Source organism: Micromys minutus (assembly GCF_963924665.1).
Source record: "Micromys minutus genome assembly, chromosome: 7".
In the NCBI taxonomy this organism is placed as follows: Eukaryota; Metazoa; Chordata; class Mammalia; order Rodentia; family Muridae; genus Micromys; species Micromys minutus.
The window spans coordinates 48,342,471-48,486,649 of NC_137976.1; the positions used below are offsets into that span (position 1 = coordinate 48,342,471).

General features: G+C 39.2%; 3 protein-coding genes and 2 pseudogenes across 5 annotated transcripts; 3 read left to right on the forward strand and 2 right to left on the reverse strand.

The window, feature by feature from the left end:
- Nucleotides 1-634: 634 nt before the first annotated feature.
- On the reverse strand, nt 635-9,760 carry GCSAM (germinal center associated signaling and motility; the record flags this gene model as incomplete). The annotated part of the gene is given in 7 exon segments (XM_080919422.1): nt 635-761; nt 763-944; nt 2,414-2,442; nt 3,920-3,966; nt 4,850-4,906; nt 7,403-7,471; nt 9,732-9,760. Coding segments are annotated over 7 exon segments (540 nt in total).
- A 4,060-nt stretch (nt 9,761-13,820) lies between these two features.
- Nucleotides 13,821-84,722, reverse strand: SLC9C1 (solute carrier family 9 member C1; the record flags this gene model as incomplete). Its single annotated transcript, XM_080919501.1, has 27 exons — nt 84,647-84,722; nt 80,057-80,157; nt 78,193-78,321; nt 76,915-77,080; nt 73,701-73,826; nt 72,219-72,380; nt 71,538-71,637; nt 70,228-70,371; nt 69,333-69,507; nt 68,516-68,597; nt 66,737-66,903; nt 64,756-64,881; nt 57,525-57,622; nt 55,500-55,619; nt 46,565-46,760; nt 44,282-44,467; nt 42,906-43,055; nt 36,157-36,208; nt 35,127-35,275; nt 29,103-29,228; nt 27,158-27,256; nt 24,633-24,794; nt 20,644-20,775; nt 20,342-20,527; nt 18,392-18,518; nt 15,501-15,553; nt 13,821-13,865 (listed from the first exon to the last, which is right to left on the reverse strand). The coding sequence occupies exons 2-27, from the start codon at nt 80,144-80,146 to the stop codon at nt 13,821-13,823; spliced, it is 3,348 nt and encodes a 1,115-aa protein (XP_080775627.1). The 5' UTR covers nt 80,147-80,157; nt 84,647-84,722.
- Nucleotides 84,723-85,327: 605 nt separating this feature from the next.
- Nucleotides 85,328-89,532, forward strand: LOC308422856 (TNF receptor-associated factor 4-like; annotated as a pseudogene). Its single transcript has 2 exons — nt 85,328-85,368; nt 88,538-89,532. The product of its transcript is annotated as a TNF receptor-associated factor 4-like (transcript).
- A 325-nt stretch (nt 89,533-89,857) lies between these two features.
- On the forward strand, nt 89,858-105,524 carry LOC308422857 (OX-2 membrane glycoprotein-like; the record flags this gene model as incomplete). Its single annotated transcript, XM_080919502.1, has 5 exons — nt 89,858-89,933; nt 93,371-93,709; nt 94,356-94,655; nt 103,366-103,474; nt 105,398-105,524. The coding sequence occupies 5 exons, from the start codon at nt 89,858-89,860 to the stop codon at nt 105,522-105,524; spliced, it is 951 nt and encodes a 316-aa protein (XP_080775628.1).
- A 36,328-nt stretch (nt 105,525-141,852) lies between these two features.
- LOC308422858 (OX-2 membrane glycoprotein-like) lies at nt 141,853-143,147 on the forward strand (annotated as a pseudogene). The gene is made up of 2 exons: nt 141,853-142,192; nt 142,812-143,147. The product of its transcript is annotated as an OX-2 membrane glycoprotein-like (transcript).
- Nucleotides 143,148-144,179: the final 1,032 nt, after the last annotated feature.

Here is a 144,179-nt window from a genome sequence, read left to right on the forward strand (position 1 = left end):
GGAGGTTCTGAGACTGTTTTCCCACATGACGGGAGAAAGAAAATTCTATTGAAAAACTCCAAGTTTAAAAATATAGTATAAAATCATATTAACAATGGTACAGAAAATTCAGAGCCATGGGACCATGAGGCCAAGGACACTATGTAAAGGACACATCTTAGACCCATGGGAAACAGGGAATTTTGCTGGTTTCCATAGCAAGTGGTGCTGAGCTGGAATTTAACAGTAATGAGCATTTCTCTCTGTGGTCATGGGTCATGATGAGTAAGCTTCCCCTGACTGCAGAGTATAGCTGTGGGGATAATTCACAAGAACTTAGTGAGAAGGGAAGAGTCTTTTGTGGTACACTTCCTGGTCAATACAGAGAGCCTTTCCTACCACGGATTATTTTTAACACCACTTAGAAACAAAGCTGGTTAATCCCTTTTTCAATGTGATGTTCAAGACAGGTGACTAATTTTTGAATGTTGGTTATTGTCAGACGATGAGAGGCTCTGTGGTTTGCAAAGTGTGTCCTGCCAAGGTCCTCCAGAAGAAACAAACTAAAGATCTCCATGGCCCATTACTGCTTAAACTACAGTCTCTACCTCCTACTTTTATCTGTCAGTGCTAAGCAAACTCTAACCTAGTCACTTCATTGTAGATGAGAAAAGTGGGTCTCAAAGGGGGTTGTACATGGTTGTGGCTGTTGAATGGCATGTGAGGAGAATCTGCTGGGCATACGAAGTTCATATTCATCTTCTGTGGAAGGTAGGGGCTGAAGGAAAATGGAGAACTGAATACTCCGTCTCTGTTCCTCTTGAAGACTCTCTGTGTCTCTCAACCTTGTTAGAGACGTTCTCATAGAACCCCTCATCAGGGTTTTCTGATGGCCTTCCCCTGGGGGCTTTGTGATGGACAAGGATGTAGCATAACTCTTCTGTGTAGGCCTCGTCAGCATTGTCCTGCAGGTGAAAGGAAAGGCACTATAAAGATTGGGCCTCTTTTCAGTCTATATTTCAGTAACAACACAGGTCTAATGGGGGGCAATTCCTTATTCTATCACCACTGTCTTCTCCATTTCTTGGTCATCTTTTTCAAATGGTCACGGGGCATTCACTGGGCTAGAAGATGAGGAGTTCCTGTCACTCAAAGCATATAGCTGGCTTTATGTGTTCCAGAGTGACCCTTGACAACCTTGTATACTTCCTGTGGTCTAAGAACATTAGATGTCCTTGGATTACATTTAACTACTCATCAAGAAATTATTATTGAGACAGAGTCTCCTGTATCCCATTCAAAATGTAGCAAAGGATGATTTTGATCTTCTGCTCCTCTTACTATTAATGAGAACCATGGAAATGTGCCTGTCACACACCTAGTTTATGCTGTGCTGGGGAGCAAACCTAGGGATTCGTGCATGCTAGATAAGCACTCTTTACAAACTGTACTACATCCCCAGGCTCCCCATTGCAGACTATTGTATTATTAATTTGAGAGAAGGTTTCATTAATGGTGAAATCTCAGGAGTTAGAAATCAGAGGCAACTTACTTGGGGATCCACCCCATGTGCAGCCACTGGGCCCAAGCACTATAGCTGATGCTGGGAGGTGCTTACCGGCAGGAACCAGATAGGGTGCCTCCTCAGGGGCTCTGCCAGAGTCATGCAGCTGAGCATGCTTGCAGCTATCCATCAGACTGAGCAGGAGACCCCAGTGAGGGTGCTGGGGGGTGGTAAAGGAGCTGAAGGGGGTTGCAGCCTCATGGGAAGAACAACATTGTCCACCAACCAAATCCTTCACAGCTCCCATGGAATAGAACACCAGCCACTGAGCATGCACTGGGAGGCCCATGGCTCCATTTGCATATGCAGCTGACAATAGAATAGCAGTGTCTGGCATCAATGTGAGAAGAGGCTTTGGTTCAGATAGGGCACGTTTTTTTCCTAATGTAGGGGAGTGCCAAGGCACTGAGGTGGAGAGGGCGATTGGGAGCTAGTGCACCTTTGTGAAGACAAGTAGGGGGTATGGGGTGGGGTGGGCAAAGGGGATAGCATTCTAAATGTAAATACAGAGAGTATCTAATAAAAATTTTAAAAAAAAAAATCAGAGGTAGCAACATTCAATTGAAAGCACTGGCTTTAGAGGTTGTAACTTAATCTTTTATAGTTTGCTTCTGTGAAGTCAGAGGACACAGCACTACAGTGATGTAATAATACGGGTTGTGGTGACAGTTACATAGGTGCCTGTCAAAAACTCAGCGCATGGCCTGCCATCAACAAAGTGCACAGCAAATGTTAGTGCCTCCAACAAGTTATGTGGCAGGAGAGCTGATATTCCTACCACCTGGCACTGCAAATGGCTATGGGTTCCGCCCTGGCATTTAAAGTGTTTTTTTTTTTTTTCCAGGACAGGATCAGAAGGGATTTCATTACCTGAAAGGGAACCGAAGTCATCTGTTCATCTGCAGAAAGGAAATACATTCAATGAGTTTATTAAGAAGAGACTTCAGGAATTGGGGCTTGGATGTAGGCAGCCAGACAGCCAAGGGACAGCTGGAGTAGTCTTTGGAAGTCTAAGAGTCATAGGCCAGCCCAAGCAAGCCACAGCAGAGCTTGCTCAGGCTGCTAAGGCCAGTGGAGAAAGGTACTTTTGGTGCATCTTTAGGCAGCGAACCACATCCCTTCTCTTCTCTTTCCTCATGTAATGCACACTGTGTACCTACTTGGTAAGATGCACTAGGGAGGCAGACACTCCAGAAGCAAATGTGTCCTGTCAAGGCTAGACAGAGAACGTGTGACTATGAGACAGCATGAGAGTCCCAACAGCAGATAGGAGAATATTCTTCCTAACAGGAGACATCGGCTGGTGGTAACATAGAGACTGGTGCTTAAGGAAAGTTTGCAGAACAGGGAGCTTGGATGCTTAACATTTATGTTTCTGTGGAAGCAAGACAAGAGATCTTTTACTCCAAACTGACTGGCTTCAGCCAGGAGCAGAGGCACACTTCCCATGCCTGGCATTTAAGCAGAATAAGCAGAAAAAAATGGAGGCAGAGCTGTTTACAGATGGCAGTACCACGTGGTTCATGGATTTATATGTCTCCTAGTACTCTCATCATTACAAACTTTTATGTCCACGTGGGACTTCACGATTGTTGCCCGAAGAAAGGGCTCTGTGGCCTTATTTCTATTATGTTTTCTTTTGATGGAAATTGGCATTTGTTGGGACCCTGGGGTGAAGGACCTCAGGCTGGGGACACTATGGGCTGCACAGAGCTAGCTCCTTTTTGAGATTTAGCGCATGGATGAGCTATAGTCTCCACTTTAAATGCAGTGAGGGAAAGACACAATTTTCTCTGAAAATGCTATGGTCCATCCTCACACCGACACTTGCTTTTTCTCTCTCCCATATTTGCTGTCACTCTCCAACCACCCATGAAGTCCTGTGTCTTTAACTTCAGCACAGATCTGTCCCCACAGCATTGCAAGATGTCTGCCTGCATGACTTCTTGCCAAGAGTTCACGCTGTTTCTTTTCTGCCCATGCCAGTGGGATGGAGGGTCCCTTTGATGCAGATCTCATTATCCCTTATCTTTTGGAAAACTTTCTCATTCTTCCCTGTTGCTCTCAAGGAGAGGAACAAAATGCCGAACTGCCTTTCTGAGCTCTGACTGGCACATTTGTTTCCAGTTTGTTCCTTCAGTTTCCAGATTGGGCAATGACTGAGGAATACGGGGGTTGATAAATCACTCTCTGCTTCAACGAGACCACAGTCTAATAGAAACAAACAACAAAGAAATACAGAACTGGATAAATCGAAGTGCTGTGTGTAGGTTTGGGGTAGGGATCCTCTCAGTGGGCGTTGATGAGCACAGAGAACGGACATTTTAGAAATGTGTGTGCATCAGAAGTAAAACTGATGGGTAAGTGATGACTTACTTTGCTTTGGAGACTCTTGTCTGGCTTTACATGAGCTCGTGTTTTTCCTGTAAGGAAGGAATGTAGATGGGTTGTCTCAATATCCAGAATCTCTTAAAACACTGGACTACGAAACTTCAACCTCAACCTTTGGTAGATATTATGCTTTTATAAATACTTCTTTCAACATACATGAATGAAAGAGTGAGAGGGAAGATTGTGTTAAGCAGAAATATATTTATTTCTTCTTTCTTTGCTTGCCTCTAGGTTGAAACGTGATCTGTGCATATGTGGTGTCAAGAGGCTACAGTTTTGGGGAATATTTCTGACACAAACTTCCATTTTGTTCTTACCATGCAAATGAAGGAATGGGCATTTTTCTGTCCCAAGTCTAACCTGTGATCACCCAAGCAGAAAACAAAAGTATACTGTATAAAAAAAAAGGTCCCCTAGAAATATGTTGGAAGCCCATTGTCATAGGATGGACAAAGACACGGTTGCTTTAAGGATGCCCACAGGTCTGATATGCTAAGACTGTTTAATGTCATTATCAATCACTTAGCTACTTTTTAGCAATCCTTTTACTTTCCTAGAGTGTCTCAGGTTGGGCAATAAATTATCACCTGGAGCACATATTCTCCACGTGAAGGGCAGAAATAAGGACTTCTATACAAGGTGCTTGCAATGCGAACACTCTCAGCATTAACAGACAGTTTCATTTTTGCATCTGAGGTTTATGCTTGTGAGAAGAAGCCACCACCCGTGAGGTGATTATTCTTGATTCTCACCACACACAGGGGCTGTTTTCTTGAACTGATTCTCAGTGACTTATCTCAGCTTGATACTAACCAGGCTTGGGTGTAGCCACAAAAAAGAAGGAGCTCACAGGTATAAGTTCCACACTGAATACACAGGTAGGGAATTAACTCCTCGGAGTAACACTCCACTTACCAAGGAAGGCAGGCGCATCTGTCAACGATGTCACAACAACTCCAGCCCTTGAAATATCTGAGAGAGATGACCCGAAATCAGTGAGCCTGGTTTCTCAAGCTTTATTGAGGGTGACTTCTTTCCCTTTGCTTTTGCTGTCCTTATTTCTTAGGTGAATTGGACACAAGTCTATGGCACCATCAATTATAACCAGAGATAAGTCCTTTTTATAGTATCCTCAGTAAGGGAAATAAGATGTTTTAACAGCCCACAATTCTAGTGATTTAACTGACTATCTGCAATGGAATTATCTCCAGAAAACCAAGGTGTACGCCTGTAGATATTTGACAAATCATTTTGTTTGGGCTAGCTATTAAAGTCTATACATCACACAGTGGAAATAAGAGAAAAGGATGATGTGTGTGTGGGGGGAGGAGAAATCGTAGACTTGAGGACAGTAGGCTTTATGAAAAGACAGGCACCTGGTATTGGTCTCATTCCTACAATATCACAGACATTTGTCTCTCAAATTCACGGTCATGATCCAGTTTTTTCTGGGCTACCCTTTCTGAGGAAGCACCAGGCATACCTCACCGACAGGCACATTTTTAGATATCACTGCGATCTCTCTTATCTCTCCTAATGACTCTCCACCATAATTGACAAATTACATTGTTTATCTCTTTCTTACATTAGCATGTGAGCCTCAGAAAGTTGAGAACTATATTCATCCACTCCATTACGGTTTATTTCATCAGTGTATGCCACCCTCTCTGATATACATAAATATCTGATGGAGATATCTGAAGGGTATCTGTGGGCACAGCCACCAAATGGAAGGCCATCAGATCTACCACCCAAACTCTGATAGTACAGCTACATCAGAAGGCTTATGCTTCTTATGGTAGAAGGTAGAAAGCTGACCGTGAAGTCAGACATCTGGCATGGTGTCTAGCTTTCTATGATTCTTTCTAAATTGGTGATATAGCTAACAACCACATGGTTTACCACAAAATCCCCCTTGTAATGTACTACATGTACAAGTCGTGTTCTATAAAGACATTTGGAAAATAGCATCCACAAATGTGTCCCCAGCGAACTGCCTGATTAGTTCCTCTACAGGGGCGTCTCAGGAATGCTAGTTTGGTTGAACATTTTGGTGGCCTCTAAGATCTCTTTTCTTTAGGTCACCCTTAGTGTAGTTTGTGTCCTGCAAACCGTTTGCTTTCATCTTCCTCTTTTGTTGTTAAAAGGTATCATAAGGAAACTCCTGAGTCTGACCCGTGTGTAGAAAGCAGATTTGCTAAGGGGATACGGAAGTGAAAGGGAAGGGAACGGTTGAGTTTTGAGTTACTAGATCCATATTTTTAAACATTTTGAGCCAGAACTTCTTAATATATAAAATAAGGGTATATATTCTACTTACGTTATGAAGCTGTAAGGTTCACACGAAGGTGATGGGGAAAAGGGATTTGTGAGCTGAATTTCTCTTATGCAGCTACTTGCAATGCAGTCTTACATTTTAATGTGTACTTGGTTTGAGGTGAGTTTGGGTAAGTTGACTACAACGTATTCAAGAGAGCTGGAAAGAGACACTTAACGATGTGCCTGTCAGTGAGCTAGCCCTGGAGTTCTCCCCAAAAAGGATAACACAGGAAAAGCTGTATTGTGACTGTGGATTGCAGAGACAAGTATGTGACATCATATAGACGCCAACGGTCCCAGGCACCTGTCTTCTCTCAAGTCTATAATCTTTCTCCCTCTATGTCTCCTTTTCCAGCTCCTTCTCTCTCTTACCATTCTTCCCCCATTCTTTTCTTTCTTTTCTATCATGTGATATACACATTTAAATAGATGACCAGCAACAGCTCTCAAAATACGTAACTCTCAGCTTGCCTTGAAGAAATGTGGCCTTGGATGGGAAGAACCTTTGGGTCCCTGCCTCTAAGATAGTCTTAAATTTTTGGTTTGCGTTTAGGTCCTCTCTCAAATTTACCTCCTGGAACACTGTGAAAATTGCTGCCAACTTCTGTAGGTCACAGAACAACAGGCTTTGCCATAATTTAGAATTCTTAGACTTCAGGCACTAGTACATTGCAAGATTTCTTCTTTCATTGTTCCCTAAGAGTGGGTACTCAAAAGGCCACCAGGAAGGATGCATGAAGCTGCAGTAGGTTCACTACACTGGCCTACATACAGGCAGCTCTCCACAAGCCTTTCAACCTCATGACATGGGACAATGCATTTAGCCCAGAAATAGAAACTCAAGGCTTAACATAACAAAGCTAAGGTAGAGATTTGAGCACAAGGGAACATTATTCTACAAATAAAGAAGCAACAGGATTTCAGATCCTTATTTCAAGTTGTACCAGGGACTTAGACATCTGATTTCCTGTTGCCAAGGAGACACAAGGCTCTTAGAATAGCAGCATGTCTCCTGTTCAGTGTAAGGAAGTCTTGTTGTCTATTCTTCACACACATGATGGCTGGCAGTGGGCCTCGGCTTTGGGGAATGTGCAGCCTCAGTCCTGATGACTGATTCTTCCTGGGGAGGTAGGGAGCACACACTCTCACCTGCATGTTCTCCCCTGGGCATTTTGGAGTCTCAGATTCCAAGGTGTGTCCTGCATGTCCAGCTGCCACCTAAGATTTAAATATCAAAAATGGGCCATGTGTTTCTTACAACTTTTTTGTTTTTGATTATGTGCAGTCCTGAACCACTTTAGCATTTCCCTCATTGCCGTGCCATCTATGAATGTTCCCTTCTGAAGCACAGGACACTGCCTGTTTTAGGTCTAACATCACTAAAAGGAACAGCCCACCTATGAGTCTAAAAACATTCCTGAGAATCTTAATCACAGGGAGAGGCCCGGGCTATTCTGCTCCATCTCTTATTCACTGAGGTCCCAGGGCCTGCACCCAAGCAATGGGGTTCAGTGAGTTACCACTTTTCATGGAAATCCAGAGGACAAGGGATAGATAGAAAGGAACAGAAAGAATAAAATAGGGACAATAAAGTCATTCACTGTTTGGATTGGATTTCTGTCTAAACTGTTTTTCCCCATTTGCTGAAAATTGAGAATATGAAGAAATAAAATTGGTGAACAATTTTTAGTATGCCCCAGGCCTTTTGTGTGTGGTATTTCATTCAGTTTCAGAACAAGCCCATTGGCCAATACTATTGTCCTGTTATTTGTTAGCAAGAAATCTGAGGACAAAATTTAGGCAACTTGTTTGAAGATCCACAACTAAGAAGGGGAAAAGCCTGGGTTTCCTTTGGGAAAGAGTTTTTCTCTAAGACATTGGGTTCTTCCCGTGAAGAAGAGATGTTTTCTGTCCTCTGATCTGCAAAGGTGTAGTCACGAGTGTGCCCACAGGGATAAGAAAAGAAAGGCTGCAGATATCAGCAATGGAAGAGGATGCTGGGATAATAGGACAATTATGTAGGGATAGAATAATATATAAACCATGAGTTGATGTATTAAGAATAAATGTAAACTAATAAACCACACACACACACACACACACACACACACACACAAAACCAAGTAAGGAAAGACTACTAGGAATGAGCACAGGGAAAGAAACCTAAGGGATTCCCACGATGAATTGGACCATCTTTAGAGTGTAATAAACACAGGACAATTAGCCACAGACTAAAGTAGTATTATTTTTCTGCAGTATATATGAGAAAAACCTATTAAAAATACAAATGGCTTTTTACTTCAGAAACAAAATACACCAAACCTCAAACAAAAAGTAACTGAAGGCATACTGGCTCTTAGTAGATAAAGAAATACAAGTGGCTGACAGACTGTTGGTATCATGCTGTAGCTGTGAGTGTGGTCAGCAGCTCACCTCACCTTCTACTGCCTGTGTTTCTATACTTTTCACCTTCTCGTGGTAAATAGATTGGCTTTACAATGCTTAACCACATAGCCCAGTCCTGAGACACAAAAGTGCATGTGTGCCATATCACTGTGTTTTCTTGTCTACAGCGCATCTTCATTTTGCTCTCTGCTCAGAGCTCCTGGTCATCCGTCTAGCAACGAGTACCTGCTGTGTGCCAGAAATAAAGGCAGGAACCAGGAGTCCACAAGGTAGTGAGCAGAAAATAAGAAGCAATACGTCTTTAGCGGATTTCACAGTGAGGTCTAAGGGCAGCCACTCATAATCTCATAGAAGGCTTTAAGAAAAGGGTAGGGGTGGTGGGGAGAGCCCTGGGCAGAAACTGGCTCCCAGGAAAGGATACAAATACTCCCAAGCCTCCTTTGGGTAAATGGCATTTTTGCAAGACCTCATTTTTCTATGTTCCCCTTTATATGCTAAGACCAAGGGAGCTAGGAGGATCCCCGCTGTCAACATACTCTCTGTAGATCACCTGGCTTTATACCATCACATCTGGAACCTCTGGCTAGGGTTATACACCATTTCCATTTAAAATGAGGAGACCAAATCCAGGAACAAGAAGGCAAGTCTTCTCCCTAGTGGCATGGCCTTTTCCTATAACCCGCTTACAGACACAACTAACCGCAGCCTCACCAAGGCAGGAAATGCGTTGTTTATTTTAAAACTTCAAAGACTCCCGGAAAGGGTGGGAGCTTACTTATAACTTACTCAGGAACATCCAGGGGAAGCATTTCCCCAGCCCCAGGACCGTTGTTTCATTTCTTAGATGGACAGGAGTCCTCCTTTAATGGGGTCTTTCTCGAATCGCACCTATTCTTAGGTTGGGATTGTCTGTACGTATGAAAACCTATAAGGATATATCACCCGGTGTGTGGCTCAGGAGGGACTGAGTTCTTGTCACACCCTTTTCCTAGTTCAGTCACCCCAAGAGCTGCCTTCTTTTTCTCTTTCACCTCTGGCTCAGGTCTCTGCTCTCAGGAGGGAGTGAGCTCACCTGCTTGTTCTCTGCAGACAGTTCCCCATCAGGTCTCTGCTAGTCTCCACTTCCTTCTGAGCCAGCTCGCACCTTGGTCTCACACTGTGCTCTGTAACTGTGCAGTAGGGTCGAAACAGCTCAGGGCACCCATGTAGAGAGCCAGAAAGAGGAGGTGCCTGACGGAGGAGAAGGGGGGCTGAGGGGAAGGTGAGAGGCACATGCATGTGTCCTGAAAGCTCAGGGTCTTGATGCACCAGGCTATTAACCAAACTAGAAATGGCTGGTTAGGGAGAGTGTTAGCCACTAGGAAACCCAAAGTGTGTCCTGATGGAGGAACTATGGGAGAGTTTTCATTGCAGAAGTCTACATTTAGTAAAGAGTGTCAAATGGGGGAGGATAGTTGTTTAGAAGCAAGGAAAACAAACAAACCAAACAAAAATGCCTAAAATAACAAATATTCCACCCTACCTACCAAAACCCCAAAACCCCCAAAACCCAACCAACCACCACTACTACCACCACCACCACCACCACCAAAACCCTCTAAAAGAGAAAACAGAATCAAGACACAGTCTAGCTGGACATATCTAGACTTTCAACATGTACTCATGAGCACATATGCTGGAGAAACTTTACAAAGAAGGGAAGCTGAAAGGGACCATCGGGGAGTGAAGGGAACATGGAGCAAGAGGTAGAGGAGTCCCAGGGTAAAATTATTTGGTGTGGGAAATGAGAAAAGTGGGAGCACTCTAACTGCTGTGTGAGTGTAGGGTGATAAATCCAGAAGAAGGAGGGTAAAATAAGGGTAAGGCTGGCTGGAAAAGTCTTAAGGAATCAAACTATTACTCCTCTACCTAAAGCTATTAACAATTATGGGAGTTTCTATATTATTAACATAATAACTATAAATTAACACATTTAAATATAAATTTACCATCTGGTCTGACAATGCTTCCTCCAAGAGTCAAAATTCACCTAACTGAAATGGCAGCACCTTGTGTTATAAGCCCTCTTTTGAGTTGGTGGTCAGGGATATCAAAACAAAACAAAACAAAACAGAAAAAAAAAAATCCCAAACAAACAAACAAAAAACAAAAATCCCAAAACCTCCCCAAACACAGAGCCTTATTACGTTTGCTCTTGGCTGCTGCCCTCTAGAGGCAGAAGATGGGTTCATACATTTGCACTTAAACCCCAGGACCTAGAACTAACCGGAATGCCTCCTCCAGTGCTTGCCAGGAGCACCCGCTCCTATGCCCATGAGTAACACAATATTAGGAGAGGCTTTTGTTCTTTATCTCTACTGTAATGGCTGTGTGTCACTATTGAATGGTACTGAGGGTAGATTAACTATAGAAATTATATTGCAATCCAGAAAAGCTTAAATGAATTCTGGGGTTGCAAGCATGTGTTTTTATTTTTTGTTTGTTTGTTTGTTTTTTAATTCCTGTTTTGTTTTTTCATTTATCATTTGTGTGATGGTTGTTTCTTGTTTGGTTACTTGTTCGTTCATTCCGTCAACAAATATATGTTGAGAATCTACTGTGTGCTGAGCTTATTCGGCTCAATAGTGACCAAAACAGGAAATATATTTATTTATTTGACTTCAAGTAATAAAGAAGTCATATCTAAGGCAAACAGAATGGGAATTGTCTTAGTTACCATTCGGTTCCTGTGAAAGGCAATAGGAACAAAGTAACTCATCTAGAAGAAAGTATTTAATTGTGGGTTTGCTTACAGTTTCAAAGGATTCATTATAGAGGGAAGCAGACAGGCTTGGCCTGGGAGCAGTTGCTGAGAAATTTACACCCTGGTATGTAGGCAGCAGAGAGAATGAGATTGTGCATTGAGTTTGAAAGCTCATCACCCCCTCCCAGTGGGACGCCTCCTGAAACAAGGCCACACCCACTCTCAAAAGGCCACACCTCCTAGTTCTCCCTAAATGTTTACATTGGCTGTTTACAGCTAGGAGTTAAAGCACTAAGGATTGGGATTGTAGATCAGTTTGTCTTCTCATTTTGGGTAATTGAGTCCCAGTTTTCCAGTTTCAGTTTTACTTCCGACCACTAGATGATGGCACTGAGCTACGGAAGTCTCTGATACCAGGAAAGAAAATGTGTTATTCTACTGTATAACCTGGGTAGTCTTTGTGTAATTCTCCTTCCTGATGCATTTTGGGAATGGACTAACCCTGCTCTCTGGTCCTAGCTTTGCATTAAAGTTAATGCTATATGCCTGCAATAATCTGTTCCCAATTCTACCAAAAAGAAGACAACTACATAGCTTTGTCATCTCCACCAGCAAAAATGGTGTGTATGTACATGTGTATATGCATGTGTGTTTGTGTCTCTTCATGTGTATGCGTGCAAGCTTTACTCTCTATCTTAATTCTTTTGTTTCTCATCTAACAATTCAGAGGCAGGGCACTCTAATGGGGTCTCTAACACAATACTGCAAATGCTGCTTAGTCCTTAACACTGAGAAAGAATTGGTTAAGGTTCCCCAAAGGATCAGACCTCATTGTCTTGGGGTCAAAAACCCATCTGTGACAGGAGTCTCTACACGTGGAGCATATGTTCCCAACATGAGTTGTTGGCATGGCATTTAGAATTCCCAAATCATGATTCTGAAGATGGGCATTTAAATTTTGATTAATACTTCAGTATCTGTTTAGGATGTGCCATATTGGCTAAATGTGTAACTTAACAGCTTATTTTCAAATCTACATTTCATATTCTAGAAGCTTTGGCATTTTCTGCAAATTAAAGAAAGGGTTCTTCATTGAGGGGGTTCTCTAAATCAACCTGAGTCCTGAGAATGTCTGTGGGGCCACTGTCTTGTTAATTGAAATGCAAAGTTATGAACTGAATATGTATGGTACCATCTCATGGGCTGGGTCCTGAATTAATAGTGAAGAAACCTGTTAAGCAGAAGGCAGCAAGTGAGAATCAGTGAATTCTCTGTCTGCTCTTTGTTGTCAGTGCCACGAGACCTCCTGCTTGAGAAGTAGAGTAATGTACTGGGAGCCAGTTAAGTGGTATTTTGATAATAAATGGTCAACTAGAGGGAGAAAACCAGGGGTCTATAAAGTGAAGTGGAAGTTTCTGGCAGTGTCATGTGATGCAGACTCACATGGTGGATGTTTGGAGAGAGTATATATAAATGGGACTTGACGGACAGTAATGGCATGCTTGCATAGCTAGTTTTGCAATGCTTCATTGGTCTCACATCTTTATCTCTGCTGATCTTTGCTTCCTTGGGAGAGGCACAGTTAGTTCTGGTCACTCGTACTGAGTTGTGCAGATTCAGCAGAGGCCTGGAGGTTTCTGCTGGATTTTGCCACTGCTGTTGATTTGCGTTTGGTTTCCTAACACTATTTGTGATGGATTGTGTATGCTTGGCCCAGGGAGCAGCACTATTTGGAGGTACGTCCTTGTTGGAGTATGTATGTCACTGTGGTCATGGGCTTTAAAATCTTCATCCTAGCTGCCTGTCTTTTAGCATCCCTCAGATGAAGGTGTATAACTATCAGCTCTGTCTGCACAATACCTACCTGTACTCTGCCATGCTCCCACCTTGATGATAATGGACTGAACCTCTGAACTCATAAGCCAGTTCCAAGTGTGTACAAGTGCCTTGGTCATGGTGTCTGTTCACAGCAGTAAAACCCTGGCTAAGACTACTGAATTGGACGGCTGGTATCCTGACAAACTGAGATGGGAATCACCTCCAAATACTACTTTCTAAACAGGTCCACATCCCCTTGTCCCATTGACTATCTTTTCATCCATATCTATGGACAGTGGGCTAGAAGGGTAACTGAAGTGTTTGAGAGTCCTTATTAAAAGTAAGTTTAAAAAAAATGTAAGCCTACAAGAAAGTCTCAGAGTCTTATTTTAAAGTTATCCTTCCCCCAGTCTAAATATGGAAACACCATCATTTGGAGAGTTGGTTGGCTAGTGCAAGGTGCTTTAATTCACATTTTCACACAAAAGGCACATAAACTTTGGCTTCTCTCTATCTCCAGAAATATACGTTTTCATTGTCATGTTGAGAAGCTCAGGCAGTTGACCGAACTTTCTTTCCATGTTGTTTCTAGGAGACTCTTTAGATGTCAATATTTTTTTCTAACAATTCCTCACTTTCTTGACTCTAAAAATGGAAATGAAAAGAGAAATCCAATTTTAAGTCTTTTAAGAAAGTATAATGCTTAAGCTTTTTCAACTTGATGCATTCTGGAATCATCTGAGAAGAGAGTCTCAAGAGGTGTTGTCTACATTGCAGTGGTTTATGGGCAAGTCTATGTGGCCTCGTCTCAGTTAAGTCACTTGATGAAGAGTCAGTCTGGTGTGTGCAGTGTCATTCCTTCTGCAGGTGGTCCTGCACTACTGAGGAGTAGAGAAATCAAGATGAGCACAGGCAAGTGAGTACAGGTGAGTACATAGTCACTTATGTCTTCCTGCTCTCAAGAGTGGGTATGATGTGAAGTTCTAGCCTCTATTTCCCATCAAAGCTGGATTATAATGTAAAATTATAATCTGAAATAGATTTATTTCTTCAAGTTGCTGTTGTAATCCATCACAACAACAGAAAGGGAACTAGAACACAAGGGTTTGATGGACAGTGAAGTGCTGGTGTGGGACCCAACACAGAGCAGAGGAGCCAAGCCTGAGAGTCTTGCAGTGGTCACTGTACATACATCATGGAGGACCAGAACAGGGGTCTCTGATTGGACAAAGCTTTGAGGGGTTCTCTTGCCTTTTCAAGGAAAACCATGTTCTGGAATGATAGTGGTGGGAAGGAACAAGGTAGTAGGCCCCAAACATAAACAACATCTAACACATGGGAATTAAAAAAAAAAAATCTACTCAGCAACACAACTAGACAGGTTTCTGTATACATTCAACTGGCTGCTGCTTCTGTCTCTCATTGAACCCTTGGCTTCTCAATGCTGTTGCTAAAAGGAAGGAAGGAAGGAAGGAAGGAAGGAAGGAAGAATATCATGCACTCATTATCTCTCTGCTTAAAATTCTCAAGAACTAGAATTGCAAGTGTGTGCCATTTAAAAAAAAGTGATGGACAAGCATCAATCTTTTAAAACAGGCACAAGAACACTAGCTTTCCTGGCTCTTTTCCATCTCCAAAATATGTTGGGAGGCTGAGTCCCATAAGCTGGGTTAGCTTGTCAAGTAACTAACCCTATGCTCTGGAAGTTACCTCGTACATTTTACCTTCATTGTCTTCCTTACAGAATTTTTAATTGACATTTTCTTTTGTTATTCTAGGTCTAAAAGGTTAGTATGGGGGCTTTCTGAGAAATTTACTTTAGCCCAGGACAGAAGAGATTAGAATACTGTGCGCCGTGTTCATCAAGGCCCGTGATTCTAGGTGCTGGCTGCTTTCACTGGAAAATCCTAGATGCTTTGCAGAAGGAGTTTGAGAGGTTGTGGCAGCCTTTGAATCTGGCCAAATTCAGCACTTGATAGAGTCAAAGAAGCCCAGATTGTAGCCAATGCCTTCCTTGATGATGTTAGTATGCTAACATGATCCAAGACAAGTGTCCTGCCATCTCTTGGATTTGTTAGTCATTTGTATAATATTTATTTGAAAGTATGTTAACAATGCCTCTTATACGATGGGCAAAGAGAAGCTTTTCATATCCAAATCTGTACAATGGTTAGTAGGTAAAATACTTTGGGGTAAGAGAAATGCATTGGTAGTTTCTATAAATTGAAGATTTTCTTATAAATTAATATAACTCAGAAAAAAAATTTAGCCTTCACTTACCTCTTCCTTACTGTCATCATCTTCAGAGCTTTCATTCAGTGTTTCAAGAGATTCTACAAAGGAAGAGAGAGTTACTCCATCTCTTGAGGTGGTCACACTTTTAAATAGGTCACTTATTATTCCATTTTGATTTCAGACACAAGGGATCTGAGACCTCTCACCAGTGGGATGAAAAGTCACTTTTCAAAGTGTATCTAACAGGCTTTAATTGTAAAGATATATAACAAGTGCACAGGAGAAGTGAAAATCTGGGAAAAATATCATTTGTACTTTTAATGTCCTTTAACACATTGGTATTAATATATATTGGGAATGCCTATGTTAGTAATGAGGACCCATGTGAAAGCCTCATAGGGGAGAGAAAGATGGGAGAGAGAGAGAGAGAGAGAGAGAGAGAGAGAGAGAGAGAGAGAGAGAGAGAGAGAGAGAGAGAATGACAGAGAAACAGAGAGAGGGACAGTGACAGTGAGAGGAGAAAAATTTTGAAAAGAAAGGTGTAATAAGTCCATAAATGGAGAGATGTGGGGTAGGTTTGAAGGTCCCAGGTAGTAGGAACAGTACATGAAAATGCCCAAGAATTAGAGACCACTAGGTCTTTCATTTCATAAGATTCATTGGTCATTTGGCATGTCTAGGGTTCTGAGGCTGAGCAAAAGAAGTGTCAGCTACAGAGAGAGCAGAAAGTATTAGCTCCAGAGCCACAGTCTACAGGTGTTTGATCTTATGCTCAGCAGTAACCAATATAATGATGGGATTTTCTGTCCACAAAGATGCAAATATCTGGGAGCTGGAGAGATGTCTCAGAAGTTAAGAGCAGGTACTGTTCTTCTGTATTTTGGTCCCCAGCACCCATGCTGGGCACTTCACAATGGCCTACAATTCTAACTCCAGTGAGTTCTTATTTCCTGCCTGCCTTGGGCACCTACATACACACACACAAACTCACACTTAATTAAAAATATATTTAAAAGTTTTAAGTATACACCAGTAGAAGGTAATAAAGATAAAATTCACTTAGAATTAACATCCTGGCATTGGTGGTTTTACTTGACATTTACCACAGGTATTTTCACATTGCAACATGAAAATCTAGTATTTTAATGATTATGCAATAATCTTCTTGATTAAATTGTTAATTTATTATTAAAGTGTAATTTATTATACAGTTTCACTGATTCTAATATTTTATCGCATAGTGATGCCCAATTATCTTCTTATACCTTTTTTATCTTTGTAATAAATGTTTAGAAATCACTTTATTTAATCAACGGTTATAAAGCTTATTATTTTTTAAATCTATGTAATTTCATTAACATGCTAGTAGCAATAAAGTAAGAACATATATCAGATTTACAATTTCTTTTTTATAAATGAATTTTCTATATGTGTATTTTAAAATATCCCTATAATGGGTAGCTCTTATAAACTTGGGTTGAAAATCACCTAAGAGACATTTTTGAGTGTGCCTTTAAGAAAATTTCTTGGAAGGTTTAACTGAGTATAATAGCATCATCTCATGGGCTGGGATCCTGGGCTGAGCAAAAAGAGAGAAAAGCAGGCACCAATCTGAACACCTCATTCATCTCTCTCTGCTTCCTGGTATGAATGCACTGTGACCAAAGCACTTCATTTTCTTTACCAGGTCCCATCCTCCCTGCTGTGATGAATTATGTCCAATTGGGAGCCAAAATAAACCCTTGTTCCTGTAAGTTTTTTCTTGTTCTGTATTTGGTCACAGCCATGGGGAAAATGACGAAAACTATGATCATTAATGAAGGTGATGGACTTGTAAATCTTCTATGTCATTCAACTGATGAGGAATTGTAGTTCCTAAATAATCCTATTTGCTGTAGTATAGTTTTTATCATATGAAAGTTGTTTAAAGAATAGGCTTTCTGCCAACACTATCCAGTGAGTCGTTCGGAATATAAACCATATTTTATCTGCTATTGATATACCTGACATGTTCTTTTGGGGGAAGAGCTGACAATGCTGTCAGCCATTTTTCATATTATTTTGATAATTATGCAGTCTTACACTTATAGATGAAATATAAATATTTCTAAGTGTAACTCTGATATTGGATATTGCTATAATTGATTTTGGCTTTCACCAAAGGGTAACTTGATTAGATAGAGGACACTTGAAAGGGCAGTTAATAAAGTAGACTTCTGGTGTGCCTGGGAAGACGTTTACTGAACAGAGATGACTAGGTTGGTAGGCATTCAAGTCCAAGTAGCTGGACCTCAAGATTTCTTTTACCAGGAGTAGTCAACTGTGCCAGCTATAGGCTTCTCCAGATGTTGTCCCAGAGTCCAACCCAGAATATAATAAAGCAAAGCTTTATATGCGATTTTGGCTCCTCTGCTTCCTACAAATGGTGACTACATCTTGATTAGATGCTTTAAACTACTGGGCAATGAGAATAAAAGAAGTTGGAATGTGGAGGGAGCAGGGAAAGGGGTGCAGGAGAGATGTAAAGTTGTAGGTATCTAAGGGTACTTGAATGCTGATGTCTCCTGCTTCTTTTTCTTGCCTGGGCCTATGGGATACTATCATAGATGTGGAATATATTGTCCTGGCTTCTTATGGTCTCTTTACCTCCTAGATGCCAAGAGGAAAAAAAAAAGTCCCTCCTCCACAGTCTTCTGGTTCCATGATTTTATACACACTCTACTTCCTATCCATCTTACAAACCTATGGCATCACAGCAGGTAAAGAGCAGACTGAAATTGTTAATTTCATGATTTTGTCATAGTGACTGATATAGCAGCTAAAGGAGGCTCTCAATACTCTAGGCAGAATGCATGCACCTGTTCCCAAACACAGACATTTCTCTTTTATGCAAGGAACACAAATCTTTATAATCATGCCCAATACAGCTAACTCACTTTTAAAATCTTGTTTCATAGAGATCCTGCGAGGTGGGGTGTACTTTCTTACATTCCATCTGAATTTTCTTAAAGCAATTGAAGTTTGAATAATCATTACTTTTGTGAACTCTTCCAAGCCTTGTATCTGAAAGTAAACAGAATACATATTAATTTCTGAACGGCTGGCGTGTTGTTCTGGCAGGCGGGTATGCTAGGTCTTCAAGCCTCCTGACTGCAGGGATGACCAGCACCAGCCACTACCCTTGGTTCTGCCCACACACTCTTCTTTGATGCATGTGGGCATATTATTTCACACAGATTTGACGATAACGACACTGACATAGTTTGATTTCATTCTTAACAACTGAAGACCAAGCCACACTAAATATGACGCTGCTTATCCTAACAGAGCATTTGAGAAATTTTCTTTGTTTCTCAATATCAGAAATTGCCAGATTTTGCCTGTTATATTATTACTGATAGGAGAGTACTATCGATAATGCATCTTTAGGATGATGTTTTGTTCAAAGTTTGTGCTTAAGGATGTTTGGAAACGGATTAAACCTGGAGAGCACTGTCAATGGTGACCATTCAACAATAGCATTTATTGTAAGCATCATTTACTATCTTTTCCTTTTTTTGACCTAGTAGTAGCTGGTAGGGCCATTCCACATTTTGATTGACAGCTGACAGGCTCTACTGTATGTCTTGCGGTCTTGAGTTCAGCACTAGGCCCACAGCTTCTGCTCTGTGGATCTCCTGTGACCTTTCAGAGAAAAGTCGACTCTGGCTGCATGGACCATTGCAGCCACAGCAGCTGTTCAAGCTTCATCTCCAGCAGCTTTAGGACACCTTGCTCTGATGCTCTAACCACCTCTCCAAGCAACTTGCATCAGCTTTACAGTATCCTACTCCAGGCAAAACAAGCCTCTGCCAACTTGTGGTGGGTGACCACGTTCATCCTTGAACTTTTATTACAGAGGGCAGGAGAGGGAGCCCTCCCCAGTGACTCTGGGCAAAGCTTGTGTTTAGTCATAAAAGAGATGTGATTAGTGCATATTTAAGGGCTGCCATTGGTGAAACTGGAAGACAAACACACACACACACACACACACACACACACACAGGACTGCTGTGATTAGCATTCTACAAGAGTACCTATTCCTCCTTCTATGTAAACAAGCTATCTCTCAGTTTTTTAAAGTCAGCCTGGAAGGCCTCTTTCCTGTATATTATTCCTTAGCATTGGAATAGTAGGTCTAAAATCTCTCTCCTACATGTAGTTTTATTTCAGATACAGCCAACAGAGGTAGCTGAACAAAAATGTAATCAGGAACCTTGGAATTCTCATTCTAGCAATGGTCGTGGCCACTGCATAAAGGCCACTGAAGGGTTGTGGAGAGACCGTAAGATGGTAAGACAGCGATGAGTGGTTGCTGTATTGAAAATGCTGAGAACAGAGAGCCAAAGACAGAAACCGAAGCCATGGAGATGGGCAGGCTGTGGTTGCTAGGAAACAGAGGATTATGGAGCAAACAGTCCCTTTGAACTCCTAACAGTTTAAATAGCAGAGTGTTCATTTTTATCTTCTGAGTTGGAGCAAAATTGCTGCCACTCTACTTAGTGGGGTTTGTCAGGACCTTCTAGAATACTGTTGATACAGTCCTTCTGAAATGTATGAAGAAACTAGTGGGGTCTCTTCCTAGATGCCACTGCCCTAAAATGTAACTGTGGCCAGCATTCTATTCTTTGGTGAATTTTGTTGGCATTGGATGGATAAAGCTTGTGTCTAGGTCACTGAGTGCGAAAGCAATCAACGAATCCCGTCTAAATGAGGGCACATGGTTGTGGGTAAGTATGGGATAGTGGGCTGGAGGAAAGGAGGCGATGGGAGGGCAGAGAGCCTGACCCTAGAGTGACAGTTTTGCTAATATCAATGCATTTTTGGTGTGACCCCTGCTTCTGTACCTGATGGCAGGTCACAGGAATTAAGAAAGGTGCCTTATAAATTTTTCGCAACTGGCAGTCTTCTGCAGATCCGTGGATGAGGACAACATGAGTCACTGTTTCATCATAGATGTCAGTTTTCATGGTCTTGGGTATGTCCCTTATGAAGACATTGCAGAGTTTCAACTGCATCTTGTAGTTCCAGTCCTTAGGGAGAAGCACAGCCCCGTGTCATTAGCTTACAGTCCGTTTCAGCTCCTCTCTCTGTGCAGGTTTGCTTGGGACAGGGGTGGGTAGGAAGAACTCAGAAGGACCCCTCTTACCTCAAAAGACAAGTGCTCCCGGATCTTTTGGGCGGCAATGCCAAGTCCAATTTTTCGCCACATTTTATATTTCATGTTAGGATATTTTTTTTCAAAGCCTTCATACAAGTGGCTAATGGGAATAAAATATGTCTGGAAAAAAAAAGGAAGATAGAATGTGAACAATTTGTGTAAGCCTATGGCTGAAGAAACATTTGTCACCTCCATACAGGGACATTCAAGCTAAGAATTAAGATGCATGTTACAGTCCAGAAACCTCATAAAATGCATTTATTAGCTTGGACTTGAAATCTTGAAAAGATACAAGCATAGAAAGCCTTATGGTCCAACAAGGACTTTTTAGTTGTTTTTTTTTTTTAAACTGTATGTGTTTCTGGGTGTAGTCTGGTGTTTGCACATCTTGAAATTATACCAAGCTAACTACCAGTCATCACCTTATACACTTATCTTTATTTTTTCCATTGGCAAATAATAGCTATGTATGACAATTAGACACAAATCAAGCTAATTAACATATCCTATACCTTACCAACTTGCCAAGTTTTGTGTCCAGGATGTTACAAATCTAGTCCTTTAACTGTTTTGACATTTTTACTACTGTGCTCACTAAAATATATTCTCCCAGCGAAAGTTTACCCTTGACCAACACCTTCCCATTCCCCTTGCCCTACACTTCTGTGCTTTCTGAGACACGCCCACTGCCTGCCTTTCCACATGGATGCAAGAAACACACACTATTTTTCTTTCTGTTCCTGACTTCTAACAATCCTCTTCAAGATAGTTCATGCTGCTGTAAAAAATAGAATCTCACCCATTAAAACATTTTTTATTGCTTTAATGAATGACATTTATGCTATAAGTTAATTAATTTACACAGATGCTATAGCGTATCTGCAGAAGTCAGGGGGCAATCTGCAGTAGAATCCTTCCTTCTACCAAGTGGGTCCCAGCAATGGGACTCAGTTCATCATGCCTTGGTAAAAAGTGCCTGTACCAGTGAGCCAGCCATCTCTCTATCCCATTACTCTTTACAGAGACTGAACAGCATTCCACAGTATGTATGTTTTCCTAAACCAAGTTGCTGGACACTGTGGTTGTTTTCATTTCTGGACTTGTGAATAATACTGCAGCAGACATGGAGGAATAGGTGTCTTTCTACAGCAGGATGATTCCTTCTTCATTAAGATTCTTTATATTGATTTTTCCAGGCACACAGGCTGGGCTGGCTCTCTATCCTTTGGTCACTTTCTCCATGCTGTCTATCAGTGTTTTATTTTTATTTTAACAATCTTTCCTTTCCCCGGGTAAACATATTCCTCTGCAGTTAGTTATTCCGAGATTGCTCTTCTGACGTCTATTTTAGGTAATTCTCTATAAGCACATAGTAATAATACTTATTTTTTTATGTTACATTTATGCTCTTGTTGAGTCTGTTTGCTATTTCTACCATTAGTTCAGGTGGTCTTGGGGCATATTCTCTACACAAAGTCATTTCATTGTCACTGACTGACTTCATTCTCTCCAACCTTGATATTCTGCATTTATTTTGTTGTCTTGATTTTTGTGGCTCAGACTCCAGTATTCTGTTGAGTGAGAATGTGTGATAGGAAAAAGTGAGCTTTCAGATTTTTCCTTTCACTATAATGTTTGCTTTGCATTACGTATATGCATATATGTATATGTATGTATATATGCATACATGTATACATGTATATGTACACAATCTGTTGTTATCCCGTTTGCTTATTGTCCTTCTAGCCCTAACATCTTGTTTACTTACCCTTAGCTAAGTAAGCTCTCTGTATCTTCTCTGGCTAGGGAACAGGGCCGCCGACAATGGGTTCCATCTTCTATCAGATGAAAATCAATACAATCCCCCAGAGATGCACTCACATGTCAGCCTATCATATCACCCCGATGTCACTTCCCAGACTGTGTCCAGTTGACAGTTCAACATGACTAGTGCATGGCCAGCCTTATTAATTTCTCTTCTGAAGGCTCTCAGACTTATTGTGAACATGCCTGTTTATCATGATGGAAAACGGTGTTCCATGAATTTGATGAGGTCTCGTGCCTGGTTGTGGTGGGTTTGCTATGTGTACAGTAGTTTTATAAATGTTTGCTAGTGTTTTTATTCAAATCCTAGTTACACGGAATGTTACAATTGTGTATTTTTCTGTGCCACTGCTTAAAGATGCTTTTAAAGTGTAATAGATGTGATTATTTTACTTAAAAAATAACCATCTGAAGGCTCAGGGAGAGGGTAGGTAGCTGTATAGAATCCATGCCTGGATTACCGGCCTCCAGATGATAATGATTTTGTGTGTGAGAGAATACACAGATATGAACTCATGCATGCATGAGCATCACATTTAAATCACCTGTGACTGATACCTAGACATTCTTTATGCAACACAGTTGGAATACTTCCCACCAACACTGTGCTCCTTTCTCCCTGGTCTAACCTACCTAAGCTAAAATATAAAGAAAAACATTGGCCCTTGAGTATTAGTCCAGGGATAACTCTACCCATCCACGCCCTTAGACTTGAAAGCCTCTTTTCCACTTATAAAAGTATCTTTTCTTTAAGAAACACATGCCCCCGCTAAAATTCAACTTCTTCTTTCACCACAGCCTTCTCAGTCTTATTTACTCTCTCTTTAAAACATATGGCAAATGCTTTTTCTATTAGTTAAACGGCTTCACACTTAGAATGATATTTGAAGGCTCCTAGAGCTACACTTCAAAAAATGTCTCTTCACATAGAACTGCTTATAAAAACATCATATGCTTTATTCGTATTGAAAATTCCCAAATTGTCTGCAATATATCTCTTCATACTTGGTGTATTTGAAGTAGAGCAATAGAGCAATCGCACACAGGTGTGACGTCTCTTGTGTCCATTTGTACTCATATTCTTTCTTCCTCCTCCTGGTCCCACTTAATGCCACCCACCGACTTGCTAAAATGTCAGGTCATTGGTCCTTCGCAATGCCCCACAGTGTAGATAAAGCAGATAATTTTCTCCTGGTTTCATAGATTTTCTTGTCTCCTCGTGTCTCCTGGAAAAACATTTCCATATAATGGTTTTGCCTACAGTTTAAAGAGCCTCTGGTTTTGTTTCTTCCCTGTGCTTTCATGGGTGAATATCATTCTTTTTGGGGTCACAGATGATGTCCTCAGTCATGTCTCGAGTGGGGAGGAGGCTTTTCATCCACTCTGATCAGCTTTCCTACCAACACATTTCAGGGCTGACTCTTTTCCCCTTTTCTTATCTTACAATTCTTATGACATGTTCTTTTCTTTTTCTGTCATTTTTAATAAAGGCAATTTTATTGTGATGAATTCACAAATAATAAAAAAAAAAAAAATCACAGGCTAGATTAAATTATTCTTCATTTAAGTAAGAATTTGCCTAGACCTAAACTCTCTCTATATCTTAGTGAAACAGCTCACATGGCCCAGATTTTCTGGTTAAATTCTTCTGGTAGGGTCACTTTTGAAACTATTTTGCTAGGGTATTATTGTTAGCATCAGAAGCTGTTTACAGCCAGCCTCTGAATCTAGTGATATCACCTTCTAGGCAATCAGGACTCTCCTGCCTCTGTTGCTATGGCAACCTCTGCACACTTCCTCAACCACCTCACCTGTGTGAGTCATCGCCTGGGTTAACTACATAGAGGCCCAGATAAAAGACAGACACCCTGACTCATTTCTCTCTCTTTCCTCTTCCTTGATTCTTCCCCTTTGAATAAAGGACCTCTTTCATGGGAACCGTGCTGGTTCGGCATGATCTGTCCAGGTACAAGCCGTTTTCAACTAACAATTATATAAAGTATGTACCCATTGGTAAATAATGAGTGTTCCTTTACCTTTCCTATTTAAAAATACCCATTGCCCCTAGACACATGCCAAATACTAAAACCATTCTAAGTTTGATAGGAGACATGGAATGAGACACCGTAGCAAGACAGAGGAGCTGTTCCCACCTCCACAACAGTTTTGCAGGTGGCAGAGTATGGCATCTTTTCTTTGATCAAACAGTTTAACTCTCCTATTATCTCCCCGCTGAGAAGATACTCTGTGTGAGGCAGTGGATACATTTTAATCTCTGACTCTGAGGCAACTTTTTCCGCCTTTGACCTTTTAAGCTGTTAAGAAAAGAGAGGAAAAAATGCATATGGAGGTTAATTTCCTGCTTCAGGTTTAACAATTACACTGTATTTACATCATCCTGGAAATAGTTCCCTTTAAACTAAAGTTATTAAATTAGCCGTGACTTTCATAAAGAATATTCTGAACCAGTTGTCTCTTTCTGACTTCTCTCTGTAGGATAACCTGTATCCATTTTAAATGCTTGAATCTCCCAGTTATATAAACACAAGAAGAGCCAGAAATGGTAAATTTGCATCTTCAGAGATGGTCCTTTGTGTAGTTTCCTCTTATCTATTAAAAGAGAAGGGGGTGGGGGGTGGGGGATGGGAGAAGGCCTCAGTGAGGGGGGACCAGGAAGGGGCAGTGTGTGATGGAAAACAAACAAACAAATAGAAAGAAAGGTGTGGCTTGGAAGGTGTCAGGTTGTTGGCAATTGCGTTTGGTCTTAAAAAATCACCATTAGCTTGCTAACTACTCTCCTAAGAAAGGATGTCTTGGGAGCTTTGCTCTTCCCTGGTGTCTTGGACTTCCTAGTGGCTATCTCCACTTCCCCATTCCCCATGGCTACATATTTGAATTAGATTTCCTGACCCTCTGTACTTCCCTCCTGACCCCTTCAATACCTCATTCTGCCCCTTTCCCCTCCCATTCCTCTCTACCTCCCAGATCCCTCCCTCTCTCTGCCTCCCTTGATTATTTGTTCCTCTTTCTATGTAGGATCGAAGTATCTATACTTTGGTTTTTCTTCTTAAGCTCCATGTGGTTTGTGGGTTGTATCATGGGTATTCTGAACATTGGGGCTAATATCCACTTATCAGTGAGTACATACCATGTGTGTTTTTTTGTGACTGGGTCACCTTACTCAGGATGATATTTTCTAGTTCCATCCATTTGCCTGTGAATTTCATGAAGTCATTGTTTTTAATAGCTGAGTAATACTCCATTGTGTAAATGTACAACATTTTCTGTATCCATTTTTCTGTTGAAGGACATCTGGGTTCTTTGCAGCTTCTAGCTATTATAAACAAGGCTGCTATGAACATGGTACAGCATGTGTTCTTATTGCATGTTGGAGCATCTTTGGGGTACAGCTGGGTCTTCAGGTAGAACTATTTCCAATTTTCTGAGGAAAAGCCAGATTGATTTCCAAAGTGATTTTTACCAGCTTGCAGTTCCACCAGCAATGGAGGAGTGCTCCTCTTTCTCCACATCCTCGCTAGCATGTGCTGTCACCTATGTTTTTGCTTGTAGCCATTCTGATTGGTGTGAGGTAGAATCTCAGGGTCATTTTGATTTGCATTTCTCTTATGACTTAGGATGTTGAACATTTAAGTGCTTCTCAGCCATTTGAGATTCCTCAGTTGAAAATTCTTTGTTTAGCTCTGTACCCCATTTCTAATAAGGTTATTTGGTTCCCTGGAGTCTTGAATTCTTTGGTATATTTTGGATATTACCCTCTGTGACTTAACAAGAATGGCTTTAGCCAAAATATGCAACAAACGTGAGATAGAGACCACCTGCAGTAGATAGTCATGACCCCCAGTTGAGGGATGGGGCCACCCACCCTTCTCAAAATTGTTATCCCAGAAATGTTCTGTCCAAAGAAAATACGGACAAAAAAATGGAACAATGAATGAAGAAAAGGCCATCCAGAGACCACCCCACTTAGAGATCCATCCCATCTGCCGACACCAAACCTAACACTATTGCTGATGCCAAGAAGCACTTGCTGACAGAAGCTTGGCATGGTCATTCCCAGCTGGTATGGTTTTACCAGCACCTGACCAATACAGATGCAGATATTCACAGCCAACCATCAGACTGAGGCTGGGGACCACAATAGAAGAGCTAGGGACTGTAGATTCTGAAGAGGATTTCAACTCCATAGGAAGAACAACATCAACTAACTGGACTGCCCAGAGCTTTCAGAGACTAAACAACCAACCAAAGAGTATAGGTGGAGGCACCCATAGCTCCAAATACATTTGCAGCAGAGAGTGTACTTATCTAACATCTATGGGAGGGAGACTCTTGGTCCTGTGGAGGTTTGATGCCCCAGAACAGGGGGATGTTAGAGCAGTGAGGCAGGAGTGGGTGAGTTGGTAAAGGAGCACCCTCACAGAGGCAAAGCAGAGAGTGGAGCGAATACAGGATGGGGTTGTTGTGGAGGGGTAACTAGGAAGGAAGATATCATTTGAAATGTAAATGAATAAAATTATTAATAAAAGTAAAATAAAAAGAAAGCACCTTTTCATTTTATAGCATGAAATGTCATTAATTATTAATTTTGCAAAGTTTTTTTTTCTTAAGAATAAACAACTTGAATGTTAACAATTACATTTATAAGTATCTGCTTTACCTTAACCATGCCTGAAATTATTACATAGATTCCTTCTGGCTCATCACCTTCTTCAAATATGTTGTTCCCACAGTCAAATGTTACAACTTTTGCTTTTTCCTACAGGGGAAAAAAAAATTTGGAATGTTGATCTACTTTAATAAAACTTTCATACATTTAAAGTAAATATTCAATAAGATCTAAGAGATTGTGTTGGTTGCAATTTTGTGGGAGGAAATAGGGTTATAAATGTACACAGGGGAATGTGGAGATGCACAAATGTAAATTTTTATCCAAATATCTTACATGCATGAAGAAAAAAAATCTAAAAATCAGAATGGAGTGGGAGAATGAAAATGATTCGTCTAGGTAAAAAGTTACAGGTAGATAGGGTTAATAATGTGTCTGTGTCTCAGGTGCTCTAAAATCTAAGTATATAACAACCCGTTCTGAATACTCAAGGGGATGTTTAAGCTCTGTACTGAACAAGCACTGAAAATAATACCATTAAAACACATTAGGTCTCGGGAGGAAATGCAAGGTCAGATAGAGGAGCAGGGATTGAAGAAAAGATCATTCAGAGACTGCTTCACCTTGGGATCCACCCCAGATGCAGTCACCAAACCCAAGCACTGTTGCTGATGCCAAGAAGTACTTACTGGCAAGAACCAGATAGGGCTACCTCATCAGGGGCTCTGCCAGAGTCATACAGATACAGCTGAGCATGCTTGCAGCTAACCATCAGACTGAACATGGGGACCGCAGTGAAGGTGCTAAAGAAAGGACTGAAGGAGCTAAAAGGGTTTGCAATGTCATAGGAAGAACAACATTATCAACCAACCAAACTCCAGAGCTCTAGACTAAAGCACTGAGCACACATTGAGATACCTATGGCTCCAGTTGCATATATAGCAGAAGATAGTAGTGTCTGGCATCAATGTGAGAAGAGGCCTTTGGTCCAGTGAGCTCCTGTTTCCCAATGTAGGGGAATGCCAAGACAATGGGGTGGAGAGGGTGATCAGGAGTGAGTGCACCTTTGTGGAGACAAGTGGAGGGGGAGGGGGATAGGAACAGGGTGGGGGAAGGGGATAACATTTCAAATGTAAATACAGAGACTATCTAATTAAAAAAAAAAACAAACCAAAACCAAAACCACCCCCCCCAAAGCAAAACAAAGCAAACAAACAAACAAACAAAAACCGTGTTAGGCCTATTCATTCATTCACTCTGCAAGCAGTCAATGAGAATGATGGGGTGGGTATTCACAAGATGAACTGAGCCAGCTTCATATTTATAATCTGACATTTGGGAAGGTGAGGAAAAATAAGTGAGACTTGGGAGCCAGTTTAGAATACATAGCAATAGTATTTCTCAGAAACTGTAACAATAAAAACAAAAGAAAGAAAGAAAAGGGAAGGGCGAGCTCAACAGAGGGGGTAGCAATGTAAAATCACTTGCAATATAATATATGCAATAGCACAGCATACATACATATTGGGAACAATGGTAGCACATTTCTTAGTACAAACCCAAGATAACACAGTGGTATTCTGGTGAGGAATTAGCTCAAGGACCTGCATCTCTGACTATATCTGGTAGTTTTCAGAAGTGCAACAAGTAAGGAAAGGTTGAAAAGGGTCTAGGACCAGTGGACATTTCCAAAAGTATCACACAGAACCCACAGACTGATGGAACTGGAAGAGGGTTTAGTGTGTACGGCACCATCAATAGTTCAGCATAAACAAAATAGAGGGCATGTGGCATGTGGGAAACAGAGACTGAAGGTAGACAGGCAGGTGGGAGGACAAGGGCTTTGGGTTGTAATCAAAGAACTGTTGATTATAGCCTATAGGTAGCATGGGACAATTACAGAGTTCTAACTAGTGAATATCATGGTTGAATCCATACTGTTTTCATGATTATTTGTTAGTGCATTAAAGGCATTATCGGGAGGTGAAATTTTTACCTGAATAAAGCGTATGGCTTCAGGATCCTCACTAAGCCATGGGATGTAGAATTGGGCTTCTTCAACATTAAATGGCTGGACAACAGACTGAAGATCAAGCACCTCAATCTTTTTGGCCATGATTAACTAGAAGCACAATATTTAAGAAAGAAGGTGAGCCAAACTGTGTATATAGAATGAAGAGAAGGAGGAGGAGGAGCAGCAGCAGCAGCAGCAGCAGCAACAGCTTTTTATTGTACTGTGTTAGTCTCTGCTCTGCAGGCCACTGCAGGCCACTGCAGACCCAAGCCACAGCATCTAACAATTTCCCATTCTGAATTGTGATACTTTGAGTGAGAAATGTCTCCCATAGACTCACATGTTTGAAGAGTTGATCCCCAGTTGGTGACATTACTTGGGGATGTTTCAGAGGCGTGTCCCTTCTGGTTGAAGAATGTCAGTAGGAGTCAGATTAGAGAGTTTCTAGCCTGTCTCACATCAATTGGCTTTCTCTGCTTTATGTTTGAGGTTGAGGATGTGATTCCTCGGCTTCTACCTACTGCCTGTAACGCCAGCTCCAGGGGATCCAATCTCTCTGCAACGCTGTGACCGTCTGCACTTTCACACACTCCCATGTATGCATTTTTGAATATTTTATACACAAGTGCTGTGTTTAAATCCCTTCCACTCTTCCTCCTGCATCCAAGTTCTCCCACTCACTCTCACCTTCATGACTTCCTTAACTACTATCACATACATACATACTTACATACACACATACATACACACATACATACACACATACATACATACATACATACACACATACACACATACATACACACACACATACATACATACATACATACACACATACATACATACATACATACACACACACATACATACACACACATACATACATACATACATACATACATACACACATACATACATACATACATACACACACATACATACACACACATACATACATACATACATACATACATACACACATACATACATACATACATACATACATACATACACACACATACATACACACACATACATACATACATACATACATACACACATACATACACACATACATACATACATACACACATACACACATACATACACACATACATACATACATACATACATACATACATACACACATACATACACACACATACATACATACACACATACATACACACATACATACATACATACACACATACACACATACATACACACACATACATACATACACACATACATACACACACACATACATACACACACATACATACATACATACATACACACACACACATACATACATACATACATACATACATACGCACCTACAGACGTGCACACAACCGTATTTATATCCTTTGTCATCTAGTCTGCCGAGGCCCTTTGGGCATCGGATACACTTGCAGGCAGGCATTTTCAAAGCTGAGCTTCTGACTTGTTGTGCATGAAAGCTGAGCTGGTTTGCATTAACTCTCTAATATTTACATTTAGTTTACCATAACTCGGTAGAGCACTAATAATGCTTTTTTTTGCATTTTTATGAGCTGATAAGCAAGCATCCTTACTGGCTTTGCTTTTTTTAGTACTGGTTTTCTTTGCTTATTTTGTGATAGGGTCTCATGTAGTCTCACCTAGCCTCTAATCCACATGTACCTAAAGAATGTCTTCAACTCCTCATCCTCCTGCCTCTGCTTCTAAAGAGCTTCCATTATAGGCATGCCCTACCATAATCAGGTCTTTTTCCTTATATTATGTGTAGTTAACATATTTATAGTCCAAGTGTTGAATTCAGGGTTTTGCTTATGGTAGGCAAGCACTGTACCAGTGAACTTCAATTCTAGCTTTCTCTGGTTCTAGTTTTGGTAAGATTTATTTTTAATTATATTATGTGTTTGTGTATTTATGTATATGAGTGGTGTATGTATGTATGAATATTGGTGTATTACATTATGTGCGTGTTTGTGTGTGTGGTGTATGTGTGTGTGTATGTGTGTGTGGGGGTGTATGTATGTGTGTATTAATGTATGTGCATGTATGTATACATGTATGTATGTGTGTATCTGTGTGTGTATGTGTGTGTGTGTGTGTGTGTGTGTGTGTGTGTGTACTGAGTAAGTGTGTACTCACAGAGGCTAGAAGAGGATGTGGGATCCCCTGGAGCTGGAAGTTACAGGCTGTGATGAGTTGTGCAGGTACTGGGAACTGAACTTGGGTCCTCTACAAGAGCAATATGTGCTATTAAAAAAAATGAGTCATATTATAGATGATGCTGGGAGGTGCTTGCTGGCAGGAACCAGATAGGGTGCCTCCTCAGGGCCTCTGCCAGAGTCATGCAGCTGAACATGCTTGCAGCTAACCATCAGACTGGGCACGGGGACCCCAGTGAGGGTGCTGGCGTGGATGGAGGAGCTGAAGGGGGTTGTGGCCTCATAGAAAGAACATTGTCGACCAACCAAATCCTCCACAGCTCCCATGGACTAGATCACCAACCAGTGAGTACTCATTGAGAGGTCTATGGCTCCAGTTGCATATACAGTGGAGAATAGCAGTGTCTGGCATCAGTGGGAGAAGAGGCCCTTGGTCCGGGGAGGGCACATTTTACCCAGTGTAGGGGAATGCCAAGGCACTGAGGTAAGAGAGAGTGATTGGGAACCAGTGCACCTTTGTGAAGACAAGTAGAGGGGGAGGGGGAGGGGAGCAGAGTGGGCAAAGGGGGTAACATTTCAAATGTAAATACAGATAATATCTAATAAAAATTTAAAAAAGAAAACTTTTAGTAATCTAAATTTAAAATTAATTGAATTTAAATCTAAATTATTCTAAAGTTAAGACAATGCTTTGCCTTATAAACCACTTGTCACCTGCCATGAATAATTGATTAAATCATTATAACAAAAAATAAATAAATAAAATGAGCCATCCTCCTGGCAGGGGTGGGGCTCCACCCTCTCAGAGGAGAAGGGGACAGGAAGATGGGAGAGGAACTGTGTGTGTTTGTTGGGGGGGGGGGGAACCAGGAGGAGGGAAGGCAGTGAAGAAGATGCAAAGTAAACATTGATTAATTAATCAATAAAAATAATGTCCCATAAAAATAAGTTTGAACTGAGAGAGAGAGAGAGAGAGAGAGAGAGAGAGAGAGAGAGAGAGAGAGAGAAGAAGCTATCTCTCCAAATCATATTTTCTATTTCATTGTTTTCTTTTGTTCTTTTTTAGCCCCCCTCTTTCTTTCTTTCTTTCTTTCTTTCTTTCTTTCTTTCTTTCTTTCTTTCTTTCTTTCTTTTTCTTTGTTTCTTCCTTCCCCCTCCTCCTTCTGATCCTTCTTTTTTGAGTCTAAGGCTCTCTATATGACCCTGGCAGATTTGATAATATGTATTCTTTGATTAGGAGAGATGTAGATGTTTAGTATTTCCTTAAAATAACCACTGAAAAGTATCCTTTTTATATAAGTACCTGTTTCATATTTACTCTTTAGGCTTTAGGTAAGAGTCTCTGCCCTTCCTAATCAATGATGGGAAGACTTTGTGTGGGACTAGCTTTTTCTGAAAACACCCCCTATGACAAGAAACTGGACTTTTGCAGGGATTTTTCTCATAAAGAATAAAAAAAAGTCTGTAAGTATCATTATAGTAGCTTCAGAATTTCAGAGTTATTTTCATGTAAATCTTGAGTCATTTGTTGAATAATGGTTCATTTCTTCCAAATTTTAGTATTGGTTTGACATTAGTTAGAATATTGTGTATATTTAGAGCTATTGTTGGACTCAAATATGTTCTACCTACTCATTTCCCCCATTTTTGCTGTAAGTTTGCATTATTTTATTATTGTTGCACATCTCAACATCTAGAGTAATAGGTAGCCCTTCAAATTTTCCAGAATCTTCTTGGGCTAAGGTGTAAGTTTCCATAGTGAAAATTTGCTGTGTTAGCTGCTTTTGAACACTGGGCTGCACTGTGCAGTCCTTACCAGTGGCCACAGCTCTTCATTCTGCAACGTTCTGTGTAAACTATACGGGGCTTGTGACTGGTTTTCTTCCCTCAGCCCAGACTCCCATGTTTATCCACCTATGGCCAGCATTTTTTTTTCTTGAAGACTGAGGATATTTGATTCTATTCATATGTGACATATTGTATCACCGCTCATTCGTCTATGTGGCAGATGCTGTGAAGAGTGCTTCTGTGAGTACAGATGTAGAAATCTCCTACAGACTCCGCTTTTTCCTACCTTTCAGTGTGTATCAAAAATCTGCTAGACAAAATAGCAACACAAATGTGCTGTATAAAATAATGCAAAATTCCAGTGCTGTGGGAGTTTCACTACTCGATTTTCTGCTTCCCTTGATTTTGTGTGACTGGGAAATGTGATGTCATTTCTGTTCATTTTTGTTTATTGTCTCATTTGTTTTGATTTTGATTTCACTGGGCTTTAGTGAGAGTAGGCAAATTTCTACATGTTTATCAGGCCATGCAGATGTCTTTGGCGGGTGGTGTGTTTTTAGATTAATTATCATCTTAAAAATCAGGTTTGACCAGTTTTAGGAAATTTCTCTATGTATCAGTATCTTAAATATATAGACTGAAAATGTTCCCTCCTGAAATACAAGATCAAATGGAGAAGCAGGGATTGAAGAAAAGATCAGTCAGAGACTGCCACACCTGGGGATCCATCCCATATGCAGTCATCAAACCCAAGCACTACTGCTGATGCCAAGAAGTGCTTACTGGCCAGAACCAGATATAAATGCTTCATCAGAGGCTCTGCCAGAGTCTTACAGATACAGCTGAGCATGCTTGCAGCTAACCATCAGACTGAACATGGGGACCCCAATGAAGGAGCTAGAGAAAGGACTGAAGGAGCTGAAAGGGTTTGCAATTCCATGGGAAGAACAACATTTTCAATCAACCAAACCCTCCACAACTTTTATGGACTATAACACTAACCAATGAGTACACATAGAGAGACCCATGGCTCCAGTTGCATATATAGCAGAGGATAACATTGTCTGGCATCAATGGGAGAAGAGGCCTTTAGTCCAGTGAAGGTACTTTTTCCCAGTGTAGGAGAATGCCAAGGCACTAAGGTGAAGAGGGCGATTGGGAAAAGGGACACCTTCATGGAAGCAAGTGGAGGGGGAGGGGGGATGGAATGGAGAGAAGGGGATAACACTTAAAATGTAAATGCAGAGAATATCCAATAAAATAATTAAAAAATTAATATTTGTATGCTTAAACATCACTTTTCTAATAAAAAAAGAAAGAAAATGCCCCCCTCTGTAGGTAAGTATTTTAGTATGTGATAAGTTAATGCATATTTTAAAGTGCTGTTTCTGTCTTTCCTTCTTTCTATTTCTGTACGCGCTTTAGGCATGAATTCCAAGAAGTCAGCCTAGGTGGTGATGGGCCTATGTTTCCTTCTTTAATTTTATGGATTTAGATTTTGTTTTTAGGTCATGGATGCATTTTGAATTACTTTATCTGCATGGTTTTAGGTAAAGTTCCCACTTCCTTATATTCTGAAAATAGTCTGTGGCTTGATTTTGCTGGTTCTGTCCTTCCTGCTCATCTCTGCCTCTTTTTTGGAGAGCTTAATATAAATTTAAGGTAAGTTTCTGTAAATATTTGTCTTTTAAGTTTTATACCTACACCTCACTTTCTTCCAATTGCCCACAAGATCTGCTTTTGCCATTCTGATGTGTTTTATTTTCTACTTCTCTTTGAAAAGCACGTGTAAGTCTTTTGGTTCTACATTATCATGTCGTTTTTGCTCTGTCTAGTTTTATCTTTATAGTGAAGCACGTGGGCTCTTTTTCTCTTGTGTACCTTCTTTGGAGGTTTTTTTTGTGACCATCCTGGAAGTGCGTTTAGCACTGGGTAGTTCCAACAGCCTAGTGCTCCTTTTTCAGCACAAAGGAGCTGAAACCTTTAATAGCCCAGTCTCACCCTTTCGGCGGCTTGGTCACAGATCTACATGCTTACTTCGAGAATGCGCTCTCACCTTGTTAATCTCAGTGCCTTCCACCTTATGTATAATGCCTTTGCTCCTGAAAGCCTTGACAATTTCTCTGGCCATATTGAGCATGACATTAATCTCCTCCTTGGTCTTCATAGTGACAGCGATTTCTGGGTGATCATACTCTAAGTAGCCTGAAGAAAAATGCAATATTTTCAGGTAAAATGAGAAGATTGTCCTAAGTGAGGACCCAAGTCCAAAATGTTCAACTTTCACCAGGGCAGAGCATCCCACTGGCAGGATGCTGTCATCAATCCCTCACCGGTCCTGAGGAGAGTCTGTCTTTTTCTTGGATAACACACTTGACTGAGCCCATGGAAAAAGGACAGAAAGCCCTGCCTGCCCTAAACTAATGGTTGCACTGGTCCACCATCGATGGGCCGTGGAAGCATGCTTGGGGCCACATGTCTGGTATTCAGGATCTATTTTCTTGTTTGGTTCAAAACAGGTTCTTGGAGACTGTACTCCATCTATGGTTTCCCATTAAGTCCTATAGCTAGCTCTTTCTGGGTCATTTTCCTCATGCTGGCTTGGCAAATCTAGAAGACACGTTTGTATGTATCTTTTTGTTTATGTTTCCTGAATTTTTAGATGCCCATTTAAACCTCTCCCCACTCAACATTGGACATGTTCCAGACAGAGAGAAAGTGTGATGGGGTAAAGCTAAAAATAATATTATTGTATGTTAATCTAACTTTACAGTAATGTTACATACCACAGAAAACACAATCAGGTTTGTTTAAGTTTACCATTTTACTATTAAAAATTAGGTTTTTGGGGTTGGAGAGATGGATCAGTGACAAAGGACACTGGCCGATCTTGAGGAATACCAAGGTTCAGTTCTCAGAACCACAGGGAGTCTCACAACTGTCTGACTACAACAGTTCCAAGGGAACTAACCTTCTTCTGGCCTCTTGTGGAACTACATGCACATGGTACACAGACCATGGCTTTTCTGAGGTTGTCATAACCATAGGAGATGGTTAAGCTGTGTATTTAGAGTGAAGGTACCTACCTAGCTCTTTCATAGCATGTTCCATATTCCTCGTTACCCGCTTTAACAATATCTATAGAACAAAAAGATATTAACTTCATTGGAAAATAAACCATTACAAAGGAGTTTTGCATTTGTAACTGATTTTTAAGCTAATCTGATAACTTTATTCTAGAGTGAGAAAGGGCATGGAGAGATATCCCAGCAGTTAAGAGCTCTGTGGCTTTTGCAGAGGACCTGGGTTCATGTCTCAGAACCCACAAAGCAGCTTCACCTGTTCCTAAGTCTGGTTCCAGGGGACCTGGTGCCCTCTTCTGGCCTCGATGAGTAACACTGTACAGTTATACATACATGCAAAACACTCATGCACGTAATTTTTAAAGATTTATCTATTTGTTATATATGAATACACTCTAGCTGTCTTCAGACACACCAGAAGAGGTCATCAGTGGTCATTACAGAGGGTTGTGAGCCACCACGTGGTTGCTGGGATTTGAACTCAGAACCTCTGGAAGAACAGTCAATGCTATTAACCACTGAGACATCTCGCAAGCCCATGCACATAAAATTAAAGTTAAGTATTTTTGTTCAGGATAGAGAATGCTTTAAGGATCACACTAGAATTTAGGCAGTGAGCTTTCAAATTAGGGATACAGGGGTGGTTTTCAATCTTAAACACACAGAACATTTTACCAAAGTATGAGAATTGATACTGTAACAAAATTTTGTTGATAGCTTAGAGACCAGAGTCCTTTGTGTCTTCTTTGCCCACTCAAATCTTGTTGCTAGGTATCACTTTTGAAAGATTGTAAGAAAACTCAGGAAAATTGGTTTACTATTGCAGGTAGCAGAGAAAAGAAATGCTATTTTTGTGCTCTACCACGAATTTGGTTTGCAATAATTTTACTATGCTTCTGGCCCATATAATTTGGCATTCAAGAGTTAAAAACTGCGATAAAGGGCTCGTTGAGGCTGAGCAACTGGTGGGTGGGAGACCTGGGCTGCCGGGGAGCAGAGAAATCTCTGCAGAGTGCACACAGAAAGTGCACACCCTACCTTGCCCTGCCCTGCCTTGCCCGATCCAGCGATTGGGAACAGAAAATTAGAACTTCTGTTTCCACCCGGAGGCGACTTCAGGAAACAGAACATTGGAACTTCTGCTCACACCCGACGACTCTGAGGCATAAAACAGGGCTTGGCCCATCTGACACCTGGACCAGTGGAGAACCAGGGACACAGACCAGATACAAGGGAAAGGCAAGAACATATCACTGACAACAAAATGGCAAGAGGAAAGAGAAAGGGTATATCCTAAGGAAACCAAGACAATCTAGCAACACCAGAACCCAGCTCTCCCATAAAAGCAAACAATCGGAATTCCAAACACTCCAGAAAAAGAAGACACAGACCTGAAATCATACCTCAAGATGCTGATAGAGATACTTAAACAAGAAAAAGAGGAAAAGCAAAAAGATTCAGAAGCTTTTAAAGAAGAAACAAGAAAAACACTCAAAGAACTCAAAGAACTAGAGGAAAACAGAACCAAAGAAATAAAGGAATGGAAGAGGGAAATTAAAACAGAAATTGACACAATAAAGAAAACACTAAAAAACTAGAGTCAGAACACCAAAAAAAGAAATCAGGAGTCACAGAAGCAAGCATTTCCAATAGATTACAAGAGATCGAAGAGAGAATCTAGGGGGCAGAAGACAACATTGCAAACATAGACAAAACAGCCAGAGAAGATGCAAAAGACAAAAAGCTCCTAACCCAAAATGTCCAGGAAATCCAAGACACAATGAGAAGACCGAACCTAAGGATAATAGGAATAGAAGAGGGAGAAGAGTATCAACTAAGAGGCACAGTAAATATCTTCAACAAAATCATAGAAGAAAACTTCCCTACCCTAAAGAATGAGATGACCACCAGCATAAAAGAAGCCTTCAGAACTCCAAATAGGTAGGACCAGAAAAGAAATACCTCCCAACACATAATAGTAAAAATATCAATTGCCCAAAGTAAAGAATAAATACTAAAAGCAGTAAGGGAAAAAGGTCAGGTATCACATAAAGGCAGACAAATCAGACGAACACCCGATTTCTCAACAGAGACTATGAAAGCTAGAAGAGTGTGGACAGACATCATGCACTCCTTAAGAGAGCACAAGTGCCAGCCCAAGCTGCTATACCAAGCAAAACTATCAATCACCATCGATGGAGAGACGAAGATATTTCAAGACAAATCAAAATTCACACAATATCTGACCACAAACCCAGCACTACAACGAATTATAGGTGGAAAACCCAATACAATGAGGGAAAATACAGCCTAGTAAAAACAAGAAAACTCCTAAACAAGAAAACTAAAAGAAGAAAAAAAACACAGACACAACTCAACCCAAAAAAAGAATAATGGCAGGAAACAGAAACAACTATTTCTTGATATTTATTAACATAAATGGTCTCAACTCCCCAATAAAGAGACTATCAGACTGGATACATAAACAAAATCCAGCCTTTTGCTGAATACAGGAAACTCATCTCAGAGACAGAGACAGACACTATCTCAGAGTAAAAGGGTGGGAAAAAACATTCCAAACAAAGAGCTCCAAGAAGCAAGCTGGAGTGGCTATTCTAATATCGAATAAAGTAAATTTCCAACCAAAAGTTATCAAAAAAGATAAGGAAGGACACTTCTTACTCATTACCAGGGAAATCTGTCAGGAGAAACTCTCAATCCTTAACATATATGCTCCAAATAAAAAAGCACCCACATTCATAAAAGAAACCCTACTAAAGCTCAAAAAATACATTTCTCCCCAAACAATAATAGTGGGAGACTTTAATACCCCACTCTCACCAATGGACAGATCAGGGAAACAGAAACTGAACAAGGACACTGCAAAACTAGCAGAGACTTTGAACCAACTAGAATTAATAGATATATACAGAACATACTATCCTAAAGTAAAAGAATACACCTTCTTCTCACCACCCCATGGCACCTTCTCGAAAATTGATCACATAATTGGACACAGAACGAGCCTCCATCGATATAAGAAGATTGAAATACTCCCATGCATCCTCTTAGATCACCATGGTCTATGGCTGGTCTTTAACAACAACAAAGACAACAAAAAGCCCACATACACATGGAAACTAAACAACGATCTGTTAAACGATAGCAGAGTCAAAGAAGAAATAAAGAAATAAATTAAGGATTTTCTAGAATTCAACGAAAACGAAAACACAACATACCCAAACCTGAGATGCAATGAAAGCAGTATTGAGAGGAAAAATCATAGCCCTAAGTGCTTCCAAAAAGAAACTGGAGAGAGCTCACATCAGCAACCTGACAGCACAGCTAAAAGCCCTAGAACAAAAGAAAGCAGATATACCCAAAAAGAGTAGACGGCAAGAAATAATCAAAATTAGGGCAGAAATAAACCAAATGGAAACAAAAAGAACCATTGAAAAAATCAACAAAACCAAGAGTTGGTTCTTTGAGAAAATCAACAAGATTGATAAACCCCTAGCCAGACTAACTAGAGGACAAAGAGAGAGTATCCAAATTAACAAAATCAGAAAGGAAAGTGGCGATATAACAACTGAAACTGAGGAAATTCAAGAAATCATCAGATCCTACTACAAAAACTTATACTCCACAAAATTGGAAAATCTTGAGGAAATGGATGAATTTCTAGACAGATACAAGGTCCCAAAGTTTAACCAGGACCAAGTAAACCATCTAAATAACCCTATAAACACCTAAAGAAATAGGAGAAGTCATCAAAAGCCTCCCAACCAAAAAAAGCCCAGGTCCAGACGGGTTCAGTGCAGAATTTTATCAGACATTTATTGGGGATATAACACCAATACTCGCCAAACTACTCCAAAAGATAGAATCAGATGGAATATTACCGAACTCATTTTTTGAGGCTACAATAACCCTCGTACCTAAACCACACAAAGACCCTACAAGGAAAGAGAACTTCAGACCAATCTCACTTATGAACATTGATGCAAAAATACTCAACAAAATCCTTGCAAACCGAATCCAAGAACACATCAAAACCATCATTCATCATGACCAAGTAGGCTTCATCCCTGGGATGCAGGGATGGTTTAACATAAGGAAATCCATCAACATAATCCACCATATAAACAAACTCAAAGACCAAAATCACATGGTCATCTCACTAGATGCTGAGAAAGCATTCAACAAAATCCAACACCCCTTCATGTTAAAAGTCCTGGAAAGAACAAGAATCCAAGGCCCATACTTAAACATAATAAAAGCAATATACAGCAAACCAACAGCCAACATCAAACTTAATGGCGAGAAACTTGAAGCAATCCCACTAAAATCAGGGACTCGACAAGGCTGCCCACTCTCCCCCTACCTATTCAACATAGTACTGGAAGTCCTGGCTGGAGCAATTAGACAGCAAAAGGAGATCAAGGGGATACAAATCAGAAAGGAAGAGATAAAAATATCACTCTTTGCTGATGACATGATAGTGTACTTGAGTGACCCCAAAAATTTCACCAGAGAACTCCTACAGCTGATAAACAAGATCAGCAAAGTGGCTGGATACAAAATTAACTCAAACAAATCAGTAGCCTTCCTATACTCAAAGGACAAACATGTGGAGAAAGAAATTAGGGAAAAGGTACCTGTCACAATCGTCACAAAAACTATGAAATACCTTGGTGTGACTCTAACTAAGCAAGTGAAGAACCTGTATGACAAGAACTTCAAACCTCTAAAGAAAGAAATTGAGGAGGATCTGAGAAAATGGAAAGATCTCCCATGCTCATGGATTGGAAAAATCAACATCTTAAAAATGGCCATCCTACCAAAAGCAATCTACAGATTCAATGCAATCCCCATCAAAATTCCAACCCAGTTCTTCATGGAATTGGAAAGATCAATGTGCAATTTCATATGGAATAACAAAAGACCTAGAATAGCGAAATTTATCCTCAACAACAAAAAAAATCTGCGGGAATCACTATCCCTGACCTCAAGCTATATTACAAGGCAATTGTGCTGAAAACTGCATGGTACTGGTACAGAAATAGGCATGTGGATCAATGGAATAAAATAGAAGATCCAGAAATGAGCCCTCAGTTATATGGTCACCTGATTTTTGACAAAGGAGCAGTAAACATTCAATGGAAAAAGGACAGCCTATTCAACAAATGATGCTGGTCCAACTGGCACTCAGCATGCAAAAGAATGAAAATAGACCCTTTCTTATCTCCCTTTACAAAGCTCAAGTGTAAGTGGATCAAAGATCTCCACATTAAACCAGATACACTGAAACTATTAGATGAGAAAGTAGGGAAAACCTTAGAACACATAGGCACAGGAGAAAATTTCCTGAACAAAACACCAATGGCTCAAGCTCTAAGGTCAAAGATTAACAAATGGGACTTAATGAGATTGCAAAGTTTCTGTAAGGCTAAGGACATCGTCAAGAAAACAAAACGGCAACCAACAGAATAGGAAAAGATCTTTACCAACACCACATCAGATAGAGGCCTAATATCCAAGGTGTACAAGGAACTCAAAAAGCTAGACACCAGAGAATCAAATAACCCTATTAAAAAATGGGGTACAGAGCTAAACAAATCATTTTCAGTTGAGGAACACCGAATGGCCGAAAAACATCTGAGGAAGTGCTGGACATCCTTAGCCATCAGGGAAATGCAAATCAAAACAACCCTGAGATTCCACCTCACACCAGTCAGATTGGCCAAGATCCAAAACTCAGATGACAGCAGATGCTAATGAGGCTGCGGAGAAAGAGGAACACTTCTCCACTGTTGGTGGGGTTGCAAGCTAATACAACCACTCTGGAAATCTGTCTGGCGATACCTCAGAAAATTGGATATAGTACTACCTGAAGACCCAGCTATTCCACTTCTGGGCATATACCCCAGAGACACTTTAATACACAACGAAGATATATGCACCACAATGTTCATAGCGGCTCTATTCATAATAGCCAGAAGCTGGAAGGAACCCAGATGTCCTTCAGAAGATGAATGGATACAAAAATTGTGGTACATATACACAATGGAATACTACTCAGCCACCAGAAAGCATGACTTAACCAGATTCTTAAGAAAATGGCTGCATCTAGAGAATATCATCCTTAGTGAGATAACCCAGTCACAAAAGAACAGACATAATATGCAGTCACTGATAGTGGGATGCTAACCCCAGAGGCTTGCACTCCCCCAGAAACAACTCACAGACTGTATGAAGTCCAAGAAATAAAGAAAACAAAACAAAACAAACAAAATATTTACAAAACAAGAAAACTTTAACTATTTCCATGTTACATTTTGTTTTACATGTACTTTAGCTCATTGTAACCATTAAGTTTTCAAGGCATACAATCAAACCTTGAAAAAAATCAAGTACTGACTAAAAAATATATTCATATAGTTTTATGTAAAAATTATGTTAAAAATTGAAAAAAGTACTGACAAAAAATGTATAATTTTAAGCAAAAAATGTTTAAAATCTGTACATTTATCTTTGTTTTGTAAAATAAAGTTGTTTAAAAAAAACTGCGATATAGACAAGCCTGAATTTTCCTTGGCTACATGCCACCTCGATGGTGCAGAGAAGACAAGTGATATAGCAAAAGCTAGGTGTCAGAGATGACGTCTACATGTGGGCTCAGGGCAGGGCGAGGGTCATCGATAGGGCAGCAGAAAGACTCCAGTTTCTGCTCATGTTTGGGTTGCTCTCACCTGTTTAGCCTGTTTGGAACTTGCAATCTGGTCAATTATGTTCAGTACATCCATTTCCCCTTGGACATAGCCTTTTAGTATAGCGTACCGAAAGGATATTTGCTGGCTCATCCTTTTGTCTATTATCTGCAGCAACTTTGGTGTTACGAGCTAAAAAAAAAAAAAAAAAAAAAAAAAAAAAAAGAACTATCGTTACATATAGCCTGTTTATATTCTGTTTATACTTTGGCCAGAAGCTTTCTCTGATTTGGGCTAGCACAAGATTTGAGCCCTTAGGTTCTGCTCCTGCTGCCGTATCTCCCTCTGACTACTGACTCTTGTCCCTGTGAAACCCAGATTTGTTGATGGCCCTTTGTCAAAGCTATAGGAAAATAGCCAGCATGGCATTATTTTACAGACATCCTGACCCGTGACGCTGGGACGTATAGATTCTTATGCCATTTCCCTTCTAAAAGCTTCAAAGGAATAAAGACCACATCTAGTTTCTCTTCCTACTCACAAGGTCTACTGTTTGACATATACATTCAGAGTTCTCTGAATATATTTCCAAAGCTTTCTTAGACAGATTCCGAATTCAACATTCCTTCAGTAGACTCTGTATATGTCACATTAGAAAGGAAGGACTACAGACTTTGGAATGCTGCAGAATGGTGTCCTTAGATAAAATTGTGTACAAATGTAGAATACTGCAAAAACATATGCTGATGATTGACTTTAGATCTGGTTTGTTTATGTCTTAGTCTCCAAAGCTTTTCTGAGAATGTATATGGAAGACCTAACAGTCTATGACTGTGTCTGTACCCAAATATCCTCTTTCATGGAACAAAATTTTTTCCATCTTTGCAGCCACTTATCTAATCACATAACAAGTAAGTTATTGTAATCATATGTGGCAAAACAACATTGATTAGGCAAGTAATTTTTGATAACATGATTATGTAACACTGAATTTACACAATATGAAATGTGGTTATTTTAGTTTTTGATCCGTGTGGATATATACATTTGGCTTTGTCCATATGGATGTTCTGTGTAGTGATTTGTTTTGATGATTTTCATCTTTTAACTCCCGGGTAAACTGTATAAAGGAGCATTACTTACAATGCAGTTGTATCTACAGAAATGTGGATTTTCAAGCAGTCTGCACTAAAATGGAAAGCCATGAAGAGCGCCTAAAATTCTATGAGCTAAACTGATTTATAATATGAGTATTCACAACCTAAAATGTTAAAACTTGATTTGTTAAAGGTGGCTGAATGGCTTAAACACCAGTGTGCTAGAAAATGTTTTCCCTGAACCCGTTGAGCTGGTTTTAACTGACACTCCCTGACTCTAAGCTGATAAAGCCAAAGTCACTTGCCTTCCTTGCTTCTTACCTTCAGGATGCGCAGAACACGAAGGAGTCGAATCACGTTCATAAAGACCACAGTCTCCGTGAAGTTAAAATTGTAACTAATAGCCTCCGTTTCGATAAGTATCACATCGATGATGCCGACTAAGGTAATCCCCAGCTCAAACAGAAGCCATGTGTGTGAAAAAAATTCCTTTCTCATTGCTGCCACCTGTGAATACAAAAAAAAAAAAAAAAAAAAAATTGCACTGACATGTTTTCCACTACCCCAACCACCAATAATTTGATTGACTCTTTGAGGGTACAGCCCTATCACATTCACATCTTGGTCTTTCCCTGCCCCCCACTGTCCTTGTGACACCTTTCCCCTAGCAAAAAACAACAAACCAATTTGCTTTATCACAGGGCATGTTCAAACTCTCAGTCGCCTGCCCCTTAAATACAGCCGAGAAATCATTGCCCATTTCCCCTAAAGGGAACGCAAACACTACCAGTTGTCTTTTCCCTAATCTGCCTGAGACTCAGTACTTAAGAAATACCACCAGTAATACCTCCCACAGGCAGTGAAGGAAAACTGCTCAGACTACTGAGGTAGGTTGATACAGCCCCGTGTAGACGAAAGGCAAAGGCAGGTTTATCAAATGTCACTGGAGTCGCTCACTGGTTAGCAGTTGGAAGGAAAGACAAAGTCCTACAGAATTATCCTGAATCGAGGTTTCTTATTTTTTTTGTTCCGTTTTTTTAAATTAGATATTCTGTATTTACATTTGAGATGTTATCCCTTTCCCTCCCCCTTACCGCCTGGCTCCACTCCCCCTCCATTTGCCATCACAAAGGTGCACTCCCTCCTGATCACCCTCTCCACCCCATTGCCTTGTCATTCCCCTGCATTGGGAAAACATGCCCTCCCTGGAACAAAAGTCTCTTCTCACACTGATGCCAGACACTGCTATCTTCAGCTACATACGCAACTGGATCAATAGGTCTCTCAAAGTGTGCACAAAGATTGGTGTTATACTCCATAGGAGTTTTGGAGGGTTTGGTTGGTTGATAATGATATCTTCCCATGAGGTTGCAACCCCTTTCATCTCCTTAGGTTCTTTCTTTAGCAACCTCATTTGGATCCCTGAGTTCAGAGAGATGGTTAGCTGCAAGCATGCTCAGCTGTATGACTTTAACATAGTCCTTGAGGGGGCATCTCTGTCTGGTTCCTGCCAGTAAGTACTTTTTGGGATCAACTATAGTGGTTGGATTTGGTGATTGCATATGTGGTGGATCCCCAGGTGAGGCAGCTTCTGAGTGATCTTTTCTTCAATTCCTGTTTCTCTATTTGAGCTTGCATTTCCTTCCACAAGAGTTTTGTTCTCTTTTCTAAGGACTGCGGCATCACCATTTTAGCCTTCTTTCCTTTTGAGCTTATCAAGGTTTCTTAATTTCAAACAGCTCTAAATGCCACAGGAATAAATAATATGTTTATATTATTTAATTATATCAACTTGTGATGGGAAATTATATATACATTATATTAAAATCATATTTTATTATATATAATTCAAACCAGGTAGATTTTATTACATCAGTTCAAGATTTAAAAAATAATTTGGTGAAAGGATGTCATTTTCTTCTCTCAATTTTGATTTGTGGTGCAGTAAAATAAAAGCCATTTTTAATATCTTTAAAATGTAGGTAAATATAAATATTTTATCAAAGCTGCCTTGGCAAGTGCACCATTTCTTTGATTTAAGTACATTTCAAAGCTAACAGAAGGCATCACATGTGGTACATGTTCAAATATGTCCATTTCAAATTCTTCATGTCCATTATGTTTTTAAACCATGCTTTTCGGTCTTAGAGTAGCTGTGACCACAAAAGAAACTCTGAGCATTTTATGTATTTTTTTTGTTTTGCTTTTGTATTATTAAGTTTTGCTTTTTTGATTTTTCACAGTTGAGAGAGGAGGGGGTGGCTAGAATCCAGAAGGAGTTCAGGGAGGGTAAAAAATAAGATAAAATATTGTATGAAAAATATTTTAAAAGAACCTGACCAATATAATTTAAACTCATTTTGCATCTCTTTCACCTATATCATTTAAATTTTTATTTTAGCAAATACAGAGCCGATGCTAAAGCATCCATATTTTCCCCTGTTGCTTTCGACACCACTTTTAAAATTAAGTGTATGGTCTTTGAGTAGAGACAGAATTTCGAATTACCCCTCTCCCCTTAGAAAACTCCAGCTAATGTTGAAATAGGGTCAGGAAATTTCCTTGTCTCCCGTGACACATTCATAAGTACAAATTTTAGATTACCTTAAGTAGAGCTTCTAGAATATAAAAGGCAAGAAAATAGTAGTTAGCGCATTTTATCTCGTACTCATAGATGTCTTTTAGCTGGGAAATCCAACAGATTATCATAGGGTATGTGCTCATTAATACAGCAATGTATCCAGCGTACTCAAATTCATCCGTGAAGACTATTTTATGGCATGCATGAAGAAATATGTACCTGAAAAAATAAAAAGGGGAAGACACAATTTTAATCTAAAAGAATTGTATGAATTGTTTTTCCTTATTTGGTCAGTTCTATTTCAACTTAAAAGAGCCAGAGAACTCTGCTGAATTCTAGGCCATAACCTCACTAGTTAGGTTTCTGCATCCTTGGTCAGATATGATGATTGCTAAGATAATTAAAAAAAAAAAAAAGTAAAAAGAGTTCCAATGGATATCTTATGTTTATCTTGTGTGGGAGGATAAAGCTGTTCCTAGAAGTTTTTAAACGAAAATTTTTGTGCCAAGGTCAGGATACTTCCCTGTTTTTCAGGAAGGTCCTGAGGCGTCCCCCAGACCCACCCCAGGAGCAAAATCCACGCACTTGCTACTGTTACTGGTTGCTTACCTAATGCTTGGCCCAAATGCCTTGGTCACATGGTATAGAGAAAACAAGCTGAAGCAGAGTTTCTTTCCTGCTAGCTAGCTCTCAAAGTTTTAGAAGGTGGCATAGAGTTTCTGGGAAAAATATGTCATGACCAGTCTTGCTTAGCTGGAAAAATGTGTGAAACAATGTTGGGCATGTTGTAGTAAATATTAAAAAATAAAAACCATATATCTCTTTATCGGCCCTGAGGTCTCACTACTCAGGCCTTCCCCTGATATGGAGCCATGCGCACCTCTGACATCCGGTCTGAGCTACCCACAGCCCACCCCTGTCCACTCAACTCTCTTCTCTGGCGGTTTTCTACCGCCTGTTCTCTGCCTCTGTCCCTGGGTGTTTCTCTACCCCAAAATCCCACACAAATACAACTCTACAGCCCAATAGCTGTTCATTTAGGTTTATATATTCAACTCTCAATTCACAAACCTTTTATACAACAAGATTACATCAAATAAACAAAGATACAAACTGCACTTTTATATGAGATTCTAGACCTATAAAATACTTTAATTTAATGCCAATCAATATCACCTGGGTCTAGCTGGTCCTTGAGAATCTCCATCTTGCCATGACCTCCACCCCCTGTCTTCTGACCTCCTCAGACCTCTCTGCCCTCTCTACCTCCCTCGCCCTGCCCAGTCACTGACTTTCCTTTATTTAACTAATTAAAATGGGAAGGCTCATTTGTAGTCCCGTGACAAGGCAGCCCTTCTTGGGGAAGTGGAATTAACATTAAAATACAAACAGCTTCAGGACAATCTACAGGGTGGACTGGCCAGACAAGATGAACCAACCAGTGCACCAGTGGTGAAGCTGTTGGATGGGGGTGGGGGAGTCAACCAATTGCTTTCTGATTGGAAAGGGACTTTGTGTCTAGTATTGTCAACCTGGCCTAAAGCCCATGCACGGGGAGGTAGTAGGCTCTAGTGAAGAAACTACTGCTATCATTGTGCTAAGTGGACATGATGTACCCACCTAAGCCTATCAAAGTATCAGGTTTATGTCCATAGACTGCTGCTGCTGTCAGCATGGGTCAGGGAAGCTCCCTTTTGCAATTTTACAGAGAATTGATGACTATTAGATGTTCAGTCACAAGAGGGCATCTATATCACCCCTTGTGAGGCTATGGGAATATCATTTGAGAAGGGCCTTGTGAGGCTAAGGGTGGACTTTGAGACGGTCCAGACACAGAGTGGAGAGGAGTGTAGAAGATCGACTTCAGGTCTAACAGCTGCTGTACTCCTGAACTCACAGCAGCTGTTGCTGCACAAGATCTGCAGAAGACTAAGAAGACTAAGGCCATGCAGAAGTTGACAGGCTGTAATCTCTGAAGTATAGGGTCACCTCTTTCAATGGGAGAATGAGAGAAACACTTCTTCAAACTTGTTGCTGCTTGTAATTAGTAGACCACAGACTTTCTAGCTACGGTGAAGACTCCCACCACAAACACTTGCAATTTTTCTCCTTTCACAGCTCCCATAAGAACCACGTTCCCTACCTCATACTTGAATTGGGCATTTCCAGATTTATAAAAAACACCAAACACCACCAACAACAAAACCAAAACAAATGTCGAAGGCTTGAAGTCAGAACTGTTTGAGCATGTATTGACAAGGCCTATTGTTTTTCAAGATACTCCTTCCCCAGTTATATCCTTGAATCTTTTTAAATACCCACTTCAACCAGAAAGATAAGAAAAAAGATTAAACAGAAGTCTCGGTGGATGAGATTAGTCCATCACTGAACCATTTTGGCGGCATAACACCCTCTCTCCATCATAACCCTCTGTCCTGGTATCTAGACCCACCAATCTCTGCTTCTCCCAAACTCTATTCCTTAAAAAAAAAAGTTAGGTGCAAGCATTCCTGTAAACAAACCTGGAGTTCCTGCTCCCCTTTTCCTGGATGATGTACTACAAGCTGCAAGACTAAATGAATCCTTTCTTCCTCAAGTTGCTTTTGGTCATGGAGTTCCAATACAGCAATAGAAATATCAACTAAGACAATGACTGAAAACAAACTCATTTTGGGACACACACACACACAGACACACACATATGCACACACATACCCACATAAACACACACACACACACAGACACACACACACACAGACACACATACACACAGACACACACATATACACACACATATATACACACATACCCACATAAACACACAGACACACACACAGACACACACACACAGACACACACATATACACACACATATACACACACACATACCCACATAAACACACAGACACACACACAGACACACACACAGACACACACATATGCACACATACATACCCACATAAACACACATACACAGACACACACACACACAGACACACACATATACACACACACATACCCACATAAACACACAGACACACACACAGACACACACACAGACACACCCATATGCACACATACATACCCACATAAACACACATACACAGACACACACATATGCACACACACACACAAACATACATACACACACACAGACATACATACATACACACACACACACACACACACACACTCGAACACACCCACCTAAACACACATACACACACAGATGTGAACGTAGAAGAGTAGTTAGTTTAGAAGAATTGGAAGGTAACAAGAATGGACAACGGTGTAGTATGAAAATGTCACAAGAAATCTACTACTATATATAATTAACATACTATTTAGAAAGCGGACATTTAGCACAGTACTAGAATGTTTGCCTAGTATACAAAGCACCTTAAAAATATAAAACATTCCAGGCTCCAAAATACAAGAAAAATGTCACTTTTACATCTGCTCTTAAGTACTTTTTTTCTCTTTTTTCCTTTATTTTTATTGAAGATTATTTGTATTTAAATTTCAGATGTTATCCCCTTTCCCCCAATCCCATCCCCCCTCAACCTTCTATTGACTACATGAAGGTGCTCCCTCTTCCAACCATCCTCTCCCTCCTCAGCACCTTGGCATTTTCCACTGAGAAAACGAGCCTTCTCTGGACCAAAGTTCTCTCCTCTAATTGTTGCCAGAGAATGCTATCCTCTGCTGCATATGCACCTGGGGCCATGGGTCTCTCCATGCAAACTCATTGGTTGGTGTTTTAGTCCCTGTGAGCTGTGGTGGGTTTGATTAATAATTGTGTTCTTCCCATGGAGTTAGAGACGCTTTCAGCTCCTTCAGTCCTTTCTCTAGCTTCTTCATTGAGGTCCCTGCATTCAGTTCGATGGTTAGCTGCAAGCATCCTCCACTATATCAGTATGGCTCTAGCACAGCCTCTAGGAAGCATCTGTATCAGATTCCTGCAGGAAGCACTACTTGGCATCAGCAATAGTGCATGGGTTTAGTGGCTGCATATGGGATGGATCCCCATGTGAGTCAGTCTATATATGATCTTTTCTCCAATCCCTGTTCCTCTATTTGTCCCATTATTTCCTCCCATGAGTGTTCTGTTTTCACGTCTAAGAAGGACTGAGGCATCAACCTTCTGGCCTTTATTCTTTTTGAGCTTCATAGGTTCAGTGAATTGATTGTTGGGTATCCTGAGCTTTCTCCACATCCTTGCCAGCATCTGTTGTCATCTGAGTTTTTGATCTTAGCCATTCTGACTGGTTTGAGGTGGAATCTCAGGGTTGTTTTGATTTGCATTTTCTTGATGACTAGGGATGTGGAGCATTTCCTTGGGTGCTTCAAAACCATTCAACATTCCTCAGTTGAGAATTCCTTGTTTAGCTCTGTACCCCATTTTTAATAGGATTGTTTGATTCTCTGGAATCTAACTTCTTGAGTTCTTTGTATATATTGGATATTAGACCTCTATTAGATGTGGGATTGGTAATGATCTTTTCCCAATCAGTTGGCTGCCATTGTTTTTCTTGACAGTGTCCCTAGCCTTACAGAAACTTTGCAATCTAATTCAGTCCCATTTATCAATTCTTGATCTTAGAGCACAAGCCACTGGTGTTCTGTTCAAGAAAAAAATCCCCTGTGCTATGTGTTCCAAGGTTTTCCCCACTTTCTTTTCTAATAGTTTCAGTGTACCTGGTTTTATATGGAGATCTTTGATCCACTTGCACTTGAGCTTTGTTCAAGGAGATAAGAAAGGATCTATTTTCATTCCGCTGCATGCTGAGTGCCAGTTGAGCCAACACCATTTGTTGAAGAGGTTGTCCTTTTTCCATTGAATGTTTTCAGCTCCTTTGTCAAAAATCAAGTGACCATAGGTGTAAGGGTTCATTTCTGGGTCTCAGATTCTGTTTCATTGATCTACCTACCTATCTCTGTACCAATACCATTAGGTTTTTAACTAATTGCTTTGTAATATAGCTTGAGGTCAGGGATGTTGTTTCCCAAAGAAATTTTCCTGTTGTTGAGAATAGATTTTGAATATTGCTTTTATTGTGTTTAGGTATGGTCTTGGATTCCTGCTGTTTTCAAGACTTTTAACATGAAGGGGTGTTGAATTTTGTCAAATGCTTTTTCATCATCTAGTGAGATGATCATGTGTTCTTTTTTTCCTTTGAGTTTGTTTATATGGTGGATTACGTTGATAGATTCCTGTATATTAACCCATCCCTGCATCCCAGAGATGAAACCTACTTGATCATGGTGAATGATCATTTTGAGGTGTTCTTAGATGCAGTTTGCAAGAATTTTATTGAGCGTTTTTGCATCGATGTTCATAAGGGAGATTGGTCTAAAGTTTTCTTTCTTTGTAGGGTCTTTGCGTGGCTTAGGAATGAGTTATTGTGGTTTCAAAAAATGAGTTGGGTAGTGTTCCATTTGACTCTATTTTGTAGAATAGTTTGGAGAGTATTGGTATTAGGTCATTAATAAGTGTCTGATAGAATTCTGTACTGAATCCATCTGGTCCCAGGCCTTTTTTTTTTTTGTTGTTGTTGTTTGAGGGACTTTTTATGACTGCTTCTATTTCTTTAGGTGTTATGGGATTGTTTAGATGATTTATCTGGTCCTGATTTAACTTTGGTATATGGTATGTGACTAGAAATGTATCCAGTTCCTATAGATTTTCCAGTTTTATTGAGTATAGGCTTTTGTAGTAAGATCTCATGATTTCTTCAATTTCCTCAGTTTCTGTTATGTCTCCACTTTCCCTTCTGATTTTGTTAATTTGGATACTCCCTCTTTGTCCTCTAGTTAGTCTGGCTAATGGTTTATTAATCTTCTTAATTTTCTAATTTTCTCAAAGAACCAGCTCCTGGTATTGCTGATTCTTTGTATGGTTCTTGTTTTTCTTCTTGGTTGATTTCTGGTCTGAGTTTGATTATTTCCTGATGTCTGCTCATCCTGGGTGTATCTGCTTCTTTTTGTTCTCAAGCTTTCGAATGTGCTGTCAAATTGCTAGTGTATGCTCTCTCCAGTTTTTTTTTTTTTTTTTTTTTTTTTTTTGGCACTTATAACTGTGAGTTTTCCTCTCAGTACTTTTTTTTTTTTTTTATTGCATCCCATATGTTTGGTTATGTTGTGCTTTTATTTTCATTAAATTCTAGAAAACCCTTAATTTGTTTCTTTATTTCTTCTTTGACCCTGCTATCGTTTAATAGAGCATTTTTTAGTTTCCATGTGTATATGGGCATTTTGCTGTCTTTGTTGTTATTAAAGAAAAGCCTTAGTACATGGTGATCTGATAGGATGCATGGGAATATGTCAATCTTCTTATATCTATTGAGGCCTGTTTTGTGACTGATTAAATGGTCAGTTTCTCAAAAGATGCCATGAGGTGCTGAGAAGGTGTATTCTTTTATTTTAGGATGAAATGTTCTGTAGATGTCTGTTAATTCCAATTGGTTCATAACCTCTGCTAGTTTCAATGTGTCTCTTCAGTTTCTGCTTCCACGATCTGTCCATTGATGAGAGTGGGGTGTTGAAGTCTCCCACCATTATTATGTGTGGTGCAATGTATGTTTTGAGCTTTAATAGGATTTCTTTTATGAATATGGGTGCTCTTGTATTTGGATCATATATGTTAAGGATTGAGAATTCATCCTGATAAATTTTCCCTGTAATGAGTAAAAAGTGTCCTTCCTTATCCTTTTTGATAACTTTTGGTTGAAAATCTACTTTATTCGATATTAAAATGACTACTCCAGCTTGTTTCTTGGGGCCACTTGCTTGGGAGGTTTTTTTCCCAGCCTTTTACTCTAAGATAGTGTCTGTCTTTGTTTCTGAGATGTTTCCTGTATGCAGAAAAATGCTGGATTCTGTTTATGTATCCAGTCTGATAGCCTATGTCTCTTTATTGGGGAATTGAGTACATTTATGTTAACAGAAATTAAGAAGTAGTGGTTGCTGTTTCCTGCTATTTTTGTTTTTAGAGGTAGAATTGTGCCTGTGTGTCTTTCTTCTTTTGGTTTTCTTGCTTAGTTATTTTCTTGCATTTTCTAGTGTGTAGTTTCCCTCCCTTTTTTGGGTTTTTCATCTCTTTTCTTTCATAGGGCTATATTTGTGGTCAGATATTGTGTTAAATTTAGTTTTGTCTTGGAATATCTTTGTCTCTCCATCTATTGTATTTGAGAGTTTTGCTGGTTATAGTAACCTGGGCTGACATTTGTGTTCTTTTAGAGTTCATATAATGTCTGTCCAGGATCTTCTAGCTTTCATAGTATCTGTTGAGAAGTCGGGTCTAATTATGATTGGTCTGCCTTTATGTTACATGTTCTTTTTCCCTTACTGCTTTTAGTATTCTTTGTTTGTTCTGAACACTTCTTTTTTGACTATTAAGTGTCGGGGAGAATTTCTTTTCTGGTCCAATCTATTTGGAGTTCTGTAGGCTTCTTTTATGCTCATGGTCATCTCATTCTTCAGGGTAGGGAAGTTTTCTTCTACGATTTTGTTAGAGATATTTACTGTGCCTCTTAGTAGATATTTTTTGCCCTCTTCTATTCCTATTATCCTTAGGTTTGGTCTTCTCATTGTGTCCTGGATGTCCTGGATATTTTGTGTTAGGAGCTTTTTGGCTTTTGCATCTTTTTTTACTGTTGTGTCAATGTTTTCTATGTTGCCTTTACCCTGGAGATACTTTCTTCCATCTCTTGTAGTCTGTTGCTAATGCTTGCATCTGTGACTCCTGATTTTTTTTTTTTTTTCTTTTAGGTTTTCTATCTCCAGGGTTGTCTGTTTTTGTGTTTTTTTTATTGTTGGTATCTCTTTTTTCAATTCGATCTTCTGTTTGGTTGTGTTTTCCTGTAGTTCTTTGAGTGATTTCTCCTGGTTTTCCTGTAATTATTTAAGGGAGTTATTCATGAGTTTCTCAAAGATCACCATCATCATCGTGAAGTATGATTTCAAGTCTAAGTTTTGTTTTTCTTGTGTGTTTGGCTATCCACTGCTTGCTGTGATGGGAGAGCTGGGTTCTGATGTTGCTAGGTTGTCTAGGTTTCCATTGCTTAAGTTCTTTCACTTTCCTCTTCCCATATTCTTATCTATGATTATGGGTGATCTTCTTGTCAGTGACTGGTGCCTGTCTTTCCTGTGGCTCTGAGGGCCTGTGGGCTCAGAAAGAAAATTGCTTCTGAGTGTTCAGTTTTTTCATGTCTAAACAGTGAGTTCTGGTGACAGTGACTCAGCTCTGGCTTTGTGGGCTCAGGTGTGGGAGCTCTTGTGAGGCTGTTCTGGGAACTTAGCCCTATGCCCACAGGTCCTGAGTCCTACTAGCAGAGACTTAGTTCTTTCTTTAGGCCCAACAGGACCCTTTTCCAGGGAGCACAGCACTCTCTGCTTTCTGAGAATTCCAGGTATGTCCTCCCTGGGCCTATGTGTCAGGCTTCCCTCTGGTCCAAGTATAAAAGTGCCAGTGGAGCTGAACCTTGAGCACCGCCCTTCCAGGGCAGATCCTGAGACCAGATGCCAGAGGCCGGGCCCTTACTGTGGACTGGAAATGACACTTTATTTTTTGACAACATAGCACTCTCTGAATCCTGAGAACTCCTGTCACAACCTCACTGGTCCTGTGCCCGAGGCTCTCTGCTGGTTCAGTTGGAAAAGAAACTGTGTGTTTTGTCTACAAGCACAGCCTTTCAGGGCAGATTCTGATTCCCACTGACAGAGGCCTGGCCCTCACTGTGAACCAGAAGGTACCCTGTTCCACAAGCACCGTCTAAGTACTCTCTGTGCTCTGAGTACTCATGGCATGGCCTCACCAGGCCTGTCTAAGTATTTTTTTTTTTTTGTATGTGTTCAAGGAATTAAATTATAAACAACTTCAAATTATTTAGATTATACTGTAAAAAGAAACTAATTTTCAAAAGTTACCATCCCATTTCTGGTTTTAGGTTAGCTTACCTTGATGGAACCCCTTTATCCTTTTGAGTTTTATATACCCAGTTGAGTAGTAATTTTCTAAGAAAGGAGAGGAGTTTTTTGCTTTCTGAAAAATTCTTTATATTCTCAGCATTCATGTATCTGAGAGAGAAGGGGGCAGGGAGAAGATCATTAAATATATTTTAAATATTTTGAGGTAAGTCTATTACAGTACCATCAAAATTTGGGAGAACTATTTTGTGTAATAATGACTAGACAGGATATCTCATACATGGCTCCAAGTGTTGAATTGAATACATATCTTTGGAGTCAGGTTTGTGTGAGCAACTTATTAAAGATACTTCAGATTATTACAGATTACAAGTACCAGAAATCTTAACAATCAAACACGTTTCAAATATTTGACATCTAAGTTTGCATTTTAGATGCCATAATCTGTTTTGGCAATGAAGAAATTATCTCAGCGACATGCTTGTTTACAGGGGTGAAACTGCTATGTCAGGCTGGGATAATTCAGGAGTACATAAAGCATCTGGCCCACCTCATACATTTCCCTTCAAAGCCAGGAGTTAGATTTAAGTGACTATAAGAAGGCAAACATGTTAACTTGGAGATGTTAATGTCACAAGGAACACAAAAGCATCTTGGTAGCACTTACAGATTTCTTTTAGTTTTGTGTATTGGAGTAGCTCTAATCTGTAAGTGGTGACTTGGTCTTGCTTAGTCATCAGTCTTGATTTTATAAGGAATTTATTTTTCCCTCCTCTTTCTGTCAACTACCTCCCAGCCATCTGGGTATGGGTTGTGTCTGTCTTACTGCTTGATTTAAAGGTAAAAGACCACGGCTCTCCCCACCCTCTCTCAGATGCTTTATTTTTCTCATTCTGACTCCCTGATCCCAGGCCCAATGTGGTGATGAAGGCTTTTAGGTTGGCATTTATTTGGTTATTTGAAAGCTTCCACTGTGCTCTGTATATCTGTTTTCTCTACTGAGAGCAGTGCATTGTTTCAAAAAGATACATTTGTCCAGCTCCTTTAGTTTTACAGAGGTCATCCACCCATTTGAAAGGCACAGATTTAGAGAAGAAATGGAGACTATTGTGTCATACAGGGATATATTTAAATATGGTAATAAACACAGATTTTAAATAACACATGCTTTATCTTTCTACCTTGACACATAAAGTATTGTAATGATTAGCACAGACTGGCTTTAAAGGAAAACTCTTGTGCTTAGAAAACCATGAGTGTTTACATCTGCTGTGCATGTCTCATGCTATGGAAGAGCCATGACTCTCTTCTGATACACAGCTCTTCTCTTTCCTGTCTGGGCCTCCACATGTGAGTGGGCACAAGGGTGGTCTATCACATTTAGGATGTGTGGGCACTAAAGCCCAGGCTTCTTTGTGGGATGATGAGCCAAGTGTCAAAGCAGGCTCTGGAAATGGGCTTGGCATCATTTTAGCCGGATTTAAGTTTCTTCAGTATTCAGGGGAGATGTAGGTTTGGGAGCTATGTCTGGGTTTTGGGCAGACAGTGTGTCAACTGCGTTGCAGTATAATCATCTACTCCCAATTAGAGAATGCATTTTCCTTCACAGGGTGAACTGGGGGTGCTCCCGAAACACACCAGCTTTCCTGAGATGGTGGATCTAAAGAAATCAGTACCAGCTCACAAAGACTATGCCAAGTGTTAACACTGTGCTCTGGGACGATGCATCTGTGGAGTTTAAGGGACACTTGGCCCCTATTCAAGTGTTCACAGAGGGGAAGAGGAAAAACAGTTTGCTACAGTTTAGCTTTGCACACGGGAAAGCAAAGAGAGAAAAGGATTATTTTTTTCAGGAGATGTTTGCCAAATACACCAGCCTGAGGACTCAAGTTTGGGACATAAAAAGGAGGAGACTGGGTGTGGTGTGCAGAGCAAGGGGTGGTTTGTGCAAATGATCCCAGACGAATGGGGAGGGGAGGAGTTACAACACACAAGCATGAAAACTCCCGCATAAAATGGCATAGGGTAGAAGCCCTCCCTTGACAACATACTTACTCTCCCTTCTTCTCACCGAAGCTTCCGGCTGCACCTACCAACACCTGCACTGCACTCTGGGACAGAATCTCATTCCTGTACTGTCGCTGGTAGCTCGCCTAAAAGAAGTGTTGATTAAGGTTAATATATGCCGTGGACACGATGACAGCTTATTAACTCCTTCAGAGAAAGAAACACATGAAAAAGAAGACAAAGTCCCCAAATGAGCCAGGATCCTTACAGGAAGAACCTTTCTGCAGTATGCAGGCCACTGTGTTGCCGCCACAGCCTAGATCTGGGCTCTGGGTGAAATAAACCAATTGGAAACTCTGCAACGGCTAGTCTTTAACAAGCTTTCCAAGAAAGAGAGTTCTGTGAAAAATAACTTTGGGGCTGTTGCAAGCTATGTCTCCACCGTGAAACTCACTTATGAGGGTTCTTAGAAACCAAAGGGTTTTTTAATCTTGGCTCATCTTTGTTTAATTTTACGTTCCCAAATATTTCACAACCCAGCTCGCTGTCTCCTGTCTATTAGGGAAACAATCGCCCTTTCACTGTTTATTAATGATCTACTGAGCTCCGGGGACTATGTTTGAGGGTGTGGGAATCTTCCCCTGGGTGATGTACCTAATAAAAGCGAGCCAATCGTAGCTATGAATTACTGGATAGGACACATTTCTAAACTCGGATATGTAGTGTAACTGAAGATTCCTGGATCTGTAGTGAGTGTTTAGTATACAACCACCTGTGAAAATCACAGCGATTTTATTTTTGGAGGGTACTAGAAAGAGAAATCCACTGACTGGAAGGATGAGGGGTTACAATACTACTATTCTCAGGTCTGGGGATGAAGTTCAGAGGTTGACCAGTTGCCGAGCATTGCAGGGACCTCGCTGTAATCCTCAGCAATATTAATGATGTGTCTACAGCAACAGGAATTCAATAAAACAGCAGCCTTTTTTTAAACAGCATTAACGTGCATGAAAAGTATGTAATTAAAATAATATTCTCATTATCCTTAAAGCTAAAATAGTAATTTGTTGGTTAAAAAGAACTGAGAAAGTCAAAAATAATATGGATACCATTAAATCTTAGAAATGTTAATGGCAAGTGGTTAGACTAGAAAAATGTAAAAATTTAAATGATCATTTTTCACTAAATAGAGAAGAAATGAAGAGAGTTGATTATAGAAAGCAACTCTCACTGAGTTAATTAGTCTGTTTATGTTGTTCTTCGTGAGGAACTTAGTCCAGTCTATTTTTGACAGATGCAAAAGGCAGCATTTTCAAGATCATGCTAGAAGCCCAGACTTCTCTGAATTTGAAGCATTGCTTCTCATCAGCATTACAACACAATACCATGCTGCCTGACACTCTTGCTACACTGTCCTTTCTTTTCTAATGTACAATAGTAGAGAAAATAGTCTTCAATTAACCGAACGTAGTTGAGATCTGAGTGGGAAAGTTTTGAAGACAGAAAGAGGCCAGTTACTACTATTACCAGCCTTAGAATAGGGAGCACCAAATAAAATTGACCACATTACAGAAAATAGACAAAGATGGCTAAGGTGAATATCAACTCCACTTGTGTGGAATGACTGGAGCAGAGTGAACAACCTGCTGTGAAAAAGAACATTTCCCTTTGAATAAAAACACAGCACAGAAGCACAATATCAAAAACCAGGGTGTGATAACAGTAGTCAAACATTCGAGGAAAGAAATGAAAAAGATGCAGGGGCAGCGGACTGTCCAAACAATCCGGGGACAGATGCAGAGATCTGGGAGAGGAAAGAGTAGACAGGCACAATTCTGAGTCACACATAATAGTAGTAAAAGCAAGACTCTTAGGGGAGTCTGCATTTGTTTTAGGGGTTCTGGAGTGCTGTTTATCTGAAATTAAAAAAAAATTGTGAATGACTTAAAGGCATGGTTTTAAAAACATCCTAAACTCCAGCGAAATAAAAATAAGCCTGCAAACATCTGAATGGAAAAAAGAAGTTATAGGCTTATTTAGGACATCAGTGTGTGTGTGTGCGTGTGCGTGTGTGTGTGTGTGTGTGTGTGTGTGTGTGTGTGTGTGTAACTTGACTGTATGGTACTTAAGTATAAAATCTGTAGACGATGATGCCATTTTGCAGTGTCAGAAGTCTGGACTCACACTAAATCATTGGGAAGTAAATTGTAAAAGTATTTTTGTGGGAAATGTTGAAAATATCAGTGACAAATATAAAATAAATGTTTTGAAGGATGTGTATTTAAGAAGGCATATTTATAAATAGCTGGCTAATTACAGAACAACTATTTGCTCGTTAATAAAATTATTTTATTGCAATTCTTTTAGAGAAAATATAAAAGTAAAGGTTGAAAATTACAGAAAATCTTTTGGAATATTGAACTAAATAACTCTTTGTGTTCTCATCTCTCTGTACAGGGCTCTATATGCTGGGTTTTTTTTTTTTTTTTCTCTAAAAATGAAATCAGAGGAAAAATCAGAAAAATGGAAAAATATATCAAAAACTGGTCTATGGTAAATGTTTTTAGTTAGCAATAGTAACTAAATAATTATTGATATTTATGATAAAGTTAGATATGATTTTGTTTGCTCATCTTGACATGGGGTCTCACTATGTAAACCAGGCTGGCCTGGAACCCAGAGAGATTAGTCTCCTTCTGCTTCTATAGCTCCAGACATAAGGCACATGCGTCATGCCCAGCTAATTATACCGTTTAAAGTTAGCTTAACTGGCAGAAAGAACAACAACGACAACAGTCATTGTGTACTTCTGTTCAAAAGAAGGAAAGTCATCAAGGAGGAGAATGCAGGGGAATGGAAACCAAAACAGCAAAAAAGATCCTAGATAGGTACAAAATAGATCCTACATAGCCTGACTGTTTTTTTTCCTTATTATAAAACATAGACATTGTTCAGAGGGGTTTAAGTGAACAAGTATTGAGTATCAACTCTGCACCTCACATTATGCCGTTCAGTATTAGACATACAGCATTAGATATAATGATAAATCACAATCTTTGGGATGTTACTACTTTACTAGATTTACATGGGAAGGAAAGTGAGCTCTTAGTCATTTTTCTTCCTAGGAAGAGCCTTTCCCCTTTCCAGAATTATTCTCGATGGATGAGGTTGGAAGAGAGGGTGGGGAATCCAGAGGAGAGGATCAGATTGGGAGATAGAGGGTGAGATAGGGAAGGGAGAGACTAGTGGGATGGGGACCTAAAACTAAAGGCCATTGAGGGATTTATTGAAACTTAATAGAGTAGACAGTTCTTAAAATATATTCACATATAAAATCATCTAAACAGAATCACCAAGAAACACAGGAGAGAAAGTGCCAACTAGAAATCTTTCTTCCAAAGGAAACCTTCAGTGCTTGGAATGTGTTACATCTAATTGAATTGCTGGCCAAATGGGGCACCATGGAAATCTGCAAACAACCTGCCCTACTGACAACACTATTGGTTGTTCTCCACATACCCTTGGTAAGAACTTATAACTGAAGACAACACATACATAACTCACAGAACACAGGGAAGTACAGAGAATTGTTAGCTAGAGCCTTTACCTCTAATGACTAGTGTTCACAGTTCTACAAGGTACTCTGCACACTACCAGAGAAGAAAGCTAACCACCAACCCAGATGCAAACCCTGTGACCTATGATGGTGACCTACTTTCAAGAGAGGGTGTAACAGTGGCTCTAAGATGTGGGAGTAACCAACCAGTACTTTGCTGGATCTAAGATACACTCCATTCAATGGATCCCATCCTGACACTGCTTGGTTGACCAAAAATCTGAGACTAGATAGGCCATTAACCTAAGGGTAAACCAGATACTACTGTTCTGCTAAAGCAGTGGTTCTCAACCTTCCTAATGCTGCAACCCTTTAAAACAGGTCCTCGTGCTGTGGTGACCCCCCCAACCATAAAACTACAGTTACTTCATAACTGTTAATTTGGTAATGTTATGAATCGTAATGTAAAATTTGATATGTGATCCTTATTAATGGGTTATGTGATTCTCAAAGGCATTGTGACACACAGGTTGAGAACCACTGTGCTAAAGGAAAACACACAATAACTCCTGGTGACATTCTGCTCTACTCATAGATCAGTGTCTTACTTCAGCCATCATCAGAGAAGCTTCCTCCTGAAGTAGATGTAACCAAATACCCTCAGCAGGATAACGTTCACAGTGAGCGACCTTGGAATGCTCAGTCCTAAATGGGATGTGTCCATCAAATCTTTACCCTCTGGGCCCAGGAAACTTTGTTGAAGAAAGGAGGAGAGATTGTAAGATCCAATAGGGATGTAACACACCAAGTAAAGAAGGCCTTCTAAATATCACAGGACCGATGCACATACCAGAGTCCCATGGTAGCATGCACGGGACCTGGGAAGGTCAAAGCCAGATCAAGTCCCAGCACTGAGACAGAAAATAGACATAGGCTCCCATCCTCATCCAGAAGCTATCCCCAGTTGATAACCCCTTGGAAAGAAGAAATTAGTTTTGTTTAGCACAACCTTACTGGGTATACACACCACATCCCATGCCCAGCGGTAGATGGTGAACACAAAACAAACACAAATGGTATTCCTGGAGGATTTTTGTCTCAGAATGCTTTCTGCTTGTTGGTTTTTAACTTAAAGGTCTTTACCTATATAAATTATGTTTATTAATTTTGAGTTTTTCTGGAATTTGTATGTGAATGAGTCTATGCTTCTATATGTGTTTCTTGGACTTTTCTTTGTCTTTGTATTCTGATAGTTTTGCCCTATTCTGATTTATTATTGTTATTATTATTATTATTAACAGTAGTAGTAGTAGTAGGATTGATAGTAGCAGTAGTAGCATATGTCTGTTTTTTAGTGAGAGATAGGAAGGACAGGTGTGGACTTGAGTGGGCGAGAAGATGAAAAGAATCTGGGGGTCATCATCAGAGGGGAACTCACAGTAAGAATACATTGTATAAAAATCTACTTACAATAAAAAATTTTAAGTAAAATTAATAATACAATGTGTAAAAGATACTAGTGAATCAAGTGTCTTGCAGCCTTTGAACTTTGAATAATTACTCTGTGTATGTGTGTGTACATGCATGAAGTGTGTGTACATGCATGACGTGCGTGTGGAAACAGGGATGGAACAGGAAACAAGTTACGGCCAGGAGCTGTGGGACAGAAGAGCATGAAGGGGACAAAGCAAAAATGAGGAATGTGTAGGTGTGGACTGTTAGGAGCTGGATGGTCAGAGGATGATGTTTACTTAAGAGAGAAGCTGATGGCTACTTCCTGTGATGGAGAAGGCTGAGCTGTGCATGTGGAAAAGCAATTTGAAAAGAGTCTGCTGTCCCAACTGCAAGGTGTGCCTGGCATATTCAGCTAGATTTCGATTGTATGTATTTGTCCACAGTGTGGTATTCAAACTCTGCTTCAAGATTTCGTTATTACACTAGAATGTTTCGATCTGGGGACTTCCACAGAAAGACTAGAAAAGTGATTTTGATTTCCTGTAACAGGATCTGGCATGCAGTTCCCAGTTTTAGGTAGAAACTCATTTCAAACTTCCCTTTCTGATTCCCTGATCAAAAGAAATAGTAGGTTATCACTGGTAAAAGAAGGCAAGCCTGCTGGCCTGATTATTCAGTTAGGCAGCACCAGCCCTCTTGCCGTCTTTCTAAATCCCTCTCTATTTCCAACTTGGGGTCTGCTTGTGCCTGTTATACTCATTTCCTTCTGACCCACAGTTTGCCCTCTTTTCTGCTGGCATATTTTCGAGAAGGGGTATTTTGTGTCTCTGCTTTAGGGGCTGCTCAGAGAGAGTTTCAGGGAAAAACCCTGGCTTTTCTCCATTACTTTAGGGTCCATGGCTCCCTGGAGTATCTGCTTTTGGGGAGCTAATAAAAGAAGAGCTAGAAAAAGTACTGTCTCAAAACAACAAACAGCAACAAAAACTTTCCCACCTGCTTACCTAACTACGGGAGAGGGCCGTCTTGCCCTGAAGAAGGTAACACTTAGTCTGGTGTGATAAGTGTGAAGTCTGCTGGTGGGATTCAGTACCTGGTAGCCATGTTCTTCATCCACTTTGGACATGGCACTGATGCTTCAAAGTACTTAGGTTCCTGAGTAAGTGGGGGCATGTCTGCATATTTGCCTTGATTACTGCAGAAGAGAGAAAACTCAGAGCTTTCAGACTGCCCAATTCCCAAGCAGGATGTGGAGGCAGAAGGCTTAGGTTCCTAAATGGCTGCAGTAGTTGAAAGCCACATGGTTTGTTCCTCAGGTAAGGAGACTGAACATGGCTTCTGTGAAAGGATGAGTCATAGATCCTGACCTGGCGAGAACGCTGACACTAGGTTAAAAGCAACTGCCTAGAACTTTCTTATGGCTTCACTACAGAGCTTTTCTAATCCTAAACTGACCTTTGAATAAAGGCACAATAACCTATAACTGCATTTATTAGAGGATTTGGTAGGAAATACCTTGATTCGAATCAGAGACCGTAGTATCATGGAACAACCAGCTGTTTTAAACACAGCTGAAGGCTGCCATTTGGATCTGTGGAATTTCCAAACTAAACACCTTTACACATATATAATATGTAATATATAATATGTGATATATGATATTGCTATATTTTATATAAAATCTAGTATATTATATATTATACCTGTATAATATATAATATAAAACATTTATAGCATATATTATATATTATTCCCAATATTTTCTGTGTTAAAGATAGGGAATATATTATACATTATACACTATGCACTATACATTATACACACATTATATATCATATATTATATAGTATGTACTATATATTTTATATTTTATTATATATTATATATGATATAGATAGGGAATATATGTAATATGTATGGTCTATCTTTAAAACAGAATATATTAGAAATAATATATATTATATATATGTATAAATATATATGTTGAGATTTTCTTCTTTCTCTCCTTTCTTCCTCCCGCCAGCCCTCCTTTCTTCCTTTTTTCCTTTTTTCTTCCCCTTTTTTTACTTTTATAGATTCTTTCACCCCACCATTAGTCTTTCTCTTTCTTAATTTTCCCCAAATGCTGATATTTTGTACTAGCCTTTGTGCTAGCATGCCTTTGTTGAATTGTGTACTTGGAAGTAATCAAATATATCAAGAAGGGAAAAGCTGTTTGGTATGTTTTGGATCCCAGCATATTTAGAGGAGTGTAGTAGAGACTACACTAACTATCTGCGCTGACAGGAGACGCCTGTTGGCCAGCTCCATGGCTTCAATGTTGAGGGTCTCATCTATTTCCTTGTTGCAGTCTGGACATTTCACCTTCTGATGCTCCGTTGTATCTTCTTGGTTCAACTAATAAAGCCAATGAAAAGAAGCTCAAATGTAGCACATGATTATTAATATATTGTTTAGCAAAACAATCTATTATCTCACATTAATCTGGAAAATTACAGATTCTGGTAGATATATAAAGATTGTCACTTGCTTCTCATTTGCTCAAGTGTCCCCACTGTCTGTTCAGCTCTACAGGACATGAAATGATTGACAGGTGGTGGGGAAGGTTTTATACCTTTCCCTCTCTGTGGAATTATGGAGTGTTTGTAAAAGGTAAAACATATGCAGTCACACTTTGAGCTGGTGATTCTGTGTGGTACCCCAGTAGCCTCAGCATCACTTGCTGGAAATCCATATCACTCACTGTGTCAGCAATGGGAGAGGTGGGTAGCAATTACTGTGTCTGCTGCCTTTAGTTTGGTAACTACTGGTTTAAAAGAATCATTCAAGGCAGAAAAAAATGATATGGATTAAAGAGATGTAAATGTGAAAATTTTGCCAATGAGAAAAACTGAAGCTTAGAGAAAATTATTTGCTCATGATGACAGACAAACCTAGGGCTACAAATACAGACCTATAATTCCACCTACAAAGGAGACTGAGACAGGAGGATTACAGCCACCTGTATAATTTAACATTTCTTAGTGCAAGGCTTCTGCTTCTGTCCATTGCTTTAAAAAATGTGATTAATTAAAAGCTAGAATATAAATTGACGTCTTCTGAGTCTGGGGCCCGGGCCCTATCTATAACACTGTAACCATGCCAGGGTTACACCAAAGATGACCAGGCTGGTACTCGATCATCTGCTTCTGAAACTAATCAAGTGCAGCCTGAGAACTTCCTTCTGACCAGATGGGGAGTGGGGTGAAATGCCCGGTGCCTCAGTGTACATCAGACTCTCCAGGGGGATCAGGAAGCTCAATGGTCTTCCAGAGGATCCCGATGAAGACCATCAGCAAAATGTCCTAATCGGAGATGCAGTAAAAATGAACAAGATTTTGGAATGAACTAGTATTTGTCTAAGCAGAAATTTTAGATGGATTCTTGGACAGGACTCGGTTCTGAGTCCCCAGGTATATCTTCAAGCACACATTATGTATGAGAAATGGACTTGAAATCTTACTTCATAGAAACCAAACCCATGAACTCCTCAAAACAGGCCCTTCACATACTATGACCCAGACAAAGAGCCCAGGTCGTGGAAAGGGAAGAATGGCCTTAGAAAGACCAAGGGATACTTTAGTATTTCCCTATGGCAGCTGTGACTCAGTGCTGTGGCGATTACTATTGGATTTTTTTTTTGGGGGCGGTCAGCTTCACTTGTAGCCCAGGCTGAGGTCCTGAGTGCTTTAAAATGGTTAAGCCTGATCTGAGAGACTCTTAGGTATTGCTCAGAGATAGAAAGTGCTATTTCAATTCCAGGTAAACTTCTACTGCTGACCCTGGTGCTGACCCTGGCCAGGGCTTAGCACATATAACAACCTAAATTAATTATGAATAAATGAGTGATTGTAAGAGCATTCTGACTCCTGATCTTGTGAACAGACAATGCTCTCTGAGGCTCACATTCTTCTTCTTTTTAACAATATCTTTAAAAGGCAATGCCAACATGTTGCTCTCTCCTTTCAACTTACATGCATGTCTTTTGTATTCAGATTGGTTGAGACTTCTATTTTGTCATGCAATAACCACAGTATTAAGATGGTATTAAGATGTTCCCCTTATTATTACAGAAGATAAGGAGGGACCAATTTACCTCCCTGTGGTTTCAAAATTATACATGTTTTCAATTTGAATTAATGCTTATGATTTAACCTATATTTAATGGCATTCATATTTACTCTAGTGGAATAGAGAGCGATTATATGCTTACTGCATATGGATTTTGAAGTATAATCGCCTTGTCAACCATGTTCCAGTCAGCATTAGCAAGATCTTTGTCAAATTTGAGTGCCATGGCTGTGGATTTGGTTAGCTCTTGAAAGTGCTGGAATGTATAATAAACCGATTTATATTTTGTTGATGTGACATCACGAAGACCTTAGGGCAAAGAGCACATTGTACAAACAACAGAAAGACATGATTTTTTTTCATCTGTGTTATAAAGTATCCTTTTGTTCTTTATCTACCAACACTAATCATTTGTGCTGTGTGTGTGTGTGTGTGTGTGTGTGTGTGTGTGTTGTGTGTAAAAAGACTTCTCTTGTGTGGTTGTATGTGGAGACCATAGGTTGATATTGATATGCCTTTTTCAATCACTTCCTCTTCTGAGTTTTTGAGGCTGGGTCTCTCACTGTACCTGGAGCTGGCTGTGTGGACTACAGTGGGAAGTCAGTGAGCAGGATCCTGGAATCCACTTGTATGTCTCTCTGTGCTATGGTTATAGGTACATGCCACCACATCTGGCTTTCTTTTTTGCGGGGGGAGCTAGGTTCTGGGGATCCAGACTCATACCTTAAAAGTTATGCAGCACATACTTATCCAGATCAATCTCCTAGCCCTACAACTATGTTTATGTATAAATACTAAAGAGTTTACATAAACTCTTTAATGGAAAGAATGCTAACAGTTCAAGGTTTTTGTACTTTCAGACTCCTTTTAAGATTCAAATGTAAGAAGAATCATGAATATTTATTGAATGCTTACTATATGCTAGGGAAAGATGACTCAGCATTTTGTATTCACTAGTCTTTATCTGTCTGCCTATCTATCTGTCTGTCTGTCTGTCTGTCTGTCTGTCTGTCTGTCTGTCTATCTATCTATCTATCTGCCCATCCATCCATCCATCCATCCATCCATCCATCCATCCATCCATCTATCTATCTATCTATCTATCTATATATCTTTTTAATTTGTTTATCTATATTTATTTTCAGGGTGAGTCTTTTCTCCCAGTTTTCTAGGTAAAGAAACAGTACTGTTTGAAACTTGATGTTTTTCTCCTTTTGGGGCTTATGCTACTGTGGCCTTGAGCTTACGAAATGTCTAACCTTCATCTTCTTCATGTGGAAGCACCACTTTATATTGTTTGAACTTATGCTGTGGGGTCTCTCATTTCTCAGACATCCACTCTGAAGTTCTTGAAACACAGCGTCCATAATTGTATGGGCAAATAAGCATGTCAAATTAATTACCTGCCTGAATCTCTGTGGGCCATGTCTGTCTACTGCTTTGTGCCCTTGAACACAGTCTCTAGTTTCCACAGGAAAGCAGAACCTGCTGTCATCTCTGTTTTATTTTGCATATAGCTTATTTATTTTAGTGTATCTGTGAATCTTGCAAATTCATTTAATTTATCCATAGCTTGTTTTTCTTTATTCCAGTGTGAACTCTGTCAGGAGAGACATCTTACTCATCTTCAGATTGTAACACTTCCTACAATAGTGTCTACTATCCGGGGCATTCTTACTAAAAAGTTTTCTGAATAATTGGATGAACTTATACTACTCTTTAACTATACTAGGTCAACATTAAAATCTTTTAAAATAAGTCTACTAGCTTGAATGATTTATGCATTTTATACATCAATCCCATTTCTTCTTCAGTTAGAAAACACTGACTTGTATTTAGGTGGATATTTTCTTATCAGTGCTTCTTAGACTATTTGGAATAAGTTTTTTCTTATCTCACCATAGTAAACAGTGTGGCTTACCTAGTTTAATAACTGCCATTGGCAAGATAAATCTATTGACAATCAGGGTAATTACACATACCGACACTCCATGAAATAATATCTGGAATTGAAAAATATTAAGCAAGTTGTATTCAGGGTAATTTATTACAATGCATTCTATATTCTGTAGTATAAATTGAACTAGGTTGTTATATGCTAAGTGGTATGGTAACTCACTACATTCTCGCACATGTGCATTTTCAGCCATGTTTTAAGAAAAAAACAAAAGGAGTTCCAGGACTGTGTTTTCCCTCTCTCTTGTGATCTGCAAACCTCACCTTAGTAAAGGGAGAAACATTCTAGTATGTTCTGTTAGAACATTACTTAGACATCCTTACCTGGCAAACAGTTTTGCTTTCTAGAATTATTAAAGGTAAGCATATAGAGTAATACAAGAAACTAGAGCTAATTATCATCCAACTATCTCCTCAAATGAACAGACTCTAGATAAAATAAGTAAAAACAATCGAGCATATGTCCTACAACAGCTGCTCTTTAAAATGACTTATAGTTTTTAATTCATCATCATCTGAAACCCGTTAGATCTGTGAAGGAGTCTGAGTGCTCGTGGGGGATGAAAATTATGTGATTTTTCTCCCAGTCCTGCAGGCTCTTGGCTAGAATCTTTGTCTCTTGTCTCTCCCAGTGCGTGAGTTCACGACTCTCTCTTCCAATAAACAAACCACAAACGACAGCCCCCTAATCCCAGAAGGGCATATGGGGACTGCACTACACAAACCAATGCTAAACAACACTCCCATCAAATACCCAACTGAGAGGACAAAGCTTTCCTTACTTGAGATCTTTCCCTCTCGGTACCTAGGGAAACATCTGAGTAGGCAAGCAGGAGGGCCATGTTTATGTTTGGTGTTCCCTTCATTTCACTCCACACCATGATGAACGCCCAGCGCCAGCTGAACCCATGACCAAGTCGAGACAAAATGGGGCTCATTAGCAGAAAGACCAGAAGCCTAGTAAAACAAAACGAGTTTTTAAATGATTATTTTTTGTAGAAATGTCTTTCTGTTTTATTCTACTGTATTCCCAAAGAGCCGTCTTTTACACACTGTTGTCCTGCCTCCAAAGGAAGGTATGTGTCTGAGAGGCACACACATAAGAAATGACAGGCTTTGTTATGTCTTTGGACTGCTGAGTGCTAGGGTAATTTCACAACACGTGTGGATGGCGCCTCTATAAGTGGAAGATGATGGTTAGACCATTGGTGAGCTCAAGGCCACAATAAGAAGTGTGAGAAGAAACTGAAGGGGTATTTACGAGGAGGGATTCACTTTAATTTTAAAAAGAGCTGTTTCCATTTTAAGTTTTTAATTTAAAGAAATGATAACCCAATATTGAACAAAATACAAGATACAATTTCTACCATTAGGTAAAGTTTCCACCTTGTACAAAGATAGAAAATTCTGGGTGAAATATGCCAAATATTAACAGTAGTTGCCTTTCAGTAATCTTAGTAGAATGAACCTTTATACTGAGAATTTTTACACTGTTTACCTTGATCTAAAATTCATTTAAAATCTATCTGATACAATTCCTGGGCATTACTATGCCGATGACCATTCGAGAAGTTTAGGTAAACTAGCTACTCAGGCTGAGGTATAAAATAATTTCTTTATCTTATAAAACATTCTTTAGATCACTTCCTATATACAAATTTCACATGGCATTCTTACCTTAAAACAATCAATGTGAAGTAGATATTTAGTGAATAATATACATCAGAAAATGATATATACAGATACGTGTGTGCAGGGATCAGGAGTCCGATGAAAGTGAACACCATAAGAAAACCAACAAAGGACAGGCAGTTCCAGAATCTACATTGTGGAGGAGAATAAAATACAGCCCTGGTTATCCTAATGTTATTACAAAGCTGCCTACATGAAACTGTACAATAATCAATGAAATAAAGCTGAACGAGGAATTTATTACTTTTATATTAAAAGTAAACTGTTAAGAAAAGAGCACGAATGCAGGTAAGTGTGGGATTCGAAAGCAATTTAAAGTAATTTGTGTTAATTAGTAACTTTTCCCCATTGAGTTTGACAGATATTCAGGCTGCGGTTGTGTGCATCATGGAATAGCAGAGTAACTGGACACCCAGACACCACAGTTCACACAGCTTGAAAGCACTGATAAAAAGTTATTTACGTCCCAAAATCCCTAATGTTAACTGATAGAATGTGGTGGTGACAGAAGGTTGTGGATGGTAGAAATTAGTACAGAAGTGTCAGGGGACAAAAATTGAAAGTTTGCCATGAAGATGCCTAAGTTCATGGGTAAAGGAGATAAAAAAAAAAAAAAAAAAAAACTTTCAGCAATTACAGTAGCCTAGATGAGGAGGAGCTGAGTCTGTAGCGAGAGATAGGTCTGACAGTTACGGGGATAGCATCAGTGATTTGGCTGGGGAGTTTTGAGAAATGGGGGACCAGAGGGAATAGGGAAAAAGATAGAAACTAGAGATGCCATCTCTCCAGAACAGTAGAGTGAATCTTTCCATGTTGTTGAGGTAAGCAACAGGACTTAATACTATCATCTTAGATTTCAGTCACCTTTAAGAATAGGGCCTGTTGTATGTTATTTTCTATATAGATGTCTGGGAGTGAGATTACACAGCAGTTATTTATATGTCTGTGGAATAAGTGGCTCAGGTAAGATGGAAGGCAGACTGTAGGTGGGAAGAAACCCAAACCCAGAAGAGTTTATGTTTATCAATAGCACCAGGAATAATGGTAATTTGGCCTGAGTCATAAAGATACAGCAGCCAAAGTTTTCACTAAAATGTTATGAGTTAGGGGAAAATATGCCCAGTGTAAACTCAACATCATGACTTGCCATGTCTAAATTATCAGTGAATGTTACAGAAAGGTTAGTGGGATATTTTACATGTCAGTGTTTTACTCACACCGTGCAGATACAATTACTATTGTAATTTCATAGCTTCCAGTGTATGAAACAAAGTCAAAATAGGAGAGCTACTCACTCGAGGAGAAATGCTTCAACTCCTGGCTTAAAACTTGTAGAATTTAGAAAAAGTCCTATGGTGGCCACAGTAAATATTCCAGACATGCCAACTAGCTCACCTAAGTTTGGAATGGACAACAACAGAGGAATTAACTTCAATGGCAACATGATCTCTTATATATCTTATATATCAGATATTTACATCACAATTTATAACGGTAGCAAAATTGCGGTTATGAAATACCAACAAAAATAATTTTATGTCTGGAGGTTACCACAGCATGGGGAACTATAAGAGTTGATAGACACTGTATTGGCGAATGATACACAGTCTATTTTGGGAAGTAAACTTCTTATATCATGTAAGCTAAGCATGTACCTCATTTTTATACTCATAGTTTTTGTACAACTGGTTATGAAAATCTTTCTTTAGAAATAGCCCAATAAAGGTATGATTTCAATTGTGACTTTGTCGAATTCCTCCTTGTTTTATAACAGTATTGGCTTTCTATACCTGGGTACATTGCTCTCTGTAAACAGGTGTTCACATTTTAAAACTTTCGATATATTATTTGAACAAAAACATTTAACTTGAAAAACTTTTAGAAACTCTTTCATAGTTATCTACTCTTTGAGTTTTTTTTCTTTACACCTATCCCTTCTGTATAGTTAAATGTAAAGCACGAACCCTCCTACTTACAAACATAGAAGATGAGATATAGAACTGAGAAGATGAAAGTGATATGGTTGACGTCATCACCAAAGATGGTAGCCAACCACAACTGAATCACTTTTGTAATTATGACTCCAGTAAAGAAGCTTTCAACAAGATACGACCAAGCTGTAGACATGACCTTGTGGACTATAAGAAAATAGAGAAATAAAAACTGTTCACAGAATTTACTTGCCTTCATAATAAATAATGTTCTAATCAATTTTTTGTTCTGCCATGATTAAAATTAGCTCTGTTAAAATAAAAATCAGAGTACAAGTCTTCTTTCAAGACATCAAGTTTACTGGACTATGCTAGTCCTGTTTGTAGTTTCTTAAGGGTCCTTCCTTAAGGATCCTATAGCCAAATTAATTTATACTAGTGGTCCATAGGAGTGCCAATTCTTCACATACTCACCAACATTCATTAAGTTTTTTTTATTTTTAATTAATTTAATTAAAATTAATTTAATTAACTTTTTCTAAGTACATAAAATAACTCACTCAGTCTGTAAAACTTGTATGAAGTGTAACTTGTATGAAACCTGGAATCATTTCCATAGATAAAAGGAGGGGAAGGCATCTTAGATATGCCCCATAGAAAGATGAATATCATTGGCGAAAGCTAGAATGTGACAGCAGAATTCTGTGAATGACCCTGTATGTTCTTGAGTTCTAAACATGCAGCTTAGTCCATCATCACCTACCACTAGAAAAAGGAGGAGACAATGGGGGCTGGAGAGATGGCTCAGCAGTTAAGAGCACTGACTTTCTTCCAGAGTGTTCAATTCCCAGCACCTAGATGGCAGCTTATAACTGTCTGTTCTAGAGGACCCAATACCCTTACACAGACACGCTTGTAGGGAAAATACCAGTGTACATAAAATGGAAATTAAGTACATTATAAAGAAGGAGGCGATGGTTTGTGAAACATGAAGGAATGGAAACAATCTTCATAACACAAACTGCTCCAACTCAGTAGTGGGTTCTCAGGCCCTCTGTAGCATTATCCTAGTTTAGGATGAGGTGGTTGGAATGAGAATGGCCCCCCATAGGTTTAAATACCTGAATATTTATTCACTAATTAGTTTCCAAGCTACCATGACCTAGGTAAACTGTCACTGGATAATAAACAATAAAAATAACTATTGGCTTATCTTCTAAGATGATTTATTTATTTGTTTTTTGTTGGGGTTCACAGAAGAAAACAAAACAGCAGCAGCAGTAACGAGAAAATCACATACCCTCATTGTTTGAACTGTGCCTGTTCTAGGCTGCTCTCACAAATGGCAAGTTTTACCCCTGCCCACAGAGGAGTTGCAGCAGCAGTGAGAAAGTATGCCACGTACAGGTCAAGTCACTCTGTCAATACTTGCTACTTTCTATAAACATAATTTATAATAAGATTCAACATTCATGAGCAGTTTAAAAAAACAATTCAGCTTTTAAGACGTTGAAAAAAAATCCTTACCTAAGGTACGGTTCAGATTCTTTGACTTGAAGCTGATCTGCACAATACCACTGTATAGAATCAAGGATATCACTGAGTTCAGTAGACTCTCTCCATTAATTAAGTTTGTGAGGCTTCTAGAAAGACCTGCATATGCAAAAGAAGGCAAAGCTGCATCAGTATTAAAGAATAAAGCTAAATTACCATGGGTTTCATCATCTTGACACTCTTCCTCCAGGTCCCCCTACCTTTTGTGGATTTCTCCAATCTAGCACTTTTCTACTCAAAACATATGTTCTTATGACATTGAGAATCCAATTCTGGACCTATTCCTAGCTATGGATTTGTGTCACCTAAACTATTGTCATGGTGAAAAAATCAAGTAAATTTATGTATTTACCAACTCTAAGCCTCTACCATCATAATCAAATACTAAATTAACTATAGTCCATTATGTTTGGGTAAGAAACAGTTTTTGCTTTAAGCCACCACATTTGGGGTGTTCATTATTCAGCAAAACTTACAAACATCCAACTAGTTAAGCAATCAGTGACTGTTTGAAATTGAATAACAAATTTGGAGTCAAGGGAGTAAAAACAAAACCAAAAAAATCTCAAGAAGTCGATGTAAATGTCTGTGCTGTATAGACATGCACTCTACAACCTAGGCAGATTGGTTTCCTGGGAATAATGAGCAATTATATATGACACATACAAGTGCATAAACAAAAATCCTATTTATAAAGTTTAAAAATATTTAGAGTATAGAGACACAGTGCACCCAGTATACTGCCTGTGTACAAGCAAAAGAACCTGAGCCAGATCTCCTGAACCCATGTGAAAACACTGGCTACCTGCACCTGTAACCTCAGCACTCGGAAGGTAGAGGGAGATAGCCATTCTCTGGCTCCCTAACTGACCAGTCAAGATGAATGTGTGAGCTTCCAGTTATTGACTGATCCTGACTCAATTCAGTGAAAAAATCAGGAGGATGATCTCTGAGGTTTTTCTCACAGGCACATGCCCACTTGTGCCTAAGCTGCACATTCCCATGTGCTTACAAGCATAAAACTTGCTTTACACGACCAAGCAAAACGATGCTTAGAGAAAGATACCCTTTACATATAAGGACCAGCAGTCCCAATTAACCTGGACACTGAGATCTCGCAGGACACTGGATCACCAACCAGGCAGCACACACCAACTGATAGGAGGCCCCCAGCACATATACAGTAGAGGACTCCTGGGTTTGAGTTCAGTCAGAGAAGACACCCATAATCCTCAAGAGACTGGAGACCCCAGGGAGTTCATAGGTCTGGTGGGGTTGGTGGGCTGGGGATATCATCGTGAAGACAGTGGGGATAGGGAGGAGATATGGGATGTGGAACAGTAGAAGTGTGGATGGGGAGAGGGATAAAACCTTGAGAACAAATAAATAAGTAAATAAATAAATAAATAAATAAATAAATAAGGAAGAAAGGAAGGAAGATTTTTGGAAGACTCAAATTTAGAAGAACAACAAAATTCCAAAACTAATAGCAAGATGCACAGTATTTATGAGATCAGCCTTCTAAAATATTGCAATTGGATTATTGTAATCTTAAAAACATAAGGAAAAAAAATCAATGGACTACTAGATTACAAGATTCAGAGATTACAATAGGTTCAGAATTGGATTGCCCATGTCATAACTGTCTTTTGGATAGGAAACTACTAGATTGGTGAAATTCACAAGAGGTAGGGACCTAGGGCAAGTGTGGAGAAGATGAGAATCTACGGTTAATGATGGACTCTGGCTTGCATTAATTTGCAGACAATATGTCCTTTTGTTGCTTAGGCTGGCCTTGAACGCATGCTTCTTCTGCTTCAGTCTGCCATGTTGGAGTATTCCCAGTGTGTATCACCCATCTAAGCATATTCTTCTTTTAAAGTCTCTCATGAGGCACAATGGCAGAACACTTGCCTACCATGCTGCAAGACCTGAATTCCATTCTTGTATCAAGAGCAAATGCATACAACCAAATAAACACATTCTCCCTTTACCACCTTAACTTTCTTGTCTTCAAGACTTAGCTTTCCTTTCTTCATGTATTACACTTGTCATGTCTCTCATATTCTATTTCTACTTTCTAAGTGCATCCTGCTCCATTTATATACCCATAGAGTAGAAAATAAATTGGCAAGAATTTGTGTGTGTTGTTAGGGTGCATAGGTGTGTGTGTGTGTGTATGTGTGTGTGTGTGTGTGTGTGTGTGTGTGTGTGCCTATGATTAATCTATATTAATAGCTGAAATAAAATAAAATTTCTATTGTCCATCACTAAAAAGTGATTGAATGGGGAAACTGGGTCATTTTTCCTGTATAAAATTTTGTATTATTCTGCTTTTCTGAATAATTTAACTTATTATTTTACTTCTTCCTCCCATGATAGTATATTAATTTTTTTATTCTCCAATAATTTTTTAATTCACTCTAAATCCCTTTCACAGCCCCACTTTCTCTTCTCCTCCCAGCTCCACCCTTAGAAATCCCTTCTTGTTGCTTCCTCTCCATTTCCTCAGAGAAAGGGGAGCACCTCCCCTTGGGTACCACCCCACCCTGGGACATCTAGTCCCAACAGGAGTAGGTATACCCTCTTCTACTGAAGCCTAACTAGGCAGTCTAGCAGGAGAAGGGGATCCAATGGGAACAGAGTCCGAGCTGACACCTGCTCCACTTGTTATGGGTCCCACATAAAGACTAAGATGCAAGTTTGCTACAAATGTGTAGTCTGCTCTCGTTAGTATGTACCACAATTCTACGATGTGTAATTTGTTGTTTGCTATTCTTTAGGCTTTTGATTAATGTTGACAGTAACAACAAAGAACATTTAAAATGCCCTTTTCCTGTTGACTATTTTTAAAGGATAATAAATACTAAGCAAGAGAAAATTAACCACAGTGTGTACATAATAATGTGCTGGTCCAAACTGGTCTGTCAGTGCAAGGGAGACACTTGCATGATCCTAGTCCATGATGGGAAACTGCTCTTTTTAGATGCAAGGTAAGCTCCTCATTGGTCTTTCCTTCCTTCCTAAGCATCATTTGCAGAATATGTGCCAATCATTCATACCTTCCAACCCCTTACTGCACCACTACATGTGGCCATCTCTAACAAGGGATCTTAATATGAAGATGAATTATCTATAAAATGTCCTCAGTATAGGAAAGGAGAAGAGAAGAGAGAGGGGTACTTACCAAGATCTCTTATGGAGGCTGAAGTAAGCATAGGATCTGAACTTATAAGAACAGCTGAAAAGAGAAACCAGGGGATGGTCTTCAAAGATAATTTATTCACAGACTGCAGATACCAAAGTATTAAGGTATAATTAATCAGAAATCCAGGAACTGTAATTAGTAGTATCTGCAAAGACATTTGGTGGTAGAGAGGTCAGATTTCTTTGGCATTCTGTTTTGAAAAGCAGAAGGCCAGACAGAACTGACTAGCAGTTTATTAGTGCACTTGGCTAGAGCCACCCTTCCCCCACTTCCCAATAGAGATACAGAAAGTGACTGAGCATAGGTCTTCTGAGTCAACAAATACCATAGTTCTCTGCAGCTACTGCTCCCCTGTGCCTCCTAGTCAATTGTCTGAACTCAGTGTGCCTGTTTTAAGTTAAAATGCATTGCTTCTGATGGTGTTTAGGCCAGAGCCATCTCTTTACAGAACTAGTTTTGATAGCTTTGAAAGATGTATATGCATAGCTTGTGGCCAGGTGAGTTTTCTCTCAATGTCTTTGTTAATAGAACTCTTGCCTCTTGGTACATAGCTGCCACTAGGATTTGAGTTACACTTGATTCTGTGAAGCCTCCCTCTGCACTTTCAGTGTTCCCGAGCAGGTGTAGCTTTAGACGGTAGGAATTTAAAACAGGACATTGCTCATCAATTTTTTTTCTTTCTTGAAATGATACACCCCATCCTCACATTCTTACAGATTCAAATTTTAGCAGTAAAATGGTCAGAATTGTTTCTTTTCTGTGACTTTCCCCCGAGCTTCCAATATGTTGGAAAACTGCCAATATATGTGCAATGGTTTGTTTGGCCCAGGGAGTGGTACCTTTTTAGAGTAGGTATGCCATTGTGGGTGTGGCTTTAAGACCATCATCCTAGCTGCCTGGAAGTCAGTATTCTGATAGCAACCTTCAGATGAAGATGTAGAACTCTCAGCTCCTCCTGTACCATGCCTGCTTGGATGCTGGCATGTTCCTGCCTTGATGATAATAGACTGAACTTCTGAATCTTTCAGCCAGCCCCAGTTAAAAGTTATCCTTATAAGAGTTGCCTTGGTCATGGTGTCTGTTCACAGCAGTAAAACACTAAGACAATCTGTATTTGTTCTTTCTAGACTTAGTACTCTGATATACTTACTATACTTCTCCTATCCTCTTTATTGTCTATTTTGGGATAAAAATTATAAACTGAAAATCATGAACATGGGTAGTGAGTGGAGAGTCATATGAATGCAGAACCATTACCTGCCAAAATAACTTTTGAAGCATGTATATATCCATATCAAATGCAACATTAAAAATAATCACTGGTGTAAATATACCAAAAAACATGTCTGGGTCCATCCACTGTATGGCATCGGCATATATCTGGATCTAGTAATACAAAATTGATTATTCAAACCTATTAACCTTTTGTTAGCACACAACACATTCCAGAAACCCTTCTCTAGCAACAGAGAACGTTTCAGAAAGACACAACACAGTATGGGGTTGGAGACATGTCCTGTTGGCTACAGACAATTTTCCATCTGGTTGGCAGATGGAAACACATAACACAGGAAGGTTTATACACATCCCTGAGCCCGTCTCAGAGAAAGGACAGAGAAAACACATCGACACAGGTAGTAAAGACCATATAATGGACTTACAGGAACAGAAGAGAATACAGTATTTTAAGTACATGGGTTCTTACACATAAGAATCTACAAATAAAGAAATGATCCTAGGAAGTCCCAGGAGCTATGAAAAAGCCCTATATAATCAATATCTGTGAAAGAGGAGAAGACAAGCTGGAGCAGAGATGGTGTTCGTGTGAGTAGTGAAATAACTATGGGCACCTTGTCTGATGCTAGTAGATGTTAGCAGGTTCTCTTAGGAACACTCATGTGGCCCATCTTCAGCGCTGGAGCCAACCACATGGGGATATTTCAGCTGGCCTTTATGACTTTAGCCTTTGCTATCAGGGTTTTGAGAACAGAAACAGGATATCGAGCACACTCCTTCTTCTGAAAATCTTTTATTTCTGGCCCGGTTCTGTGCTGTTTCTCAGAAACTGAAACTGTGGCAGACTGGCTTATTAGCCTGCAGAATGCTATTTTCGGCCACAGCTTTTTTTTTTTTTTTTTTTACAGAAGATGTCTTCCCTTGGTAGAGATTTTGGAAGGACTTAATGTTGTATTTATGTCAAAATTGGGATTAAATAAGCGAACAGTTCAGTTTTTGTCTATGTACAGATAGACAGACTCATTTAAGGTTACTGTCTGTATGTGGGAAAGGCCATCATTTTCAGAGCATCTCTCACACTCATTGGACTGACTACCTAACATGATCATTGGATAAATACAGCCCTAGGGCTAAATCTGATTTGCTGTCCATCGTGTATATATAGAGTGTGAGATTGCTGTGCCTTTCATTTATGTATGGAAAAAGATCACAGAGCCTGCACAATGTAAACTACTCACATTGACTCCTCTTACAAATAATATGTACCCCAAATTTCTGGATGAGAACACTATTTAATGCATTGGGAATACAGTCTATATTTCCCATAGAAAGTATTATCCTCTGTCTACATGACCCTAACTATCCCTACTGTTGTTACTTCCTTGTCTAAATCTCATTTGTCTTTGCCATTTACATTTCATGGAATAGACTCAATTTATATATTTTTACATATGTTATTCTATGCCCTTTTTAGAGACAAACATGTCTTATGCAAAACATATAAAACATTTTAAACAAAGGCAATAGTATTAGATTACTATCAGAATTATCTTACAACTAGAATGCTATGATAGAAACTCAATGCTGTCTTCCTGGTCAAGTTCTTGTCTAGGATTCTGAATCTGGATCTATCCCCAGTAGCTATACACATATTCACTTCCAACAACCTTTGTGCTTTCAGACTGTGGGCTCTGTTCTTTCAGCATGGTTATTATTATTATTATTATTATTATTATTATTAATTATATAATATGTAATATTATTATTACAAACAACCTTTGCTTGTTTGAGTGATCAGGTTTTTGTATTTTTCAAAAATTCTTTATCCTCATTTGCATTTATGCAACTCCTAAATATAATGTTGATATTCATTTATTATACACACCTGGGTGGAGGCAAAACTCAGAATTTCAAAACAGCATCCAGTTAAAAATAGTATCACAGGAAGAGGAATTGGAAAATCTTTCAGATGCATGTTCAAAAATGCTGCAAAAAGTATACTTGTTACTTATGAAAAATGTAAAATTTATTCTCATTACTGATAGACAAGGTAGTGCCGTATTTACTGACTTTTACTATTATATATTATGTGACTTCTAAATATCAAGGAAATAGAAATAGTATCTACTACTAATTCCAGTTTACATGTGATTGAGATTTTTTTTACAACTTTATTTTAAAAAGAGAGATACATGTACAGATTTTTAAAAGCATTTTGGCATAACACTATATGAATATATTTTTGTCAGTACTTGATTTTTTTAAAGGTTTGATAGTATGCATTGAAATCTTACTAGTTACCATAAGCATAAAGTACATGTAAAACAAAATGAAACATGAAAATAGTCAAAGTTTTCTTAGTGTGTATAGATTAAACATAATGATTTTCAAGTACCGAAAATTGCTACAAGGCTTAGCTCTTGAATTATTAATGATTTAAGGTCTAGTTGTACCCCACTCTGAGTGGGTGCTATACACTTTCTGTTGGCCTTTTTTCTGAGAAGGACTGAAGCTTCCACTTTTTGGTCTTTCTTTTTTTATGCTTCATATGGTCTGTGAGTTGACTTTTGGGTATTCAGAGCTTTCTGAATAATCTATCCAATTATTAGTGACTGCATATTATGTCTGTTCTTTTGTGATAAGTTTACCTAACTTAGGATGATATTCTCTAGATACCTCCATTTTCCTAGGAATTTCATAAAGCCATTGTTTATAGTGGCTGGGTAGTACTCCATTGTGTAAATATACCACAATTTTGGTATCCATTCATCTACTGAAGAGCATCTGGGTTCTTTCCAGGTTTGGCTATTATAAATAAGGCTGCTATGAACATGGTGGAGCATATGTCCTTATTGTATGTTGGAGCATTTTTGGGGTATATGCCCAGAAGTGGAATAACTGGATTTTCAGGTAGGAATATGTTCAATAGTTTGAGAAACCACCAAACTGATTTCCAGAGGGGTTGTACCAGGTTACAGTGTTGTTTTGATTTGCATTTCCCTAGGGATGTGGAGCATTTCTTTAGATGCATCACAGCCATTCGATATTCCTCAACTAAGAATTCTTTGTTTAGCTCTGTACCCCCCTTTTAATAGGATTGTTTGATTCTCTGGAGTCTAACTTCTTGAGTTCTTTGTATATATTGGATATTAAACTTCTATCAGATGTGGGATTGGTAGTGGTCTTTTTCCAGTCTGTTGCCATTTTGTTTTCTTGAGAGTGTCCTTAGCCTTACAGAAACTTTGCAATCTCATTAAGTCCTACTTATTGATCCTTAATCTTAGAGCACAAGCCATTGGTGTTCTGTTCAGAACATTTTCCCCTGTGCCTATGTGTTCTAAGGTTTTCCCCACTTTCTCTTCTAATAGTTTCTGTGTACCTGATTTTATATGAGGATCTTTGATCCACTTGAGCTTTGTACAAGAAGATAAGAAAGGGTCTACTTTCATTGTTCTGCATGCTGACTGCCAGTTGAGCCAACACCATTTGTTTAAGAGGCTGTCCTTTTTCTACGAATGTTTTCAGCTCTTTTGTCAAAAATCAAGTGACCATATGTGTGAGAGTTCATTTCTGGATATTCTATTTTGTTCCATTAATCTACCTGTCGATCTCTGTACCAGTACCATGTGGTTTTTAACACAATTGCCTTGTAATATAGCTTGTGGTCAGAAATGGTGATTCCCACAGAAGTTTTCTTGTTGTTGAGAATAGATTCTCTATTCTAGGTTTTTTGTTATTCCAGATGAATTTGCAAATTGCTATTTCCCACTCTATGAAGAATTTTGTTTTCTTGCTTAGTTATTTTCTTGCTTTTTCTAGGATGTATTTTCTCTCTTTGTATTGGGTTTCCCATCTATTATTCTTTGTAGGGCTGGATTTGTGATCAGATATTGTGTAAATTTAGTTTTGTCCTGGAATGTCTTGTTCATCCATCTATGGTGATTGAGGGTTTTGCTAGATATAGTAACCTGGGCTGATATTTGTGTTCTCTTAGTGTTTATATGATATCTGTACAGGATCTTCTAGCTTTCATAGTCTTTATTGAGAAGTCAGGTGTAATTCTAATTGGTTTGCCTTTATATGTTACATGTCCCCTTTTCCTTATTGTTTTTAGTATTCTTTCTTTGCTTTTGGCACTTGGCATTTTGACTATTATTTGTCGAGAAGAATTTCTTTTCTGGTCCACTCTATTTGGGGTTCTGTAGGCTTCTTTTATACTCATGGTCTTCTCATTCTTAAGGGGAGGGAAGTTTTCTTCTATGATTTTGTTGAAGATATTCACTGTGCCTCTTAATTGATATTCTTTTCCCTCTTCTATTCCTATCATCCTTAGGTTTGGTCTTCTCATTGTGTCCTGGATTTCCTGGATATTTTGGGTTAGGAGCTTTTTGCATCTTCTCTGACTGTTTTTTCCATGTTTTCAATGTTGTTTTTCGGTTCCTGAGATTCTCTCTTCCATCTCTTGTAGTCTGTTGGTGATGCTTGCATCTGTGACTCCTGATTTCTTTTTTAGGTTTTCTACCTCCAGGGTTGTCTCTTTTTGTGTTTTCTTTATTGTTTCTCCCCCCCCCCCATTTTCAGTTCCTTCACCTGTTGTTGTATTTTCCTATAGTTCTTTGAGTGATTTTTGTGTTTCCTCTTTAAGAGCTTCTATTTGTTTATGTGTGCCCTCCTGTGATTGTTTAAGGGAGTTATTCACGAGCTTCACGAAGACCTCCATCATCATTGTGATGTATGATTTCATGTCTGAGTCTTCTTTTTCTGGACTCTTTGGCAATCCACTACTTGCTGTGGTGGGAGAGCTGGGTTCTGATGTTGCCAGGTTGTTTAAGTTCTTTCACTTTCCTCTTGTCATATTTTTTATCTGTGATTTTAGGTGATCTAGTTGTCAGTGATTGGCGCCTGTCTCTCCTGTGGATCTGAGGGCTTGTGGGCTCAGGAAGAAAATGCTTCTGAGTGTTCGGCTTTTTGTGGGCAAGCAGTGAGTTCTGGTGACAGTAACTCAGCTCTGTCTTTGTGGGCTCAGGTGTGGGAGCTCTTGTGAGGCTGTTCTGGGAGCTCAGCTCTCTGCCCACAGGTCCTGAGTACTATTGGTGGGGACCTGGCTGTTTCTCTAGGCTAAAACAGACCCTTTTCCTGAGAGCACAGTACTCTCTGCTCTCTGAGAACTCCCGGTGTGCTCTCCCTGGGCCTATTTGCCAGGCTCACCTCTGGTCCAGGTGTAAGAGGGCCTGTGGAGCTGATCTTCAAGCACTGCCTTTCCCTGGCAGACCCTGATTCCCTCTGACAAAGGCCTGGGCCTTATTGTGGGTTGGAAAGGAACCTTTCTTCAAGCACCCCCAAGCACTCCCTATGCTCTGGTTACTTACGGTGCAGCCTCACTAGGCCTGTACCCCAGGATCTCTGCTGGTCCAGGTGGAAAAGAGCCTTTCTGATCAAGATTTTAATCTATGCTTAAACACACAAAACTGATATTAACATTAGCTTTTCAAAGCTCTGCTTTATAACTTTTATGATAGATTGAGTTTCTTTATAGAGTTCAGTCAAGTATTGCTAGAAACCTTTGGTTCTTGGTTCATATTTTGCAATAGATTTATAACCACTATTATGATTGTAAACCAAATTATGCTGATTTTGTTTGCAATTCCACAATAAAAGGATAATAAACTCTACTGAAATCTGTTTTAGGAACAATGAAATATGAATCCAGCTAAAATCTGCCTAACAGAAAACACAGAAACCACAGTTACTTGTAACTTCCCTGGGCCTTTTGTCATTTTTGTTAAAACGTAGCACCCCGACCTCTGGTAAGTATCAGTACATTTACTTCCATTTACTTTTTACTGATTCTTTTAGTATAATTTCTAAACAGGTCAAACAAAGTAAAGCAAAGCACCATTTCCAGCTTTCTTCTTCTTCTTCTTCTTCTTCTTCTTCTTCTTCTTCTTCTTCTTCTTCTTCTTCTTCTTCTTCTTCTTCTTCTTCTTCTTCTTCTTCTTCTTCTTCTTCTCCTCCTCCTCCTCCTCCTCCTCCTCCTCCTCCTCCTCCTCCTCCTCCTCTCCCTCCTCCTCCTCCTCCTCTTCTTTCTTCTCTTTTTCTTCCTCCTCCTCAACTTCCTTCTCCTTAATTTATAAATGTTAAGTTTAGGTATCATCTGGGTAGATTTTCTGGAAGTTTCTATTCAGACTTTGATGTGTCTATCTTCTTTAATTGATCTAGTTACTGAAAGCTGAGTATGACCTAGTAGTAATCGTGCTGTGTTTTAACCTGAGGTGAAGAACATTGATGACAGATATGACACATCTTTTCCCAGGGAGAGGTCCTGTTTAATTCTTTCAGCTGAATGTATTATATTAAATGTATGTAACTAGGTATAATTTCCTACTACTGTTACTTTCTTTAATTCTATATGATACTATGATATAACTTACAAGATGTATCTATAGACTAGACTGAGGGGGGTGTCTTAGCTTACCTCCAATCGTACAGATCAAAGATAGTATTAGGATGATTTCAGGGAGGTCCTGGGGAGTGCTCAAAAACACACTTTTGAGAAGATCCACCCATGCTTTACTCATTTTGACACCATCGCTTGAAGTTAAATTCGCAACAAATTCTTCCATTTCCGTGTTTAATTACAGTTTGCCTCAAACTCTATGTGTCTCTGAAAAACTCACAAAGAATCAAAGGGATAGAGCTTTTCTTCTTGGTGTCTTCCTAATGCTTTTCTAAACGAGAAGAAAATCACATATTTCTTTTTTAAGAATCTCAGATGCTCACTCATGGCCCATAGACATTAGGAATGCCACTCTTTCCTGTGACACTTCCTACTGGAATGAAGCGTAAAATGCACAATCCTGGGTAATAGAGACTAGCTAGAGATGCTCTGTATCCATTCACATTCCTGACTGCTACCTAGCCATCATCCATTTTGAACCTGTTTAACTACCCCAAGAAAATTTCCACAGAACCTTTCTCCCTCCATTGAGAGCATAAGCTAGTGTAGGTTATCTAATTGTCTGAGAAAGTGAAAGAACATTTTGACTTTCATGTTACTTTCACCAGATTACAATTAACTATGTTGATAACAACCAGGACTTGCTTTTATCTCATGTGGAGCACTATCAGGCCAAGAGTCAGATAAGAGTTTAAAACTATGAACAATAGCCACATCCAGATAACTTATTTCTTCACACGGTACGATAACTTTATTTCAACGTTTTAATTGCCTTTAAGAAATCTTATCTTGTGGGGTAGGTCAAGGACTCACACACAGGTTGATGTCATTATATAAGTGTGTGTGTGTGTGTTTGTGTGTGTGTGTGTGTGTGTGTGTGTGTGTACTTTTCTGGTTCCAAACAATATTTTGAAAAATAAATTAAAGAAATATATGCTTATGTTTAACTTTGAAATAAACTTGTAAACAGAACAGTAAAACCCATGTGAGCCTCACCCAGGGAATTTTCTATTCTGTCTTTACACTGATGAGATAATTCTCTGATAAAAATAATATATCCTGATTTCTTTGTGTTACTATATCATTAGCATCAATAAGACTTGTACACAGTATTTATAGTGACTGGATCACATGAACACAAACTCCATGCTCAGGCTGCCTGGACACATAGGTATGTCCACCTTCTCTTTGTAGTTCAAAAGCCTGCTTTCTCCAACTCAGTTGGTTTGTTTGGAAATTTGTTTAATTTTCTATCCCATGTAACTTTGCTCTCTGAATTGATTATCTCCTGAGGAACTATACTTATATTGAGTAGTATGCCTGGAGATCACCTAGATGTCCAGGGTGATTTATGTATGTAGCTATTAACAATGACTGTAACTCTCTCTGTTCAAAGGAAACTGTTGCTGAGTTTTCAGTCTCCAAGCTAAGCATTGATTGTGATTAGGTCTGTGACAAAGTCACCTACAATCATATATGTATGTGTGCTTAGCAAATTTTACTATTTGTAGCAGTTAGAGTAATCACTGTGTAGAATCATGGTAGTACCTTGGTAAAATGACATCACTCCTGGCCATTTCATGTGTAAACTTGATGCTATGTGTAACTATTTGTATCTAGCTAAGAGCACATCAGTCAGGCTGTCAGAACATTGAGTGTTAAGTGTAAAGATCAGGTCAAATTCTAGAGTTTGTTTGTGTGTGTGTGTTTTCATCAAAGAATATATTTTTGAATGTATTCTTAATGTATCAAAAGCTTAAGATAGGGCTAAGTATGTGAGTGAGTGGCTACAGGTCTTGCTTTGTTCAGTCCTCAGCATGGCTTTCACAAACCACAGTGACACATGCCTATAATCCCAGCACTAAGGATATGGAGGAAGGAGAACAAAAAGTTCAAGGTCATCATTGGCCACATAGCAAATTCGAAGACCGGGCTACATAACTGCCTACCTTGAAAATAAAGAAGACAGAACAAAACCAGAGCTTGAGACTGCCCTGGAAATAGAGCAAAGACATTCAGCTATGTCTCTGACTAAGACTCCATCTCAGCAGCAACAGGAACACTTGGAAAGCTGAAAAGAAAAAGAATCCTGATACCTGGTTACAATCCTCAGAGGTGAATGTAATTGATCCAGAATGCTGGATCCTGGGGCTTGGGAACTATACAAGTTCCATTTTGACCCTCGCTGACTGCCTTCAGAATTTAATACAGCAGAGGGGTCTCTAGCTCTGAACTGAGATCAGAACACATAGTTCCAGAAACATTTTACTCATTTCCCAAACCATTTTAAAACATTTAATTCTGATAGACTAGTTCCAGAAAATTATATAATTTTTTCATATAGTATCTATGGTGTGGTAAATACTTAGGCTGCAACCTTTGCAAGTTTGACTTAAAGTACACCAAATAGCTTTTCCCCCATAAAATATTTCATTTCAAGTTAGCTTGTGAATGCTAATATTACTATTCTTTAATATTTTAAAGATGTGTGTACAGAAGATACAGGAAGAACAACCAGATTGAAAATGTCATCTTTATCTTCTTCAGAATAAATCAGCTTAATTTGTTTCAATAAATGTATGAGTCCAATTCTCATTATGAAAACAGTAATGATATTTCCCATATAGTTTCAGACATTATTTCACCAATGAAATATTTTTGTTTTGTTTGTGAGTAGAGATATTAATGTCCACCCTATCAAAAATGGCATGTAGATCACCCTTTCTGGTCAACCAACCAAAGCTCAGAGGTTCCCTTTGTCATAGCATGGAAGTTGCATTCATTCACTTTGTTCATGAAAAAAAATTTTTTTTTGCAATTACCCATCTTGTAATAATGCAAAGAAGGAACTATTTCAAACAGTTTTCAAACAGTGTGCAATGGGGTCCCTACTCCTATGAACAAGCTATGTAGCACAAGCCTCACAATTGGGGTTGGATACAACGGAGGGTCCCAATGTCTCCTTAGAGAACTCTGAGACATTAAAAGGACTTCATACTCACTGACCATGAAGAGGGAGGGAGTTCTACTAAGTAGTGCTGGTAACTTGTAATGAACAGCCCAGGCTCACCATGTGTGACCCGATTTTCTTTTAGGAAGTGACTACTTGATACCTCATCAATATGAAGTCATTATCCATGTGGTAGTGAGTAGTTACTCAAGTTTACCAGACTGATTAAAAGGCTTAATAATGGAGGGGAAAGGCAGAAATGTCTTTGGTTGTAATGAGAAAGGCACAAAAGCCTAGACAGAGGAGAAAACTCTAAAGCTAAATGTGGTGTCTGCCTTTGATCTTCCAACTGAGGAGGTTCGGAGACCAAGTACCAGTTGGAAAGGTCAACTTCTAGAAAGAGAAACAACAGGAAGGCTCACCATCCGGGGCACAGGAGTGTCCTGGAGAATGTGAGAAGTTGAGGCTAGGAACTTCCTCTCACTCCAGAACTGTCCAAAACCAACTGCAACCCCACTGTCAGTTACTTCTTCCAAGCCCCGCCTCTGCTATGTGCCTATTGGCTGGAGGGCCGTAACTCCTGACTTGATTGGCTCATAGAAACAGCATCTATTTTCTGTGTATTAAAGGCACTGAAAAATTAAAAGCTGTGCTGATTTAGAGAACTAACAAGGGGTCAAGAAAAGAATCTTCCAGTTAATGTGTTAATTCCATTAACTGTAAATACAGTAAATGTAACACAGTACATTTATCATGCACATTTAAGATGTGGTATAGTGAGTTTCTGCCCATGCACACGTGGACAATGTTTTCTCTGAATTCAAATGACAGGAAGTCTTCTGGATAGGGTAAGGTTATAGATATTTTGAATGCAAAATTTCTGATTGCATCCACAGCGAGGAGGGCTGTCTCTAGAGTGGGACACTTTGTCATCTATAGGGCCACTTGAACACTTGCAGCTTCAACGTAGTCCCCTGCCCGAATCGCTGCCCAGCCAAGCTGAGTCGGACTTACCTGCCCTCCCACTTGCAGCAGGACTGCCCTAAGTTCAGCCTCAAATATGAATTTCATGGCTGTGACTTCATGGGGAAGCCTACAAGAATCACGAGGACATGTGTCCCCAAGTGAGTGTGTACTGTGAGAACAAGTGTGTTGCCCGCGTGACGGGGCGACTGGTGGCCCAGCATGCCTCTTCTGAGTGCCCCAAGCACACCCAGACTTGTGCCAACTGCATGTACCAAGGAACTTCTTATGACATCCAGAGTCACCAGTACCAGCTTTCTTGCTCCCCGCCCCAACTAATGTGGAATGAGCACTGTGGCTCGGGAGGTCCTGCCCACCCATCTGAAGGAACGCTGCAGCACCGCCTTTGTACTCTGCCCTTTCATAGTGTCTGGTTGCAAGCACAGGTGCCCAAGGCTCGAAATGAGATTATTACATGGAGGAAAGTGCAAAACCACATCTGGCTATGATGTGTGCCCTGGTGAGCAGGCAGTGGCAAGAGCCACAGGAGCTGCGGAGAGAGCTGGAAAGCTATCCATAGGGAGTGATGGAGTGCTTATCTGGAAGATTGGCATCTATGGGCGTGGTCTCCAAAAGGCAAAGGCCAAGCCTAACCTGTAGTGTTTTAGCCCACAAATTTGGTTACAAGCTGTAGGTGTCTGCATTTCTTAATGCCAATGGCAATGATGAGGGCACACACCTCTCCATCTACATTACTGTGGTGCCAGGCACCTTTGACAATCTCCTTAAGTGGTCCTTTGCCCTCCGGGTCACAATCTCTATGCTGGATCAGAGCGTCTAGGTTTGGCTAAACCACAGCATGTCTCTGAGACCTTCCACCCAGATCCAAACTGGATGAAATTCCAAAAGCCTGGCACTTGGCGAGGCTTTCTTGGATGAAAGTGCTCTGGGCTTTGGCTACACTAAATTCATTTCCCACCAGGATATCTGAAAGCAAAAAATTCAGTTTTCATCCGTGCCTTTGTTGAGCTGTCCCTGAAGATCCTCAGCTGAGAGTAGAGCCTTCTGGCTTTAAGTGAGAAGAGAGATGGGACAGGATCTGAGGCACTGGGTGAAACTGGGCTGGGGGCTGGAACTCCTTTCAGCCTCTTTTGCCTGGGTTGTTAGCTCACTTTCTCTACAACCACCACCATCATCCCTGCACCTCAGGTGCCTCCAGTTGGTGCGTCAGCCTTGGCCTGGGGAGAGCAGATCTAAAGTTATCAAGGGCTGGAAACATGATCTTAGGGCCTGTCTCCCTCCTGGGCAGGGCAGACATGCCTTGGTGCCAGCTACATTCTACCTGGACTGAGGTGCCTGCTCAGGTGCTACGTCCCAAGAGCCATAGAGAGGGTGAGAGGTATTGGCAAAGGAAAGGGTTGTTATAAAAATCTGCCTGAGATTAATTTCTCTTTCCATTCACCCAGTTATTTATTTCTTCTTTCTGGTTATTTATTTCTCTAATGCTAGGACACCACAGAAGGGAACTCTGATTTTTTAAAATAAATCTGGAATTGTGCTTATATAAAAAGATAGAACTATATTATTAAATGAAGTAAGAATATTTATGCTTGCAGAAAAATCATAGATTTTGACAGGTGATCATTGCATGGGTCCTATAAAGATGATTTCTTTTGAATGGATCATGTAGTCTGACCATATTCACTTCCATAACCTCTCCTTTCCTTCCCTTTTTCTTCTCTCCCTTTGGCTTCTCCCTACTCTCTTTCCTATCTATTGACTCCTGCTTTCAAGTTATGTATAGAGATGCACACATTAGGTCTACACATCTAAGGTACACATATAGAAAACTTGACATCTGTCTTTCTGAGGCTGGCTTATTTTGATTCTATGTGGATGGAATGTAGCACCAGCTTCCAGATAAGGATTCCTTTCGTTGTTTAGTTTTAAGGACATTCCTTATAAAAAGCACTATGTCGTTAAGCCATATAGAACATTGAGACATTTTTTAAGCAGTAAATTTTTATTACATTTTTTATTACACTTAAAAGAAATGATCCAGGAGGTAGTTGACTTCCTGGTGTTAAGAGGCTTTAGTCAGAACTTAATCACCCTGTGAATGAATGATACAAACCTTTTATTTTCTCTCTTCAAAGGGTAAAAAATATTCAGTGTTATGCTGGTTAAATATGAAATAAGCCCAGGCTTCCTTTCATGCAAACCACGTTGCTTTGGTGGGAAAAGGGAAGATATTGCAGTCCCAGTTAGGGAAGAAGAGACCATGACCACGAGTGAAGAGCTCTACCAACAGATTCAATGAACCTTTCCCTCCTTTGCATCACCCATCTCTTAATGCTTCTTTGTGTGCAAGAATCAGGTAACTCTATTTTTGTCTTTTTCATTTCTTTTCTTTTTTCTTCATTTAAAAATTTTTTTTCACAGATATTTATCTGGAAGTCAATGACAAATAAGTACTACCTGGCAAGCTGTTTACTACTACACAAGGAGTGAAGAGGGATATTTGCTTGGTTCTGTGTGCTAATCACGAGTGTGTATAACCTCACAGCTAACAAATCGTGTAGTATGAGCATTTGTGAGACAGTACCTATATAAAGTGGGGGAAAGGTGTGAATGGAGGCAGGCACACAGCTTCCAAGGTGCATCCCTTGCTGAAACTAGATAGTTTCGTGTAAATATATCAGTTTTATGTAACTGTAATAGTAGCAGGCCTGCTAACAACATTTGTTTGTTTCTTGGAATTACGACTGTGTTCACTGTTTAGCAGCATACATGTGTTGTAATTGAGACAGACTTGTCTCAAGACTCTTCCTGTTCATTAAGATGTTTTTTGTTATATAAATAATCTGCTTTATGTATTTGTCTATCATTGCAAGCTGACCTAATTTAGAAATTTATATAACACCATCCTATTATTTTCTGCTCCTATTGACTGACTGAATAAAGAGCATTAAGTCATCGGTTTTCCTCGTAGGTTAAGGTGATTATGTACATCTATAATGGACCTTTAAGAATTGGGGTTAATGGTCTAAAGCAGTGGCCCAGTGCTTAAAGTCAATAGCAAATAATACTCTCTTGGAGGACCCAGTTTTGTTGGAAGCACCCACATCACAATGCTCACCATGGTTGTCATCAATTTCCAGGAGATCCAAAGACCCCTTAGCTTCTGTGGATACCTGCACTCAAGGGCATGTATCCTCACTACAAGCATAATTAAAACCCTAGACTATAATCTTTATTAAATATTTGAGGTGAGGAAACAAAAAAATATGGTCAACCCAAAAGAGGGGCTGACAGACACTGTTGCTGATGCCAAGAAACGCTTGCTGACAGGAACCTCGTATAGCTGTCTCCTAAGAGGCTCTGCTAGAGCAAGACCAATATCAATTCAGATGCTCTAGCCAACCATCAGACTGAGCACAGTGACACTAACTGAGGAGCTAGGAGAAGGACTGAAGGAGCTGAAGGGGTTGCAACCTATAGGAAAAACAACATTATCAACCGACTAGAACCCCCAGAGTTCCCAGGGACTAAACTACCAGCCAAAGAGTACGTATGGAGGGACCCATAGCTTCAGCTGCATATGTAGCAAAGGATGGCCTTGTTAGGAATCAATGAGAAGAGAGGCCCTTGATTCTATGGAGGCTTCATGTCCCAGCATAGGGGAATGCTAGGGTGGTGAGGCAGAAGTAGATGGGTGGGTGAGAGAGTAACTCCCGTAGAAGCAGAGGAGAGGTAGTATGGAATATGGGGATTGAGGAGGGGAAATCTGGGAGGGAGATAATATTTAAGTGTAAATAAATAATATAACCGATAAAAAAGAAAGAAAAATAGAGGCTGAGATTTAATGACAAAGCCTTTTATTAGCATGAGGGCAGCAGCCCCAGGTTCAACCCCTAGCACCGTAAGTAAAATGCATACTGAGAATGATTTCTGTAATGGTATAACTCTGACTATGAAGAGAAAGGGAACCTGGGAACAAATGCTGACAATGGGCTAAGCAGTAGAGAAACGGTGATGGACAGCTGGACTGTTTCCTTTTCTTCTTCTCTTGCTTCTCCTTCTATTCCTTCTCCTTCTCCTTCTCCTTCTTCCACTTCCTCTTCCTCCTTCTCCTCTTCCTCTTCTTCTTCCTCCTCCTCCTCCTCCTCCTCTTCTTTTTCTTCTTCTTTTTCTTCTTCTTCTTCTTCTTCTTCTTCTTCTTCTTCTTCTTCTTCTTCTTCTTCTTCTTCTTCTTCTTCTTCTTCTTCTCCTCCTCCTCCTCTTTTTCTTCTTATTCTCCTCCTCCTCCTCCTCCTTCTCCCTTCTCCTTTTCCTTCTGATAATTTGGGTTTTCTTGTGTGTTTTAAATTCTTCCCTGAAGGCAAGAAACAAACTACTTATGAAAATTGAAGTGTTTGTAGTGGTTTTAACTGTCAGATGACTTTGTGTTCTCATTTGATTCAACACTGTGAGGTAGTGTTAGTTAAGGCTTTCATGGAGATAAGAATGCTGAGATGCAGGAAAGTAAAATATTGCTAGAAGACAACAGTCCTACAGATCAGTCTATGTGAAACTTGAACACAGAACTTCCTGATAAACACAGGGTGTCTGATGTGTTTAAGAGGCTTCTCATGATTTTGTACAGCTTAGATTCACTGGTTTTGAAAAACTACTTGGTACAAACTTGCTTGTAATCATACATCCTCAGTCTAGAGTGTGTCATTTTCTATTGTGTAGAAGAGGCAATAAAAATGGTTATCATAAGGCAAAGAGAAGTGCTGTTAGGACATCTGGGGCAGGATGCACCTATATTTTCCTTAATGTTCCAGAGTCTGCACAGAGAATAAAGCATAAGAATTATGAGACGGCTGTCCTGGGAAGAAATGTTACCATCTTCTGCAACCTGACAAGTCTGGCAAATGTTTTACAAGTTACCTGGCAGAAAATTCAAGATGCTTTGCCTCTAAATATTGGCACTTACAGCCATAAATATGGAGAAAAGATTCTCTCACCGTATGTAAACAGGCTGCAGTGCAAGATCCTGGAACCCAGCACCTCCTTCATGACTATCCAAGGAGTGACGTTTGAAGATGAAGCCTGCTACAAGTGTTTGTTTAACACTTTTCCACGAGGCAGCCATGGAGAGCAAACCTGCCTTAACATTTTAAGTATGTAACCTCTTCCTTAAGGGTCCCATTATGGGGGTATACACCATGGAGTTATAGCTTTTAAGGACGTTGTCCGTAGACAGAAACCTAGATAATAAAAAGCTAGTGATGATTAATCGAAGTTACTTGGGCAGGAGAAAATGATGGAGGCCAATAGACATGGTGTGCTCAGGTAGCACTGTCTCACACATGACATCATTTCCTTAAATTATGCTGACTGGCTTTGATTAAGAAGAGAAAACACAGAAGGGCGCAGAGTGTTGCTACTAAATGGAGTAGAAGATGTGAGACAAAAATAGAGACCCCAAAGGCTAATGGAGGGTGAAAGCTAAGAGAACTTGTATTTCCCAGTCTCCCAATAAGTAAAATCACAGCACTAGTAATAACACAAGTTCTATATTATGCTGATATATATGCAAAGTGCTGAGATGGATGTGTATAATATAATTTATAGTTGCATGGAAGTTAAGTCGGCAGTCAGTGGACAGATATTGGAAGTCTTATGACATTTGTCAGGAGGTATCAGACAGGGATGTTTTCAGCATTTGTGTGTCAGACAGAATTGGGGGAAATGTCATCTTCTCGCAGCAGAGAATTTAGTATGGCCTGCTTTTGTAGTAATTTTCTTTCCCTCTCTTTGCCTCAGCTGTATCTGAACTAGTAACTGAACTCCAGTCTGTTCCTGGCTCTGAAGATCTTTACAACCTTCATTGTTCTGCTGTGGGAAAACCTGCCCCTGGAATCTCCATACACCCTCCAGAAGTCACAGCACATCCACCACAAGAGTATGTCACACAGAACCCCAATGCCACAGTGACCGTCACTAAAATCTACAACATCTCTTTGAAAACCTCGAGGTCCCTGGGTCTCCAGAACCTGGTTGTATCCATGACTCACCCAGTAACCTATGAGGAGAAGATAGTCCCTCTGCCAGTCAATCAAGAAAGTAAGTAAAAGTGACAATGGTGGCGTTAAAGGAGGTGCTGGTGCTGGGAAACAGCCTAGTCTGTAAAATGCTTGTCCTGAAAGCATGAATCCAACTTTGTTGCCCAGCACCCACATGAGAAGCCAGTTATGAGCATGTGCATGTAATTGCAGTGCTGGGCAGGCAAGCACAAGGGAATTCTGGGGTCTCAGAGACCAGACAGCCTAGAATAGCCAGTGACCCTCTGCTCTCAGTAAAACTCTAGTATGAACAAAATAATTCTAATGAAACAAGTTTGACAGCTTCTCTGGTTTATCTCTGGCTTCCATAGTACATGCATACACACACACACATGTCTGCAACAAGCATGTTCTTATACATGCATAGATCAACACCTATACACACATGAAAGAAATAGGATAGGTATGTATCTTTAAAAATCAATCATGAAAAGTATTGATACAAATCACCTGTTTTTTGAAGAAGTCAATCAGTATAAAGTACATACATGATTAAGTAATAAACATGGAACCCAGGCACAGTAGCACACACTTTAATCCCTGAACTTGGGGGGCGGGCATTAGGATCTCTGTGGCTTTAGGGCCAGCGAGGTCTACACAGTGAATACCAAGACAACTAGTGCTATAGAGAGAGATGCTATTTAAAAACCATATCAGAGATGCGGACACTCTCCCCCTTCACCCTGCATGCTGCTATGGGTTCACTAGATATTTTCTTTGCCTTGCTGTGTTTGTTTGCTTGACTGCTTTCTGGCTTTTTCATTCATAGAGTTTGGTTTTGGTTTTTCTTTGTTTGAAGCAATGATAGCCATTTTTATTTTTCTGTCAAATACTTAAAAAAAAAACACTTTCATAACCCTTTAATTTATGTTGGGTAGTTTTTTTTGTTTGTTTGTTTGTTTGTTTGTTTTTCCATCAATTTGGTAACAGCCATTGGCTTTTTATTACTTTAAAATTTTAGTTTTTAATTAAGTAAATAATTTATTTATTTTGTTTCTCATATATTACATCTTGAGTACACCCTTACTTCTTCCCTCCTGTTCTCTTTCCCTCAAATCCACCCCTCCTTCTTTTCTTCAGAAAAGAACAGGCTTCCCAGGAATATCAATTTCACATAGCATAAAAGAGTTCAATTAGACTGGGCACAAACACCCATGTCAAGGCTGGATGAGGTAACCCAGTAGGAGAAAAAGAGTTCCAAAGACGGGCAAAAGACTCAGAGCCAGCTCTGAGTCGCACAAGAACACCAAGCTACACCACCCTAGCATATATGCAGAGAACCTAGTACAGAGTCTGGCAGTCCTCCAGATTGTGAGCTCGTACAAGCCCTGGTTAATTGATTCTGTGAGCCATGTTCTTTTGGTGTTCTTGACCCCTCTGGCTTCTACCAGCCTTCTTCCTTTATTGCGGGAGATTCCCAGAGATTTGCACCATGTTTCACTGTGGTTCTCTGCATCTGCTTCTATCGCTTGTTGAATAAAACCTCTCTGATGACGATTATGCAAGGCTGAGGTCTACAAGGATAGGCAAATATCATTCGGAATAATTTTCTTGTCTAAATCAGTATATTGTATCATGACATTTTAAAGATAAAGTGATTTTTCTTTATGGTTTCTCTTCCTCCCATTTTCCCCATGCCCTTGCCACCTGGTGCCTCCTGCTGTAGAGACTCTTGACCTATTTTCTCTTCCAGGACTCACAGATCTGTGTGCCCTCACCCTGATCCCACTTCATCATCTAATATGGTTACTTTCTCTCATTCTCTTTTCTAAATTTTTAAAAATACTTTAACCATAATTAGGCCTGCACACACACACACACACACACACACACATACACACACACACACAGCACACACACACACACACACACACACACACACACACACACACACACACAGCACACATACACACACACACTTGGCCACTGGTGTGTTTTTCTTTTTTGTTAGCTCATTTTTCGACTGACAGTTTGGGTGTTTATTGGTTTTTCAGTTCTTTTGTAAATTCTGGATGTTAGCTCATGTCTGAAATGAAGTGTGGCTGTGGGCCATTCGCTCTGATAGATTCTGTTACTGTGAAATAACCTTTCTAGTTCTCACTGTTTCATCTCTCTGTTTGAGTTCTGTTCAGAAAGTTCTTGCCTACAAGCTCTCAGCTTTGGTACTGCTCTTGGGAGCACACTTTCTGCCTTTGTGTCATATATAATTTTTCTCCTCATATTTCTTTAATTTATAGCTAATATACAGTGTAACAGGCGACTTAATGTTCTAATAAGAGGTTAGAAAATCCAACACTGGGCACCTCCATGTAGCACAGGGCTGGTCAGTAACTGGAAGGCTTGGCATGGTAGGATGTTCCATTAGAACAAAGGGAGCTGAAAATCCTCAGTGTCGGCAATGCTGTCACAATGACTCCTTCCCAATATGGTGACCTTAAGCTACTCACAAGGACTGCCATCGTGACCCAAGCATGGCATGTTGGTTGTAGCTTTTGATATTGTTACATTAACTTTCCGCTTTGTTAAGTTACCATACAAAACATTAAATTATTAGATTTCATTAGGACATTTCTCAGTGTGTGTGTGTGTGTGTGTGTGTGCATGCGTGCATGTGCGCACACACACGAATGCACATGTAAATAGAGTTTGTTCTACTGTGTCTCTCTCTTTCACTGCCCTGTTCCCTGCTTCCTTTCACAAAGTGTGTTTTCAGTGTTTAGCTATGTGGTGACATATATCAATAATTTAATTTTTATGAGTCAAAAGTATTCTACAGTAGAGACACACCACTCTTCATTTACTGATTCATCAGCTGGATAATGTTTGAATTATCCAATTTAAGGCCTTATTTTTTGGGGGGAGAGGTGAACTAGGTTGGGGCTGAAGCCAGGTGCCTTGTGCATGCTAGAGAGGTGCTCAAAACCCAAACTAGACATATCTCTAGAGTTTCTTTTCTTTTTCCTTCCCTCTTTTTTTCTGCTTTGATTTCTTCATTCTTTCCACCAACTTTCTCCCCCCCCCCATTTATTTTAGAATCTTACTTGGTTGCCAAGTTTGGGCTTAGATTTACTCTGTCCACTCTATAGTCCAGCTATTCAGTCTGCACACTTGCTATAATAACAGGCTGGTGCCACTAACACACCTTCCTAAATGTCTTCGATCTGCAGGTTACTATTTTTAGTAATCTTGAAGCAAATGACTATTAACTCTTCAAATAAGGAGTTATGTGGTTTTTCACTCTTAACTTCATGGTTTATTTTGTTTTCTGTTGTATGTCTATGAAATTGCAGACATAATTTAGATTTTTAAGTTTCCAGTTTGCTGTTAACAACTTTGTTTTCATGTCACTTACATACTGTACAATTAGTTCATTGATAGTATGAAAGTCAGTTACTTTTTATATATTTACAAAGTTCACGGCATTTGTGAGAACATCATAGAACACCTGTATGTGCCCTTGGCAATTATGTTTTATTAATCAGAAGTTGCCATAATAAAGTATATAATCTGTAAGGTGTTGGTGTTTTCTAATTGCTTTGCGATAACCTTGGATGTCTAATTGCAGAACATATCTATCACTTCCTGAAGAAACAAAACACCTTGTGCAGTATCAAAAGTTCCCAAGGACTGAAGTGAGTGCCTTTCCCACTGCCTGGCAATTATTAACATAGTATCTATGCTGATTCATTGACGGTGGTTACTTCCTTTAAATGCAACACTACTGTATGAGGCCATTTGGGAATGCTTTCTTTCACAAGGTGTATTTTCAGTGTTTAGCTATGTGTTGACATGTATCAATAATTCAGTTCTTATGAGTCAAAAGTATTCTACAGTAGAGACACACCACTCTTCATTTACCGATTCATCAGTTGAATAATGTTTGAATTATTTATATTTCTGACTGCTCTGAAAAATTCCTCTTGAGCATTTATGCACAAGGTTTTATGTAAACATATATTCATATTTTTCAGTTCCCTAGTAATAACGAACCCAGAAGTGCTTTTGTGGGTTATACAATAGATTAAATGTCCCGTATTTTCAAAAGCTGCCAGAGGTCAAACTGTTTCAAGTTCCTAATAGCCATGTAAGTCTATTTGGGTTTTGTTTACATCACTGCCAATATTTATTATTCTGTTTTCAAAACCAATATAGCCATATAATAAGTAGGAATGGGTATTTTATGTAATACTCCATGTGTTTTAACAATAACTATCAATTATGTTCCAACCTCAAGAAAGTCAATAAAGTGTCTCATACATAATACATGTATATATATGTACATATGTATATACACTTATATATACATATATATTATATATACATAGAAATATCATACATATACACGTATATCATACATATATATGATATATATATCTCATGAGTGAAATTGTGCATAAAAGTTTTATAATGAATGATTTCATAATATCATCCAACAAAGGACATTTACTTTTGCTGTGTCTGAGTGTTTATGTTAGGGATAATTTTCTCAGTCTTGTTAAGAACATGATACAATCAGGTGAAATAGATACATACTTCAAATTATACCTAGACAAGACAGAAGGTTACTGAAAATCAAAAGAAGGATAAAGAAGTTCTGTGCATTTTCCCTCTCATGTTATCTAGTGCAAGCTGACAAACTTTCCAGGCCCTCACTTGGTGACACAGCACAGTAAACTTCTGGCTATCCATCATGTTCCTGTCTATTGACAGTTCTCATGAAATTCCTATGGTGATAATGAGATGAGAGACTGCAATGATATAAATTGGTTAATGAGACCTTTCTGCTCTACTCCAATATCAGGGTAGGATGATTGACAGCTGGACTGTATAAACCAGTGACGAGTCATGTGTCATGTGTCACATTAGCCCGGGAACTCCAGAGAATCACCATGCATCAGTAAATTCTGAATGTATTCTCATTTCATGGAGAATTTTCTCCAGTTCTTTTAATGGATTCATTTTATAAACAACTTATTAAAGGTACACTAAACAATCTTGGTTAACCTTTTACTACATCTTAATATCCATGATTTTTTTTCTATTGTCTGGGAGAGTATATAAACATGTTCTTCAAGGTTTTTGATGACATTTTTCCTTCTGTGGAGAAGCAAGCTTTTAATTTAAAAATTGTTTTCAGAAACTTTTATTCGTTAAGATGCATCTTTAGAAATTTCACACACATATACAATGAATTCTGATTCCTCTTTCTTATGTTCCTCCCACTCCCACCATAGCACCCCACACCTCTTCTTCCCTTGGCCTACTCTCCCAGATTTGTGACTGTTGGCCTCATGACTTACTTATTTTAACCAGGGCCATCAGTGGCAATAGCCACTGGAGAGTGGCTGTCACCAGGGGAGACTAACAGAGACTCCTCTGTTGGTCTCAGCAGTTCTCCATAGATTTCAGCGTGTTGTCTCGGGAATCTTCAGTCAGATGGAGTGTGTGGAGGAAGGCAACTTTGTTGTCCCAGGCAGGTCAGAGGAGGTGGCAGTTGGTCTCAGCTTGGTCTATGGGAGCAGTACTGTAGACAAACCTGTGGGGGTGATCACAACAGAGGAGCAGAGCCCCAGAATGGGGGGCTCTGTGTAGGGTGGGCAGCCTGTGAAGGTTTGCTTGGGAGTACATCACGATCTATTGTCGCCTCAGAAAAGGAAGGGTGTTAGAAGAATTCTGTACTGGAAGATGTCCTTTAAGTCTGCTTTGGATGGCCGAGGAAGAAAATATTATGTTAATTATTTATCTGAGATAGGCAGTAACTGCTTGTCTATAAAAGGAAGCTTTGTTGTTGATTAAGGATTTAATAATAGTTATCAGGATATTGTTTTGGCCTGTGGAAATAGATTAACAGTGGAAAACTTTTGGACAGAAATTATGAATGCTAGTAAGAAAATAGACATTTAAGCAAAGAGGCATGGGGATTTGGGACTGAGAAGTACGAACATTGCCTTCGGTGTTCCTGTTAAAGAAAATAAGCATTTAAACAGAGACTGAAAGTTTGGGGCCTCAGGTGTGTTTTTCTACTGTCTTTGGCTGGTCTAGGTGGGGGAAGGGCAAACAGTCATATTCTGCCAAGCTGAGGTTGTGTATTTTGGCAGACAGGTCAGCTTTTCCACTATTTTTCTTGGCTGGCAAATCCTAAATGTAGAAGGGGAGGAGATGAAAGGACAACTTTGAAGAAACGGTCTTGGTTACAGTCAGGGCCGGAGGGAGTGAAAAGCAGTTATTGGATTAGTGATGAGAGAGTCCAGTGTCCTAGTTCTGCCTCTCCAAGTGGTCATGCTTGTGGCGGAGCAGACGTGGGATATTTGACTATTCTTACTCCACGCCGCTGCTGGGTGGGCGTCGGCTGCGAGAAGCCACTGGAACCAGGCTCGGAGGGTGGAGAAGCAAAGTCTGTGGCGTGGGAATGGATGACCGGAGCTGCCAGGTTCTCAGGCTCCTGGACACCCAGGAACCACTGGATATCGCCAAAGAGCTGAGAACAAAATGAGGGTCAGCGAGTGGGGCCGACAGATGGGGGGAACTCCGGCCGTTAGCTTTCCTACAGTTCCTGGTGACAGGTCCGGATGAAGAGAAACGGTCCTGAGTTTAAAGTGTTCACTGTCAAGGCATAAAGTGAATGAGTAACACCTTACCCTGACTCTACAGGATGGGCCTGAGATTTAAAAAAAAAAAAAATCCTTTTTGTATGGAGGAGTGTCTGGGAACAAAGCATAATTGGCTATGCTTTGGGTCTTTTAGGTTTCCATTTTTATATAATAAAGGTTTGTTGCTAACAGGAACTTTAGCAGGGATTTGAGAGGGGCAGATGTGTGGCAGTATGAGATGTGCTATTACCAGGTGTGTGAGGGCTCTAAACGTCTTCCTAGACATCTACCCTGGGGCCCAGATGGCTTCGCTGGTGGCCAACCAAGGAAGGGAGAATTAACAGTGACCTTTAGAATTGGGAGTGATTTGGGGGAGGGTTTTTAGAATTTTCTCTGGTACTATTTTTCTCATAGGTAATATCTTTTATTTTAATATAGTCCCTTTCTGGTTGGGTGGTAAGGACTACCTTCAGGGCTTGTAGGGTATCTCTTCCTAGAAGGTTGGTGGCTACTTGAGCCACTAGAGGGCAGATGAGGCCAGTGGCTCCTTCCGGGCTGGGCCTCCCCACTTATTGGCCTGTTCGGTGATGAAAGCATTAGAGGTGTCCCTGTGCCTAGTAGTTGGGGTCCAGGGATCAGTTGCCAGCCATTTGGGATCTCTTGTTGTCTTAAAATTGTCCTCTCTGCTCCAGTGTCGAGAAGGCACTTGAATGGTTTTTTGTCTATTTTAATGGTCAACTTAGGATGGGAGCTTTCTGAGATGCTGGATAGCCATAAGACTTCTAGGGGGGTATTTATCCCTCTTACTGTCAAAACTGAGGGCTGCCCCGTTTGAAGTTTAAAGGCTCCTGTAGTTTACCATCCATATCATACTCAGCACTGCATTGTCTCCTCCAATGGGAACCTTCTCTACAGTGGGGACAAACTGTCCTGGGGGGGGCTTAGGATCTGTTGTGGGGAGAGAATTTTGTGGGCATTCATTTCTCCAATGTCCTGGCTGTCTGCATTGAACTTCTGCTTTTACTGCTGCTGCAAATGCCTGAGCCACGGGTATAATCTGGTTTGAAGTGGTTCCTATGTCTTTGGTTGCCACAATCCACCTATCGTGGTGTTCCTCTCAGAGACCTTGTCAAGCTAGCCTGGATTCAGAAGTCATACCTTCCCACACAATATTTTTAAGGAGGAGGTCTCTGGCAGTGGGGTTGGCAATTTTTCTGTCTAGATTTATTTTGGTTCGGAGAATAAAATCAGAGAGGGTTTCTCCAGGTTTTTGTTGGAGAGACAGCAGGGGGTTGGCAGGTTTGCTCACCCTGTCTGCCCCACAGTACTGGGAGTAAAAGCGTGAAAGGCCTCCATCATTTCTTTCCTCATCACCAATCGTCTTCATCCTTCACCCTAGGAGTTCATTCTTCTGTTGATGTTTCATGTGTTCTAATGCTGTTTTTAAAGATTCACAAGAAATTTTACAGGTATTTGTTTTATGTTTGTATAAGGAAGCTAAAGCTGGCTCAATCCTTTTTCTGGTCAAATTTTTCTCAACACATAAAGCTGGATTATATAAACTAAATACCATAAGTATCTTCTATAAATCTGTCTTCTGTTTTATTAAGGTTAGTTTTATTTATTAAAATGCAAGTGTCAACAGTAAGCAATTTATCAATTCAGAAAAATGTTATGCCTTGCTCATTTTTATGTTAAATACTAGGGGTATGAATTTCTCCTTCTGGTGAAATTCCAGGTGTAGTTTCTGCTTTGTTGGGATTACCTTCCAAAAAGAGTTTATATTTCTGTGTAAAATTCTTCACATTCAATCTCCTCCACCTATCTAAAATGGCTTTGTAGAATCTTGTTGAAAAGATTGTAAAAACTAGATCAAACCCCATTGGTGCAGCCATAGTGCCTCACTGAAAAGCATGCACATTCCTAATTACATTCAAGGGAATTAGAAACTGCCATCTAGGATCTTGCTTTTTGTTTCATGGCAATGACAAAGCCTCTTGTAGAATAAATCTGAAAGTCAATTAAGCTGTAGCAAATCAAGAAAGCTTTACAAATTAACGGCCTCAAGACAGCAGCACAGTGTGACCAGAAAAATAATGTGCTCTGGTTCTTGATTTTTAGGTACCACAAATCCTTGTGTAAAATGGGTGATAACTGCAAGTGTGTTCATCATTTTGTTTATCGTCTCCATCATCAGTGCTGTTCTCTGTATTTATTTCCAAAAGAAAAGGTAAGATATAAGATAATGGGCTGTGACAGACGTATTAATAACATTGGAGGTAGTTGGGGATGGTTTTTTGTTTTTTGTTTTTCTGTTTTTTTTTTTGTTTTTTTTTTTTTTTTTAATTCTAAGGGATCTGGAAATACCTATCATGAGAATACTCAAGGAAAACTCATTTCCATGTGCTGGACATTTTCTGACATTAGATGGTTATAAAAGTAGACCGTTGATAGACATTTTTAAAAATACTGAATTGAATATTTTTATTTTATGTGTTTGTGTGTGTGTGTGTGTGTGTATGTGTGTGTGTGTGTACACTACATTTGTGTCTGGTATGTGTGGAGACCAGAAAAGGGTGTTAAAACTTGAGTTACAGGCAGTTATGAAAACTTCATATAGGTGCTAGAAACTGAATCAGGGTCCTCTGAACAAGCACCAAATCGTCTAAACTGATGAGCCATTTCTTCAGTCCAAGTTTAAGACTTGCAATTGGGAAGAGATTGTCATAGGAGATAGCATAGGTTCCAGCAGAGAGCACCTGTGTGCTGAAAACACAAAACAAACAAATGGACTGAAATTAGAAGCCTGAGGTAGGTCCAGATGAGCCGTAAGATGAAATGGCGATTGTACTTTATAGGATTAATAGAATAAAATATTCAGCCATATTTCCAGCTCCCCTGGTAGACAGCAATTCCTGATGGGATATATCTTAGTTAGGATTTCTATTCCTGCACAAAATATCATGACCAAGAAGCAAGTTGGGGAGGAAAGGGTTTATTCAGATTACACTGTCTACATTGCTGTTCATCACCAAAGGAAGTCAGGACTGGAACTTAAGCAGATCAGGAGGCAGGAGCTGATGCAGAGGCCATGGATGGATGTTACTTACTGGCTTGCTTCCCATGGCTTTCTCAGCCTGCGTTCTCATAGAACCCAGGTCTACCAGCCCAGAAATGGCACCACCCAAATTGTGTTGGGCCCTCCCCCCTTGATCACTAGTTGAGAAAATTCCTTACATCTGGATCTCATAAAGGCATTTCCTCAACTGAGGCTCCTTTCTCTGTGATAACTCCAGCTTGTGTCAAGTTGACACAAAACCAGCCAGTACAGGATATAAATGTGAATAGAAAAATACTAGGCAGTGACAGCAGAAACTATAGAGATAATCATTAGCATGTGATTTGTTATACAGTCATCTATTTGAATTTAAAAAGAAACTGTGCAATTTTTGTGCTGCACCATCCAAGCCATGGAAGCATATAAATCAAAGAAACACAAAAATATCACATAGAAACAATCCAGAAGTCTCTCTCACTGGGATGTGGAAGAGATACCTTAGAAGACAAGAATGGGGAAGCATCTTGAACAGAGAGCTACAGTGGTACGGATGACAGATGATTCCTCTCTATAAGGAGGAGTAGAAAAGAGGAGGGAGTAGGGTTAAGGTTATGTTTAGAACTGGAAGATATCCTGAGAGACAGCTGTGGAGAAAGAGGAAAGATTTCTCTTGCTCATGGAAAGAGTTTTAGCATTAAAATAATCTTGTATAAATATTCGCAAAAGTAGAGGAAGAATAACCTTTGCAGAAAGGATTAAGAGTTCTGTTTGAACATTGTGATTTTTAAATGTCAATTTTATATCCTAGGAAGTATGTTAATTAAATATCTACACGTATGAATCTATGGTTGGTGAAGCAGAAGATAAGTTTTTTTTTAATATAGAGGTTATGGTATCCATGGGAATATATCATAAAGTATTGTTATCATTATGTTAACTTTAAAACATTAGGCAAGCTCTAATATCTTGGTCAAGGGTTCAGATGGGTTTGATATGAATGTCTTCAATTTTATCAGTAGCCTGCTTTTGTATGCTGACATGACATGTGTTTAGGCAGTATTCAATTTATTTCTGTAACTGTCATGGCATTTCTAGGTCAGAAAACTTGCAGGAACCATCATCAACACAAATGGGTAACACAATATCAACTCTGATGCCCACACCACCATCAACAGAGACGGAGGACTTAATAATCCAAACACCACCAGACAGATATAATTAGAAGTATGTTATATTTTTATGTTACTAGATACTCTTTATGATTTATCATTTCAAATTAAATCACATATTGGCTAGCAGCAATTATCATTTTGGAAATAAGCCGAGGCAAATACTTGTTTTAATATATAATCCTATTTCAGGAAGCAGTAAATTCAAGTGAGTTTTTATTGATATTAATGTCTCTAAGTTGTGCAGTGAAAATTAGAATTACTTAAATGGATACATAAAACTTATAGCTGTTTATGGATGGAGTATAAGGTTTTGATAACAGGGTAAACCTGTTTATACAGACACTTACCATTTCTTTATGTTTAAAATTTTGAAATGTGTCTCTCTAGATTTAAAAATTGTAGCTAATTATCATTGTCTATAATTACCCTTCTATACATTAACACCAAAAATATTTCCCTCTATCTATAACTTAGTCTTCTTGATCAATCTTTCCTTATCCCTCCTACCTTCAACAAATCCAGCCTTTAATAATTACTATTCTACTTTCAACTCTTTGACACAAATTTTTAGGTTCCTTATCAGACAAGATTATACAGAACTTGTCTTTATGTTCAGAGATTCTTTCATTTAACATGAACACCTAATTTCATCCATGTGGCCAAAAATGCTGGAATTTCCTTTTGATGGCTAAATAATATTCACCCAGGTGTGTGCATTATATTTTTTTAATCTATTCATCAGTTATAGATAGGCATTACTTTATTTCTCATCTGTGTGAATAGTGCCACAGAGAACATGGGAATCCAGATGTCCCCTCAACATATTCAATATATTGATTTCTTTCCCTTATTTCTGTGTGTATATTACCCCCCTCTTTTATGGGAAAGCTTAATGATATAGCACTTCTGTGCATTCCTTTTATAGATTTTACAGAAGCCTTTCTACTGTCATTCATAATAACCACACTATTTTACATGTAACCTACAAGATGCAAAGATTCCCTTATTCATATACACACAGCCATTTTCTTTGTGTTTTGTTTTGTTTTGATAGTAACTATTGAGGTAACTTGTTATCTTCTGGTAGCTTTTATTTGTATTTCCTTGATGATTACTGATGTTAAGCTTTTTTTTCTTATATTACTCACTTTGAATGCTTCCCTTGATAGATGTCTATTTAAGTTTATTACCCATAAAATCAAGTAATTTATTTTTCTTGAGTTCTTAAGTTCCTTACATGTCATAAAATATCAAATTGTCAGATATGGAGTTGGTGAAAATTTTCTTCTTTTCTGAAGATGGCCTCTTTGTTGTTATTGATAACTGATTTCCTCGTAGGATATTCTATTTCTCTGACAGTATTTCCAAAAAAAACCCCACTGTACTTTCTCAGTATAACTCTGAGTGTGTCCTTAGCACCTTTATTGAAAGTCAGTTTTTTGTAGATGTATGGGTTTAATCACAGTCTCTATTCTGTGTGGCTATGAGTCTGTGTCTTACAAATGCCATGCTGTTGTAGTGAATTACTTCATGGTATATTTTGAAGTCAAGAGGTATAGTGCCTCTGATAAGGGATGAGATTTCACTGTTCCAGACATATCTTGGGTTCTTCTGCTAATTCTAGATAGATTGTCATGGAATTTGTACCAACTCTTTGCATCACTTTCAGTCATCTTGATGACTTGAGTTCTCCCAATTTATAAAGACAAGGTACCTTTTCAGAACATACATCTTTAACGATTACTTTATTGGATGCTTGCGATTTTTTCACTGTAGAAAAATGTGGGAAGGCAGCAATCCCTTTAAGGGTAATTTCTTTCACTTTATCTTGTTTTATATTTATTCAAGTGTTCCTATTTAGGAAAGCCCACATTTTTCTCTGTGCACAATTTTTGCAATTTCTGCTGATATTGTGTTTTTTGTGCATGTTTACTATCATGATTGAAACTTATTTTTTAAGTAAAATTGTGGTGGCTGTTAGTGGTTAAGATAATTTCTTGGTATTATAAGTTATGTTGTGTTTGGAATCCTTGCTAAATGTTATAAATTCAAAGTCTTGCAATTTATTCTGACAGTTCTCCACATACATGATCATCTCTCACATATAATACTTTCCACAATGGTTTATTTTAACATGACACAAGCTAGAATCATGTGAAAAGAGGGACCTAAATTGAGCAAATGCTTCCATACAATCTAGCTGTTGGAGCACAGTGGACTTGAGGATCCACCATCCCCCCAAGCCCCTCCCACCTATCCCTCCAAATACCACCCCTTCTGTTTGGCTTTTTCTGCTGGGACAGACTGTTAACTAGTCTACTCCCTGGAAGAGGCTATACCCTGAGATATATCAGAAGATCAGCTGCACTCAGAACATTTGATACCACATCCTGAGGCATCCCAGGAGATCTGCTCTACCCAACACATTTGACACCACAGCTGAAGACTTCCCAGGCGATCCAGTACACCCAGGATACCATAGCTTGAAGGCATTCCAGGAGTACCTTTATACATAGGGCAACTGGACAACCTACACTACAGTCTGAATACCCCCTGGGGGCTGTGTGGTATACAAGGCAACTGATGTAAGAGTGAAAGCCTCCCTGGAGTTCAGCTGCAAACAAGGAAACAGAAGCCACAGTCCATAGGGTCCCTGGAGAATAGCTTCACACAGGAAATAGTTTGACTACTCTGAAGATCCAACAGTCTGAAACCCTCCCAGGAAATCTACTGTAGTCATGGCAACTAATCAGCAGCTTTTTTGCTCCTTTGAAGACCTACCAGTTGGAGGGCCCCACATGAGGTCCGCTACAGTCAGTGCAGCAGACCTCCCAGGAAACCTGTAGCAACCCAAGGACAAAAGAGACAGACTCCAGACAGAGTCACCTAAATCAGTAAACACCAGGCATAACAAGATGGTGAGAAGCAAGCACAAGACCATGAGCAACATAAGCCAATGTACGTGGCCATCATCAGAACACATTTTTCCCACCGCAGCAAGCTCTGAATATACCAACCTTCCTGGAAATCAGGAAGCTGACTTAAAAATCTTATCTCATGAAGATAACACTATTCTTTAAAGAGAAGAATAAATAACTCACTGAAAAAAAAATACAGAAAAATACAATTAAACAGGTAAAGGCATTGTCTAATGCAGTCCAAGACCAAAAGTGGAGGTAGAAACAAAACAAAACAAAAACAAGAAACAAATGGAGGCAAACCTGGACATTGAAAACCTAGGAAAAAGGTTAGAAATTACAGATGTAAGTATCACCTACAAAATACAAGAAACTGAAGAGAGAATCTTTGGTATAGCAGATACCTTAGAAGAGATTGCCACAACTGTCAAAGAAAATTTAAAACATAAAAACTCCTAACCCAGAACATCCAGAAAATTCAGGACACAATGAAAAGACCAAATCTAAGAATAATTAGAATATAAGAGAATGAAGATTCCCAGGTCAAAGAACCTGAAAACATCTTCAACAAAATCACAGATGAAAAATTTCCCAAGCTTAAGAAAGAAATGGCCATAAAGGTAAACAAAGACTATAGAACACCAAGCAGATGGGACCAGAAAAGAAAATCCTCTCGTCATATAATAATCAAAAACACCAAACCACAGAACAAGAAAAGCCTATTAAAAGCTGCAAAGGAAAATGGCCAAGTAACATACAAAGGTAGTCCTATTAGATTTACATCAGAATTCTCAACAGAGGTTATAAAAGCCAGAAGAGCCTGGACAGAAGTCATGCAGATTTTAAGAGAACACAAATGCCATCCCAGACTATTATACCAGCCAAACTCTCAATCAACATAGATGGAGAAGCCAAAATATTCCGGGACAAAACCAAACTCAAACAGTATCTATCTGCCAATCCATCGCTACAGAAGATCCTAGAAGGAAAACTCTAATACAAGGATGGTACTTACACCAAAGAAAAGACAAGATATTAAACATCTCACAATGAAGCCAAAAGGAGAGAACCACAAGCACATAAAGCCACCTACAAAAACCAATATAACAGAAACTAACAGTCATTTGCCTTTAACATCTCTCAATATTAATAGACTCAGCTCAACTGTAAAAAGATACATGCTAACAAACTGGATACATAATCAGGATCCAGCATTTTGCTGCGTATAAGAAATACCTTGATAACAAAGAGATACTATCTTGATTAGAGTAAAAGGATGGGTAAAGGTCTTCTAAGCAAATTGTTCCAATAAACAAGTTGGAGTTGCCATTATAATATCCAATAAAATAGACTTTCAACCAAAAGTTATCAAGCATGATAAGGAAGAACACATCATATTCCTCGAAGGGAAAATCCACCAAGAGAAAATCTCAATTCTGAACATCTATGCCACAACCACATTCATAAAAGAAACTTCACTAAAGCTCAAACACACATTGAACTCCACACAATAATGGTGGGAGAATTCAATAACCCATTCTCACCAATGGACAGGTCTGTTTCATCAATTGAAATAGAAACTAAACAGAGACACAGTAAAATTAATAGAGATTATGAACCAATTGTATTTAACAGATATTTACAGAACATTTCACTCTAAAATAAAAGAGTATACCTTCTTCTCAGCACTTCATGGAACATTCTCCAAAACTGACCATAGTTTTGGTCATAAAACAACCCTCAACTGATACAAAAAGATCGAAATAATCCCATGCACCCCATCAGACCACCATGGCCTAAGGATGATCTTCAATAAAAGCAAAAACAACAGAAAGCCCACATACACATGGAAACTGAAGAATTCTCTACTCAATGATAATTTAGTCAGGAAAGAAATAAAGGAAGCAATTAAAGACTCCATGGAATTTAATAAAAATGTTGACACATCATGCACAAATTTATGAGAGACAATGAAATCAGTGCTAAGAGGAGAATGCATACACCAAGTGCTCTACTGAAGAAACTGGAGAGATCTTACACTAGCAACTTAACAGAACACCTGAAGCGTTGAGAACAAAATGAAGAAAACTCACTCGAGAGGAGTAGAAGGGAGAAAATAGTCAAAGTCAAGGCAGAAATCAACCAAATAGATACCAAATAAACAATACATAGAATCAACAAAATCAAAAGCTGGTTCTTTGAGAGAATCAACATGAAAGATAAAGCCCTAGTCAAACTAACTAAAGGTTCCAGAGGCAGTATCCAAATTCACAAAATCAGAAATGAAAGGTGAGATATAGGTAAATCCAGGGACACAGGCCTGGTGAGGCTGCACAGGGAGTAGCCGGAAAGCAGAGAGAACTGTGCCAAGCACTTAGAAAGTGTGCCCACCCCATATTGGCTCAGGGGAGCAGGCCCCCTGCCCTAGGGTCTCTGTTTCCACCCCACAGGTCTGTGCGTGCAGAATAGGCGCTCAGGCCATCTGCCAACAGGAACAGCGGAGATCCAGGGACACAGGCCGGGTGAGACTGGGCTGCGAGTAGACTGGGAGCAGAGAGGTCTGTGCCTAGCGCTCAGAAAGTGTGCCTGCACCTTCCCCCACTGGTCAGGGGAGCAGAAACCCAGCTGTAGGGTCTCTGTTTCCACCCGTCGACCCATGCGAGCAGAACAGGTGCTCAGGCAAGTGCAAGTGGATCAAAGATCTCCACATTAAACCAGGCACACTGAAACTATTAAATGAGAAAGTAGGGAAAACCTTAGAACACATAGGCACAGGAGAAAATGTTCTGAACAGAAAACCAATGGCTCAAGCTCTAAGGTCAAAGATTGACAGTTGGGACTTAACGAGATTGCAAAGTTTCTGTAAGGCTAAAGACACTGTCAAGAAAACAAAATGGCAACCAACAGAGTAGGAAAAGATCTTTGCCAACCTGCAACGAAAAGGGCTAATATCCATAATATAGAAAAAACCCAAGAAGTTAGACTCCATAAAACCAAGTAACCCTATTCAAAATGGGGCACAGAGCTAAACAGAGAATTCTCAACTAAAGAGTCTCAAATTGCTCAGAAGCACTTAAAGAAATGTTCAACATCCTTAGTGATCAGGGAAATGCAAATCAAAATGTCCCCAAGATTCCACTTTACACCAATCAGAATGGCTAAGATGAAAAATGCAGGTGACTGCAGATGCTGGTGAGGATGTGGAAAAAGAGAAACACTCCTCCATTGCTGGGGTGACCACAAGCTACTAAAACCACTCTGGAAATCAATCCTGAAAAATTGAAAATAGTTCTATTTAAAGACCCAGATTTGCTTCTACTGGTCACATACCCAAGAGGTACTCCAACATTTAACAACACACATGCTTCACTACGTTTATAGCAGACTTATTTATAATAGCCAGAAGCGACCAGGATCAGCAGTGAGCCAGCGGTGAGCCAGGGTGTGGTCCCCCGCTTCCCTCTCCCTGCCTCAGCTTGCTCCAGGGAACCAGTAACCCAGCATCAGGCTATTCCCAGCCAGACAACACAAAGTGAGAAACTGCACTCAGACCACCTGACACCAGGAACAGCAGAGAGCCAGCGGTGAGCCAGCAGTGATCCAGGGACACAGGTCTGGAACAGCAGTGAACCAGCGATGAGCCAGGTGTGATCCAGCAGTGATCCAGGGACAAAAGACTGACAAGAAGATGGCAAGAGGAAAGGGAAAGAATCTACCCCAGGGAAACCAGGACAACCTGGCAACACCAGTACCCAGCTCTCCCATCACAGCAAACAGTGGAATGCCAAACACTCCAGAAAAAGAAGACACAGACCTGAAATCATACCTCAAGACAATGATAGAGATCCTTAAACAGGAACTGGAGGAAAAGCATAAAGAATTAAAAGCTTTTAAAGAGGAAACAAGAAAAAACACTCAAAGAACTCAAAGAATGAAAGGAAAACAGAAACAAAGAGATGAAGGAATGGAAGAAGGAATTTAAAATGGAAATTGACACAATAAAGAAAATACAAAAAGAGATAACCCAAGAGGTAGAACACCTAAAAAAGAAATCAGGAGTCACAGATGCAAGCATTTTCAATAGACTACAAGAGATAAAAGAGAGAATCTCAGGGGCCAAAGACAACATTGAAAACATAGACAAAACAGTCAGAGAAGATGCAAAAACCAAAAAGCTCCTAACCCAAAATGTCCAGGAGATCCAAGACACAATGAAAAGACCAAACTTAAGGATAATAGGAATAGAGGAGGGCGAAGAATATCAACTAAGAGGCACAGTAAATATCTACAACAAAATCATAGAAGAAAACTTCCCTACCCATAAGAATGAGATGACCATGAACATAAAACAAGCCTACCAAACTCCAAATTGATTGGATCAGAAAAGAAACTCCTCCCGACACATAATAGTCAAAACGTCAAGTGCCCAAGGTAAAGAAAAAATATTAAAAGCAGTAAGGGGAAAACGCCATGTAACATATAAAGGCAGACCAATCAGAATCACACCCGATTTCTCAACAGAGACTATGAAAGGAGAAGAGCCTGGACAGACATCATGCAGACCCTAAGAGAGCACAGGTGCCAGCCAAAGCTGCTATACTCAGCAAAACTCTCAATCACCATAGATGGAGAGACTAAGATATTCCAAGACAAAACTAAATTTACACAATATCTGACAACGAACCCAACACTACAATGAATTATAGGTGGAAAACCGATTACAACGAGGGGAACTACATCCTAATAAAAACAAGAAAACTCCTAAGCAAGAAAACCAAAAGAATAAAGACATACGGGCACAATTCAACCTCCAAAAGCAAAAATAGCAGGAAACAGCAACCACTATTCCTTGATATCTGTTAACACAAATGGACTCAATTCCCCAATAAAAAGACATAGGCTATCAGACTGGATACATAAACAAAACTTAGCAATTTGTTGCATATAAGAAACTCATCTCAGAGACAAAGACAGACACTATCTCAGAGTAAAAGGTTGGGAAAAAAACCTTACAAATAAATGGCCTCAAGAAGCAAGCTGGAGTGGCCATTCTAATATCGAATAAAGTAGATTTTCAATCAAAAGTTATCAAAAAAAAAAAAAAAAAAAAGAAAGGACACTTTTTACTCATTACAGGGGCAATTTGTCAGGAGGAACTCTCAATCCTTAACATAAATGCTCCAAATTCAAAAGAACCCACATTCTAAAAAGAAACCCTACTAATGCTCAAAAAATACATTACACCCCACACAATAATAGTGGGAGACCTAAATACCCCATTCTCACCAATGGACAGATCAGGGAAACAAAAACTGAACAAGGATACTGTAAAACTAGCAGAGGTTATAAACCAATTGGAATTAATAGATATCTACAGAACATATCAGACTAAAAAAAAAAAAAAAAAAAAAAGAAGAATACAACTTCTCAGCACCTCATGGCACATTCTCAAAAATTGACCACATAATTGGTCACAAAATGAGCTTCAATAGATATAAGAAGATGGAAATACTCCTATGCATCCTCTCAGATCACCATGGTTTAAGGCTGGTCTTTGACAATAACAAAGACAACAAAAAGCCCACGTACACATGGATACTAAACAACACTCTGTTACATGATAGCAAGGTCAAAGAAGAAATAAAGAAAGAAATTAAGAGAGGGTGCGGCCCATCAGCAACTCGAATCAGCAGCTCCTAAAGCTTTAAAGACTGGTGAGTAGGAGATCCGGGCAGCCAGGGAGCAGAGAGATCTCTGCGGAGTGAGCACAGTAAGCATACCCCCAGACCTGCCTGATCCAGAAACCAGGAACACAACTTTGGGACTTTTGTTTCCACCCGGCAGTGACTTCAGGATGCAGAACAAAGTGCGGCCCATCTGCCACTCAGATCAGCAACTCCTAAAGCTTTAAAGACTGGTGAGTACGAGATCTGGGCAGCCAGGGAGCAGAGAGATCTCTGCGGAGTGCACACGGTAAGCGCACCCCCAGGCCTGCATGATCCAGGGACAAGGAACACAACTTTGGAACTTCTGTTTCCACCCTGCAGCGACCTCAGGGCGCAGAACAGGGCTCGGCCAATCTGACACCTGGACCAGAGAAGATCCAGGGACACAGACCAGATACAAGGGAAAGGCAAGAACATATCACTGACAACAAGATGGCGAGAGGAAAGCAAAAGAGTATGTCCCAAGGAAAACAAGACAACTTGGCAATACCAGAAACCAACTCTCCCATAACAGCAAACATTGGAATGCCAAACACTCCATAAAAAGAAGACGCAGACCTGAAATCATACCTCAAGATGCTGATAGAGATACTTAAACAAGAATGGGAGGAAAAGCAAAAAGCTTCAGATGCTTTTAAAGAGGAAACAAGAAAAATACTCAAAGAACTCAAAGAACTAGAGAAAAACAGAACCAAAGAGATGAGGGAATTTAAAACAGAAATTGACACAATAAAGAAAACACTAAAAGAGATAACCCTAGAGGTAGAACACCTAAAAAAGAAATGAGGAGTCACAGAAGCAAGCATTTCCAATAGACTACAAGAGATGGAAGAGAGAATCTCGGAGGCAGAAGACAACATTGTAAACATAGACAAAACAGCCAGAGAAGATGCAAAAAACAAAAAGCTCCTAACTCAAAATGTCCAGGAAATCCAGGACACAATGAGAAGAACTAACCTAAGGATAATAGGAATAGAAGAGGGAGAAGAGTATCAACTAAGAGGCACAGTAAATATCTTCAACAAAATCGTAGAAGAAAACTTCCCTACCCTCAAGAATGAGATGACCACGAGCATAAAAGAAGCCTTCAGAACTCCAAATAGGTTGGACCAAAAAAGAAATACCTCCTGACACATAATAGTCAAAACACCAAGTGTGCAAAGCAAAGAAAGAATACTAAAAGCAGTAAGGGAAAAAGGTCAGGTAACATCTAAAGGCAGGCCAATCAGAATCACACCCGATTTCTCAACAGAGACTATGAAAGCTAGAAGAGCCTGGACAGACATCATGCACACCTTAAGAGAGAACAAGTGCCAGCCCAAGCTGCTATACCCAGCAAAACTATCAATCACCATCGATGGAGAGATGAAGATATTTCAAGACAAATCAAAATTTACACAATATCTGACCACAAACCCAGCACTACAACGAATTATATGAGGAAAACCCAATACAATGAGGGAAAATACAGCCTAGTGAAAACAAGAAAACTCCTAAACAAGAAAACTAAAAGAAGAAAAAGACAGACACAACTCAACCCAAAAAAGCAATAATGGCAGGAAACAGAAACAACTATTCCTTGATATCTATTAACATAAATGGACTCAACTCCCCAATAAACAGACATAGGCTATCAGACTGGATACATAAACAAAATCCAGCCCTTTGCTGCATACAGGAAACTCATCTCAGAGACAAAGACAGACACTATCTCAGAGTTAAAAAGTGAAAAAAAACTTCCAAGCAAACAGCTCCAAGAAGCAAGCTGGAGTGGCTATTCTAATATCAAATAAAGTAAATTTCCAAGCAAAAGTTATCAAAAAAGATAAGGAAGGACACTTCTTACTCATTACCGGAGAAATCTGTTAGGAGGAACTCTCAATCCTTAACATATATGCTCCAAATAAAAAAGCACCCACATTCATAAAAGAAACCCTACTAAAGCTCAAAAAATACATCTCACCCCACACAATAATAGTGGGAGACTTTAAAACCCCACTCTCACCAATGGACAGATCATGGAAACAGAAACTGAACAAGGACACTGCAAAACTAGCAGAGACTTTGAACCAACTAGAATTAATAGATATATACAGAACATATCATCCTCAAGTAAAAGAATACACCTTCTTCTCAGCACCCCATGGCACCTTCTCGAAAATTGACCACATAATTGGACACAGAATGAGCCTCAATCAATATAAGAAGATTGAAATACTCCCATGCATCCTCTCAGATCACCATGGTCTACGGCTGGTCTTTAACAACAACAAAGACAACAAAAAGCCTAAGTAAACATGGAAACTAAACAATGCTCTGTTAAATGATAGCAGGGTCAAAGAAGAAATAAAGAAAGAAATTAAGGACTTTCTAGAATTAAATGAAAACAAAAACACAACATATCCAAACCTATGGGATGCAATGAAAGCAGTACTGAGAGGAAATCTCATAGCCCTAAGTGCTTCCAAAAAGAAACTGGAGAGAGCTTACATCAGAAACCTGACAGCACAGCTAAAAGCTCTAGAAGAAAAAGGAAGCAGATATACCCAAGAAGAGTAGACGGCAAGAAATAATCAAAATTAGGGCAGAAATAGACCAAATAGAAACAAAAAGAACCATTCAAAAAATCAACAAAACCAAGAGTTGGTTCTTTGAGAAAAACAACAAGATTGATAAACCCCAAGCCAGACTACTAGAGGGCAAAGAGACAGTATACAAATTAACAAAATCAGAAAGGAAAGTGGGGACATAACAACTGAAAGTGAGAAAATTCAAGAAATCATCAGATCCTACTACAAAAACTTATACTCCACAAAATTGGAAAATCTGGAGGAAATGAATGAATTCCTAGACAGATACAAGATCCCAAAGTTAAACCAGAACCAAGTAAACCATCTAAATCACCCTATAACACCTAAAGAAATAGAAGAAGTTATCAAAAGCCTCCCAACCAAAAAAAGCCCAGGTCCAGATGGGTTCAGTGCAGAATTTTATCAGACATTTATTGGGGATATAACACCAATACTCTCCAAAATATTTCAAAAGATAGAATCAGATGGAATACTACCCAACTCATTTTTTGAGGCTACAATAATCCTCTAACTAAACCACACAAAGACCCTACAAGGAAAGAGAACTGCAGACCAATCTCACTTATGAACATTGATGCAAAAATATTCAACAAAATCCTTGCAAACCGAATCCAAGAACACATCAAAACAATCGTTCATCATGACCAAGTAGGCTTCATCCCTGAAATTCAGGGATGGTTTAATATAAGGAAATCCATCAACGTAATCCACCATATAAACAAACTCAAAGAACAAAATCACATGGTCATTTCACTAGATGCTGAGAAAGCATTTGGCAAAATTCAACACCCCTTTATGTTAAAAGTTTTGGAAAGAACAGGAATCTGAGGTCTATACATAAACATAATAAAAACAATATACAGCAAACCAACAGCCAACATCAAACTTAACGTTGGGAAACTTGAAGCAATACCACTAAAATCAGGGACTCGACAAGGCTGCCCACACTCCCCCTACCTATTCAACATAGTACTAGAAGTCCTGGCTGGAGCAATTAGACAGCAAAAGGAGATCAAGGGGATATAAATCGGAAAAAAGAGATAAAAATATTACTCTTTGCCGATGACATGATAGTGTACTTAAGTGACCCCAAAAACTCCAACAGAGAACTCCTACAGCTGATAAACAAGTTCAGCAAAGTGGCTGGATACAAAATCAACTCAAACAAATCAGTAGCCTTCCTATACTCAAAGGAAAAACATGTGGAGAAAGAAATTAGGGAAAAGGTACCCTTCACAATTGTCACAAAAACTATGAAATACCTTGGTGTGACTCTAACTAAGCAAGTGAAGGACCTGTACAACAAGAACTTCAAACCTCTAAAGAAGGAAATTGAGGAGGATCTCAGAAAATGGAAAGATCTCCCATGCTCATGGATTGGAAAGTTCAACATTTTAAAAATGGCCATCCTACCAAAAGCAATCTACAGATTCAACGCAATCCCCATCAAAATTCCAACACAGTTCTTCATGGAATTGGAAAGATCAATGTGCAATTTCATATGGAACAACAAAAGACCTAGAATTGCGAAATACATCCTCAACAACAAGAAAACATCTGCGGGAATCACTATCCCTGACCTCAAGCTATACTACAAGACAATTGTGCTGAAAACTGCATGGTACTGGTACAGAAATAGGCATGTGGATCAATGGAATAGAATAGAAGATCCAGAAATGAGCCCTCATGTATATGGTCACCTGATTTTTGACAAAGGAGCTGTAAAAATTCAATGGAAATAGGACAGCTTCTTCAACAAATGGCGTTGGTCCAACTGGCACTCAGCATGCAGAAGATTGAAAATAGACCCTTTCTTATCTCCTTGTACAAATTTCAAGTGCAAGTGGATCAATGATCTTCACATTAAACCAGGTACACTGAAACTATTAGATGAGAAAGTAGGGAAAACCTTAGAACTCATTGGCACAGGAGAAAATTTCTTGAACAGAACACCAATAGCTTGAGCTCTAAGGTCAAAGATTGACAAATGGGACTTAATGAGATTGCAAAGTTTCTGTAAGGCTAAGGACACTCTCATGAAAACAAAACAGCAGCCAACAGAGTGGGAAAAGATATTTATCAACCCCACTTCAGAGAGAGGCCTAATACGCAAGGTATACAAGGAACTCAAAAAGCGAGATCCCAGAGAATCAAACAACCCTTTAAAAAAATGGGGTACAGACTTAAACAAAAATTTCTCAATTGAGGAATATCGAATGGCTGAGAAGCATCTAAGGAAGTGCTCAACATACTTAGCTCTCAGGGAAATGCAAATCAAAACAACCCTGTGATTCCACCTCACACCAGTCTGATTGACCAAGGTCCAAAACTCAGATGGCAATAGATGCTGCGGAGAATGTGGAGAAAGAGGAATACTTCTGCACTGCTGGTTGGGTTGTAAACCGATACAACTGCTCTGGAAATCAGTCTGGTGGTTCCTCAGAAAAATGGACATAGTACTACCTAAAGACCCAGTTATTCCACTTCTGGACATTTACCCCAGAGATGCTCCAACATACAACAAAGACACATGCACTACAATGTTTATTGCAGCTCTATTTATAATAGCCAGAACCTGGAAAGAACCCAGATGTCCTTCAGTAGATGAATGGATACAAAAATTGTGGTACATTTACACAATGCAGTACTACTCAGCTATCAGAAACAATGGTGTAACGAAATTCTCAAGAAAATGAATGCATCTAGAGAATATCATCCTGAGTGAGGTAACCCAGTCACAAAAGAACAGATATAATATGCAGTGTCTGATAATGGGATACTAACCCCAGAAAGCTCTAAACTACCCAGAAACAACCCCTAGACTGTGTAAAGATCAAGAAAAAAAGGAAAAAAAGAATATATTTTAATTAAAATAGAACTATATCACATCCCACTTTTCTTCCTACAGCCCCTCCCAGTTTCTCTCCTATATCCTCAAATTAATAACCTCTTTTCATATATCATTGGTACATATATACATATGTGTATGTATATGTACCCACAAATACTTAATTACAACCTTATAAAAATGTATTTGTATACTTTTATGCAAAAATGATTAAAATCTGTATATTTATCTTTGTTTTTTAAAATAAAGTTTAAAAAAAGGAATAAGAAAAAAAAATAATAGCCAGAAGCTGGAAAGAACCCAGATGTCCTTCAACAGAGGAATGGATACAGAAAATGTGGTACATTTACACAATGGAGTACTACTCAGCTATTAAAAACAACGACTTCATGAAATTCACAGTCAAATGTATGGAACTAGAAAATACCATCCTGAGTGAGGTAGCCCAGTCACAAAAGAGCACACATGGTATCCACTCTCTGATATGTAGATATTAGCCCCAGAGCTCACAATGCCCATGATACAACCCACAGACCATATAGAAATTAGGAGAAAGAAAGACCATGGTGTGGATGAGGGAGCAAGAGGATGATCACAGGAGGTGGACAGATGGGGGACCTGGAACGGAGGAAATAAAAGAGATGGTATTAGGTACTAGAGGTGATGGGAAAGTGGTACAGGAGGTCAGGAAATTGAATAAAAATATGTAGGCGTGGGGGATGAGGAACTGGGGATAGCTAGTAGAGGGGTCCAGATACCAGGGAAAGAAGAGGCTCCCAAGACCCTACTGGATGACTTTAGCCAAAATGTTCAGTGAAGTGGAGATATAACCTGTGGAGACCACCTCCAGTAGATAGGCACAGCCCCAGTCAAGGGATGAGGCCAGCCATCCGTCTCAAACTTTAACCCAGAAATGTTTCTGTTCACAAAATGAACAGGTACAACACAATGGAGCAGAGACTGAAGAAAGGGCCATCCAGAGACTGCCTCACTTGGGGACCCATCATTTCTGCAGACACCAAACCTGGACACTGTTGCTATTGCCAAGAGTCACTTGCTGACAGGAACTTGTTCCTTGGGAAGTTCAGCCAGCAACTGACCAATGCAGATGTGGATGCTTGGAGCCAACCATCAGACTGATCTAAAAAATACCAGTGGGGGAGCTGGTGAAAGGACTGGAGGAGTAGAGGAGGATTGCAACCACATAGGACAAACACCAAACCTGGCCTACTACCCAGGGACAAGTCTACCAACCAAGGAGTGTACATGGAGGGACCCATGGCTCCAGATACATATGTAGCAGAGAATGGCCTTGTCTGGCATCAGGGGATGCCCTTGGTCCTGTGGAGGCTTGATGCCCCAGCATAGAGACATATGGAACGGTGAGCTGGGAGAGGGCATGTGGGTGAGAGGAAACCCTCATAGAGGCATAGGGGAGGGAGGAGAGATCCGGGGGTGAGGGATTGTGGAGGGGTAACCGGGAAGTGGGGTATCATTTGAAATGTAAATGAATGGAGTGATTAATTAAAAAGAAGTGGGGTATCATTTGAAATGTAAATGAATGGAGTGATTAATTAAAAAGAAAGAAAGAAAATTGCTTGTCTTGCAAGCATAAAGACTTGAGTTCTTTTCTCAGAACCCACATAAAAACACCAGACATAATGTTGTATGCTTGCAATCCCAGTGTGTGGTAGAGAGGTAGACAGGATTCCAACATACACTTAAGGCCAGCTCAGACATCCAGCTTTGTGGTCTGAACCACTGTCCACAGGCATCTATTCTTACCCCTCTCTATATCTTTATATACATTCGTTCTGTCAGCTGTTTTTCTAGAGAACCTTGACTAATACAGACAGCACTATTTCCATCTTATTCTTAGTACTTACATTTCATTTTGTCATACTTTCTTTTCCCACTTTCATCAAACTATTTTGTTTTGCTATTCTAAGGCTCATGATTTGAACGTATGTTATAAGTACTTGTTCTAATGCTTTTTTTTTATTTCCTGAAGCAAATCCATATGCTTATTTTTAAGTTAATTAATTCTTTGTGTATTTCACATCATGCTCAGTAATCCCAACTCATTTCCCCATTTCTTCCCATCTCCCCTCTGTCCTTCCATCTTTCTATCAAAACAAACAAGCACCCCAAACAACAACAAAAATAACAGCAACAAAAACAATCAAACTAAAATAAGACAACAACAAAATATCTTGTCTCAGAAGCTGTAGTGTGTTACAATGTATTACACACTCTATGCTTTTGAGGGTTCTGGCTTCTGCTACATTGTCAATATTGGATCCTTACTGGAACTTGTCTTGGATATCTTGTCATTACCTTGTGTCCTGGAGATCCTGAAGTCAGATCTGTAGAAGCAATCTTTTCATAGCTCCAGCAGTTCATAGATTTATAGTTGTCGTAGTTGGCAAGCTCAAAACCCTGATGTGAGTCTCCATGGTAGTTGGGTTGGTTAGACAATCATCTCCCCTCCCTAACCCCACATCATCAGGACAAGCTCTTTGGCGCTCAGGTGGCTAGCTCACATGCTCACACAACACTGCAGCTGGCAAGCGTCAGGGTCAACCCTCCCACGTTCCTACCCTCAGGGCAGGTGTACCTGTGCCCCCACTATCAGGGCCAGCTCTACTCTGCTAACCAGGCAAAGTACAGGGCCTGCTCCTGCAAGTGTTACACCCAGTGAGTTTCAGACACAGCTCTCGGCTCTCATGACCCTGGTTCAGTTCTCACACATGCTAGATTTTTCTGGGAGATGGTGGAGGTTGGCTAAGCTGTCCCATACTCACTCTCTTAGGTCCGGCTTACCTGCATCCCTGACATCAAAGGGAGCTCTACTGTGCTGCCAAAGCAAGGTACGGGGCTTGTTTTCCTGGGTTCTCCAACAGGCAACTTGGAGGGCCAACTGTTGTGAATGCTACAGCCAGCAAAGGGTGAAGACAACTCCTTAGACATGGTCCCAAGTGATAGCCCACACCACACATCAGTGGCCTTTGATTGAAATATGAGCGACAAATACCCCTGCTGCTGCATGACCATAGAACCAGACATTGCCCTAAGTGGTAGTATGGCTGGGTTTTCACTATGGCCTCAGGTGTTACTGAAGACTACTTATATAAGGCTTTTCCTCTCCACCCTCAAGTCTTCAGAGCTGCCTCTCATCATAGTGCTCAAACCATCCCACTATTCTTTCTCTTCCATATCCCCACCCCATCATAGTGGTTTCTACTGTGGGTGAGCCTCTTGGTAGGTCCTCTGGGTGTCTGCAAATATTTATCCAACTCAGTGATTCCAAAGGAAATACATCTCTGGGCAAAGTTAAACCAGAACAGTCAAACTATAATTCAACATAGAGTCATCCATACTCTTGGTTAAACTGCCACCATATCCAACTAGAGAGATTAGCAGGTTGGAGAGCAAGAAGGAAACACAGCAGGACATCTCCTGTAAGTTGTAGGTCTCCATTTTGCAGGTATTTCTCTTCCTCCTGGCCTGGGAAGATAAATTGGAGGGCTTGGAGAGTACCTATAGGCAGGCTACCACATACTCTCGTTTTAATGCCAGTTTAAAAGCTCTGGGAGTCACAGTGACTCACATAGTAGTCAGTTTCTCAAAGGAAGATGTTATAGGCACATAGGTATTTGAGTTTGGTACTAGCTCTATTGATGGACAGTGTAATTTGCCATTTCCAAGGAACAGGAGCAGCAATGGCCTCTGTGTCTCCAGTTCCATCTGAATTCATAGGTCACAAACCATGGGGCTTCTCTCATTTTCCACCTGCTTGATAGCTTTTTTCTCTCACATTACTTCACCTGCTTGCTCACTTCCTGAGAGCTGGGCCAGGCTGCAGTGTTGTCTTACCATTTCCTGCTGCTAACGGGGTTGGAGGGGATCCAGGTGAGAGTCACCGAATAGCCTCTTTTTAAATCTCATTTGAAAAGTATTTCCAAAATATAGGTTAGATCAATTCTCTCTAACTTTCATAATCGTACGTTCTAATCTCTATTCCTTCCCATGTAGGTTTGTCTGAATTATTTAATGTTTTCTAGATGCACATTTTACACAATAATAGGTTTGGTACTTACTTAACGATTTTCAATATCTTGTAGCCTGTTTATGACCCACTTTTCTATTTATTAGAAAATGTTTTCAGTTAGTCATGATATAATACATTTTCTAATGATTGTACGCTTACCCATATTTTGTTTAACTCAGCTCCTAAATCTAGAACTAATACTTTAGTAGATTAAACCTGTAAAATATCATTTTCCTGCCAATGGAACAACAAGTATACTGAAAAGTTTACCATAAAATGATGGGAAGATATATTCTAAGGTAAAAATCTGTAAGAAAAAAAATGTTGGTGGTATTAAATTAAAAAATAACCTCCAAGCAAGGCATAGTGGCTCATGTCTGTATTCCCAGTACGTAATAGACAATGACAGATTAATTGAAGCAGGCTTGAAGTCCCTCTCTTTCTTTTTCTTTTCTTTTTCTCAATTCTGAGACAGGATTTCTCTGTGTAACTTTGGCTATCCTGGAACGTTCTTTGGAGACCAGGCCGTTCTCAAACTCACAGCGTCTGGCTCTGCCTCTTGAGTGCTGAGAGGAGAGCTGTGTGATACCACTGCCTGCCAAGTTCCAGTGAACCAACAGAGACGGAAGCAGCATGGACAGACTGCACTGATCTGCCTCAGATCCTTTCAGACATAGTATGGCTTCCAGTTTTGTGTTTCCATGGCAGTCCTTAGTGTGCAAACCGATGGGTTTATGATTCATGTGCCTTCTTTTGACCTCATTATCTTCTTAGTTTGTCTTGTTCAACTTCGATGTAACAGTATTTGGTTTATTTTATTGTATTTTCAAAAGAGTGAATTAGGGAATGAATGGAAACTTAGCCACTAGGGGAAAGGGTAGAACTTAGCTGCCATTTATACCTGCAGGGAACAGGAGGAACAGATTTTCCAATAGATCAACAGTGTGCATATTAATCATTCTCTACAGGCCTCATGTTCAGCAGTAGCTGGCCAACCAATAATAGACTCCATTGTTTGTATTTTTGTTGATGGTGGTTTTTCTGTATGCTTTGGTTGGGTTATAGTGTGTTTGTTCACTTTGTTTTGTTTTAGGGAGGCTGTTGTTTTATTGTTGGGGGGTTGTGTTGTTTTGTTTTCTTGAATTTGCTTTTGCATTGGTTTTTGGTTATTTTTTGAAAAAGAACCTAAAGTTGACTGGGTAGAAAAAAGCAAGAATCTGAAAGGACATGGGAGACTGAAAGAATAAAATATATTTTAATTTAAAATTGTTTTTTTAATTTTGATCAAATTAATTTATTGGCCAAAGATGAATTTCTGCAAAGTTAATTTTTTTCTTACCACTTTATTTTTTTAAAAAGAGGGATACATATATAGATTTTAAAAGGCATTTTGGGATAACATTATATGAATATTTTTGTCAGTACTTAATTGTTTTAGAGGTTTGATAGTATGCATTGAAATCCCACTAGTTACCATAGCATGAAGTATGTGTAGGACAGAATGTAATATAGAAACAGATTTCTTGTTGAGTACAGATTAAGCATAATGATCTGTGAATACCAAAAATTGCCACAAGGCTATTATCATAGCTCTTGGATTACTAATGGTTTAAGGTCCAGGTGTACCACACTCTGAGAGGGTGCTATACATTTATTTTTTTCCTAAGAAGGACTGAGGCTTTCTTTTTCTTTCTTTCTTTTTTTTTTTTTTTTTTTTTTTTGCTTTTGCTTTTCTTGAGCTTCAAATAGCCTATGAGTTTTTTCTGAGATGTTCAGAGTTTTCTGGGGCTAATATCCAATTATCAGTGACTGCATATTATCTCTGTTTTTTTGTAAATGGGTTACCTCCCTCAGGAACATATTCTCTAGATGAATCCACTTTCCTAAGAATTTCATAAAGTCATTGTTTCTGATAGCTGAGTAGTACTCCATTGTGTAAATATACCACAATTTTGTATCCACTCATCTACTGAAGGACATCTGGGTTCTTTCCAACTTCTGGCTATTATAAACAGGGCTGCTATGAACATTGTGGTGCATGTGTCTTGTTGTATGTTGGAGCTTCTCTGGGGTATATGCCCAGATGTGGAATAACTGGGTCTTCAGGTAGTACTATGTTCATTTTTCTGAAGAACTAACTGCCAGACTGATTTCTAGAGTGGTTGTACCAGTTTACTACACCACCAACAGTGGAGAAGTGTTCCTCTTTCTCCACATCCTCAACAGCATCTACTGTCATCTGAATTTTGATCTTAGCCATTCTGACTGGTGTGAGGTAGACTCTCAGGGTTGTTTGGATTTCCATTTCCCTGATGACTAAGGATATTGAGCATTGCCTTAGATGCTTTTCAGCCATTCCATATTCCTCAATTAAGACCTATTTGTTTGGCTCTGTATCCCATATTTTAAAATAGGATTGTTTGATTCTCTGGTGTCTAACTTAGTATGCCTTGGATATTAAAACTCTATTAGATGTGGGGTTGATAAAGATCTTTTTCCAATCTGTTGGCTGCTGTTTTGTTTTCTTGACAGTGTCCTTAGCCTTACAGAAACTTTGAAAACTCATTAAGTCCCATTTGTCAATATTTGACCTTAGAGCACAAGCCATTGGTGTTTTGTTCAAGAAAATTTCCCCTGTGCCTATATGTTCTAAGGTTTCCCCTACTTTCTCTTGTAATAGTTTCAGAGTACTTGGTTTAATGTGGAGATATTTGGTCCACTTGCACTTGAGCTATGTACAAAGAGATAAGAAAGGGTCTATTTTCATTCTTCTTTATGGTGAGTGCCAATTGAACCAACACCATTTGTTGAAGAGGCTGTCCTTTTTCCATTGAATGTTTACAGCTCCTTTGTCAAAAATCAAGTGACCATATGTGTGAGGTTTCATTTCTGGATCTTCTATTCTATTCCATAGATCTGCGTGCCTATCTCTGTACCAGTACCATGCAGTTTTTAACACAATTGCTTTGTAATATAGTTTGAGGTCAGGAATGGTGATTCCCACAGATGTTTTTTTGTTGGTGAGGATGGATTTCGATATTCTAGGTTTTTTGTTATTCCAGATGAAATTGCACATTGCTCTTTCCAATTCTATGAAGAGTTGGGTTGGAATTTTGATGGGTATGGCATTGAATATGTAGATTGCTTTTGGCAAGATGGTAATTTTTACAATGTTGATCCTTCCAATCCATGAGCATGGGAGATCTTTTCATCTTCTGAGATCTTCCTCAATTTTCTACTTCAGAGATTTGAAGTTCTTGTCATACAGGTCCTTCACTTGTTTAGTTAGAGTCACACCAAGATATTTCACATTGTTTGTGATTATTGTGAAGGGTATCATTTCCCTAATTTCTTTCTCCGCATGTTTCTCCTTTGAATATAGGAAGGCTACTGATTTGTTTGGGTTAATTTTATATCCAGCCATTTTGCTGAACTTGTTTATCAGCTGTAGAAGTTCTCTGGTGGAATATTTGTGGTCACTTACATATACTATCATGTCATCTGCAAATAGTGATATTTTTCTTCTTCCTTTCCAATTTTTATCCATTTGATTTCCTTTTACTGTCTAATTCCTCTGACCCCGACTTCCAGTACTATGTTGAATAGGTAGGGGGAGAGTGGGTAGTCTTTTCTAGTCCCTGATTTTGGTGGGGTTGCTTCAAGTTTCTCACTGTTAAGATTGATATTGGCTGTTGGTTTGCTGTATAGTGTTTTTAATATGTTTAGGTATGGACCTTGGATTCTTGTTTCCAATACCTTTATCATGAAGGGGTATTGAATTTTGTCAAATGCTTTCTCAGCATCTAGTGAGATGACCATGTTTTTTTTCTTTGAGTTTGTTTATATGGTCGATTATGTTGATGGATTTCTGTATATTAAACCATCCCTGCATCCCAGGGATGAAACCTCCTTGATTGTGGTGAATGATTGTTTTGATGTGTTCTTCAATTCAGTTTGCAAGGATTTTGTTGAGTATTTTTGCATTAATATTCATAAGTGAGATTGGTCTGAATTTCTCTTTCCTCGTAGGGTCTTTGTGTGGTTTAGGAACAAGGGTTACTGTGGCCTCAAAAAATGAGTTAGGTATTGTTCCATCTGATTATATTTTGTGGAATAGTTTGGAGAGCATTAGTGTTAGGTCATCAATATATGTGTGATAGAATTCTGCACTGAACCCATCTGGACCTGGGCTTTTGTTTTTGGTTGGGAGGCTTTTGATGACCGCTTCTATTTCCTTAGATGTTATGGGATTATTTAGATGGTTTACCTGACCCTGGGTTAACTTTAGTATCTGGTATCTATCTAGGAATTCATCCATAAATATTGTTTTTAAGTGATAAAAATATAAGAACGTTAATGTAAAATCACAAAAAATCAAGTTTTCAGCTTTATATTTTCTTCTATAATCATTTGAATTCTATACTTTACACTTGTAAATCTTATTTTAAAAAACCCTTCTAACTTAAAATATGTTAAAATAATATACAAAGATGAAAACTTCCATAACAGACAACACTGAATTCAGATGATTCAGTAGATTGAAATTTATTAATTTTCTTTTATGCTGCAATGATGACCCAGCAGTTAAGAGGACTTTGTATTTTTCCAGAAGACTTACGTTTCATTCCTAGTACCCACAGGCAGGCTCAGTTACCATATGTAACTCCCAGGAGATCTAATGCCTTTTTTTGGACTATATATGCACCAAGAATTTACATGTTACACATAAAAACATGTAGTCAAAGCACTCATTCAAATAAAATAACATACACAGACACACACACACACACACACACACACACACACACACACACACACACACACACACACCTACTTGTACCACTTTGGAAGATTTTAAAATTTTCTTCCTGAATTTTCTTCTGTTAATTTATTATCAATTTTACTCTGCTCTGTAACATGGCTTTTCTTGTATACTTGTTTGACATTCCAGAAATCTAGTCATTTCAATATGTATATTTAGTGTTTTATCTGCTAACAATATTCATTTTCATTTTGCCAATCTCAATTTTTCTTATTATAAAATTTATAATATACAATTTTTGGATTACAAAATTACTACTGTATGAATAGGACTTTTATGCTCTGTTGTGAGTATGCATGCACTTGCAATATTTCTTTCACCTTGAGCTGCTACATTCTGTCAAGCAGAGGTGAACTTGAGACAGTGTGGATTATATGAAGGAGGAACTTGAGAAGTTACATCTTCTCTCCTAGTGTAATGGGTATTCTTATTTGTCTACTTGACTACATGTGACGCTCTAACCCCAAAATAAAGGTTATACCTTTGAATATTTTTTTTTGCTTCATTTTTACTGGATGGATCTACTTCTAGTTCAGACTTCTGAGGTGGGAAGACACATACCTTTGGTCCAAATTTAGAGACAGGAAGATATACCTTTAATCTGGCCTATACCTTTTGCTGGAAGTCTATGAGCACAAAGGGGAAGAAAGCTTTTGATCCTTGCCTCCTTTCCCTTGCCTTGCTAGGAGATCTAGCCCTTAATTGGCATTAGAGCCTACTTCTTCAAGATGTCAGCATATACTGAAATACACCAATGATCAACTGAGACATCCAGCATTGTGAACTGAACAACTACTGGATTCTTGGACTTTCTGTTCCCAGTGAACCATTATTGAATGAGATGTACTTCAGCTTGTAAGCCATTTCAATATATGACATAATATATATTCTAGTATACATATTTCCACAATATACATTTATATATGCATTTATATTTATGTGTGTATGGGTGTGTTTGTGTTTATAGAGAGATCCTATGTGTAAGTTCTGTTAATCTAAAGAATACTGTTCTCTCACAAGCTGTAAATCTAGATTAGGAAGGCTTTGTGCTATTCCAGTTACACCCCAGTTGAATGTACCGTATCACTTGCTGTTTCTCCTGGCACATGCTCACATTCCATCTCCCTTCATGGAAGCCTCACCTTTTTCTCTATATTTTCTCCTTTCCCCAGTCTCTCCTGAGACCCCCTACTCTATCCTCAAGTCTAGTCTTTCACTCTATACTGTACAATCACAGGCTCTAGCCTTTTATTAATCAGTTAACTTTAAATTTGGGATCAAGGTTAATATAATAAAGACTACTGTGCGTAGGAATTTACTCCTCTTGGGGCAACCAGATCTTGGTGTGCAGAATTTAGTATTTGAAACAGCAGCACCAGACCAATCCTCAACATAACATGATAATAACATTTTATAAAATGATGTTTCTGGTGCCTATGTTAAGGGTGTAAATTTGATTAGTTATAAATACTAGAAGTTAATTTTGCCATTTCTTTCTTCCAAACAAAATGTATGAATATGGTATATGTACCTCCTAAAGTTCTGCACTGTGAAGATTTTCCTTGTCAAGTGTCTTTCAAGGTTGTCCCAGAAAGAAGTTTTTCTCTTCTGTGTTGTACCTTAATAATATACAGAATGATTAGTAAACTAAGCCCCCTGGTTTTCTCTTTCTTACACAATATTTTATAGGGAAATACCTTGAGGCTACATACTAGGTCATAGGCAGTTTTGTAATGAGAAGAGAAACCATAGGCATTTGGGCAAAATTCTTAATTTACCTTGCTTGTGGCTTCAGGTCCTGCTCAGGACCTATCATACATGTGTCATGTCCATTTCATGTCTTTCTTTATAACTTTATAGGTCAGATAACACCTAAAACCTGAAGGGTAGATAGACTAGGTTGTATGCCAATTTGGTGTCCCATTGTCAAACAATCAGATTCCACTAAGGCCAAATGGCAGGCCAAAACTATCTTTTCAAGGGAGAATAGATGTCTGCAGATAATGGTAGACACTTGTTCCAAATATTCTAAAGTCTTGTTCTGTGATTCAAAAATAGGTGTCTGCCAAAGGCTCCAGAGAGCTTTTTTATTTGCTGACACCCCAAGTTCTATCAGGTCTGCTGGACCATATGGTCCATGCACAGCAGCCTGGAGCTGTTGAAGATCCTTATTTTGTTCCACACACATACAAAGTTAGAACCTTTCTGAACCACATGGTAAAAAAAAGCCATAGTAACACACCCAAGTTAGAAATGTTCTATCTCTAGAATCCAAATATGCTCATTAAACTTGCTTCTTTCTTGGTGGTGGGAAAGGCCAGTTACAATAACTTCTATGTTATCTTAGAAAGAATATTTCTTCATACCTCATACCACTGGACTTCTCAGAATTTCACTTAGGTAGAAGGCCCTTGAACTTTGGTTAAATTTATTTTCCATTCTTTTATGTCCATGAGTATTACCAGTGTGTTCAAAATGGTTGTTGTCTCTTGATCACTTGGGCCAAACATCATAATGTCATCAATATAGTGCAACAATGTGACATTTTGTGGAAGAGACATAGAATTCAGAGTCATTCTAGCTATGTCATGACACAAGGTTGAAGAGTTCATATATCCTTGAGATAAAAACTGTAAATGTTTACTGCTGACCTTAAAAACTGACAGCAAGTTGCTTGTGGAGCTACGTTTGATCTATAATAATTATGCTATGAATGCTTTAACTTGATATAGGCGAAGTACACTGATGACTGATATGCCACATCTCTTCCCAGGGTCAAAATTGATTCCTTCTGTTAAAAATATTACAGTAAATGTATGAATTTATGTATAAGATACTAGTTTTTTATTACTGCTACTTTCCCTTAATTCTATATGATAGCAATTACAATGTGTATCTATAGACTAGACTGAGGAGGGAAGGGTCTTAGCTTACATCTAATAGTTCAGCTCAAAGATAATATCAGAATAATTTCAGGGAGGTTCCAAGAAGTGTTCAGAGACACACTTTCAAAAAGATCCGTAATTTATTAGTCAGTTTGACACTTTGGGTTGTAGTTAAATTATCAGCCATTTCTTCTATCCCATGTTTTGTTACAGTTGGTCTAGCTCTAATTCTATCTGTCTCTGCAAAACCCAAAGATGACCAAAGAGAAGAAGTTTTGTTTTGTTTTCCATCTTCTTCTTCTTGGTGTCCTCCTAGTATGTAGAGAAATGGCATGAGGTGACTGCTCCCCACCTGCTAGCTGTGAGGTAACTTAAAGATATCTGTGAATCTCAGCACACTGGGACATCAAGAAAGCATACTTTCTTACTAGAAGATCTTGATGTTCTGCCAAGTTAGCTGCATGCCCGAGAAAGTGGCTCTTATGATCATTTTTTCCCATGAGAAACTCATTTTGTTTTTAATTAGACTAAGCAAACATGAAAGATTTGGACTACTGACAGATTTCTCAGTCTATGAGGAGGTTTGGGTCACCTTGAACCCAGATAAACTATTGCTTGAGAAACAGAATCTGTTGAGAATTAGAAGCTGTGAGAAATCATTGTTCTGTTTACCTATAAAAGGTGCTGGAGAATTCAATAAGTTATGCAGTGGTGCAGAGTTAATCTGCATCCCCTATGTCCTGATTAATATAACACTACTCATGGGACCCCATACACTGGACATTGACACTAATGCTCTTCTAAAAGAGAAAAAAAATCACTTATTTATCTGTTAAATATTTCAAGTGTTCACTCTTGACCTGTAAACATTAGGAATGCCTTTCCTTTTAGTGACACGTTCTACTGGAATGAAATGTAAAATCCAGAATCCCAGGTGATAAGGACTATACAGTGATGCTATGTATTCATTCTCAGTCCCGACATCTACCCAGCCAATGCACTTTTTAAACTGCTCAACTACCAAAAAGGATTCCTCAGAGAACCTTTCTCCTAGTAAGACCAGCTAATGCGTGTTACACATCTCTGGGAATGGAACACTGAGAGATTCATTGTAAATTTATCCAACTGTCTGAAATGGTGATGGAACATTTTTAATTTTATGGTGTTTTTAATCAGAATACAACTTTAATGCTGACAAGGAAGAACAACAATGTCAACCAATCCCCCTTCCCAGAGCTGCCAGGGACTGAAACACCAGCCAATGAGTGCACAAGGAGGGACCCATGGCTCCAGCTGTATATGTGGCAGAGGATGTAGATTGTCCTAAAGCTGTTTGTATTTTAATGTTAATTCTACTTCTCCAAAAAGGGCTGCCTAGTCACATGACTCCAACTGAACCTTTCCATTTAATTAGTAAAATAAAGGAAAGCCAGTGACTGGGTAGGGTGAAGGAGGTGGAGAGAAGGGATGTCTAAGAGGTCAGAGGATGAGAGGTCAGAGGACGAGGGTGAAGGTTGTGGCAACATGGAACTTCCCAAAAACTAGTTCCACCCAGGTGGGATTGATTGGCATTAAAAAGATATGAACATTAAGGATTTTACCGGTCTAATATCTCATATAGAAGGGCGGTTTGTATCTTTGTCTATTTGATGTAATCTTGTTGTGTAGAAGGTTTGTGGATTGAGAGTTGAATATATAAATCTGAGTGAAAAGCAATTGAGCTGTAGAGTTGTATTTATGTGGTATTTTGTGGTACAGGAACACCCCAGGACAGAGGCAGAGAACAGGTGGTAGAAAACTGCCAGGCAAGGGAGTTGTGCTGACAAGTTGGGCTGTGTTGGCTTGGACCGGGTGCCAGATGTGTGTTCGACTCTGTATCAGGGTCAGGCCGGATGAGTGAGACCTCAGGGCAGGTAAAGAGATAAACCGTTTAATTACTTTTTGATATTTACTGCAATAATTATTTACTGGTATTGTCTGGCATCAATAAGAGGAGAAGCTTTGGGTTTCATGAAGGCTCGTTTCCCCAGTGTAGGGGAATGCCTAGGCAATGAAGGGGGACTGGGTGATTGGGAGTGGAAGCAGCTTCATGAATGTCATGGAAGGGGAACAAGGAAAAAGAATGACATTTGAAATGAACTCTAAATACATAAAATATCCAATAAAAAAGACTTAAGGGAGATCCAGGAACACAGGCCTGGTGAGACAGTGCTTCGAGTAGCTGGAGAACAGAGAGGTCTGGGCCAAGCTCTCAGAAAGTGCAACCCAACCTGATTGGTTCAGGGGAGCAGGAACCTTACCTTAGGATCTCTGTTTCCACCCAGCAGTCTGTACTTACAGAACAGGCACTCAGGCCATCTGCCACCAGGAACAGCAGAGATCCAGGGACACAGGCCAGGTACATGGGAGAGACAAGAACCAATCACTGACAACAAGACCAGGCATTATCACAGAAAACAAGATGGCAAGAGGAAAGCAAAAGAACGTACCTCAGGGAAACCAAGCAACCTCTACTTCTTAATATCTGTTATCATAAATGCACTCAATTCACCAATAAAAAGATATAGGCTATCAGACTGGATACATAAACAGAATCCAGAATTTTGCTGCAAACCAGAAACTCATCTCAGAGACAAAGACAGACACTATCTCAGAGTAAAAGTTTGGGAAAAAACCTTCCAAGCAAAAAACCCCAAGAAGCAAGCTAGAGTAATCATTCTAATATCAAATAAAGTAGATTTTCAACCTAAAGTTATCAAAAAAGATAAGGAAGAGCACTGTTTACTCATTACAGGCAAAATTTGTCAGGAGGAATTCTCAATCCTTAACATATATGCTCCAAATACAAGAGCACCCACATTCATAAAAGAAACCCTACTAAAGCTCAAAAAATACATTGCACCTTACACAGTAATAGTGGGAGACCTTAACAACTCACTCTCACTAATGGACATATCATAGAAACAGAAACTGAACAAAGACACAGTAAAACAAGCAGTGGTTATGAACCAATTGGAATTGATAGATATCTACAGAACATATCATCCTAAAACGAAAGAATACACCTTCTTCTTAGCACCTCATAGCTACTTCTCCAAAATTGACCACATAATTGGTCACAAAACAAGCCTCAATAGATATAAGAAGATTGAAATACTCCCATGCATGCTATCAGATCATCATGATCTAAGGCTGGTCTTTAATAACAACAAAGGCAACCAAAAGCCCATATACACATGGAAACTAAACAATGCTCTACTCAACTATAGCATGGTCAAAGAAATAAGGAAAGAAATTAAGGATTTTCTAGAATTTAATGAAAAGGAAAACACAAAACACCCATACTTATAGGATGCAATGAAAGCAGTACTGAGAGGAAAACTCATAGCTCTGAGTGCTTCCAAAAGAAACTGGAGAAAGCATACACCAGCAACTTGACAGCACAGTTGAAAGCTCTAGAACAAAAGGAAGCAGATACACCCAAGAGGAGTAGACAGCAAGATATAATCAAACTCAGAGCAGAAATTGACCCCATAGAAACAAAATTCCACTCAAAGAATCAATATAACCAAGAGCTGGTTCTTTGAGAAAATTAACAAGATTGATAAACCTTTAGCCAGAGTAACTAGAGGGCAACGAGAGAGTATCCACATTAACAAAATCAGAAATGAAAGTGAGACATAATAACTGAAACTGAGGAAATTCAAGAAATCACCAGATCCTACTACAAAAGACTATAATCAACAAAGCTGGAAAATCTGGAGGATATGGATGAATTCAGAGACAGATACCAGATACTAAAGTTAAACCAGTACCAGGTAACCCATCTAAATAATCCCATAACACATAAAGAAATATAAGCAGTCATCAAAAGCCTCCCAAAAAAAAAATTCCAGGTCGAGATGAGTTCATTGCAGAATTTTATCACACATTTATTGATGACCTAATACCAATACTCTCCAAACTATTCAAAAAAATATAGTCAGATGGAACACTACCTAACTCATTTTTCGATGCCACAATAACCTTCATTCCCAAACCACACAAAGACCCTACAAGGAAAGAGAACTTCAGACCAATCTCACTTACGAACATTGATGCAAAAATGCTCAACAAAATCCTTGCAATCTGAATCCAAGAACACATCAAAATGATCATTCACCATGATCAAGTAGGCTTCATCCCTGGGATGCAGGGATGGTTTAATATAAGGAAATCCATCAATGTAATCCACCATATAAACAAACTCAAAAAAAAAAAAAAAAAAACAAAAAAACCACATGGTCATCTCACTAGATGCTGAGAAAGCATTTGACATAATTTAACACCCCTTCATGTTAAAAGTCTTGGAAAGAACAGCAATCCAAGGCCCATACCTAAACATAATAAAAGCAATATACAGCAAACCAACAGCCAACATCAAACTTAACGGTGGGAAACTTGAAGCAATGCCACTAAAATCAGGGACTAGACAAGGCTGCCCACTCTCCCACTACCTATTCAACATAGTACTGGAAGTACTGGCTGAAGCAATTAGACAGCAAAAGAAAATCAACTGGATATAAATTGAAAAGGAAGAAGTAATAACATCACTGTTTGCAGATGGCATGATAGTGTACTTAAGTGACCCCAAAATTCCACCAGAAAACTTCTACAGCTGATAAACAAGTTTAACAAAGTGCCTGGATATAAAATTAACTCAAACAAATCAGTAGCCTTCCTATACTCAAAGGACAAACATGTGGAGAAAAAAATTAGGGAAAAGGTACCCTTCACAATAGTCACGAAAACTATGAAATACCTTGGTGTGACTCTAACTAAGCAAGTGAAGGACCTGTATGACAAGAACTTCAAATCTCTAAAGAAGAAAATTGAGGAAGATCTCAGAAAATGGAAAGATCTTCCATGCTCATGGATTGGAAGGATCAAAATTGTAAAAATGAGCATCTTACTAAAAGCAATCTACAGATCCAGTGTCATCCCCATCAAAATTCCAACCCAATTATTCATAAATTTGAAAAGAGCAATATGTAATTTCATCTGGAATAACAAAAAAAAACATCATCAACAATCAGAAAAAATCTGCAGAAATTACTTTCCCTGATCTCAAGCTATATTACAAGGCAATTGTTCTAAAAACTGCATGGTTCTGGTATAGAAATAGGCAGTTGGATCAATGGAATAAAATAGAAGATCCAGAAACAAGCCCTCACATATATGGTCACTTGATTTTTGAAAAAGGAGTTGTAAACATTCAGTGGAAAAAGGACAGTCTCTTCAACAAATGGTGTTGGTCCAACTGGCACTCAGCATGCAAATTGATGAAAATAGACCTTTTCTTATCTCCTTGTACAAATCTCAAGTGCAAGTGGATCAAAGATCTCCACATTAAACCAGGCCCACTGAAATTATTAGAAGAGAAAGTAGGAAAAACCTTAGAACACTTAGGCACAGGAGAAAATTTTCTGAACAGAACACCAATGGTTCATGCTCTAAGGTCAAAGATTGACAATTAGGACTTAATGAGATTGCAAAGTTTCTGTAAGGCTAAGGACACTGTCTAGAAAACAAAACGGCAGCCAACAGATTGGGAAAATATCTTTACCAACCCCACATCTGATAGAGGCCTAATGTCCAAGGTATACAAAGAACTCAAGAAGCTAGACACCAAAGAATCAAACAACTCTATTAAAAATGGGGTAAAGAACTAAACAAAAAGTTCTCAGTTGAGGAATATCGAATGCCTGAGAAGCATCTAAGCAAGTGCTGGACATCATTTGCTATCAGGGAAATGCAAATCAAAACAACCCTGAGATTCCACCTCACGCCAACCAGAATGACTAAGATCAAAAATTCAGATGACATCAAATGCTGAGGAGGATGTGGAGAAAAAGGAACACATCTCCACTGTTGGTAGGGTTATAAACTGGTACAACCACTCTGGAAATCAGTCTGGCGATTTCTCAGAAAATTGGACATATGACTACCTTATGACTCAGTTATTCCACTTCTGGGAATATACCGCAGAGATGCTCCAACATACAAAAAAGACACATGCACCACAATGTTCATAGCAGCTCTATTTATAACAGCCAGAAGCTGGAAAGAACCCAGATGTCCTTCAGTAGATGAATGGATACAAAAATTGTGGTATATTTACACAATGGGGTACTACTCAGCTATCAGAAACAATGACTTTATGAAATTCCTAATAAAATGTATGCATCTAGAGTATATCATCCTGAGTGAGATAACCCAGTCTCAAAAGGACAGACATAATATGCAGTCACTGATAATTGGGTATTAACTCCAGAAAGCTTAGAACACCCCAGAAACAACACACAGACTATTTAAAGTTCAAGAGAAAAAAAAGAAAGTGAAAAATCATTATGCTTAATCTTTCCACATCAGGAAAACTTTGACTAATTTCAGGTTACAACATTTTGTTCTACATTTACTTTAAGCTCATTGTAACTAGTAAGATGTTAATGCACACTATCAAACCTTTAAAAAAAAACAAGTACTGACAAAAATGTATTTGTATAATTTTGTGCAAGAATGCTTAAAATCTGTACAGTTATTTTTGTTTTTTAAAATAAAGTTGTTCAATTAAAAAAAAAGAAAATTCTTTTTTTTTCTAACCAGAAAAAAAGACTTAATAATCATTCTTACTAGGATGTGCCTGAACACAAACTTACCAAATGACTCGATATATAAGAAGTTGTACTTTTTATAATAGAGTGGGTCATGGGAATATGTAGGTAAGGGACCTTCTTCCTTAGATTCTGTCTCAACAAGAACAAAATACCCCTAAGATTATATGAATCATGTATATCCAGGGTAAGTTAACAAACATTTGTCTTCTCTACGACTGTAGATATTGTAGATCTTTCCTTTAATCTTCTAAATTGTTTACAGTAATCTTACCTCTGTTTCCCATTTTACGAGGTAGCTTAAATGCACTTAAATTAATGACTCACATGCCACTCAAGATAAGAATTCACTTCATTCCTGTCTGTTAGCTCATTGCTCCACCTTGTTCATAATTGCAACTCCAAGAAAGAACTCTTACTTCTTGGATCACGTGTGAGCTTGACCCCTTTCTCATCTGTGGGTATACTCTCTGCTTTGCTGTCCAGTTAATAAATTTACACTGTCCCTATTGCTTTTCAGTGTCTCGTTTAATTGTCAATCCCCTATACAAAGAACCCAGTGTGCACAACATGCTCAAATTAGATAGGTTCCTCTTTATCTGCTTATGTATCAATAAAGGTGAGAGATGAACTAGAAGCAAAGGACTTTTTCACACTATCTTTGTCTTTTAATTATACCCTGTTTTCTCAATCAGGTATGCAGACAATTTAATGTTGAAAGCCTTTTTTTCTACATAAAGACTTTGTTATGATAAAGATAGGTCTATAAATGTTTTGCTTTATGGATTTCTTAATTGTTACAAGCTGAACTATTTGTTTGTTTTTGTTTCATTTTTGAGTCAGGAAATTTAATTTCAAGCTCAGAGCCAATGTAATCACTAAGAAGGGAAAGTACATTATGTCTCCACTATATGTTAATTTTATTATCATAGGAACAGCTTGTAGGCTCTTACCAAAACTGGACAGGAGGGTAGTTTTTAAGAGTTAGATAGATGAGAGTCAGTTAAAGCTCAGTATCCTATGCTTTCTACGCTTTCCCAATTACCTGCCACAAAAAAGTCACTGTGTGGGAAACAAATTTAACCACTTGGGTGGCTCTATTTCTATTTTGAAAGCTTATAATTGTCACGTAAGTTCTGATAAGACTCGAGAAATGCCCTGGCATTCTGAAAATACCAAATGAGGTAAGGGTAAGGTGAGTTTCAATGACAGATAGAACATTTTAATGTTTTACTTCAAAAAGTATTAACATCATAAAACTTGTAAATAATCTTAGCAGTTGAAGTCTGGACTGAGTGGGTGGACAGTATGACTGAGTGGCTAACGGGAGCAGTGTGAGGTTCCTAAATTTAGACCTCTAAGTCCAGACTTCTTTATGGGCTTGACAAGTTCACGTTTATTTGAAGTAACTAGATGGAGAATTTACTGGAACCGAAACTGACAAGGTAATAGACTATTACTCTGAAAGTCTGCTCTTTATTTAGTGAAGTGTTTTGATCATAGAAAATTATACGAACAAAATCCCAAACATTATTGTAAGAACTCAACAAACATTGTCTTTGTATTTTCTGCTTATTCTGACTGACTGAAATAACAGCATTTATTCTAACAGTTTTCTTCAGGTTAAATCAATAACTAGTTTATTGAAGAATTCTGGTGAGGTGTCTTGAAAGATAACTCAATAGATAAAAAGTAGGAGCACATAGTACTCTATAGGAGAACCCAAGATCTGCCCAACCACATACATCAAAAGGCTCACAGGTACCTTAAACTCAGCTGAAAGGATCAAAAGATCTCTTCTATTCTCCAGGGATACCTACAATAAAGGGCACAGATATCCAACACAAGCATAATTAAAAATTGAAAAAGAAATATTTAAAAGTAATTGAGGAGCGGAAACAAAAACTGTGGTAAACTGAAAAGAGATGCTAAGGTTTGATGAAAAAGCTTCTGCAATACCTGGGTAAAGCCTGGAGTTCAACCTTAGCACCAATAACTTAGTAATGAATATACTTGATGAGGAAGACTTCTGTCATGGAATAGCCCATACTATAAAAAGAAAGAGAATCTGGGGGCAAGTGATGGTGAGGGGCTAAACAGTCCAGAAATTGTTTACTTATTTATTTTTGCTAGTTTGGGTTTTTTTTTTTTGTGTGTACTGTTCTGTCCTTTCCTGAATGCAAGGAACAAACTACTTATGAAAACTGAAATGTTTGTGGTGACATATAACTGTCAGATGACTTTGTGTTCCCATTTTATTCAACACTGTCAGGCTGATAGTGTTATGCCTATTTTTTTTAATTGAAAATAATAGGGAGAAGGAAAAGAGTGGATTTCCAGAAGACCAAAGTTTTACAAATAAGCCCAAGTAAAGCACGGGCAATGAACTAGCCAATAAACTTAGAGTTTCACTAACAAGAATCTTGCCTCATGCATTTGAAAGGTCCCAGATACTTTTGTATAGTTTAGATTCAATGTTTTTAATTTTATAGCATTTGATACAAAGTTGCTTGTAATTTGATCATGAAGATGAAATGAGGGGAAAGCTTATGCCTTAAAGTAGACCAAGGTGTGTAGTTTATTTTTTTAAAAAAAGATTTATTTATTTATTTTATGCTTGTGAGTACACTATTGTTCTCTTCAGACACACCAGAAGAGGGTTTTAGATCCTATTAGAGATGGTTATAAGCCACCATGTGGTTCCTAGGTATTGAACTCAAGACCTCTGGAAGTGCAGTCAATACTCTTAATGACTGAGTCAACTCTCCAGTCTCATGGCTGTGTTTTTAATCTTTGTATTTAAATAAAGCAGACAGTAGGGGATATGGATAATATTCCATGGCAACATTCAGACTTCTTCCCTTTTACTTTCTATATTATTTCTCCTTTTACTTTCAAATTATCTGTTATTGACTTAAAAATAGATGACCATTTGGAATCTATTCATTTCTCCTTTTTAACTTATTGATAGATTTAATCAAAATTTTAGATTAAATTTAGAGGAATTCATTAAATCTCAAAGTGTCAAATTTCTAGCTATTACACATAAAGCATTGATGAATGTAATATAGTTGAGCAAGTGCCCTTGTGGTGTGGTAGCAAATCTTTTGGGTGTGTGCTCAGGAGTTATGTAGCTGGCCTTGATGTAAAATTATTCAAAAATTCTGAGAAACCACCAATTTGTTCTCCAAAGTGGTTGTGCAAGTTTGCATATCCATCAGCAATGGAGGAGTGTTCCATTGCTACACTACCTTGCCAGCATGTGTTGTCACTTGAGTTTTTGATATCTGCTATTGATTTTTCTTTTCCTGATGACTAAGGATGGTGGACATTTCTTTAAATGCATCTCTGTCATTTGAGATTTCTTTATTGAAAATTCTGTTTAGATCCGTTATCTGGCATTTTTTACTGAGCATAAGAAATAACTAAAATGGTAATCATAAGGCACAGAGACAAGTGTTATTAGAATACTCCACAGAAGTATGTAACTATATATCTATATATCTTTTAACAATGGATCTCATTTTTAGAATCTTTACAGAGGATAAAGCATAACACTTACAAAATGTCTGCATTTATTGAGAGATCTTCGGAATGTAATAAATAAAATTAACTCAAAAAGTGAGAGAACGAGGGAGAGAAAAAGGGATGGAGAAAAAGCAAGGGAGGGAAGAAGAAAGAAAGGGAGGGAGAGGGAGACAGAAAGGTAGGGAGAGAGAGAGAGAGAGAGAGAGAGAGAGAGAGAGAGAGAGAGAGAGAGAGAGAGAAAGAGAGAGAGAGAGAGAGAGAGAGGGAGGGAGGGAGGGAGGGAGAGAGAGAGAGAGAGAGAGAGAGAGAGAGAGAGAGAGAGAGAGAGAGAGAGAGAGAAAGAGAGAAAGAGAGAAAGAGCTGTCCTGGGAGGAAACATGACCATCTTCTCCAACTTCACTAGTCTGGCAAATGTTTTACAGGTTACCTGGCAGAAAATTCAAGATTCTTTGCCTCAAAATATTGGCACTTACAGCCATAAATATGGAGAAAAGATTCTCTCACCGTATGTAAACAGGCTGCAGTGCAAGATCCTGGAACCCAGCACCTCCTTCATGACTATCCAAGGACTGACGTTTGAAGATGAAGCCTGCTACAGGTGTTTGTTTAACACTTTTCCACGAGGCAGCCATGGAGAGCAAACCTGCCTTCACATTCATTTTAAGAATAGAACTAATTCCTCCAGGGTCCCTGGGTGTAGACATTGTAGAGTTACAATTTTAAGGCCATTGTCCAGAGAAAGTTAGAAAGTAAAATAGTGATGTTGATGAGTCTAAGTATCTTAGAGAGGAAAAAAATTGATGTAGGCTAATGAACATGGTGTGCTCAGACAGCACCGTCCCCCACCTAATATCATTTCTTTATGCTATGCTGCCCTGGCTTGCATTAAATGGGGGAAAAGCAGGAAGAGTATCAGAGTGTTGTGACTTAGTCAAGATGAAGACATGAGAAAAGAAAGCGACAGCTGTCAAGAACACAGAGAGGTATTAACTAAGGTAAATTGGATTCTCTAGTCTTCAAACAAGCAGCATGTCACAGTACCAGTGGGACTCTTACAGTTCCTCATTATGCCTCTGTAATTCTGAAGTGCTGAGGATATGTATAATATAATTTATAGTCACATGAAAGTTGAGACAGCAGTCAGTGGACAGAGGAAAGATATTGGAAGTCCTGTGACTTCTGTCAGGAGGTATCAGACAGAGATGTTTTCAGCATGTGTATCAGATATAAATTGGGGGAAATGTCATCCTCTCGCAGCAGAGAATTTGGTATGATCTGCTTTTGTAGTAATTTTCTTTCCCTCTCTTTGCTTCAGCTGTTTCTGAACTAGTAACTGAACTCCAGTCTGTTCCTGGCTCTGAAGATCTTCACAACCTTCAATGTTCTACTGTGGGAAAGCTCAACCCTGGAATCTCTATGTACCATTCACAAGTCACAGCTCACCCACCACAAGAACCCAAATGCCACAGTGATCGTCACTAAAATCTACAACATCTCTTTGAAAACTGCAAGGTCCCTGGGTCTCCAGAACCTGGCTGTGTCCATGACTCATCCCATAAGCTATGAGGAGAAGATAGTCTCTCTGGCAGTCAATCAAAAAAGTAAGTTAAAAAATGACAATGGAATTAAAGGAGACAGTTGGTTGTCATGAAAGCATGAATCCAAGTTTGATGTCCAGCACTCACATGAAAAGCCAAGCAGGGGAGGGAAGGACATGCCAACCCATGCAGATCATTGCCTAGACAGCCTAGAATAATCAGTGACCCTCTGCTCTTAGTGAGTCTCTAAGATAAACAAAATAATGCTCACAAAACACAACTCAGACAGCTTCTCTGGTTGATATTTGGTTTTCATAGCATATACATTTACACAAACACATGCATACATGTTAGCATGAACTTACATAAGCACAAATAGAAGCACAGACATGCACACACATGTATGTTTCAAGCATTCACTTACATGGGCTGGTATGTGTGTACCCAAATACACATATACATAAGAGAGGAAAGATATATCTTCTAAAAAAATTCATCATGACAAGTATTTGTGCAAATCAACTAGCTTTGAAGAAGTAAACCAATATAATGTACACACATGATTAAGGTAGATCCACAGGGATCTATCTGAGTTTAGAGCCAGCCTGGAATGAATATACCAGGACAGCAAAGGCTATATAGTTAAACCCTGTCTCTAAATAAATAAACAAACAAAAACCAAATGCTAAAATAACAATGCTCACAGATTTTACCTAACTCTGTATGCTGCTTTTTTAAACAGATTCTCTTTCCTTTACTAAATATAGGAGAGAGAGAGATAGAGATAGATAGATAGACAGAGAGAGAGAGACAGAGAGAGACAGAGAGACAGAGAGAGACAGAGACAGAGAGAACTTTTCTATAACATGTTAATTGTTAACTCATATTACGTGTCAGGTAGTTTTTGTTCATTACATCAATTTGGCGATGCCCATTGTCTTTTCCTCATTTTGAATTTAATTTTATTTTTAAATTTATTTATTTACATTTCTTTCATTACTTTATATCCCAACTACAGTTTCCCCACTCTCCTCTCATCTCAGTCCTCCCCAAACCCTCAATCCAATTGCTTTACTCAGAAAAGGGATGGTGTCCCATGGATATCAATCAGCATTGGCATATTAAGTTGAAGTAAGACTGGTTTC